Raw genomic sequence first — 123,326 nt, 5'->3', positions numbered from 1 at the left:
ACCTGGGTTCAATCCCTGGGTTGGGAAGACGCGCTGGAGAAGCGAACAGCTACCCACTCCAGTATTCTGGCCTGGAGAATTCCATGGACTGGGTAGTCCGTGGGGTTGCAAGTCAGACACGACTGAGCGCCTTTCACTTTGCTTGAGTTACCTTCAGTTACCCAAACCGTGGTCCTTAAACAACAGAAATCAGCACAGCGAAGGCCCAGCCCCAGCCCCTTCACCTCCCAGTCTGGCTCACCTGGCGGGGCCTGGTGGACAATCTGCTCACCTCCCAGTTCTGGCTCGCCTGGCGGGGCCTGGCGGACACTGCTCCTGACGCTGCCCTTGTGTGTGGAGCCATCCTCCTGCAAAGAAACGTCTGCGGCTGGGGGCGGTGCAGGGTATTTTTTGGCCGCACTTTTCACCTAGTGTTTTTCTCTGTTAAATGTTTTATAGTATTAAAAAAAAAATTCCAGTGTCCACTCAGCTGTATTTAAGAGTGATCATCAACAAGGACCTACCACCTACTGATGACACAGGGAGCCCTACTCAGTACTCTACAGTGAGAAAGGATCTGGAAAGGGAACAGGTACATGTGTGTGTGTAACTGAACCACACCGCTACCCCTGAAACTAACACCACAATGCAAACCACGCTTGTTTGTTCACCAAGTCGTGTCCAGCGCTTTGCGACCCCAGGAACTGCACCACACCAGGCTTCCCTGTCCTTCACTCTGAGTTTGCTCAAACTTATAACTTATGTCCGTCGATTCGGTGATGCCATCCATCTCATCCTGTCTTCTCCTCCTGCCTTCAGTCTTTCCCAGCATCAGGGTCTTTAATGAGTCAGTTCTTCACATTGGGTGGCCAAAGTATTGGAACTTCAGCTTCAACATTGGTCCTTCAAATGAATCTTCAGGATTAATTTCCTTTAGGATGGACTGGTTTGATCTTGCTATCCAAGGGACTCTCGAGAGTCTTCTCCAACACCACAGTTTGAACACATCAATTCTTCAGCGCTCTGCCTTCTTTATGGCCCAGCTCGCACATCCACACATGACTGCTGCAGAGACCTCAGCCTTGACGATACAGACCTTGGTTGGGAAAGTGATGTCTTTGCTATTTTTTATACTCCATCTAGGTTTGTCATTACTTTCCTGCCAAGAAACATCTTCCAGTTTCATGGATGCAATCACTACCTGCAGTGATTTGGGAGCTCAAGAAGAAATCTGTCACTGTTTCCATTGTTTCCCCATCTATTTGCCACTGGAGAAGGGAATGGCGAACCACTTCAGTATTCTTGCCTTGAGAATCCCATGAACAGTATGAAAAGGCAAAATGGTAGGATACTGAAAGAGGAACTCCCCAGGTCAGTAGGTGCCCAATATGCTACTGGAGATCAGTGGAGAAATAACTCCAGAAAGAATGAAGGGATGGAGCCAAAGCAAAAAGAATACCCAGCTGTGGATGTGACTGGTGATAGAAGCAAGGTCCGATGCTGTAAAGAGCAATATTGCATAGGAACCTGGAATGTCAGGTCCATGAATCAAGGCAAATTGGAAGTGGTCAAATAAGAGATGGCAAAAGTGAATGTCGACATTCTAGGAATCAGTGAACTAAAATGGACTGGAATGGGTGAATTTAACTCAGATGACCATTATATCTACTACTGCAGGCAGGAATCCCTTAGAAGAAATGGAGTAGCCATCATGGTCAACAAGTCAGAAATGCAGTACTTGGATGCAATCTCAAAAACAACAGAATGATCTCTGTTTGCTTCCAAGGGAAACCATTCAATATCACAGTAATCCAAGTCTATGCCCCAACCAGTAACGCTGAAGAAGCTGAAGTTGAATGATTCTATGAAGACCTACAAGACCTTTTAGAACTAGCATCCAAAAAAGATGTCCTTTTCATTATAGGGGACTGGAATGCAAAAGTACGAAGTCAAGAAACACCTGGAGTAACAGGCAAATTTGGCCTTAGAACACGGAATGAAGCAGGGCAAAGGCTAATAGAGTTTTGCCAAGAAAATGCACTGATCATAACAAACACCCTCTTCCAACAACACAAGAGAAGACTCTACACGTGGACATCACCAGATGGTCAACACCGAAATCAGATTGATTATATTCTTTGCAGCCAAAGATGGAGAAGCTCTATACAGTCAGCAAAAACAAGACCAGGAGCCGACTGTGGCTTAGACCATGAACTCCTTATTGCCAAATTCAGACTTAAATTGAAGAACGTAGGGAAAACCACTAGACCATTCAGGTATGACCTAAATCAAATCCCTTATGATTATACAGTGGAAGTGAGAAATAGATGTAAGGGCCTAGATCTGATAGATAGAGTGCCTGATGAACGATGGAATGAGGTTCGTGACATTGTACAGGAGACAGGGATCAAGACCATTCCCATAGAAAAGAAATGAAAAAAAGCAAAATGGCTGTCTGGGGAGGCCTTACAAATAGCTATGAAAAGAAGAGAAGTGAAAAGCTAAGGAGAAAAGGAAAGATATAAACATCTGAATGCAGAGTTCCAAAGAATAGCAAGAAGAGATAAGAAAGCCTTCTTCAGTGATCAATGCAAAGAAATAGAGGAAAACAACAGAATGGGAAAGACTAGGGATCTCTTCAAGAAAATCAGAGATACCAAAGGAACATTTCATGCAAAGATGAGCTCGATAAAGGACAGAAATCGTATGGACCTAACAGAAGCAGAAGATATTAAGAGATAGCAAGAATACACAGAAGAACTGTACAAAAAAGATCCTCAAGACCCAGATAATCACGATGGTGTGATCACTGACCTAGAGCCAGACATCCTGGAATGTGAAGTCAAGTGGGCCTTAGAAAGCATCATTACGAACAAAGCTAGTGGAGGTGATGGAATTCCAGCTGAGCTATTCCAAATCCTGAAAGATGATGCTGTGAAAGTGCTGCACTCAATATGCCAGCAAATTTGGAAAACTCAGCAGTGGCTACAGGACTGGAAAAGGTCAGTTTTCATTCCAATCCCAAAGAAAGGCAATGCCAAAGAACGCTCAAACTACCGCACAATTGCACTCATCTCACACACTAGTTGGAGAAGGCGATGGCACCCCACTCCAGTACTCTTGCCTGGGAAATCCCATGGACAGAGGAGCCTGCTAGGCTGTGGTCCATGGGGTGGCTGAGAGTCGGACACGACTGAGCGACTTCACTTTCACATTTCACTTTCATGCACTGGAGAAGGAAATGGCAACCCACTCCAGTGTTATTGCCTGGAGAATCCCAGGGACAGAGAGCCTGGTGGGCTTCCGTCTATGGGGTCGCACAGAGTCGGACATGACTGATGTGACTTAGCAGCAGCAGCAGCACATGCTAGTAAAGTAATGTTCAAAATTCTCCAAGCCAGGCTTCAGCAATACGTGAACCGTGAACTTCCTGATGTTCAAGCTGATTTTAGAAAAGGCAGAGGAACCAAATTGCCAACATCCGTTGGATCATGGAAAAAGCAAGAGGGTTCCAGAAAAACATCTATTTCTGCTTTATTGACTATGCCAAAGCCTTTGACTGTGTGGATCACAATAAACTGTGGAAAATTCTGAAAGAGATGGGAATACCAGAACACCTGATCTGCCTCTTGAGAAATTTGTATGCAGGTCAGGAAGCAACAGTTAGAACTGGACATGGAACAACAGACTGGTTCCAAATAGGAAAAGGAGTACGTCAAGGCTGTATATTGTCACCCTGTTTATTTAACTTCTATGCAGAGTACATAATGAGAAACGCTGGACTGGAAGAAACACAAGCTGGAATCAAGATTGCCGGGAGAAATATCAATAACCTCAGATATGCAGATAACACCACCCTTATGGCAGAAAGTGAAGAGGAACTCAAAAGCCTCTTGATGAAAGTGAAAGTGGAGGGTGAAAAAGTTGGCTTAAAGCTCAACATTCAGAAAACGAAGATCATGGCATCTGGTCCCATCACTTCATGGGAAATAGATGGGGAAACAGTGGAAACAGTGTCAGACTTTATTTTTCTGGGCTCCAAAATCACTACAGATGGTGACTGCAGCCATGAAATTAAAAGATGCTTACTCCTTGGAAGGAAAGTTATGACCAACCTAGATAGCATATTCAAAAGCAGAGACATTACTTTGCCAACAAAGGTTCGTCTAGTCAAGGCTATGGTTTTTCCTGTGGTCATGTATGGATGTGAGTTGGACTGTGAAGAAGGTTGAGCACTGAAGAAATGGTGTTGGAGAAGACTCTTGAGAGTCCCTTGGACTGCAAGGAGATCCAACCAGTCCATTCTGAAGGAGATCAGCCCTGGGATTTCTTTGGAGGGAACGATGCTAAAGCTGAAACTCCAGTACTTTGGCCACCTCATGCCAAGAGTTGACTCATTGGAAAAGACTGATGCTGGGAGGGATTGGGGGCAGGAGGAGAAGGGGAAAACAGAGGCTGAGATGGCTGGATGGCATCACTGACTTGATGGACGTTGAGTCTGAGTGAACTCCAGGAGTTGGTGATGGACAGGGAGGCCTGGTGTGCTGCGATTCATGGGGTCGCAGAGTCAGACACGACTGAGCAACTGAACTGATCTGATGAGACTGGATGCCATGATCTTAGTTTTTTTAATAGTAGTTTTAAGCTGAGTGTTTCACTCACCTCTTTCACCCTCATCAAGAGGCTCTTTTAGTTCCTCTTTGCTTTCTGCTATTACAGTGGTATCATCAACTATACTCCAACATAAAAAAAACTTTAAACTAATTAAAACATAAAATAAAAATCCAACACTGGAACCACTGTTACCATTTTAGATTTGGACCGTTTTTACCTGTATTCTCAGTAAAGAATAAGACAGCTCTTCAAGAGCAGGAAAACAGAGTCCTAACCTACTGGAGAGACTGCGGTCCCCACTTTCAGTCAGCGGCACCCCGCCCCCCAGACCTCGGCTGTGCCCCATCTCCACCACCAGCCCGCGGGCCAGCTGGTTGTTCATGCTGGAGACCTGGTGTGGGGAAACCCCAAGTATGCAGGCAAAGCCCTGGCAGACACTGACCCCCTCCCTTCTACCACGGGGGCCAGAGCCAGGGGAAGCTACGTTCGCCCTGAACCCCGAGCTCCCCACCGGGGTTGGGGGCGCCCTGACCCACTGCTCGGAGGGCAGCAGCCTTGCCTCTGTCCTCTGCCTGCTGAGGTCTTTTCTCCCAAAGGGAGGACGGTTTTCTTAAGTCTGCCATCTCCATGATTGTAGCGGGTCCTTGTGGTAAACCTGCCAAGTGCCCAGACATCCTCTTTACCCAGATCCAGTTACTGGGTTTATGTAATGAACAGCGCGTCTGTCTCCCACTCTGCTTTGGAGTATCTAGTGGCCAGGTCTCACAGAGTAGGCATTCATCAGGTGTATTTGTTGAAAAAACTGTGCAAGGAGTTGGCTTTTATATCCCAATTTCAAGTCAGATATGTTCCTGGGTAGCTCAGCTGGTAAAAGAATCCAACCGCAATGTAGAAGACCGTGGTTCAATTCCTGGGTCGGGAAGAACTCCTGGAAGAGGGTATGGCAACCCACTCCGGTGTTCCTGCCTAGAGAATCCCCGTGGACAGAGGAGCCTGGTGGGCTGCAGTCCATGGGGTTGCAGAGAGTTGGACGCGACTGAGCGACCGGGCACGTCTGTCTGTTGGGGTTGTGTGGGTTTAGATGAGCTGCACGGATGCAGGCATGGAAACTGCTCACTTTTTGTGCACAGTTCCCTCCCGCAAGTCATGCCACCTCAGCTTTGCTGGGGCAGAGTGTTTCCTTAGATGTGTAAATCCCCGAGACCAGCCTTCCATGCACAGAGCAGGGAGGAGCCCCCTTCCCCATGGCTGCCCCGGAAAGCTGCCCAGCGCAGACCCCACGGGCAGAGCCATTCCTGCCACAAGGGCAACAGAGCCGTGCAGCAGAGGATGAAACCAAAGCAATGCTAACACGGTCTCTAAGTCTGTCCTCCTTTCTGGGCGTTATAATACACCAAACACGAATGCTTGCACCTCCAGCGTGGTAACCCCTGGCTCTGCGTGATCTCCAGAGTTTCTACGACCTGAGACCCCCCATTCCTTCATCAAAGTCTTTCTTGAAATCTGACAGCCCCACTCAGAGGCCGTGAAGGTGAATGGCTGTGGGGGTACCCGCTCGCCAGCCCACCCCACCCCCAGCTGGACACACAGACACCCAAACACGTGTCCCCTCGGTGCAGGGACGGGGCTCCCTGCCCTCACGCACGTCACAAGGGCACCCTATTGACACAAGGGGTGATCAGAGGATAGCCTGACACCCAGCGGCTGAGCGTCCGAGCAGCAGCCAAAGGGACTTGAACCCTTCACTCGCGTGTCTGTGCGATCGGGAGAGGGGATGTCCCCAGGGTCTGGGGACACTGCCTGTCACAGCAGTGATGCCCGGTGGGCTGATGAGTGGATGGGAAGGGGAGGCGAGAAGGGGGGTTCTGTTGCCAATGAGTCTGTGAACACTGTTAATATGATAGCAAATACCCTTAAATACATACAAAGTTTATTAAAAATAGGCTGCAAATGAAATACAGTAGAAATGGAAAACTACAGCAGGTCTGATGTCGTCTCCATAGTAACGCACAGTCATGAAAAGCACTTTACACATATTCACATTTGACCTAATTGTCCAAGGACGGCCACATCCACGGGAACGGGCTTACAATCACACATAGAGATATCCCTGCGTGTAAATATTCACACGTATTTGCATGTACTCATGTGTGTCTGTTGTTTTCTATATATTAACAGGATAACAGTTCACCTGCATCTTTCTCTTTAAAGAAGCTGTGGATTCAGTCTCCGTAAGGCTGCCAGTGTTCTGAGACGTCGGGAGGCGCAAGCATGCAGATCCTTCATAAACACTTAGAACTGCTTACTCTCTTACTTGACGAGGGAAATGAGAGAAGCACACTTCCAGATACGAACGCTGACGGACACAGAAAATATGTACACGTGCGCTGTAATGACTTATCTCACAGCTCTGAGGAAAGTGACTTCTAGGGCAGACGCCCCCCCTTCTGGAAGTGTGCGTATCTTCCTAACACACCTATCGTTAAGAGAACAATACGGTGAAGTCGTCACCTAGAGCCGCAGCAGGGCTTGTCAGATAGAAAATCTGCTCATGATCACAAAATCACTGACTGTTTTAACATCACATAATATAAAACAAAGTGAGGTCCGTCTCCCCAACACCAGCCACATATTCACAGCTGAGGAAGTGACAGTGCTAACTAATAATTCAATACATGAAAATTAAATAACTCTATTCGAATGTAAAAAAATAGCCTGAACTGCCACGAGTCTCTCTTACAGTATTTCAGTTACAGATGCCATACGCAATGGACCCTTCCTTCCCTGACAGCAGATCGGTATAAATCCAGTTCTCTTCTGAGTTTAACTTTCTGAGCGACAGCCGTGCGCGAGCGTTGCCTACTGAGCTCTCATCCTTCTCAGGTACTTTGGTTCCCATTCACGCCAACATGTTAGCAGACATCCTCCTGTACAGATTCCCTTGGAAGAGTTGAAACATTTAGCTAACTTTCTAACTTACGCGCCATCTTCAAAATCACTAATGACTTATTGGCATAATAATCATCTGGTATTTATAAAAATAAAATTTTCTAAGCTTAAATCCTCAAAATTGTCTTCTTGGAGAAACTTGTTTTAATCGAACACTAGAGCTGATTTGGAGGGCTGCCCGTGGGGATGGCGCCGCAGCAGTCACGCTCAGGCCCGCCTGCCTCCCAGCTGCGGGCACGGCAGGCCAGCACTCCTTGGCAGGCGCACGTCCGCGCGTCTCCCTGAGGCCACGCTGACCCTCCTGCAGCTGCCGCTACATAGCGCGAACGACAGTCTGCGGAGTTCAAGCTACTCTGATTAGTGAACAGCAAGTTTTAGAAAAAGAACAGAAACAGGACTTCTCTGCGCTCCTTGGGGGGAGACGGGGGCGAAGACACATCTCAGGGTCGTCTTCTGCCCCTTTCCAAACCCAGACTCTAAAGAGACTGACCAGAAAGCTACTTTCCTGGGAGTCAGGTCATTAAGAAGACAGTGTCTAGAGACTGTAGAAATGACAACCTCTTGGGAAAGTAAAGCGCGATTTCTTAGTGATGGAACTCTTCCACATGCCAAGCCTTCCAGAAGCAGGCTCCCTGGGACCTGGGTCCTCAGGCGGCGCCGTCACCAGGACCCCGAGGGGCCGGGCTGGGCACAGGGCCACCTTACTTCGTGTTCAGCTCGTTCTCCAGCTCTGTTAACTTGCGAGAGGCCTTGACTTTATTGGAGACATCGTGGCCTTGGGAGAAAAGGCGCTGGCGCTCCCTGAACGTCAGGTTTTCAGGGGCTCCGGGACCCCCGGGGACATCTGCTTCGTGGCTGCAGGAGGGACAGGCACAGGGTTATTTTTCAGAGTGGAAACCACCCATCAGCAGGTAGCTTGGCTCACGTAAAGGCAATTAGGTAAAACTTTCTAAGGGAGAGGCTCATTCTTTGTTTCATTCCGTCATAACCCTGCCGGGGATGTATTCAAACCCATATGGGAAAGGGCACAGTGTTCTCCTTAATTAATGTTCACTTTCTCCAGTCACACCCAACTCTCAAAAAGCTAGTAACATCAGTGTTAGCAAGCAGACAATCCTTAGCAATTAAGTTTAACTGAAGAGGTACAGTTTTCAAATCCAGCACTTTAATGAGCCCTACCTGCATCTGACAGGCCTCTATCAACATACTAACGGACAGTGGTAACAAGTTACCCTGAGATATTAAAGATGTGTAAGAACGCTTTGGGCATCAGTAGTTCTGACTACACCTAGCTGAGGATGTCTGCTGAACTGCAGGGGGCGACCCTGCGTGGTCCGGCAGGACACCGGGGCTTTACCCGGGGCATCTTGCTCCTCTGGGTGGACGCAGACGGCAGTGCGTCCAGCTCCTTCCACAGTCCCCACCAGAAACCCTGGGGCCCGCGCACCACCCGAGGCAGAACGATACCAGCAACACCAAGTAAACAAAGCCTCTGTGCTCACACAACTCTGTACAGCGAGCAACGCCTGAGCTGACAACCAAGTCTCTGAAATTTGAGTCCAGCCTCACAAAAGGTAGTGCGAGAAAAGAAAAGCGCCCTCAGTGACCATGAGACAGCCGCACAGCACAGCTTCAGCGAGTACCTCTTAGGCGGTCTCTCTCTCGGGTCCCGATAAACATCATGGGCTCCAAAAACTGTCCCAGCAGGTCCCACGTAAGAGTTTGCTCCTTTTCCGTAAAAAGAAAAAGTCACAGTTAAAGTACCTGCGCTATTTCCAGAACCACACTCATGATGAAGATGCAGTGCTCAGGACCTCCTAAGTCCTGAAGAAGAAGCAGCGAAAGGCTCTTCGAGTCAGTGGCAGACACTCAATGGAAACCACATCCCTGGGTGGCCTGAGCAACCCCCTCACGGCCCTTGCAGGTGCTGAGAACCTGGCCCTCGGCCTTACTATTAGGGGAAACGTTAAGTCTAAGGGAGTAATAACTAGAAAGTTCAAATCAGGTAAAATGTGTAACTGACATGAATTCACAATAAAAATCCACAGATGGCAAAATTTTTCAGATACCCTGACACGAAGAACTTTCTCAGTGGATCACAGGGAGCAAATGTTCTTTTTCAGAGCAGTTACTGAATTCTCCCCACAAAATAAATGGCTATAATTCTTAAAACATTTGGGGGGGGTGGTGGGAAGAAGTCCTAAAACTCCCTAAGGTCTGATACTAATGCCGCAGACACAAAATCACTGACCAGAAACGAGGCCCGAGGCAGCACGGTGTGACTGTCAGACGCCTAGCCTGGGGCCCCGCGCTGCGGGTCAGTTGGCCAGTAACTGTGGGTGAGTGACGCCACCTGCCCATTTACTGAAGAGTGCTGCCCAAGATCAAAAAAGGTGACGCCCGTAAAAGCGTTAGACGCGTCCCAATACAAGTGCGCTAATGAAGACGGGCAAAATCGCAGTGCAGCCCATCAGTGCTAGTGTGCGTCTGTGAACCGCAGTGTCAGCAAGAAAATCGCACACTTCGGAGATCATAACCCAGGTCAGGGTGATACACGCTCCAAACACTCAGCAAACACGGACGGTGCTGCACACTGGGCTCAACAGGCCAGGAGGGACCACAGCACGTCAGGGCTAAAGTGACCCTTCTGCACAGGTGGCAGCGATGAGCCTATGCTTCTTTGCTCCCTTATAAAGAGGTGTCTTTTCCACGGCCGTGTGGGGTGCATCCCGGCACCCCTCCTGGCACTGCGTCTTGCTCGTGAGTCAGCTGGGGTACCCACAGCCAGGGCACAGGAGGGGTCCTCCGCCAAGACTCAAAGATGAAACAGAAAGACCTCTCTTGATAAATTATTGGCAGAGGGAAAAACTTTCCATTTTAATTCTATGTTTTTTCTTAAATTTGCCTTAAAAACGTTGTGTTTCATCTTTTGAGTTTTGATTGAGGAATGCTTGCTTGTTGCCACTAGTAAAAATCAATTGTTGAAAATTTTCAGAATTTTTGATCAGAGTATCAGACAGTCTGGGCTGAGTGCCGCCCACAGATTGGAGAAACGGGAGTTGGAGGAGCACAGACAGGAATCACCCCCCACGCCGTGATCGGATCCGGATTCCAAAGCCAGTGCTGATCAGAGGGGACACGCTAGTGAGGGCGCCCTGGTCGGGCAGGCGGTGGGGGGCTGGGCCGCCCCGGCTTTACCTCGACCTCTGGAGTGGTTGGGCCGGGCGGGGCCGGGTTTGGAGGGAGGGGGCGGGGGCGAGCCGGCCCTGGGCCCGGTCCTGCTGGCGCCGGGCGGGGGCGGCCGGAATGGGCCGGCGAGGAAGATGCCATCTGAGACCGGGCGCGCCCTCCGCCCGGAGGGCCTGTCCTGACCTGCCGGCTCTTCGTCCTCGTCCTCCTCCTCATTGTAGGCCACGAACTTGGCGGTGTAGAGGGCGTCCGGGGAGAAGGCCTGCGTCTGCAGGTAGGAGGCGGTGCGCTGGGGCGGTGGCGGCGGGCCGGCGGGCTCATAGCCGCGCGGGAGTGGCGGGCGGCCCAGGCCCGGCTCCTCGGGCTCCAGCAGCCGGCGCTCGGCCTCCTCATGCTGTCGGCGCCGCTCGGCCTCCAGGCGGCTGTAGTAGCCGTCCTCCTGCCGCCTCTGTGGCCGGGAGACAGAGGGCAGGTCAGCGGGCAGCGGGGGGGGGGGGGGGGGGTCTGCCCCAGGGTCCCCCCAAGTGCCAGCGACTGCCGTGGCAGCGGGCAGCTGGGCCTGGACAGGGAGCTGCTGACACAGAACCAGGCGGAAGCAGGAACGAACCCTGGGCGCCTCTCCTGCTTTCAGTGGGATTTCCACTTACCTGTCGCTCCTGAGTTTAAAGACAAAACCGAACCATAACTAGGCTCTGACTGGCACCTGCGGAGGGCCAGCCCCCGCCCCGCCCCGGGGTGCGTGGAAGAAGGGCAGGCCTAAGTCGCTCGTTTCCAGTGACCAAAGGGGAAAATAACAGGAAACCACACTGTCTCTTCCCAAGGTGACCACCAGTGAACACGCGCCCCCCCAGCCCTGAGTGTGTGTCTCCCTGCCAGACAGGAAATCGGAGAGCCAGGCACAAGAGCAACAGCGGCGGACAGTCCAGTGTATTTCGACACATACTGTACATTTCTTCTGACGTACATCTAGGTGCGCAAACTACAGTTGACAGCGTTAATTTAACATTGAAAAGGGTAACAGCACAGTTTTGTTAAAGATTGACAACGGTTCCAGAACCCAAGAATAAAAGCGAAGAAAGCAGTGGAAAGACCAAACAGGACCACCTGCCTTAAGCTGAGGTGGGCTCGGGGCTGCAGACTTTAAACCCACGCACCTGGGGCAGCCAGCGGCGCGCAGCTGCTGGCATCAGGGGCAGAGCTTCCAGTCCTCGCGTCACCGTGCACGCTTTGGCCGCCCCCCACTCCACACGCACGTGCGCGCATACACACACACAGACTGAGCACACACAGTCAGAGCTCTGCCTTCCAGGGGCGGGGGAACGCGCCAGCACACACGCCAGCCTCGTCGCGGCCCTGACCACTTTTCACGCTATGCTGAGCCATCCGGAAGGAAAAGCACTTTCATCTTATTTCCACACAGAATGAGCGTTCCCTTACAGAGGAGATCCAATCTGAACGAGCTCTGCGGACTCTGAGCAGAGCCGTCGGGAGGCCTAGCGCTCCACGAACACCACTCGCATGGTGACACTTCAGGGAGAGACCACGGCTCATCCTTCAGTTACGTTAAGAGCAGACACAGCCACATGACGTCGTTCTGCCGGACAGGTGCGTGGTCCTCCGGTGACAGAGCAAGCCCCCCCATTTTGGACATTCTATATAAAAACAGTTTATCTGGCTTCTTTTTGCATGGAGCAGTCATGGAAGCAGGTACCCAAACACAAGTGCATCTGACGTAACCACAAGCTGTGAGAATGCACGCTGCAAAAAAAAACCCAATGACGAGAGTTTCCCCACGTGGAGAACAGGCCCGGCCGTCTCCCCACGGCGCTGCTTCCAGGTGGCCGGAGGCACAGGGGAAGTGGACACCGCAGAACCGGGACTGGGGGCTCAGACTGTGAAGGTCCACCTCCTCCCAGGGCTCACTGAAGCACACGGGGTCTTCCCGAAGCCCAGACGCTCTGGGCACCTCGCAACTGCCCAGGCCCCACCAAACGCTCGGGGTCGGGGAGGTGGAGGGGCCGCACACGCACGCGCCACGGGCCTGCCCTGCTCGCCCTGCCACCCCCGGAGCCCACGTGGCTCCCTGCGGCCAGGCGCTCCCGCCTGCACGGAAGGGACCATGTGGACCGCGGCACCGCTAGTACCCTGTCCCTGGCTCCTGAGCTCCGGCAGCGAGCCCAGGGCTGGCAGTGCGCCCAGAGGTGGGCTCTGCACTCCCTGCTCAGATTACGTCACGTGTGGTCAGGTTAAGACCTGATTAAAAGGGTTCCCTGACCCCTGGAGACAAACAACAACGTGACTATCTACCCGTGAACACACTAAGTGGAACGGAAACCCCTTGTGCTGTGTTTTCTGTAGGCCACTGGCCAGAATCAGGTGACTTTCGTAAAGAATCGACTCGAGATCCTGTTTGTCCTCCTAGGCTCCTGTCCTTCCCTAGGCCCGACCCCAACGCGACCACTTCCCGGCGACCGGCCGGACACCACCCAGCGCGGCCGCACAGGCCCCACGGTCCGCAGGCCGGAGGGACGAGCCCCGAAGACGGCGGTGGGGGGCCGGTCTGCGGGCCGGGCGGGCGGCCGGCGCGGGGGCGGCCCTGCCCGCCGCCCTGCCCCGCCCGTGCGCGGGCCGCAGCCCTCAGAGGACCAGGACCTTGTCTTCGGCCTCGCGCCTGACCCGCTCGTCCTCCTGCCGGCGCCGCTGCTCCTCCTGCCGCGCGCGCTCCTCCGCCTCCCGTGTCCGCATCTCCTCCAGCTGCTGCTGCCGCCGCCGCTCCTCATCCTGCAACTGACGACAGGGGCCCGTCAGCCCGCGCCCCGACCAGGGAACGCCCACGGCCGACGGACATGCGCACGGCCGGCGGACACCCGCATGGCCTACGGACGTGCGCGCGCGCGCAGCCTAGACACACGTGCACGCGCACGGCCGGACAGACGCAACACACGCACACGGCACACATGCACGACTGATGAATATGCACATACGACACGCGCACGGCTGAGACACATGTGCACGGCCGACAGACGCGCACGGCCCTCAGACACGCGCACACGACAAACAGCACGGCCGACAGATGCACACGCAAATGACACTGGATACGAACACACACGCACATGACACAGCACACGTGCACACGACACTCAGCACAGCACGGCCCAGACACGGCACACACAGCGCGCACACGACACACGCTCGGCCAGACACACGCACGTGGCACTCGACACGTGCGCGCACACAACACACACGCAGGCAGCAGACACCGCGCACACACGACACACGCACAGCTGAGCACAGACAGCAGGCCAGGTCACGCAGTGCCACCTCACAGCTGTCCCCGCCCTCCAGAACCTCAGAGGTGTATCCTACACACTCACACAGCAGCAGGCGTGACGCTTATACTAGAACAAACGCGCACACCAGCGCGTGGCCGCCAGCAGTCGGACCCTGGCATGCGGAACCACGAAAGCCTGGGCCTCCTCCTGCCTGTGCCCCTCACCAAGTGCCACCATGAAGGTGAAGGAGCTCGCCTGCACTCCTGGCCCTGGTAGGTGGGCCCAGCCGCTTGGCGGGGTGGGCTGGGGGCTCGGGGGGGCGGGCCACCTGCCTAGTCTCTGGGACCAGGTTTCCAGCTCTCCTTGTGTCCTGGCCCTTTGCCATGCACTCCCTCTGGGTCCTATCCTGGACGGAAGAATCCCTCCCCAGCTCGGTTGTCCCCTAGATGCTGATTTACAGAATCTGAGCCTGAAATTTAAGACAAACCTTATTCTCACTCTCTCCTGCTCCACCTCTGCCAAGTAATGTGCACCGTGTCTGAACGCCTCCAGGGTCTGGGGGCCCCAAGTCCACCTCCCACCAGTGCATGCCGTTTTCAGGTAACTGCTCGTCAAAAAGCATGGCTGCTCTTCTCAAACTCACCACCTGACAGCTTCCAATTCTTTGTTTTTCAGGGTCTGTCTTTTTCAAACAATACAAATTTAATCTCTCTCCTTCATACCATTCAAATTCTTAAGGACATCTTCAAAGTCCTAAGATGTATTGTACCTGGCTTTCAGCTCCTTCAGTCTCCCAGTCACACCTCCTATACGCTACAGGAGGAAAATGCCTCAAGGGACCCGTCAAGGGACGCGGAAAAGCACGTGCGACTGGCAGAGAACAGACTCTTTCTGTCAGGTCGACTTCTGCTGTCACAGCCTAGGAGGATGCGGACTTCTTCTTTTGCACCACAGACCTGGGCTGGGCTAGCACGCATAGCCCCCTAGCTCCCTACCCCAACGAGAAGCTGGCAGAAGTGCCCGCTCCGTGGAGGTGCAGAGACAGCCCGTAGCCGGGACCAGCTCTCTGGAAGGTCTGCAGCACCAGAGGAGGAGGCGTCGCACAGATATGGGAAACAGCTCCCAAGTAAGAGGGACAAAATGAAACAGCAACTGATCCCTAAGTATCTCCAGAAAGACAGCGTATGGAAGAAGGTAAAACTGCAAGAATGCAACAGAGACCCTTCTGTTACCTGACAAAATACAAACCAACTCATTATGTCTTACCTTTCCTACATCTAATTAAAAACAAGTTCTGAGCAAGAATAACCATATACACTGAACCCGCGAATGAATCCTTTCACGTTAAAAAGAAGTATAATTTTAAGAAGTCAGAATAATTTCAATTCTCACAACTACTAAATCTAAAAAGCAAGCACTTTTCTCTTAAAAACCTTCCTCTTCTAAATCCTGATGGCATAAGCAAGGAGCCTTCTCCCTGTACCCAGTTCACTGGTTTCTATTTTTAAAGCAGCGAGTGAACCAGTGCTATTATAACTAAGGCAGTTTTCTTTCCACTATTTGCTAAGCTGTTTTGGTTATTTTCATTTTCAAAACAAACTTTTGTTTTTCACAAATATTCTGCTTTACTCAAAAAACAAGCAAACAACAAACTAAAAACCCAAAACACATAAATGAGAACACAATCTCCTCATCTGCCCCGAACAACAGACCCAGATGCTACACTGAACTGTATAGTTGACTCACGTTTCACAACAGTTAGAGGACACCTCAAATTAAGTCAGAAAGTTACTGACTCTGAGCATCAATGACAAACCGCATGCATAAACACTGCAGCTAAATGGAGAGAAGACGAGCTTGCTGTTTTACCCTGAAGGATGGAGAAGTCGCACGCCACCAAAACAGCCTGGCAGGAAGCTGTATTGGGGGAAACAACATCTCAACAGATCAAACAGTAATTCTTACAGAGAGTCAGCCCAGCCCAGACCACAGTCACTGAAACCAACCATCATGCTGGGATTTAAAAGCAGGATGCAAGCCTAAACCAACTTCTTACAACACTGGTGCAGCCCACATTTCCCAGAAAGGTATTTTCAGGGGTTAAAAAAAAAACAGTATGCTGAGATTTCTGTTTATATTTTTGTACCACAAAAATACACTAATTTATTACATCTTTAATTTACAACAGAAATCCCATTAAGGCAGACAATCACACTGAAATATCTGAGTATGAAACAGGGTCAAAATACGCCCTGCTTTTTGACATTTTCTCTGAAAAGCAACTACAAGCACACGACCTGTAAGAAACCTCTCTCTCCTCGGGCCTTGTCTGCTTATGCTCCTACCCATTAAAAATATTCACTCTAAAGAATTTCATAGGGCCCCAATAAAGATGAATCATCCTGATTAGCCAATTATTAGGCCGGGACTTTGGGTCCCATCCTGGCAAATGCAGCTCCTGCCTCCTTTCGCAGAGGAATCTGCTCCGGGTTGGGGGGCGGCTGCTGGGGAGGAGGGGCGGTCCCTCACTGGGTGACGCAGCGCTCGCCCTCAGCCTGCAGGGCTCCCTTCCCCTTCTCTTCAGCAGAAGGAAGATACTCGGACCCAGAGCTCCAAGGCAAGCCTCCAGCTGCCGAGACACTGGCTGCGGAGAGAGCCCGAGGTGGAGCTCCCCGCACACCATGCAGACTCCTGCAGCTGGAGGCAGCGCACCAGGGCAGAGTCGGGGAGGGGGAGTCAGCTCAGAACAGGTGCAAAGCGGTCAGGTAGGCGCGTGTGCAAAGGAGTCCAGGGTGGGAGACACAGGATGGAGTGCAGGCGGGGTGCGTGGGCCGTGGGCCTAGAGGCAGCAGGCGTGGATGGAGGGAGCAATGGACACGGAGAGCCTGCTTCTCTTGTCACCATAGCAACCAGCACAGGGAGGGTCCTACACCAGCAGCCACGCCATGTCCCCAGGGGCAGAGTCTGCCCTGGGGACACGGCAAGAACTCAGCGATAACATTAACACCTTCAGGGTAATCAGGCTAAGAAACCTGATGCCCACAGTCAATATTAACACTAGAAATAATTATCTTTAAAGAAACAAAGAAAAACCCTGAACTAGTCCTTTGAAACAAATATCTCAGTGCACCCCATCCTAACAAATTGTGACTCAGCTGTCACACACCCCACAGACATGGGACTCTCTTGGGGTCCCAGGCCAGCCCAGCCCTCACGCGTGTGATAAGGACATGGTAAGTGGAGAAACAACGGGAGGTGACTGGTGCTCCCCCCTTCCTCCATCCACGGACACCTTAACACACACAGAGGCAGAGAGAAGCACGCTTCCTATCTCTGTCTCACATGGAAGAAAAAGTCAAGCTTAGAAGACACGCCTTTCAGTCACCAAGGAGAGGAGGGGGTTCCCCTTTGCAGTGACACTGCCACCGGGATATTTAAATTCAAAAAGCAAAACAGAACGAAAAAAGGAGGGCTGCTGTTTGGGGAAAGGCCATTAAAGTCAAGCCTGGATTCAGAGTCTTCTCAAAGGATGGTTAGATCTGGCCTTGCATCATTTAAAAGTTGACCAGCAATAAAGGCTATTTAAGAGTCAGTATCGCCATCCTGGTAAGAACATAAGTGACGGAAATCCAGTCCTCAAGCACAGTGCACACTATTACAACCCACTCAGTCTCCCCAGCGTGGACGTGAGACACACCACGGTTACTGCACAATGTGACTGTGTTTTTTGTAAGGAGTGTTTTTCAGCAACGAACTGGCATGGCTGGTAAGTTAAACTCATGTGATATTAAAGAAAACAGAGTAATGTTTACTAGAAATTCCTCTTTCTCTACCAAGAGACAGTTACATCCTAATTGGCAAACAATGTCGGAACCAGTGGAACTAAGCGTCTGATGATAGTTAAAATGGACTTCTAATGTAGCAAGAGTGAGTCACTCCTCACTGCAGTTTGCTCTGTGTTTTTGAGTACACAGGAATATACAGTATGAACTTTAGGACTAAAGCTGAGTAAAGGTCAAAACCAAAAACAAACAGTAAGTAACACTTAAAATTAACAGAGAAGAGCAAAGGATAACTACATCTAAACACATTGAAAGGCATGCTTCCAGAGTCAGGGAGCTACATACAGGTCCTGATCTAGGACACCCCTAGGACCAGATCTACTGAAAACATAAAACCACCACCACTAAAGGAAAAGAGGAAATCAGACAGGAAAAAGGTACCCAAGGGAAAGAAACAGGAACATACCAAATCTAGAACAGAGATTGCTGGCATAGCAGTCTGCTGCAGGTAACAGAGAAGGAAAAAAAAAGAAAGATGAAGTGTGAAAAACAGGCTCCGTTAGGACCTGGATCCGCCATCAGCACGCCTGCGGTTCTCATGCTTCATCCGTGCTTGAGGACAGCCCAGGAGAGAAGTCAAGACTAGACTGACTTCTAGTGCCCAGAAACAGAAAAGTGCCCACATGGTGTTAAATACTTGAGCTTCATTAGCAAGACACACAGAAACTGAAAAAGTAAACTTTCCCTTAGCACTCTCACTTGGAGACTAAGATCTTAATCTCAACATAATTAATGATAAACAGATATTCTTAACTAAATTATCATAAAGAACTTTCTAAATAGCATGATTCATACTAAAAGGCTTTGAAATATTCAGCGTTTTAATCACTTGGAAAAACTGATAGACCCTCAATAAAAATTTAGTTTTCAGAGAAAAGAATGAGTGTAGAAATATTACAATGTGGTTTCTAACTTTTCACTAAGCAATAAATTTAATCATGCCCACTTGTTTACCATGAGCCTCAGCTTTAGGCTCAGAGTAAGCCTTCTTCCTCGTGTGGGGCAGAGCCCAGGGCCACGGCCACAGCAGCCATGCCGGGTCCGCCTGCAGTGCGTCCCCTAGGACTGGGTGCTGCAGGCGTGGCAGCTGTGACGGGCACACAGCTCACCACCCACAGACAGGGCCAGGGCGCTAGGCAGAAGGTGGGGACAGCTCAAAGGAGTCTTATGCTCCAAGCAATTACTCATCAAACAGCTGCTCTGTCAAAGGAAACAGTCTTTCTTGAGGAGGTGTACTCCTGATGACTTACCTAATAGTGTAATAGTTAACATTTAGATCTTTGTTTATGAAACAAGTTTCTCAAGAGAGATTCCAGCTGAGTTTTGGACTAAGTCATATGCATGTCCGTCTGCTAACATGTATCTAACTAGAAACGTACGCGGTGACGTCCCAGGCCTTAAGGGCCCACACTGCCCACTCAGGGCACTCTCTGCCAAGGGTCTAGGGCTGAATTTCATCCTAAGCTGGAAAGATTTGAGGGTCTGACAGCACAGCCACTGGTTCCGGTCTCCAGTACAGACGGCATCAGAGGGGGAATTAGAAACAAAATCCAAAGACAAAAAGGACATGCCCTTTGCTGTCTTTTCTCGCAATACTGCATTATACTAAAAAAAAAAAAATCGCTAAAATTCGTCAACATAAAAGGCTCACTAGCATGTGCTGCGAATCAGCGCCAGTAAGCGCTTCTCCGTCAGCAGCTCTCCTGAGAGGGCGACACAGGAGGTTAGACTTGGCATTTTAAGTCTACACTGCCCTAAACTAGTACGGATTTTACTTTCTTCTCTCATGTGATACCAAGGCAACAGAAGTCACTTTCATAAAATGGAAAACTCGGAGTCCTGCGTTCTCAGTCCCTTTACACTGCCACTGAAACAATGCTCGCTGGTTTAGTGACACCCCTCATCAGTGTGACAACCGCAGAGTCTGTTCCTGGGGGTGACAACACACTTGACTCTGCGGTTGTGCTCAGCCCCACCCCGGCCCTCCGGGACCCCAGGGAGCCCGCATGGTGGAGACCAGGGGCCGCCCGTTTGCACCGCGGGCACGCGGCCTGGTGCTGCTGTCAGAGGCTTTCCTGCTCCAGGAGTGCAGCCGGGCAGTTAAGAGTCTGGCCCACCCAGCCAGAGAGACCCTGACTCTCCGGCCATTTCAGCCACCACCCCCCATCACGGTGACCACTGGCTATTAAGTAACTGGTCTCCACCAACGCTGGCGAGAGAGCTGAAGCAATGGTTCAGTGCCCCGTGCACCGCAGGAACGGCTCGTCTTGGGAGCAGCTCGCCCTGGTCCCCGGGGACACAGCTCCAGCAAGGCGCCCGCCCACCCGCCCGCCCGGCCCGTTACCCGCGCTCTGCGCTCGGCCTCCAGGCGCTGCATGAGCAGCACGGTGTCCACGTCATCGTCCTCCTCCTCCTCGTCGTCCTCGTCCTTCTGCTTGGACTCCTGCAGCCGCTTCTGGAACTGCCACTCCAGCAGCAGCTTGCGCAGCCGGTCGCTCTCCTCGGCCGAGCGCTCGGCCTTGCCCTGCAGCTCCTGGATCTCGCGGCTCAGCAGGTCCACGATGTGCAGCTGCTGCTGCTTCTCCAACTTCTCGCGCGCATCGCGCTTCCAGGGGTCGGGGGACAGGCTGTCTCCGGAGGCCAGCTCCTCCCTGCTGACCGTGATGTACTGCAGGTCCCTGCGCTCGATGGTACGCGGCTGCTGCTGCGGCTGCAGCTCGCGGATCACCGTGTCGGGCGCGCGGGCGGGCGCGGGGGGCGGCGCGGGCGCGCGCAGCTGGCCCAGCCGGCGCTCCTGCTCCCGGCGCCGGCGCTCGCGCTCCTCGTCCAGGCGCGCTTTTTCCTTCTCGTACCAGCGCTGCTGCTCCTCTCGTTTCTTGCGCTCGGCGGCCGCCTGCGCCTGGCCGGCGGCGGTGGCGGCGGGAGGCGGGGGCGAGTCCGCGTCCGCGTCAGCCTCCCCGGCGTAGGACCCGGGGGGCGGCGGTGGCGGCAGGGCCGGGTCGGTCCGCATGGGCGGGGAGGCGGCCGGGGTCTTCCAGCGCCCGGGGCCGCTCTTGGTGAGCGTGGAGGCGGGGGTGCCCGCCTTGGAGGGGGGCCCCAGGTGCTCCTGGCTGGACGCGCCGGAACCCAGTGATGAGCCCTGGGTGGGCCAGGCGTCGCTGCCATCCGACCTGCGATCCGCGGCTGCCTCCGGCCGCTGCCGCTCGGGGTGGTAGGCGTCCTCGCGGAGCTCCTCCTGGGAGCGGGTCACACGCTGGAGTGAGACAGGGGCGCGCATGCCTCAGCCCCGGGCAGCCAGAGACTCCCCGAGGTTCCTCCCAGGAGAAGCGGGCGTCTGAGAAACCGCAGCGAGGCCCGCGCAGGGGCCATCCCGCCACTCCCATGCCAGCACAAGCGGCGGCTGCCTCCGCCCCACAACCCCCGGGGCAGACGGGGTGCAGCAGGAGCCCGCGCCTGAACTGAGCGACTGGACTGGCACCGTGAGTCCGAGGCGGCAGACACCCCTCCCTGCCTTCCAGGCCTGGCCGGACCCAGCTCAACTGGAGTCTCCCGACCGCTGTGATCCCAGGACAAGCGGGGCGACTGCCTCCGCCCCACACCCCCCAGCACCTGAAGTGAGAGAGTGGACTGCAGACACCCCTGCCCCTTCCAGGCCCAGCAGGACCGTCTCCCCACCGCTGAGATCCCAGGAGGACAGTCCCTCTGAATTAGTGGGGCACGTGATTGTCACCAAGCCTAGGCTGTGTCTACTTTTATGCGAACATTTAACTTCTTTCCCCAATCTCTCAGGGTGGACGGTCACCTTTCACACATGCAAACACCCCCGACAGCCCCACCCTGCTCAACTTCCACTTGACGGGGCCACAGCCACCTCCCTGCGGCAGAAACCGGGAGCGGGGGTGGGGGTGTGTGTGGGGGCAGGTGTGGTGGCAGGGCTGGGTGCATCCGCACAGGCGGGGAGGCGGCTGGGGCCCACTCCCAGTAAGCATGGATGGTTATCCAAGTTACCTGCTAACTTCATAAAATCCCAGGCCCTGGGGTTGGCCCCGAAAGCCCTTCTCTGTGGTAACCCTGCCTGTCCGCCAGAAGCTGCCACGTGCCCCGTACATAGCGCGAGGCCCGGCCCTGATCAGCGGCACCGGTGCCCAGCGCCCTGCCTGCTCCTCCGGCCGCCGGCTTCCTGCCCGCAGCTTCAGCCCCACCGGCAGGACCGGGATCTTCTCTGCTTCCCCAGGCGCGGAACAGCCATGTGCATGGACGCCGTCCCGGCTCTCAGGCTGCCTCCCACAGCCTAGGAACCTTGCCTCGCAGACCGCAGACGTTCATTAAGCGACAATGAGCGCATGTTAAAGCCGGTGCACATCAGGACAGGCCCCCTCCCTGGTGACCACAGAGCCCAGGACAGAGAGGCGGCAGCAGCCCTAGCGCTGCTCTACAGAGAACGCTGGTCGTGCCCGTCTGCCCGCGCGGGCCTCCTGGAGGCTGGGGATGCCCTGGGCCCACCTCTCACCTGGACGGCAGCGCTGGAGTGGTTTCCGTCTGCCAGCACGTGGGGCTTCTCCTCGAAACCCAGCCACTGGCTCTGCGGGGGCGCCACGCGGTCCTGGGACTTGGAGGCCGGGAAGGTGAAGTACTCCCTGGTGGACGTCTGCGTGGGGATGGGGTAGGCTTCGGGGCGGGGCGGAGGCGTCTGCTCCTGCGGACGGGCAGGGAGCAGCGTTTAGCAGTGCGTACCACTGACTGACTTAACTTCAGGGGATCTGTGTTAAAATATAATCTGTGTATTTTAAAAAATGTTAAAAATGTAAAGTGTTCGGTCCTATACCGAGAATAAAAAAAAAAACGTTTTCTTTGTGCTGAGTTACTAACTTAAAGCTAATTGACCCATTATATTAAAACCCTCACAACCACTGGGACGTTCTCCCAGAGGACGCAGGCACTAGGGGAAGCCCGTGTCTGCCTGCTCATCGCCCAGACCTCAGCGCAGAGGTTCCCCGTGGAGACAGATGTGATCTTGGCTGCTGTTCCGGAGGCATACGCACTCTTCCCGCCAGGACTGGGAGGCTGATCTGTTGGTGGGAGACAGGAAAGAAAGTTCAGTGTTAAATAAGTCACCCTGACGTCACGGCCGGGAGCCATTCACGGGCAGCGCCCGTGTCAGCAGTGTCACTGCAGTGAGAAGCGGAGCACAGACCTAAAGCCCGAGGCCCGCGGAGGTGGGGGCTCTTCAGTAACTGGACCGGAGCCCCGAGTTTCCTGTGTGGACCAGGGCCGGGCAGACACCTCTAACCGTCTGACAAAGGGCCAGACGGGACGTCACGTCAGGCTTTGTGAACCTGGTACCTAGACCACAGCCTCCTATGCCTGCCGCTTCCTGCCGACAGCCCTTCACAGCAGAGAGACTGTCCGTGTCCGCGGGGGGCCGGCCACCCTCTGCCGCATCAGTGCACCTGCCCAGGCACCCCCCCGAATCAAGGTCCCCAAAACCAGCTTTTAGCGCCTGTTAGAAGTTTAGTTGTAACGTCTCTCAGGAGAAACACACCCCAGTTGGCTAATCTACGCAGGCGAGAACATTCCTTATTGACCGAGCGGCCCCCACCCCGGTGGTGAGCAGCTGTGTGGGGCGGGCCTTGGGAAGGGCCACAGGCTCCCTCACTTGCGACGTTGGGGCTGGAGCGGTGGTCTGCCCTGTGCTTCGTCAGCCGGTCATCGCCCGGCAGCTTCTTGGGCTCGCTGTACTCGGCCCAGGGCGTCTGCGGGCTCTCCGGGGACCCGTTCTGAGCCGAGTTGTTGTACAGCTCAAAGCCTTCGCTTTTTGGTCGGGGTTTACCTGACCCACGGCGCTCTGAAACTGAAGTCAAAACACATTCAAGACGTGGTCATTTGTTATCGATTGTATCTTAGTTTAGTTTTAAAGGCAACATGATTTACCAACATCTAAAATTCCACAGTAAGTTGGTTTCTCATCAGCAGGAATGAGGTATTTTTACAGGAGAGCAGAGTCTATCTAACGACTCTCCAGAAGGGGCTTCAGAGAAAGCGACACGGGGGAGCAGAGCGCTCTCGGAGCTCGCCTGCTTCGGCGAGGAGACCGCCGTCACAGGGACATCCTCACTGAAGTGCGAACACCCCTCCCGCACTTGTAAAACCCGCATCAGTTCTTCGCTCACTCAGGGTGTCCTCCTCCTGAGCCGCTCTCATCTGCTGTGGTCACGCACTCCTTACACTTTACTCTGCCATCCTGCTACCTGACAGCCCTGACGTTTGGCTCCAACGCGTTCTCTCAGTGATTCCTAATTCATCATCAAGCTTGCTTCTTTTAAATGACTATAAACTTGGGAATCAAAACACCAATACGTTAAGTATTATGCTATGAAAAAAGCAAAAAAAAAAAAAAGGTGCCGTATATGAAGGCTGTGCCTCTTGCCCATCTCCACGCACAGCAGCCCAGGCTCTCGAGCAACCCGGATGAGGTCAGTGTGAGGCCAGGCCCCGGGCTTGCCCAGGGTACCAACCTGCTCACCTATGGTGAGCCAAGGAAATGCAAAATAGACAGCAATTTCTAAGATAATGGGAGTCAGAACGGTTTTCCCCTGGTTTCTGAACTAATTCTTTAAAAAGCCTGACATTTATATTGACTTTTTTCTGAGGTTTTTGATGTACCTACAAAACCATGATTCTTATCAGCAAATTATTATTCAAAAACTGACCTCTTACAGTGGCCTCTCCCTGTAACAATCATGTCCTGTCTCAGAGCATGTGAGCTGGACCTAACTGTTTATAAACAGTCCTTCAGGAGAGAACTCTGCTTGTTCTCTGGAGACTCACATCCTGTGTCTGCCTGTCAGAGCTGAAAAATCATTCCTCCACTCACTATAGACCGAGTTCCCTGAGTACTGGCATGGGGGACACTGGGGTCCCCCACAGTCACCAGGCCTGTGCAGGTGAGGTGAGGGGCTCTTGGGGAACCAAATAAATTCACACCGTGTCTGAAGGCCGGCTGGCCACACCTAGCCTGGGCCCTGGGAACCCATGAGCTTGCGATCCCGGGCTCTGTGCTCGAGGGCGCTCATCCTCACGCCCTTCTCTACAATCAGGACAATGAACACAACAGGGCCTGCTTCGAAGGGTCTGAGTATTGGAAGAAGTCACGCTGGCTGCCCCGCCCGTGGCAGGCAGGCGCGGCCCAGGAAGAGACGGCCCCTCCGCCCCCTTACTTCTCTGCATCATAGGGGAAGGCTGGTTGAGCAGGGTGGCGAGGCCGTGGTAAATGGCTCCTTGCTTTGCTACTTCAAGCGTCACGACGGAGCTTGTCCTTGTCATCAGTTCTGCTGCCCTGGGAAGAGAGGTCAAGGGTGAGAGTGTGGGCAGGTCCCCTGTCCCCAGGGCAGGCCAGGGTCAGAGCAGGCTGCACCCCGTGGCCCCCGGCTAGTCTGAGCTGGGGTCTCAGGCGTCCTGCCCCTGAGGACAACTCTGCACACAGCTCCTCTCGCTGTCTTGAGAACAGCGAGGCGACCTGCAAAGATGGCAGCACGCACTGGCGGCAAAGACGTCTTTCAGAATAAAGCAGATGCTCTGCTAAGTCCTTTCCTCTGAAGGAGGAGGGCACAGCTTTCAGCGTGGTTTTTTGTCTTCTAATTCCAAAATTTAATGCGAACTACCCCCAGAAGTGCACACTATCATCTTTAAATAAATAAACGGTACCTTTCTTGAGAGAGTCCCACCAGACTCCGTCCGTCCACGCTGAGCAGCTGGTCACCCGCGGCGAGCCGCCCGTCCTGAGCACCCCAAGGCGTGGGCAGGTGAGGAGGGGGCGACAGCGGGGGAGAAGGGAAGGAGGAGGCCAGCGGTGAGCACACTCAGACTTGGGCTTTGGACAAACACACAGCACACTGGGGGTTCCACCGTAACGAACGTATACCCACCACGTCCGCAGCGCCTCCTTTCACAACGGACTTGACGTAAATCCCAAGTTTGTCTTGACCAGCGCCCTAAACAAAGACAAGGAAAAACCCCATGCTGAAAACACAGTGAGAAACACAACACACAGGAGAAAGAATAAAGTGTGTGTATAGGTGACTGGAATAAGACTCTCAGCTCGTGTTTTCCATGGAAATTAGAAACACAGAAACTGTGTTAACAGAATGAACACCTAGGTAAACAAAAGGAGACTCACAGGAAATGTACCTGCTTTGTTTTCAGATAAGGAAAAATTACTCCTGAAATCTCATGGACAGAGGACCCTGGTAGGACAGTCCGTGGGGTCGCAGAGTCGGACACGACTGAGCTACTTCGCTTTCACTTCTCTTTCACTCCTGAAAACTCAGTCAGTTACCAGTCAGCCAACGGACCACAACAGACCCGCACCCTGAAGGCAGGGACGCGCTTTCTCCCAGTGGGTGAGCTGCGCCGAGACACGTGCAATCATCACTGCAGCACACAAGCAGCTCACCCAGGGGTCCGTGTCCAGTGCTCGCCCGCCTCCCTCACACCCTTACTCCTTCACTGCTGTTGTTGCTCAGTCACTCTGTCGTGTCCAGCTCTTTGTGACCCCATGGACGGTAGCCCGCCAGGCTCCTCTGTCCATGGGATTCCCCAGGCAAGAATACTGGAGTGGGCTGCCATGCCCTCCTCCAGGGGATCTTCCTGACCCAGGGATCGAACCCGGGTCTCCTGCACAGCAGGCGGATTCTTGACCACTGAGCCACTGGGAGGCCCTATTCTTTCTGAACACACAGTTTAAAATTTAAAACAAGAAAAATCTTTCTGTTGTAAACAATGAGAGGGACTTCAACAGAGACAACTATGGAGAAAATACTCCGTGTTGCCTCCATTTAAGGGTCGTGTGCAGTCATGCTAAGGAAGTCCTGAAGCTACAAGCCCCCGTCCAGAGGAAGCGTGCATAGGTATGAAATGTCATTGGATGTTTCTGTCGATATCCTACAGCTGAGTGTATTTCTTGGTTTGTGAACCTATGGTGTCACAAAAGCAACAATACAAGGTATCACAGCAAGTTATAAGACAGTTTGATAAACGACTTATTGGACACGTTTTCCTACAACGCCCTGGAACTCCATAGTCTCCACCTGAACACACTCCCTTTCCTCTCTGGTCAACAGAATGGGTCCAGGACCGACTGGCGGCTCCTGGTCAGGGAGGACTGAGCAGAGACCCTGCTGTGAGGCTGACAGCACCCCCCGCCCCCCGAGAGCCAGGTTCGCAACTCCATCCCAGACCCGCGTGCCTACATACCTGCGAACGGACTCCATGAACGCTCCACGCAGCCCCCGGGTCCCGCCTGGCTTTCCCGACTCCTCCCCTCAAGACCTGTCTCTGTCAGTCTGTACGTCTGCCCTGACCTCGTCACTCGTCTCCTAGACGTCTGGTCCAGACACACGAGTGCCCCTCGGAGGACGCAGCGGTCCTTCCACACGACACAGTGCCCCCACCTGTGCTCCGGGCTGGGCCCCTCTGCCACACGCGCAGTTACTGGGGTACCTGGGAAAACTTGCACTTTGGGGGTACAGTTGAGGTTTCACACACACACACACACACACACGTTTAGACACGTGTTTGTATAATCACTCAATGGGTTTCCCAGGTGGTGCAGTGGTAAAGAATCTATCTGCCGATGCAGAAGACCCGAGTGTGATCCCTGGGTCAGGAAGATCCCCTGGAGGAGGGACTGGCAACCCACTCCAGTGTTCCTGCCTGGAGAGTCCCATGGACAGAGGAGCCTGGAGGGGTTCTGCGCGGCCACAGTCTATGGGGCCAGGAAGAACTGGACACAACTGAGCGCACGATGAATCAATCACTCAATACAGGTAACTTTCTAAAGTTTAGCCCGTCTCTTAGCCCAAGAGTCAACAAACACAGCTTCCAACCACCTTCAATGACACCAGCATGGTCTTCCCTGAACCTGGGCTGGGCTCAGGGTCAGATGGCTGAGGAGAACCACCTCCAGGGCAGCCCCTCGGGCCCACCTCCCACACAACCTGATCATACAGCTTCTTCCACACTGTTCTGTGCTTCTGTGCAATCCATGATTCGTTACCTAATTCAGCTCATCCCACAACAGTCACAGAACTCCTGCATCGCCCCACCTCCTTAGACATGCAAACAGACAGCACCCCGCCTCCGACGCAGCTCACGCTCACGCGGTTTTCTCTGTGCCCGTCAGACACTGTTTCTGATGGGTCCCCGAAAATCCCTCTTTTCCTGCCACTATGCCCTTATAACTAAACCAGATTTTTTTTTAAGGCTTTTAATGCATAATTACTTTTTTCTTCTGTTCTCCATCTGACTCATAGAAAAGCAACATTTCTAAACTTCAGATTCCCAGTTTTCAGTGTGAATGAACAGACTACATTTCCACAAGCACTAGTCTTGGGGAGTGCAATACTGTCCTTGTAATTTAAGTAATAAAAATTGCACTTAAATGAGATAATCAATTACCACCATCTATGACTAAAGAAATCCCTAGCAGTAATACCAGCAACATAGTATTTTTAGTAAGGCTGCTGTAAAAGAAATACCAAATACACACTTTCAATATGTATGGATATTTTAATATGAATGAATATTTTAAAAGAATCACATCAAGACTTCCTCCCCCATTTCTGGTATACTTTATAAAAGTATTATTAACAAAGGAAATTTTTCATTTATTTAGGTCAGCTGTAATAAGAAAACTTTAAGATCACAAAATGGAATGACACAGCAGACAGCAGGAATCCAGTCCTGTCCACTAACAAACTGAGGCCTGGCGAGCGTACGTTTGCTAAACGTCCATCCGTGAGGCGTCTGCGCGTCGCAGCGCCCGGCTCCCAAGGCCGCGCTCCACGCCCATGTCCTGCTCCCGCTGCTCCACTCAGACCAGCCATCACACGCCACTCTAGAACAACACACACGCTTCCACTCTGCGGACTCGGCATGGACCGCGGCCAGCAGTGACACAGCCTGAACCCTATCGTGTCTTTAAGTAGATGATTTACCACACGTCACATGCAATATACAATTTAATAAATCTAAGTTTAAATATGCCAACAACAGATCCTGTAATATAGATATCTGACAGCCTTATGAAAAATCTGACTGAAGTCACATCTGTAAACAAGCATTAGTTTACATTGTAAATTTCAGAACAATCCTGGCGAGACCCAGACGCTCTCCTAAGACTGACCCGCTGGCTCCTCTATCCAAGCTGCCTTAAGAAATTCTTCCTGCAGGCAGCCCCCTACCCTGAGAGGTGGCCAGCTGCCTGTAAGCAAGCAGAAGCCTCCTGCATGGGGCACCCATGTGAAGTGCAGGCCCACCACACCACCACGTGCCCCCTTCCACCCCTCAGCCACGTTCCTGCCACACACAATGACCTTCTGATGCAACAGGTCAGCCCAAATCCTTTGATCATCTGCCTCCTGGGCTCACCTGCCCACCCACTCACTCCACCTGCCCAGGCACGCCGCCGCCCCGGCTCACTCGTGTTCCCACGGCACCTCCCTTGTTCCTGAAGTCGGTACAGAGGGCCCTACCCCGCTCCTTCCAGGGGAGCTCCCAAACCCCTGTCGTCAGGCCAGGACAACGTGGTCGATCTAGACGCTACCTGAATGAACACACCAGTTGATAATCCACTATCGGTGAGCTGACGACACAACACTGACGACACCGCAAGCTCCTGGTGCAGAAGTGAGAACCCTGAGCATTTCTGACCGTGACACCGTGTGCCGTCCTCGAGGGACAGCACCCAAGCGATGAGAAACACTGCTTTCTTACATGATGGGAATTTATCTAAACTCTAAGTGATGGTCATTCCTTTTAATTCCAAATAAGTTCAATTTATAAGTATATGTCATTGTGACAAAAGATTTACATCTGAGGAAAAAAAAGGACCTCAATTCAAAAGACCACCAGCATCTAAAAGGTCTATTTAAGGTTGGCCATAAAAATTGACTTTAATAAAAAGTCACTGAGAAAGCACCGTGAAATATGATTGCTTAAAAAGACTCCTGGGGGTAGGGTAATATTCTAAGAGGTGTCCAACCTCTGGTTGACATCTGAGCCTTCCACATGTGGGCTCAGCCTCACACTGTTTACCTGGTGCACACTCTCTGTGTGACTCACGTCTGCCAGCGTGTCACCAGGCCCGCACACCTGCTCGATTCTGCAGAGTGACTGTCCCTGGGGGGCACCCTCCTCTCTGGCCAGGCTCTGCCTGTCTCTGCCGGTTTGAGTCTTACACGTATTTCACGTGTAGCTCACAGTTATAAAGTGACCATAAAAATGTGTAAATGCAACTAGCGTACAGATAAGTCATGGGTTTTTCTGCAAGTTACTATGAACTTTTTAGCCAACCCAAATACATATATTAAATCGACAGTACACATATTAAACCCTTTCAACCCCAAAGGCCACAACCTTTGACCCAGTGCCTGGCTAAGGTGACCCAGCGCCTCAGTCTGGCCAGGGCAGGCTGGACTAGACCGACCCCGGGACTCAGGGGACAGAGTTGGTGAGCTCTGCCTGGCCCCTGCCCACTGCCGTCTGAACTGGGAGCAGGTCAGCTCTTGGAAGAAACCAAGACACAGGCGCTCCTCAACACTACGGAGCTCTCTTGCCACCAGCCCCATTTCATCTGAATAAAAACACTGCCGACTGCAATAAAAAAATTCAACAAAACAAAATTACTTTCAGAAATATTAAACCACTCATGTCCTATTTCTATATAATAATGTACACACTAGTCCAGTAAGACTGAACTTAAAAAGTATCGAACAAATTCCACTAAGTTCCTCTTCTATTTACACATACACATGATTAAAATTCATTTGCTGGTAACCCTACTTTTTAAATTAACACATAAAAATAGGGCCCAGAAATTACACCTTCTTGCTGCTAAATCAAGGCATCCCACCTGTCATTAAAAGAACATAAAGATGAACTACCTAAGCACCGACCGACAGCCAGCAGAGGACCATGAGATCCTGATGCTGGCGAAGCCGTGTCAGCGCTGGTGTTGGCAGCCAGGAAGGCCAGGGCGCGGGTGCTGGGGCGGGTGCGTCCCAACTGAAACTGGAGTCCAGAGCAAAGTCCTCCCAACTCCAAAGACTGAGTAGAAAGAGTCTACAGTGTCTCACCAGCAACATACAGTGACGACACGGAAATTACAACTGCATCGGAGACACACTGCTGATTTCAGTTTCCCTTATTTTTTTAATGCAGTTAATAGAAAATTTTGATTTACCTACATGGCCTGAGTTACAGGACGATGTTGCCCCCAAACTAAGCTTTTCATAGTAAACCTATGTCATCAGTAACCACAGATACTAACAATAAATCTGTAATTATGCAGATAATTGTGTAAAAACAAAATCTTCCCATAACACAACATATATGCTAACATTATACACCTTGATTTCCAACCAGGAAAAGAGTTAACTACAGTACAACAACTAAATGCATAGTGTAAAAAATTTCAGTAACTACTTGCCTAAAGATACCTAAGCTGGCATTTGAAAAAATATTACTGTATTTTTGGTCTATTTGTATTCTTATCTATGGGTCTATTTGTTATTTATGAAATCAAAATGAAAAGAAACATTGTTCACAATTACCCACTCTCCATGTGACAAATCAAATTCCTTTTTAAAACTACCTTCTGAAAAGCAGTGATATATTCCACATGTATCAGGAATGGCAAATTCCACTGGATACCATTTTGTAATTTAATTCCACTTAAATACTAAAAGTACATTTTTAAAAACCAAAATCAAGTCTTCCCTCCCAGAGGCGCTACTGAGGGTAACACGGCAGCGCAGCCCTGCAGCCGCTGTCCAGCCTCCAGGCCGTGGGACGTGGTTTCGGACAGAGCGCCCAGGAGCCACACGCACCAGCCAGGGCACAGGAGGAGGCCGGGGGCCAGACCTCGGACCCGAGCAGGCAGCCACGGTGAAGCACGAGGGGCACGCCTGTGTGAGCCCAGGATTTCATCCTAAAACGCATCTGGGAGCTGCTTTCCTTTCCCTTAGGAGGGAGAGGAGGAGGTCCGAGGAGGAGTCTGCGAGAAGGGGGAGGGGGAGGGCGGCACCTCACCTGAGTTTACCCGAGGCAGGTACGCAGGGACGGCGGGGCTGGCAGGGGTGCCCGGACACCGGCAGAGCCACACACGCCTCCCAGCACGGACGACACGCGCACCTCTCGGGCAGCTGCCCTGCGCTCCAAGGGAACAGCCGCGAGTCTGCAGGCGGCCGCCACTCTACCTTCTCAGGCACCTTGGGAAAGACTGAAGCGCAGGTGCGCTCACCTCCCGCTCAGAGGCTCCGTCAGAGGGGCCCACGCTCCCAACATTCCAGCTGCAATTTCCGACCGAGCGTGGGAGTGTGATGTGACTAACAGCATAAAAACATCATTACAACACAATCCAAAATGGAAAAAAAGGCAGCAGCAGAAGGAAGACAGAGCTGCCAGCCAAAGAGCATGAATCCAGCCTATTGTTCCCAGGCGTGGAAACAGGCAGGATGACCTAAGAGCCAGGCGTGTTTAAAACTCATCAGGCCAGGCCGTCAAGACAATGCTCCGCCGCCTCCTCCTCGGGGTCTGGAGCCGCTGCTTCTAGTCAGACAAGAGTTCTGATTCATGAACAACTGAGGTTCAGACTAGAGGTTCAACGACACCGCCGCGCTCGCGCTCTCTGCTAGGAGTGACCTTACTTCTGAGACAATTGGTGTCAAAACCCAGGCCCAGGACACTCCCCACCCTGGCCACCTGAACAGCCCCGAGAGGTGAGCGCCCCTTTGCCTGGAAGGTCAGGGCTGTGCAGTTTCCTGTTTATGTTCAGTACAGAGGACACAGCGTGTTATCTATCTTCCCATTCTCCATGAGATAAAGGAAGCAAACCACACAGCCTCTGATGCCGGGGCCCCAGATGGGCTGCAGGGGGCCGTGGGGTCCTGAAGGGTGCAGGCAGAAGAGGGTGCAAGAAGGGGTCTCCAGAGCGAAGGTGCAGCCTCCCGAGGGTCTCAGAGCGTCTGGGGCTCCGAGACAGAGGTGATGCCGGTGGCCCGCAGGCCTCTGCACACAGACACCCAGGCAGGTGTGCTGGTGTGGGGAGCCTTGACCCCAGGCAGGGCTGAGGGCGCCAGGTGGGGCTGGGCTTTCTGGACCGTCCCTAGGCGGCCCCCCACCACGGCCCTGCACCCGGACGCCCCACACCATCTTTTTCTACGGGAACCACCAAGGGAAAGGAGGTTCTGCTTCAGGAACTAGCATTCCTGTTCCAGTGACACTGTTTCAGTACTGCAACTGAGTCAGTGTGCCAGACAACCTGAGAAACGTGCACTGAAGCCACGACTGCAGAGAGCGAAGAACGTTGTCCTTCACACACTTCACTGTGAGGACAGAAACAAACTGTCCAGACCTGCAGCACAGCCGTGTGGGGACGCCACACGACCCCCTGCGCTTCCGGGGAAGGAGCCGAGCGCCTCCCGGGTCCTGACGTGGTCGCTCCCGCCGGCTCGCGGCGAGGACGCACGCGAAGGCCCGGGAGCTTCGCGCACTGAGCGTGGCTCACACGCGCCGGTCCAGCGGTGAGGCGGCGACACGCCCGTGACCACTGCTCTCACTGTCTCCTCTCTAAGGCACAGCACCTCTTTTAAGCTAACTAAAGACTTTAAAACTTAACACTGCATACAGTTAGACCACAGCCAAGACTCAGTCAGCCGTTCATTTCTACGTAAAACAGTAAAGCCTCCTAATAAGTGCCCTCCGAACTGTCATTTTCGTGCCTTCACAACAGACCCGCACAGTGAGCACCGCCGGACGGCCCACCTCCTGCCTTGTGGCCACTCTCGTGTCTGTGCTCAGCAGTCCTACAGTCGTGACCACTGTTTCCAACAGCGTCCACCACCACAGTCCATCCTTTTCTTGCATAGAGTATGGAGCAGCCTCTTATTTCCAGAGCCCTGAGAAGCCGCGGCATGGAGCTGCAGAGCAGCAGCACCCCAGGGTGTGAGCACGAGCTCCCCGAGCCGGGGCGTCACCGACAGGCTGCAGCAGCTCACGGGGAGGACAGCGGCCACCGGGGCCCCGAGGAGACTCACCACAGGCTCTGCTCTCCCGACAACGGAGAACCACATCTCTCTCGGGCACATGGACTCTCAGGCGGAATACCACTGCCCGGTCCCCGCAGTGGCGACGGCCAACACACAGCTGGTCTCTGAAGACTGGCCACCGAGGGCATTGAGCAACTCCAACCAGCGCCCAGGCAACCTCAGGCTCTTACGTAAACAGGCAGCTCAGATTCTCGCTTACTTTGTACTTTATTAAACTTTAAAAAGAGTTAGAAAAATAAAAAGGAGGAAACAGTTTCTATTTTAAAAATCCAAACTAAACAGGAAGCGCCATGCCGGCCCTCAGCTGAACGAGAGGCAGCACCCTGACCCCCCCAGCCCCCCGGCAGGCTTCCACCGTGGATGGCGCGGATGAGCCACGGCATCTGGATTCCATAAAGCGGCCGCAGCCGGGAGGGGCGCCGGCAGGCTGACATCAGAGCCCTCCAGGCGCATGGCCCCGAAGCCACAGGCTGACTGGGAAGGCAGAGGACAGAGCCAAATACTGACACAAAGGCCCAGACAGCTCACAGGGAAAAACAAGGCCCCCAGACTCCAGTCAGGGCTACGGGGTGAATCCAACACAGGCCGACGGGACCGTGTGACCTCGGGGACAAGCTCTAAGGCCCCCAGCCTTCTCCCGGGGCTTGAGCTGTGGCCACGCCCAGGGCTCCATGGCTGCCCAGCGGGGGGTGCAGGGTGGGCCTGAGCCCCCGTGGAGGATGTGGCCATCGGCACAGACCCACGCAGGGCACCAGTAGGGCGCCGCTTCGCAACATGTGTAAGCACACAACCTGTTTTCCCTGCAAGTCCCAGAGAAACCACAACTGAGCTGGAGAAAAGCAGATTCGGTCAAGCAGTCAAGCCCACAGATGAACAAACTCTAACGTATGCCTTCATGCCTGAGAACGGCATGCTACCCAGTTACCAGGGCACAGTCTTTGAGTTACTTCCTTTACAGCACCTGTAAGCCAACACAAGTCTGTATCTCTGCCTCCTGCCCTCTGGGTTCCACACGCTCATATCCAACACAAGCAAACAGGAAAACACCCCCAGGCCAGCTGCCTGCTCCCGCCCGCCCCACCCACTCCGGCATCCCGAGCACCGCGCTCAGGACCTGTATGGAAGGGGTCGGCTCGAGTCCCAGCTGGTGGACTGGGCCAGGTGGCCCTGGATGGGGCCCGGGACTGCCTGGGCGGGCCGCCGTGCCCTGGAGCACGCCTGCTGCCACGCTCTGGCCCCTGGCTCCAGGCCTGGCATGTTAGTCCTCCCACACGCCCTGCCCTGAGATCGCGGCTCCCACCCGTCCCCTTGCTGTTTCAAACCCTCGTCTCTCTGCGGGGCAAGCTCCTACCCTCGAACCGAGTGTCTTTAAAAGGGAAGAAGCCCCCTCTCCCCCTCTGCTCCCCCCGACACGACTGGGGCACTGCTCCCTCGCTGTAGCTCCCAGCACACCACTCGTCTGGACGGGTGCCCAGCGGCCCCCTGCAGCCCAAGCCTGCTGGGGGACAGGGGCCCAGCGGCCCCTCCACGCACGGGCTCTGGAGCCAGTACCCCGAGAACGCCATGCACACAGCACTTCATTCCCACGCCTGGCCCCTAGACATCAAACTGGACACGCCGCTGACTCAGGCTTAAAGGACAGAGGACGGCAGCCCACGCCCCAACCCCATCCTACCTTTGCAGCAACAATGCTAAGGCCCATTCCGTTCTGCTTTTTGAGGGTCACAGTGATGATTTCAGGTTCTTTACGCAGAGGCTGTGCCTAGGGATGAAGAGAGAAGTTTACGGAGGGCTGAAACCAAAGAGGAAACAGAAGTAGTAAAAGTCAAGCCTTGACGGGGTAACCTAGTAAAGTAAATACCATATTCTTTCTTGACTCCAGAGCCATCAAGAGAATCACCACAAACGCTAAATATTTACATGCTATTTAAACACCTTAATTTACAAAACAAAACAACCCTGGCATCACCACCATGTAAGAAAAACTTGGTCTTAAAGACAACATTACAATTTTACTTTATTATCTTTTAAAACAAAATTACTGGACATTTTTTAAGGAAACTTAAACTTACTCTATACTACACAGGGGAGGACAGTTATAACAAAGATGCTCTCGCATCTATCTTGTGAAAAGTGAAGTCGCTCTGCTGCTGCTGCTGCTAAGTCGCTTCAGTCGTGTCGGACTCTGTGTGACCCAATGGACGGCAGCCCACCAGGCTCCCCCCGTCCCTGGGATTCTCTAGGCAAGAACACTGGAGTGGGTTGCCATTTCCTTCTCCAATGCATTAAAGTGAAAAGTGAAAGTGAAGTTGCTCCGACTCTTCGTGACCCCATGGACTGCAGCCTACCAGGCTCTGCTGTCCATGGGATTTTCCAAGCAAGAGTACTGGAGTGGGGTGCTATTGCCTTCTCCGGTGAGGTCGCTCAGTCGTGTCTAATTCTTTGCAACCACATGGACTGTGTACCCTGCCAGGCTCCTCTGTCCATGGATTTTCCAGGCAAGAGTACTGGAGTGGGTTGCCATTTCCTTCTGTGGGGATCTTCCCAAACCTGGGATCGAACCCGGGTTTCCCACACTGCAGGCAGACTCTTTACCGTCTGAGCCACCACAAACCTATCTTGTGAAAATTCAACAGCAAAAATACACTGCCTCAGCCTTCAGGCAGCGGGCCCAAAGCTCAGCGTGCCTATGTGAGCCTGTGGTGGGGGGTCAACCGGAAGGGACGAAGTATGTGTCCAATAAGGCCAGTTCCCAACAGATCCACAATGAGAAAGGGAAGCCATCCACAGAAGTCACACGTTCTACATATGTCCTGCCTCACGTGAACAAGTTAACAAAAAAAGAATATCACCAGGCCCACACACTGGGAATTTAGTTAATCATATACGTAAGTATGAAGGCACACTGCCAAAAAGTAGTGATTATACACACAGCTTGTTTATTTGGAACCAAAGTCTGTATGAGAATATTTTAAGGGAAATAAATAAGATCAGGTGACAAAGCTTCTACAAAGCATGAGGACCTAAAATCGACTGAGGGATCCATAAATAAACTAGAAAGATAGAAAAAAAAAAAATCAGTGATTCCATCCAAGGTGCTTGCTTTTCTATAAAATCTGGAAACTAGAAATTGCTGCTATTAGCTCAACAACAGCTAATAAAGGGCATGCGTGGCACAGTCACTGTGCTGACAGTCAAGTGTGATCTACTTGGTGTAACAGCAATCACCAGCTAAGCCAAGTGTGGAGATGCTCGAGTGCAAAACAAAACTGCTCAGTTTTTCTACTGAGCAAAAACAACTACTTTGGATTTAATAACAAAACGCACGCCCACCGTTGCCTTACGTCTAAGTGTTGCCTCCTCACGTGACCTGTCTTCTTAGAAACTAGGTGAGAACCAGGTGTGGTTCTGAGTGATCGATGGATAATTCAGGAGGTCACCACAGGACGCTTCTAAAGCTCCAGAAGACTCGTGGTCGTTCTTCACAGCCGAGAGCCCCCAACCTTGGCCCGGGGGGCCAAACGGCCACCACGCCCCCCGCACGGAACACACTGGCCCCCTCCACCACTACCTGCCAGACAGGCAGCCACACCTGCCGGGCTCCTCCGAAGCCTCGCGTGGCTTAGGAGTCAGTTACACTTACAGTGAATGAAATGGAACAAGGACGTTCCCAAAGGAAAGACTTGACTCGTCTGTGTTCTCTGGACTGACGTGCAGTGTACATAGGAAAAGACAACTCTGGTCTGGCATCCCTTTCTAAGACACGGTGAAGCTCCTTTTCTAGGTTAAAACTCTCTGCAGGAAGCAAGGCAGGGTTTCCCCTAAAATCTATGAGCCAGTAAACACTAATGGGACTGGCCAGTCTTTCACTAAGATACAAAATATTAGTAAATGATTTGGTACATAGCTAAGATAGGGTAGGGGCATCTTTGGTGGCTCAGATGGTAAAGAATCAGCCTGCTGAGCAGGGGACGTGGGCTCAATCCATGGGCTAGGAAGACGTCCTGGAGAACAGAATGGCTATCCACTCCAGTATTCTTGCCGGGAAAGTTCTGTGGACAGGAGCCTGGCTGGCTGGAGTCCATGGGGTCACACAGAGTCAGACACGACTGAGCAACTAACATTTTCACTAAAACAAGTCAGAATTGACTAGAAAATAGGAAATACTTTTATCACAGAAAAATTTTTCTAATAAAACCCATTAAGATTACCATGCTAAGTCACTTCAGTCGTGTCCGACTCTGTGTGACCCCATAGACGGCAGCCCACCAAGCTCCCCCATCCCTGGGATTCCCAGGCAAGAACACTGGAGTGGGTTGCCACTTCCTTCTCCAATGCATGAGCGTGAAAAGTGAAAGTGAAGTCGCTCAGTCGTGTCCAACTCTTAGCGACCCCATGAACTGCAGCTTACCAGGCTCCTCCATCCATGGGATTTTCCAGGCCAAGAGTACTGGAGTGGGGTGCCATTGCCTTCTCCGTAAGATTACCATAGTAATGTATTTTAAAAATACGTGTGAGGTTTAACTGTGGGTATCAACAGGCATCATTGTTCCCATCTGGCCTCTCTGTGTGGGCTCTGGGATCTGAACTCCCTGACCAGGACTGAACCTGTGCCCCACTTTGGGAGCTCAGAGTCTCAGCTACTGGGTGACCAGGGAAGTCCCCAAACAAGCGTATTCTTAAAAGCAACATTTGTTTATAGATGACACTGCACAGACACAGCCAAGTATTTTCAAATCAAAAGGAATCAAGTTTCCTTTTCTGGTCCGCCTGCCACCTCACGATACTTGCCAGTTCTGTGTTCTCCCGCAAAAGGTGACTCTCGTAATCTGCACCTTCAAAATATATCGTCCAGGTGCCTGGAGAGCGTGGGTGAGGAATTAACCTGCAAAACCCTGGGGAGAAAAACAGGCAGGCTGTGAGCATGAAAAGCCGCCGCGTCTGAGCCCTGAGCTTCAACAAGGGGCAGCGTAAGGCGTCGGCCGCACGGCGCTTCCCTAGTGAGCTGCTGCGTGCTCTCAGTCTGTAACCTCACTCTGAGAAGTGAATTAGCAGACATCAAACATCACCTGTTCATGTGAACACAGAACCTGTACACAAATATTTGTATCAGCTTTATTCATGATTAAAATCTATTTGTTTCGGTCCAATGTAATTTCAACACCAAGCAGAAAAGCGAAACTGGTTTCCCTCTCTTCTTCACCCCAGCTTTCTCCCTCACGTCTATGAGAAATTACAGAATTGCACCGAGATGCTTCCTTGCAGATCTATCTCCTCTGCTTGACTAGGAGCTCCTCAGCCAGGCTGAGAACCCCTGACAGACAGAAGGGAAGGTCAGAGGGACCAGAAGGCAGTTTTGGTAGAAGCCTGCCGGCAGGCTCGCCCCCAAAATCAGTGATTTACTCCAGGGGAACAGTGATCCCGGGGAAGGGGGCCTCCTCATTCCTCTCTGTCCTCATTTCCTTAGAGGTCACATTTACATTTTTCCCAAAAATATGAGAACATTTTAAAGAACACCTTTAATGTTTTCAACAGGGACTACTGACATGTTTACAAGACTGAGCCTGCATCATCCCTTATTTGTCAGATCTTACAGGGTCTTTCAGAGATTTTGTGACAAAGTTGTATCACGCACAAACACAATTCTTTTCTCTCAAGCGGTCTTATTAGCACCAGCTGGCAATTAGGAAGAGCACACTGCATGCTGGGCACCCCAGGCGCCGGGGGTCCTGGCTGTCCCACGGGGGTCCTCGCTGCACTCCTGCCCCCAGCAAGGATCACCTGGCTAGCATCTCAGGACAGTTATGAGGCTGTCTATGGTAGATGAGAAAAAGATGTCACAAACACACTCCATTATAATAACGACATAAATGAATTTTATCTAGTTTTAGCCTTTCATTTTTTTAAGTCACTGTCTCAATCCAGTTTTGCTGAAATACCAGCTACACTTTGTTTCTCTTCCCGCTCTTTTAGGGAATCATAATCATCATGGTTCTGAAATGTCGATGACTTAAGACTTGCTGAACGCAGGGGTGGTGATTAACATTTTTTAGCAATAAAGTATTTTTAAAATACTTATTTTATTTTATTTTTGGCTGCACTGGGTCTTTGGTGCTGCACAGGCTTTCTCTACTTGCAACAAGCAGGGGCTACTCTCTGCTGCAGTGTGCAAGCTTCCCACTGCAGCACCTTCTCCTGCTGCAGAGCACAGATTCTAGACTTGAGGGCTTGAAGTGGTGGCAACCTGCTGGCTTGCTTGCCCCGTCGCACGTGGCGTATTCCCAGACCAGGGACCGAGCCAGGGACCGTCCCTTGCATTGCAAGCCATACTCTGAATCACTGGACCACCAGGGAAGCCCAGCAATAAAGTAATTTGTCTATTGTTTTTCAGACACACTGCTTTTGCACACTCAGCAGACTGCATCTTGGTGTAAACTTTAATTCCGCATGCACTGGGAAACCAAAAACTTGATGTGACTTGATTGTCTGCAACACTCACTGCCGTGGTCTGAACTAAAGCCGCAGTATCTCTGAAGTGTGTCCTCCTCCACACGCACGACATGAAGGCAGACAGAGCCAGGGAAACGAGCTGAGCTGTGTCAAGTGCGCCCACCATCACCACACGCACGTGCCCACCCTGCACTGCAGCACCACTGGGGCTCCACTCGGGCCTCAAGACAACCGTGGGGGGGCACGCGGCATGGCTGCGACCCGGGTGGAAGGTCAGAGTGACGGGGGGCTCAGGGCTCGTCTGGCCCTGCTGCTGAATGCTCTGCTCGGGTGGCACTGACACACAGGACGGATGGAGCCCCAGGCGCACACGGAACCAGAGAGAGGACAGCACCAGGGCCGGTGAGCAGAGGTGCCCCGGGGTGCCGTGCACACCTGCTCTGACCTGATCGTGACGCCGGGTGAGCAGAGGCGCCCCGGGCGGCCGCGCCACGCCTGGCTCTGACCCCACATCACCACTGACCGCATCCCTCCATTCCCCGGGCCCCGACCTTCCCAGAAGTGCACCGGGTGTGCGCACATGGGGTGGCCTGACACACATCAACACACAACGAGCACCAGGCCTGCCGGTATGTGGGGGGCGCGGACGCCCGGGCTGGGAAGGCGACCCACCTCTCTGGCAGAGAGGGTCCAGGAACTCCTGCAGGCCGCTGGGGACATTCCTGACGACGTCACAGGAGTAGCCGTCCTCAGGCAGGAGGAAAGGCAGCTGCAGGTCAGGGTCCTCCTCCAGCCGCACCTCCCGCCCGTCGCTGCGTGCCAGCTCGTCTGCTGTGTTCTCGGCCACGGCCACCACGTTCGCGATCAGGTCCTGCTCAGAAAACAGACGCGGGCTTGGGAGACGCTCGGCGCGGCTGACCAGTGATGACCAGACGTGCTTGGTCACGTGGGGTGTGGCCACACACACACACATGCAGGGTGCCTCGCAGAGGGAAAGCCAGTTCATCCACAGCTCAGACCGGCCTGGGGAGCAACCGAGCACTAGCACGGCACACACTCTGTTTGTGCTAAAGATACTATTACTTTGTGAATAAACATCTGTAGTTCTAAATAGAAACTGTTTGATCACAAGAAAATAAGTCTTTTTCCTTTTCAAAAATAATTTTTTCCTTGCACATTTTTAAACGTCAAGTTGCTAATAACCTTATTTTTTTACTTAATGACAGGAAAAAGTTTACACAATGTTAAATATTAAAAAAATACATATTCCCAAGTTATGTAGAGGTTGTTGCCTTATGATGGGTTTACAGGTGATTTCTGCTTAAGAACTTCCAGTTACTAGATAATGTACATACAGGACAGTTCACAGGGTGAACACCCCCTCTTCACCCCAGGTAGGTGACAGAACCACACCCCATAGAAGCTGCCGTCCCTGCCCTGTCCTCTGTCTCAAAGTCATGGCCCCCAGGCTTCTCCCTGGGTCCTCCCGTGTCCCTAAGCCCAGAGTGTGGACCGCGGCTCTACCCTTCCACAGGGCTGTGGTCACAGCCCCCTCCCAACATGCAGCCGCGTCAGGACCCCTTTCAGGATTGTAACCCAGTCTGTCTGGGGACAGTTAGTGGGTTCCAGGTTTTGGCCCCCGCCTTCTGTTGGCATACACTCAGCACTGGAGGTGAAGCCATCCGTGGGATTGGGTCCCCTGCACACTGGACTCTCAGGACACCTGTGCCCAGCTGCTGTTACCGCGGGGCTGTGCTCGGGCAGTGTTTCATGAAGAGCCGGCTGCATCACGCACTGTTCTCTGTGCTCTCTGTTCCTCTGGAGAGATCTCTGGGTAACAGACTCTGCTCTGCGTGAGGATCTGACTTCCCCAGGCAGGCGCCTCAGCACCTCTGGGAGGCAGCCCTCGAGGGGGGCCCTGCCCTGCTGCTGGCTGTCGACGTGAGGGGCCCTGGGGTCTCGGGTCACAGTGCTGAGCCCCGAACTCAGGGTGAGGGCAACTTCCTCACTCCCTGCCCTGGCTTTCCAAGAACCTCGTTCCCTGCATTAAATCCCCGTCTACTTAAAACGCTTACGTGGTCTCTATGTCTCGCATGGCGCCCTAACTCCTACAGACGTCAACAGCAAAAGTGACCTTGTAAGATGACTACGTAAACTTTCTCATTCTTTTCTCCTTTTCCCTGCACAGATGCGATGCGTGGTGACCGGCGCCCCACCTACCGCAGGGACAAAAGGCTCATCGGGTGCACAGTGGTAATTCTGCAGTAAGGCTTGGAGCTGCAGTGAATTTAACTTGAAGCAGGTGCTGTTTATATTTGGAATGTCATCAGGTGCGTACTTATCCATCGTAAGCAAAGTGGTTGCCTATGAACAAGCAACAGGAAAACCATGATTTAAAAGTATTTCATAAATATTCCCCTTTATATAATATTTGTGAAACTGAAGTAACTTGCTAATTTGACTTTCAAATGCAGGGTGTTTTTAAGAAAACACATTTCCATTCACATTACTTATATGCGTCAAGTTGGACTCAAAGCACCATCTAGTTAAAGGTGTTAGATAACCTCGTGTGTGCTCCACAGATTCAGTCGTATCTGACTGTGACTCAATGGACTGTAGCCCGCCAGGCTCCTCAGTCCATGGAATTCCCCAGGCAAGAATACTGGAGGGGGTTGCCATTTCCTTCTCCAGGGGATCTTCTTTTATTAAAATTGTATGTATAAGAAGAACCAATAATTTATGTGCAAAAACCACTTAAAAAGCCTTAGAAACTTTAAACACTTATATAACCAGATTACCATTACTAAGGTCTGAATAAAACAACATTGTAATGACCTTTCTAATAACTAGCTGATTCAATCAAAGTAAAAGGGCAGAAATCTCTATACTGTGTCTCTTTAAGAGACTGAGGAAAAAATACAAAATTACACACTAAAAATAACAAAGCAGGTTCCAGGTACTCCTTTCCGTAACTGCAGAGCACCAGGGTGTAGTCTCCAGGCCCCGGGAAAGCCCAGAGCGGGTGAAGCCGCGAGGACCAGGCTCTCGTGTCCCGCGTCCCTTCTGCTGCTCCTGCCCTCTTCCTGGCGATGTGATGGGTTTCTGAGGGGGTGTGCACAGTTCTCTCCGTCGCCTGTGTTTCTACGGGAGGGTTCTGCCTCGGGTCGCCCTGCGAGTAGCCCTGACTTTCTGCCTCGGGTCGCCCTGCGAGTAGCCCTGACTTTCTGCCTCAGGGTCGCCCTGCGAGTAGCCCTGACTTTCTGCCTCGGGTTGCCCTGCGAGTAGCCCTGACTTTCTGCCTCGGGTCGCCCTGTGAGTAGCCCTGACTTTCTGCCTCGGGTCGCCTGCCTTGGGTTGCCCTGCGAGTAGCCCTGACTTTCTGCCTCGGGTCGCCCTGCGAGTAGCCCTGACTTTCTGCCTCGGGTCGCCCTGTGAGTAGCCCTGACTTTCTGCCTCGGGGTCGCCTGCGAGTAGCCCTGGCTTTCTGCGTCACGTTTCTGTTTCGGGTCGCCCTGCGAGTAGCCCTGACTTTCTGCATCACGTTTCTGCCTCGGGTCGCCCTGCGTGTGGCCCTGACTTTCTGCGTCACGTTTCTGCTTCGGGTCGCCCTGCAAGTAGCCCTGACTTTCTGCATCACGTTTCTGCCTTGGGTCGCCCTGCGAGTAGCCCTGACTTTCTGCGTCACGTTTCTGCTTCGGGTCGCCCTGCGAGTAGCCCTGACTTTCTGCGTCACGTTTCTGCCTTGGGTCGCCCTGCGAGTAGCCCTGACTTTCTGCGTCACGTTTCTGCTTCGGGTCGCCCTGCGTGTGGCCCTGACTTTCTGCGTCACGTTTCTGCCTCGTGTCGCCCTGCGTGTGGCCCTGACTCTCCACGTCACGGCCGAGGGCAGCGACGGGCAGCCATGTGCTAGGCGGAGGTGCACGGCAGGGGCTCGGGCACACACACCAACCTGTCCTGTTTCACGTTCTTTCCTCATTTAGGCTATTACGGAATACTGAGCAGCGTTCCCAGTGCTACACAGGAGGTCCTTATTGGTTATCCATTTTATTCCTCGTATTTTTAAAGTGCCAGCTACCAACCATTTTAAAATTAGAGTTTCTCAGGGTATGCAGCTTCATGACACACGCCTCACTGTTCCAGATGTTTACTCTGCTGATCGCCACCTGTTACGGGCTGTACTGTGTCCTCTGAAATTCACACTGTGAAACCCCAACACTCAGGGGGTAAACCTGGGGTAAACTTCGGACTGTGACCTCATCTTGAGAAAGGATGTTGACAGAAGGAATCAGGTTAACCCAAGTTAGTAGATCTGGGGTCCCTATGAAAGGCAGACGCTGGGGCAGAGATGAGGCCTGAGAGAGGCCTCCTGAAGACCGAGGCGCAGGCAGGATGCTGGAGACCAGCAGCCACAGCGGAAGGCTGAGGAGCTACAGACAGGCTCTCCCTCTGGGAACCAGTGTGCCCCGACCTCAGTCTCAGACTTCCGGACAATGCGCTTCTTTTGTTTAAGCTACCAGATTGCTGTACCTTGTGAGAGCAGCCCAGGCAGACGAGTACACCACTGTCTCATCCGAAGCGCACGTGAAGACCCCGGGGAGGTGCCGAGACGCCCCGGGGGAGTCAGAGATGCTGGGGCCACGCGGCCGGCCCCACTCACCTGCACTATCCGGCTCAGGTGGCAGTCAGCCGCCAGCTCCAGGCCCTGCTTCTCGGCCCAGGCCTCCACGTGCCCGAGCTGCTGGCGGAGGATGGCACCCCAGTAGTGGGAGCAGAGCCCCGACTCGGGGTCGGTCACCAGCCGGTTGAACAGCCACATGTTGATGAAGTGGAAGAGTTGGGAGAAGAGCTGGATGGTCAGCGCGGCATTGACCCGGCAGCGACGCAGCAGGGACATGGCGCCCGTGAGCGTGTGCAGCACGTCGTCTGTGAGGGGAGAGGGCTTGTGGTCAGTGCCCGCCCTGCTCTGCTCGACACCTGCCCATCCAGCCACATGCCAGTGTCCACCGCACCAACCGAGAGCCCCAGTGGGCCCCCAAAATGAGAGCTGTTCCTGTATGGAACACAGGGGGGTTCGCCATACCAGCAGGACGTCCCGCGGACTCTGATCACATCCACCCCTCAGACCGCGGACGCTGAGGTGAGCGCCCCTAAGACAGCTCCTTAGACCACGGACACTGAAATGACCACCCCTCAGACCGCAGGACGCTGAAACAAAGGCACCTCAGGCTGCGGGTGCTGAATCAATGGCACCTCAGACCGCGGATGCTGAAAACGAGCGCCCCTCAGACCGCGGATATTAAAATGAAGGTAAACACAGAGGCTGGAAGGAGGGGCTGAAGCAGAAAGAGAAAGGCCTAACCTATTTTTGGTCTCTGCAGACTGTCCTCTTCGGGGTCGTCCAGAAAAGCGGGCATGTAATTATTCAGCTCTGACTGAAGACAGTGAACCAGGTACCTGAAAAACATTGACAGTTTTAATAACCTCAGCATGACGCCCTGCTACTATCACACAGGTAAAACAATCTGTACCGTTTAGAAATATCTTCCACGTACGACATCTATGTAATAGTTTTCCTCTCAGGATTCATACCTAATTAAACTCAATTCATTAAACCAACACATTCTACGTGTAGCTATTTATGCTTCAGTTGTGCTCACATACTAGTAAGGTAATGCTCAAAATCCTTCCAGCAGGGTTCAGTAGTATCTGAACTGAGAACTTCCAGATGTACAAGCTGAGTTTAGAAAAAGGCAGCGGAACCAAAGATCAAATTGCCAACATCCATTTAGTCATAAAAAAGGGAATCCCACAAAAACATCTACTTCTGCTTTATTGACTATGAGAGAATCTTTGACTGTGTAAAACACAGTGAACTGTGGGAAATTATTAAAGTGATGGGAACACCAGACTACCTCACTCGTATGTGGGTCAAGAAGCAACAGTTAGAACTGGACATGGAAAAACAGACTGGTTCCAAATTGGGAAAGGAGTACATCGAGGCTGTATACTGTCACCCTGCCTATTTAACTTCTACACAGAGTGTATCACGTGAAATGCTGGACTGGATGAAGCACAAGCTGGAATCAAGACTGCCAGGAGGAATATCAATAACCTCAGATACGCAGATGACACCACCCTTACGGCAGAAAGTGAAGAGGAACTAAAGAGCCTCTTGATAAGACTGAAAGAGGAAAGTGAAAAAGCTGGCTTGAAAATCAACATTCAAAACCTAAGATATCTCAAGAGGGAGGGGACATATGTACACCTATGGTTAATTCATGCTGATGTATGGCAGAAATCAAATCATTATTTATAAAGCAATTATCCTTCAATTAAAAATAAAAAAAAAAAAAAGGCAAAAAACAAGTAAGATCATGGTATCCAGTCTTGGGCTTCAAAGTCACTGTGAAAGGTTACTGTAGCCATGAAATTTTTAAAGACACTTCCCCTTGGAAGCAAACCTATGACAAACCTAGATAGCATATTAAAAAGCAGAGACATTACTTTGCTGACAAACGTCCGTACAGGCAAAGCTAAGGTTTACCAGTTGTCATGTACAGATGTGAGAACTGGACCATAAAGAAGGCTGAGCACTGAAAAATTGATGCTTTTGAACTGTGGTGTTGGACAAGACTCTTGTGCGTCCCTTGGACAGCAAGGAGATCCAACCAGTCAATCTTAAAGGAAATTAGTCCTGAATATTCAGTGGAAGCGGAGAAGGCAACGGCACCCCACTCTACTCTTGCCTGGAAAATGCCATGGACAGAGGAGCCTGGTGGGCTGCAGTCCATGGGGTCGAGAAGAGTAGGACACGACTGACAGACTTCACTTTCACTTTTCACTTTCATGCACTGGAGAAGGAAATGGCAACCCACTCCAGTGTTCTTTCCTGGAGAATCCCAGGGACAGGGGAGCCTCGTGAGCTGCCATCTATGGGGTCACACAGAGTGGGACACGACTGAAGCGACTTAGCAGCAGCAGCATTCAGTGGAAGGACTGATGCTGAAGCTGAAACTCAAATGGCCACCTGATGCGAAGAGCCAATTCACTGGAAAAGGCCCTGATGCTGGGAAAGACTGAGGGCAGGAGGAGAAGGGGCGGCAGAGGACCAGATGGTTGGATGGCATCACTGACTCAATGGACATGAGGCGTGTGAGCAAGCTCCAGCAGACAGTGAAGGGCAGGGAGTCCTGGCATGCTGCAGTCTATGGGGTGGCAAAGAGTCGGACATGCCTTAGCAACTGAACAACACCAACACTTCTTGATATCTATCTTCAGTTAGGGTGAATAAAAATCTTTCAAATGAGTTCTGAAGATTTAAAGAGAAAGCATGACTGAAGTCTTTACAGACATGGGTTCTTACTTAAAGGCCATCTGCACCAAGTGTGCCAGGACGTCCTGTGCATCCAGTGTGATCCGACTGAGGTCTCGGTCCTGCTTGATGAAGTTGAGCAGCTCGGACGCGTTGGCCATCCAGAAGGCAAGGGCCCCTGCAATGTTCTTCTGTTTCTGCAGACAGAAGGCAACTCCGTAAGCAGCCACAGGACAGACAAACACCACACACGAAAGGAATGCTCCTGAAAAGCTGCCGAAGATAGACCAGTACCTCCCCATTCTCGCCAGGGTACTGAGCACAGATACCAGATACTTGCAGAGGAATTTGGGTGCAGATGCAGCAATGGGCAGTGAGGCCCACTGCAACTTCTCAGGATTCAGGTACAGACACATGGCTCTAGTGAGCAACAATTTATGGCATTAGTGCGGAAAGGAGCCATCAGTCCTACAACACCGAATTGGAGACTGCACTTTATCTGGTAATCTGTGACGCACACACACATGTATCCATGGTTACCCACCGCCACCCTGATACTCGAAGTCACTGGCACGGACACCAAGCAACTTGGTATCAAGTACTGATCTATCGCGTCATCTCCCGACCACATGAGCAGGCCAGGCAACCTCAGATGAGATCCAAAGAATAGGAACCAAGGATAAACAACAAAGAGGAGAAACAGAACTTTTGTCATTTCATATCCACACTGAAGTGCATTAAGCAAAAGTTATGAAATGCTGATAAAGGTTGCACAGTCAAAAAAGGATTTTAGTACTGCATGTTCCAGCTGCTGAATGAGTGTTATGAGCCTCAGTCCAGTTGTTTTGTACTTTGACATGGAAGCAGCATGAGAAACTCAGCTAAGCCAACACAGCTAGGATCGGCTCCCAGCAGTATGTCCTACCTGATCAACCTGGTCTACTTCCTGGAGAAAAACAGACGAGGGGAAACCAAGCAGAACGAGAGAAAGAAACTCGTAAACAGTCATGATCGTTAAAAAAAATCAAAACACTAACATGAAGGCACGACACGAGGGCACGACATTCAGTTACGCTAGTCCACGTTACACACTCCTTGTGGCTGCGAGGAGCTCGGGAAATATAGGGCATAAAGGGGGGGCTTCCTCCTCTTAATGCTGGCACAAAAACGAAGGGAGTTCCTAGACTTCGTTTGTATAGAAGATGTTGCCGTGAACAAATGAATACACCGATTTCTTTGAAAGATGTACAAAGACTGGGCTTCCTAACATCTCTGAGCAACACTGTGTGTGTGAGGCGACCTAAAGGTACACGACTTCAGAGTCTATTCCCCTGGACCAGCGGATAAGGATGGAGACACAGGAAAGACCAACAAAATCAGTAAGAGTTGAAAACTCTAAAATGTATCAAAAACTTGTATTATTTCTATACTACAAAGGAGCAAATTGCTTTTTGCAAGTAGGTTTCTTATGAATTTAAGATTTTTAATTATTCTAAAATTCCTCCCTAAAAATTCAAGATTCTTTCAATCACACACTGAACCTAAATCTTAAGTATGAAAGCCTTAATAATGTGATTTCACTGCCAGTTCCAGTAAGAAAAGCCCATCAGAAGTGTCTGCTGATGGGAGTTTCATAATCTGAAATCCAAGCACGAGGGAGACAGAAGCCAGCTCTGAACAACAGCTGAAAAGGGAATCCACGTTTGTGTATAAAATAACAGGCGTGACTTGATAGTGCCCAAACAGAAGGAGCTTCCTTTTCATCTACTTCCTCCCTCGGGGGAAGACTCTTAAAACTCCTCAGAGTCACAGGCTAACCACTCACACAGGAGAAACCTTTTTTTGAAAATGTTAAAAAAGCCTTCTATGACAGTTCTGAGGGGATGAAAAGATTAGCTTGCCTCCAACTATCCTGACAGGAAAAAAGCAACCAAATCATCTAATGTGTTGCTTAAGATCACGTACCTCAAGTGTCACAGCTGAATAATGCTGATGAGTGGTTTAGGAAAACTTTTTTAGAAGTCTGTAAATTTACTTTTAAGGACTTTAAAGATTAAATCTTCAAGTTACCTCTAAGTGTGAAAAACTGTTATGCCAATTTTATCAACTACAGGCAAACAGTAATAAAGGAAACGAACCATTCTACCGAGAGAATATGCTAATTTCCTGAAATTTGAAAACTGGTTTACGAAAGAAGTTGAACCTGATTTTCATCGTGAGTGAGAAATGTCATCACATCCACGATACCTACGCCCATGATGGGAAACCCAGAGGCTGACTAGCAGCAGCCTGGTGGGGCCATCATCAAAGAGCGAGTCCTTTTTTACAGCAACTAAAAGATTCTGCAGGTGGTCGTCAGGGACCCATGGGGCAGGTGATGCAGAGAACTGCTTGGTGGGCGAGGGGTCCTGTCAGGAGGGACAGGGACCCCGTGTGGGCGAGGGGTCCATCGGGAGGGACGGGGACCCCGTGGAGCCAAGCACAGGCACCCACACAGCACTGAGGGCCCTGAATGCGACCCAGCTACTCACTTTATAACGGTTCATTTTACGATACGTGAATTATTTTTTAATTCTCAATGCCCTCTCACACCTAGTGTGATTTTAAGGGCCTTTTTCACGATCATTATGTGACCACACAGAAACCTTCCCTTCCCTTAAATTTTGTAGGAAAGAAAACAAAAGAAAGGTTTACATTTCAACTTTGAAAGCTGTACAATTTTGGATCCTGCTTATGTAACTTTTGCTTTAGAAAAAAAATTATTCAGATAAAGTCAAGCATGTAAGCAAATCTGAAACGTTAAAAAAAAAACAACTGACTTAGTTGATTTAAAAGTTATCACCACAGTCATGGGCTGGTGCGGCCCTGCAAGTCAGCGCTTACCTGGATCACCCCTTCCATCATGCTCACCATCTTGTTGACGATGGCCATGACTTTGTGCGTGCGTTCCGCGGGGCTGACGTCGGGTCTGTACTGGCTGGACAATACATACCGACAGGCCATGTATAACACGTAAGTGGGCGACAACTTAAAATGGACTGTAGAGCTATTAGTGTAATTTATAATGGCAGATAAAAAGGAATCTTCAGCTGTGAAAAGATTTCAAAAAAGAAAAAAAAAACCATGAAAACTCAGACGAAGAAAAATGGAATAAGAAATAATTCACTACCAGTAGAATCTGAAATTACTCACAACTTTCCCTGAATTCAATGCTTGCAGGCAGAATCAGGTCAGGCCCGGGAGCATCCTGAGTTCTGAAAAAGCAAAGTGGCCATCTCTTAAAACCAGGTCACATTAGCTAACAGCACCCCAACAAACAGTGCGGATTCTGCAACTATTTTTTAAAAGTCAATATTGCATACAAAGTCTCGGCTCATTTTCACGTGGAGACTCTTCCAATATGCGGGTGAGGGAACTGGGGGTCATCCCAGCCCAGCTGCTCACGGGTCAGATCCTGAGTATCTGCTTCTGTCAGGAGAACACACCCGACCACGAGTCAGTTCTTGATGAAGACGCCCTGCGCTGTAGAGACGGGGCTGCCGGGCGCCCACTACCACAACGGCTTGAGTAACAGTGAAAGACACCACTGGGAGAAAGAGAAAGTCTAAACCTCCCTGAGCTTGAAACTGAGCTCTCACACACGAGAGGGAAAAACGCTCTAACAGCCGGACACCACCTGCCATCTCCTGGTCAATCAGACGGGTGGTCCCTGCCAGCCCGGCCCGCGGCTGCGCTGTGTCAGCATCTGTCCAGGCGCACAGCGACGGCACCTCAGGGTGACCAAGACAGCTGACCACAGGGCTACGGGCCGGCTCGGAGAACCGCAGCAGCTCCAGCAACAGTCTCGTCCTGCCACGCTCGCCTTCTCCATGCACCAAAGGCGAGTAAGGGGAAGATACAACAGGAATCCATTCAAGCTGCTATAGATGTCAAAAGTAAAAACAAAAACCTTTTCACCAAATTATGTGCTTCCGAATTTATTACCCAGTCTCTAATTTATTAATTTGGATTTAACTCCATACTTTAGGTATAAAAATGCTCTTAGAATATAATTCAAAAGCTCAATTATTTTTACTATGTCTTTCTTACACTGCCATATTTGTAAACATCTAGAACTGCAGACAAAGCGCTTATTTTTCAATCTAATACCCACAACATGAACCTGGGTACAGTTTACCTATTTTTTTTAATGCTTTATCACTTCAGCAAATCTAATACAAATTAGGAACTTAATTCTCATTGAAAAATCTAAAAAATGTGTCAATGATACTTTAAAAGTTAATCCAATCATTCAAAAAGATTTCTTCCTTAACTAAAATTAGTATTTAATCATTCACTGCTTAAGCCTCTCAGATTTTATGACTAAACCAGTGAAGAAAACTGCAGATGTGAGAAACAAGAGACTGAAAATGGGAAGAACCATGTTTCCATCACTGTCTTCATAGCAACAAAGTAACATTTCAAATAAAAGTTTAATTAAAGTCTTGGCAAAACAAATGACCTTGCAAAAAATTTAATTAAGATATATGCTCATAGATAAAATAATTTCTGACATACAATTAATCATCACATGGTTATTTTGATGCATTATCGTACTACATTTACTTATTAACTGTGTATACTTATTAATTTTTCACATCCTGAAGACATTATGCCATCAATCTTCCCCTGCCCCATCTCAGTTATTTGCTTCTTCAAATATCTGTGGGCTAAGAACCACTATACATACATCTCGATCACCTTATAAGCAGACGGAGGTACGCCGCATAGTACTAACTCACCATCCTGAACATCTTCCTCTAGAACACACTACCAAAAACAAGCATGGACACAGAAAGCAGACTACTCATTATTACAGCTAAAAAAAAAATTACAATATAATTCATACTGTAATTATAAAAAATTCAAAAAAAAATACTGAATAACAACCAAAAGCAGACAATAAAAACGAGGTAAAAACATGAAGTTCCCATATGAGTCTACAGATTTAATTACTGGCTGCTGCTGCTGCTAAGTCACTTCAGTCGTGTCCAACTCTGTGCAACCCCATAGAAGGCAGCCCACCAGGCTCCCCGGTCCTGGGACTCTCCAGGCAAGAACACTGGAGTGGGTTGCCATTTCCTTCTCCAATGCATGAAAGTGAAAAGTGAAAGTGAAGTCACTCAGTCGTGTCCGACTCTTAGCAACTCCATGGACTGCAGCCTACCAGGCTCCTCCGTCCATGGGATTTTCCAGGCAAGAGTACTGGAGTGGGGTGCCATTGCCTTCTCCGTTACTTACTGGGATGAATGTCATTAAAATCTTAGGAGGCACAGTGCCCTCTGCTGCACGACGTCAGAACTGCACCTGCAACCTGTCGTTCAACTGGTCCCTGAGCAGCCCTGGCTAACGCCCTGGTTACTGGAGCTGCACTGCGATGGTCCAAAGGGCTCCGTTAACAATCTGAGGTCCATGCTTATGGTGATGGTGAGAGTCACACGGTGCCCCCTACTTCCACCTCAGCACAGAACTGAACCATCTGCCCTCCCACACCGAAGTATGCTACTAGCCACAGGGAAACAGAACCCCGACTTATTAAGGTCCTGCACACTGAAAAATCCTAAGAAAAGGAAGTAAGAAAAGCTCCAAGCTCTCTGTTCAAAGGATCCAAGCAAGAACAAAACCCGAAGAAGAAACAACATCCCGTTTGTCAGTCCGTGGAGCAGGGAAAGGGCAGGTGGGCACTCTGTGACTCCTGAACACGCAGCTTCAATGCCACTTCTTCTAGATATGGGTAAAATGACTAGGCTCATCTAAATATAAAAATTACCAAATGATTAAAATCCTCTAAAAATTCCCTTTCTCCTGTTTTTACAGAGTAGCTAGCCTATTTAACATAGCAACATTTTAATTCAGACTATTTCACCTAGACATGGTCGAGGTATAAAGTGAGAGATACAATTGTTAATTGAGCATTTTCTTTTTTAATTCGGTGACATGAAAAGCAAATACCCGTGAGGTTGTGCCCACATCCCGGAGGGCTCAGCTGGACCTCGAGAGCGGATCTCTGCCCCAGCCCCTCTGTGCCCCCCAGCCCCGGGCACGGGGCCCTGCCCCACCTGCTGTCCTGCCGGCGGTAGTCCAGCTGCTGCTCCACGCGGACCATCGGCTTCACCATCCCCCGCTCGGCGGTGCTGGAGGTGGACGGCGTCCTGTCGCTGTCCAGCCTGGCGGTGCTCTGAGCCGGGGAGACACAGGCGCTTAAACAGAGCACGCAGCCGTGTGTGTGACACCCGGTGTGGCAGGGGATGTGGGCGGCGGCCTGGGAGAGGGGCCACAGCCGCGCACCCGAGCACTCAGACCCACGTCCTGGGCAGAGAGCAAGAGCGCGGCTCTGAACCAGCTGCTCGGGCGTGGGCAGAGAGGGCCCCCGCGGCATCTGGACCCCATGCGCTTCTCAGGTCAGAAGGCAGCAGAGAGAGCACACGCGTGGTGTGAAGAGGCAGGTCTCTGTTTACTTGTGAGTTTTAAGAAAGGATGTGCAAGCTCACTATGACAGCGCAAAGCCCGATGAAGAACTAAGTGCAGAAACGGGCTCACTTCCTGCCCTTAAATGACACAAGGAACGGACGCCCACACAGCAACCCACGTGGGACACAGAAGCCCCTCCAAGCAGTGCCCACTGCCAGCAGCCTATGGCCGGTGGGGATGGCGACCGACGCTCAGAGAACCATCAGAACAGACCAATACAGTCAGGTGCAAAGTTCACGGCAGCAAAACTCTCTGCCAGACTTCTCAGTGCCCCTCCGTGTGGATACTGAGCGCAGGCGCGGAGCCCGCCAAGCAGGGAGTGACCTACACGGCGCGAAGCGCACCGCCCACTCCTCGTATCGCCCCAGACGAGGCTGCACAGCCTGCTCTGAAGACACTTTCCCGCATGTGGTGAACAGCATGTAGTACGATTTTTATGTTACAGAGCAGTGACAGGGAAGCGGAGAGACCGCATGTCCCAGCCACCAACCAACCCACCCCAGGAACCAGCGGCAAGACAGCAACTACAGAGAGAGAAACAGCTGCTGTCTCAGGCCCAGGTCGGGGGCGGGGGGCCTCTCCTTGGTGGCGGGCCGCTACCCAGAGCAAGCACAGTGCAGGAGAGGAGGGTCCCGGGCAAGTGCGGTACCCGCGGAGAGGAGGGGCGGCCAGGAGCTGGGACCAGGCTGAGGTCACAAGCGCAGCAGCCGTGACCTCTGGGGTGACCTGATCTGAGCGAGGAGTCTGGTCCTAGAGGACAAGCCTGGGACACACTGCTTGGAGAGAAAGCACGAGCTCCTGGCCTCTGCGGCTGCTCCCGCGGACCGCAAGAGACAGGGTGCCCGCACACAGGCCCCGCAAAGCCCGCACCACGCTTCCCTGCGCGTGTCAGCGGTTCTCCACTGCCGCCCTGCCACGTGGACACGGTCCTATCGGTGACGGACAAGCACCCACCTTGCTCGCTGGTAAGGCCATTCCACTGTGAACGTCTCCTCCTAAATCAAAAGTTGTCTCCTGAACAATTCTGTTGAGATAAAACAAAACAGCCACAGAATTAATAGCTCTCAAATGATCAGAGGCACTCTCTTAATAGTACAAATTGTTAAATAACCCAGTGTGCAAAGATCTTCAAGAAATCACTTTACTATCAGAATATGAATCTAACGAATAAAAAAAACTATACTGACTTTATGAGCTGTTTTTTCCAACATGTACTGAACGCTCTCAAGATCAGAGTTTTTAAAACTAGGAACACAAAATTGAAAAGAAGCATAAAGAAGAAAAGGAGCTCATCCATTGTGCGAGTTTCTTAATTTCCCAGTGTAGCATGGGCCCGTTTGCACTGCATGCTGGGCATGTGAACAATCACACAGTGACTCTGCCATGACTCTGACGGCAGAGCCCACAACGGCATGAAGCTCAGGGGTGCAGGTGACGAGCACGCGGCCATCGACACAGCGCCAGACCGATCACCCACACACATCATCAACACCAACTGTGGCATCCTGGGGTGCCCCACCACCAAGGCTCTGAAGACAGAGACCCCGAGTCTGCAGCTAAGAACACACACACATCATGCACCCTTTGAGGAACCAGAATAAGAACAGCAAATGAAGCCCAAGTGTAAATAAACGAAACAGGGACTAAAAAGACAACAGAAACGATCATAAGAGATGGTTCCTTTAAAAGATGAGCAAAACAAACCTCCAGCTAGACTGACCGAGAAAAAAAGAGAGAGGACTCAAGTCAACTGGAAATGAAAGAAAAGATACTACAGGCCACACACAGGGACACATCAGAACACACCACTACGAACAGCAACGCCCCAACTGGGCAACCCAGAAGAAAAGGGTAAATCTCCAGAAACAAAATCTTGCGAGACTAAAGCATGAAGAAACAGAAAATCTGAACAGATTAATCACTGGAAAGGAGAGTGAATCAGTAATCAAAGGCCTCCCAACAAACTAAAGTCCAGGACCAGATGGCTTCACTGATGAGTTCTACCAAACATTTAAAGAAGAGTTAACACAAATGCTCAAACGATTCCAAGACATAGAAGAGGGTGGGGGGACACTTTCAAACTCATTTTATGAGCCATCATCACCCTGATGCCAAAAACAAGACAGGGACACCACAAGAAAAGAGACTTTCAAGCCAACATTCCCACTGAGCACAGACGCAAACATTTCAACAAAACATCAGCAGGCCCAATTCAACAAAATAGTGAGATGCTCACTCACCAAGATAATGGTGACCGATCCCAGCAAAGCCAGGTGGTTCAACACTCACAAGTCGATCCACGTGGTACACCACGTTAACAAAAAGGAAGGGTAAAAACCACATGATCATCTCAACACACACACAAGGTTCGACAAAACTCAACAGCCATGTATGGGACCCCCCTGGTGGCCCGGTGGTGAAGAGGCTGCCTTCCAATGCATGTGGTGTGTGGGTTCAGTTCTTGGTTGGGCAATGCTGCGGGGCAACTAAGCCGTGTCCCACAACTACAGAAGCCCCTGTGTGCTGCAACTAAGGAAACCCGTGTGCTGCAAGGAAGACAACAGAGCCAAAAAAAACGTTGTTTCTACACACTAGTAACAGTATCAGAGGGATTAGAAAAACAATTCCAATTTATAATTGCATCAAAAAGAATAGAACACCTAAATTTAACTAAGAAAGTAAAAAACAAATACACTGAAAACTTTAAGACATTCGTCACAGAAATGGAAGAAGACACAGATAAATGGAAAATACTAGATATTTTGTGTTCAGGGACTGGAAAAATTAATACAGCTAAAATGTCCATTCTACTCAATGTAAGACCAGAAACTATAAAACTGAGAGGAAAACACAGGCAGGACACTCTTTGACATAAATCACAGCAAGATCCTCTGTGACCCATGTCCTAGAGGAATGGAAATAAAAACAAAAATAAACAAGTGGGACCTAATTAAACTTAAAAGCTTTTACACAGCAAAGGAATCTATAAACACAGTGAAAAGATAACCCTCAGAATGGGAGAAAATAATAGCAAATGAAACAGCTGACTAAGGATTAATCTCCAAAATATACAAGCAGCTCATGCAGCTCTACACCAGGACAAAAAAAAAAACCCAATGAAAAAGTGGATGGATACACATTTCTCCAATGAAGACATGCAGATGGCTATTAAACACGTGAAAAGATGCTCAACCTCACTCTTTATTAGAGAAATGCAAACCAAAACCACAAAGAGGCGTCACCTCACTGACTGGAATGGCCGTCTTCAAAAACTCTGCAAACAACAAACGCTGGGGGCGGGGGAGGAAAGAGAACCCTTCTGCACTGTTGGTGGGAATGTAAACTGATGGAGATTCCTTAAAAAAAAAAACTAGGAATAAAACTAGCCCATGGCCCAACAATCCCACTACTGAGCATATATCCTGAGGAGATAAAAACTGAAAAGACACAGGTACCTCGACGTTCATGGCTGAGACATGGAAACCACCTGGCTGACACGGACAGATGAACAGAGCGCTGTGGCGTACAGATGCAGTGGGGCGTCACTCAGCCACAAACGGGCTGCGTTCTGAGTCAGTGCTACTGCGGTAAATAAAGCTAGAGCCCACTGTACAGAGTGAAGTGGCAAGTCAAACAACAGTATATTAAAACACACACATAGAGAATCTAGAAAGATGGTGCTGATGAACCTATCTGCAGGGCAGCAACGGAGACGCAGACACAGCGAACAGACCTGTGGACACGGGAGGGGAAGGAGAGGGGGGACGAGTTGGCACAGAAACACGCGCATCAGCAAAGGGGAAGCGGGCAGCCGGTTCGAACCTGCTGTGTGAATCAGGGAGCGCAAGCCCGGCGCTCCATGACAAGGTAGAGGGGTGGGGGGAGGCTCCCGAGGGAGCGGACACGCACACCCACGGCTGATTCACACTGATGTGTGGCAGAAACCAATACAACATTGTAACACAATTATCCTTCAATTAAAAATAAATTTTAAAAAATCTTATTAAAAGTAGTAACAAAAACACCAAGGTCATAGATACAAACATACCGGTGGTGACCAGAGGCAGAGGTTTGTGGGTAGAGGGAGGGGGTAACGCACAGCGCAGGAACCAGAGTTCAGTGGTCATTAAGAGAGCAGTCCTGAGTGTTCTCATCCCAAGGAAAGAACTCCTGTACCTCTGATGGCGAGGACAGCACCTACACGCACTGTGACCACCTCACGTGTGTGCAAATGCTGAGTCCACGCCCCACACCTGCACTGGCATGGGGATTATGTCTCGTTTTAAAGGTATACAGAGATGTGTGTAAAGAAGAAAACACAAGTTACTTACCTAGAAGTTTATGTAAGAGTTTAATGTTAGAACAACACTCATCTCTATAAAAGTGAGAAGTCTGCCCTGGTTACGGATGTACACAGAGGTGCCGGTGTAACCAACTACCAAGCGGCTCCCACTAGTTTTGCAGGAGAAAGACACTAGAGACCGAGTCTCACAGTGGCACCACGCCGACACGATCTCGGCTCACCCAGAGATGTGACTGCACTGGACTAGACACTGCAGCCCCGCAAAGCAGGACCCTCTGTGCCGGAACAGCAGCAGGAGGCCGAGCTCTCAGACGCACGCACATCCTAGCAAGACTGAGACTGACTCTGACGGGGGCACAGACGGCTAACAGAACTGCTCGTGACAGTGATGCTACGACGAACACCATCAGAAGAGAGTCGGCACAAAGCCTAGAAGTAAGCCCAGCGGCAGACAAGAGGCGTGGCGAGGAGAGGGCAGGCAGAGGCTGGATCCCCCGCCGAGGAGCCGCCAGGAGACAACCCAGGCACGGCTGGAAGCACGCGGCCCGGGAGGCTCCAGGGCAGGCCTGCGACACCACGGGGCAGGCTGCGCACCTGCTGGCCCGAGACCCACGCCCACCAGCCTGAACACCGGCAGTAAAGCCCTGGGCCAGCACACTCGCTAACAACAGTCACCGTCAGAGAGGGCGTCTTCCTCCCAGCCTGCAGACAGTAAGCGTTTCCTTTCCTGCCACAGGCCCGTGTCGCAGGTCCTCAGAGAGGCACTAGGTGGAGCCACAACACTTTACGTTCCTTTAAAAAAAGACCGTGTTTTATCACTAGGAACAGAAATGGTACATACGTTGCAACAAAACCCAACAAAAACCTAGTTACCTAGATTCAGAACACTGTAACTCAAAGTATGGCTTTAAAGTATCAGCTAAAAGACAAAATTTAAAAAGAATTTAAAAAACCAGCCACAACTTCCAATTTCAAGACGAAGTCAAGACCTTCCTTCCTTCTTCTCTGAAACGAACCCAAACCCAACCTGAACCACAGATGGTGAATTCTGAATTTTTAGAAATTAGAAGACAATAAAACACAGTCCACGGCTAACTCACATCTGCTCTGGCGTGATCACACTCTCCAGAATTCTCAAAGGCACCAGTGCTCTTACCCAGACTTATGTCTGGGGCCCTTCACAGTCAGGCCCCCGTCCACGGATCTCTTGGGGAGCGTGTGGTCCTGGCTGGGGTCCACGAACTTGAACACGTGGGACGCCCCGAACTGCACCTTCATCCCGCTCTGCAGCATCGTGGTCTCCGAGATGCGCTGCCCATCCACGTAGGTCTCAGCGTCCATGCTTCTCGGCGTGACCGTGACCACCCCGTCCATATTCGTGAGGTCACAGTGATGGGGCTGAATGCCTGAACCAAACAACTGGGAAGGAAGGAAAATCCAAGGAACTTCCATCAAGCATAGAGCATTTAAAACTGAATTTTAAGATTCTGGAGTCCCCCTTTCATAATAAATACAACCTAATAAATTCTGGATCTTTGGTGGTTTCAGGGAACTTCCCTCAATAGCAAAAAAGTAATAAACACTGTCAAGGTAACTTTTATTTTTAGCTTCCAGGAGCTTGCATGCTTATGAGATGATAATGGATCTATCCGGACGGATCACTGGAGTGCTCTGCTGTGGGGAGGATGGAGAAGGAGACGGACACGGGTCCTCGGCCCCGTGGCTCCAAGCTGAGAAATGAGGGCAGAGAGAGCGCGGCCTGCCAAGCTCAGCCCCAAGAGGCGAGGGGCGAACGTCCTCACTCACAGACACCCAGGACCTGGCCCAGTCTAGCCCGAGCGCCGCGCCGAGCGGGAGTGATGCCTGCCTCCCGTTGCGTGTGGGCCCCGGTGATGCGCTTGCCTGTACTGTCTACTGAAGCACTCTATAAAAGCAGCCCCATGTCCCGGGGAAAAGCGAGCAGGCCAGGGCCCTGAGGGGCTGGAGGACCGACGCTCACGCCTCCCGCGCCGCCACCCGTCAATCTGCTCTCTACGGCCCCGCCCCGGCCCCGCCCACCGCCCGCGCACCTGGATGGAGCTGTCGTCGAACTTCTCGGTCCCCACCTCCGTGACGCTGAGCTGAAGGCGGTAGAGCTTTGGCTTGTCTCTGGAGTCAGAACCGTCTGCGGGAGGAGAACAGGCTTCACTGCGAGTCAAATCACAAGGCTCTCGCCACGTGATTTGAAACAAGCAAACGGGCAATCCTTGAAAAGACAACCACTCAGTTCTCAGGGTTTCTTTTCAAAGAACTCCCCAGGTTTACATCCTGCAGTTTAACTGGGTGCACAAAATGCAAATGAAGACACGAACGTATCAGTTTCTGCTTATTACACTACAAGGTACTAACACCAACCTTCCTACTAACCTTGCTTACCGCATAAAAAACGCCTCCTGACCACATGGTACTGGACCCATCTGGTCCTGAATGAAGACCAGGGAGGAGATCGGGCGCCTCCAGACTGGCCGTTGCCCCATGTGCCCTGCACACAGCCCGCGGGGAAACGCGAGCCCTCTCCCAGGTCCAGGGGCAGACCCGAGGAGGCGGCCCCACGCCACCCACCGGCCGCCACCGCGCCGAGTCCCAGTAGGAACTGCGGTGAGGCGCCCACCTCCATGGAGCGCAACTGGGGAGAAACACAAACAGAGACTGGAGCTTTCTGTGTCATTTTAAACTTCCTGGAGCCGCGAGACGTTCCCCCTGGCTGTGCATGAACTTCTCTGACCTGATGGGGTTGCCTGGGGGTAGAGCAGGAGGGGGAGGGGGACCACATGCGCTGAGACCCCTGCCCACTGAGGCCCGGACACTTACCCCCCACTACATCCCAGCTAGCGCAGGCCACTCTGACCCCAGCCCTGGTGCCCAGGCGGGGACGGGCCTCAGCCCCAACACGGCCGCATCAGGACGCGATCCCGGCCCGGACAGCAGCCTCGAGGGTCCCCGCCGCACCGGAGGCTCGATGACTTCAGACCCACTCACCAAGGGGTCAGGGACGCTCGCTCACTGAGGGGTTGGAGATGGGCCCGCCAGAGCACACAGAGGATGGTCCCAGCTCTCGCAGACCAACACCGGGAGCAGGGCACGCAAGCCGTCAGCACGGTCGCTAACTTGTGAGTACACAAAGCAGCAGGCTGATGGCAGGTTTCCTATCTGCGAGCTACTGCAGCAATTCTGAGATCGGGTGAAGAGACCGAGCCAGGCTCCATAGACTTCGCCTCGAACAGAGCCCACACGGGGCATCCCGGTGGGAGGCGGCCGCAGCGGAAGCCTCGTCTGAGCCTTTCTGTTTCACCTCCAAGTACTGACTCAGAACAGGGCATCCATCATGTGGGGCCTTCCGGGACGGGCCAGTTCCGTCAGACCTGCCGGGGGCGTGTTACTCTGCTGCCTTTCAACACCTCGGGCAGCCCTGGGGTCAGTCCGAGCTGAGAGGCATCGTCAGCCGTGCTGTGCCCCCGAAGCAGCCGCTTCCTCACACCCCCACCCCTGGGCTCCGGCGCAGAAGGGCGTCTAAAATGGTCTCTTTACACCTGGCCCTCAGCACGGACCGTGGTCCACAGTGTGCATCCCGTAAACTGGGACCGGTTAACAGGGAGTAGCTACTAACTAAAAATGGAGAGAACAGAATACTGCAGTGTGGCCACACAGAATTACACTAATGAATCATAAAGAAAGCAAAAGAAGCAAATTAGTGGTCCAGAATAATTGTCTCAATTACAATGTTTAAAAAAAAAACAATAGAAGAACATGAAAAATGTGTTTAGCGGTGACAGAAAAATGCACAGATGCTTTCTTCTGAAATTCTAAATGCTTCTGAAGGGCATCTTGTGAGCTAATAACCTGATAAAACAAACTTTTTTTTACATCAACATTTACAGCCATGAATTTAGAAACATAACAAGAAAGGAGAAGGCGATGGCACCCACTCCAGTGCTCTCGCCTGGAGAATCCCACGGGCGGAGGAGCCTGGTGGGCTGCAGTCCACGGGGTCACTATCAGTCGGACACGACTGAGCGACTTCACTTTCACTTTTCAGTTTCACGCATTGGAGAAGGAAATAGCAACCCACTCCAGTGCTCTCGCCTGGAGAATCCCACGGGCAGAGACTCCTGGGGGGCTGCAGTCCACGGGGTTGCACAGAGTCGAACACGACTGAAGTGACTTAGCAGCAGCAGCAAGAAAGGGAGCGCTACAGACTTCCCCATCCTCTCCTTTCTCACCACTTCCCTGTAGCAGAAACCTGCCGACAGGCGGACAGAAACCACCTTTCAAGCCCCTCCTTCCTCACTGCTCCCCAGGAGTAACACGAGAGAGAGACACCTTTACAGGTGTGTCCAGAGTACCCGGAGTGGGGGCCACAGATGCCGGAGACAGAAGGGAGCCGAGGGGCCATGGGGAGAAACGGAAATGGAGGCAAGGAATGTGCAAGGAGCCGACTTCTCCTCGTGGGTCCGCGCCCCTCTCCTCAGCAAAAGCAGTCATCTCAGGGGCCGGACACACACCACAACCGCTGCGTCACACAAGCCCCGCTGCGTCCCCTCCTGTAAACACTGCTTCTGCCCGGAGGGCGGGAGCACCCTTCTCCCTTCAAGCCACAGCAGCTCTGGCGTGGCCCAAAGGCGGAGTAAGTCCTCTTGAGGAGCCCGACCACACACACCAGAGCTTCTCCCAGAGGTTTTCAAAGTTTTTCTTTAATTTTGCACTTTTGCCTTAAAAATATGTGTTGTTGTCCAGTCGCGTCCGACTCTTCGCGACCCCATAGACTGCAGCACGCCAGGCATCCCTGTCCTTCACCATCTCCTGGAGTTTGCTCAAACTCACTTCCGTCGAGTCAAACAGGTATGCAACACAATCATATGGTTCAAAACTCAAAAGGCACAACAAGTCCAGGTGAAACATCCCCACCTCCGCCCAGAAGCAAACCTGCAGCGTCTGCCTTTAGTGGATGGGGCAACCTGACGCCCAGCGTCTCCGGCGCTCACATACCTGTCAGAGACCCACTCGGGGCTCCCGAACAAGCTGCACAAAACCCGGTCAGACGTCCAACACCTGACTAACCGGCGTTTCCTCTGAAACTCACCCTTAATTTCATCTGCCAACTCTGCCAGCACGCCCCCACGCCTAGCACTCTGCCCTGCACGCTGGTCTGCTGCGGCTTTCTCCAGCGCTCCCAGAGACGGCTCTGAGCACATCCTGAGAGCGGGCCCAAGGGCGCCTGCATTCTCAGTTGGCAGCACTTCCACACAGCCAGCTCCGCCTCTGCCCCAACCGCCGCCGGCGGCCGGCTGGACGAAGCGGCTGGGGTCCTGCCAGCCACCCTGCGTGGATGGAGGGAGGGGACTCGCGCACCTAAGGACAGCTGACCACAAGCACGGCCCCGGCGCCGTGCTGCACGCCGGAGATGCACAGTGAGGAAGTGGATGATGGTCACGTGCCCAGAGAGCTCACACTTCAACAAACCAAGAGAACAGTTAAGACATCAACAAAAAAGAAATGTGAATCTTACTGAAACATGACTATCGAGAGAATATTTTCACTAACTCTATTAGGAAAAAAAATCCAAAAAACTGTCTCCTCAAACAAAAACTAAGGACACTTCAGTGAAGTCGATGACTGTATCATGCGTATTTTTGGTACATGCCAGGTAAAAAAAGAAATGTATTCTCTACTGTTCCATTATTTTACAGTATGAAATTAAAAAACACAGGAAGACATTAGAGTCCTTTTCAGGAATAAAATAACAACTGAAACACGTCTAAGACTCTATTTATGTATTACATCAAAGTAGGTGATACATACTGGGTTTGATCTCTGGGTCAGGAAGATCCCCTGGAGGAGGGCACGGCAACCCACTCCAGTGTTCTTGCCTGGAGAATCCCACGGACAGGGGAGCCTGGAGGGCTACAGTCCGTGGGGTCCCACAGAGCTGGACACAACTGGGCAACTAAACGCAGCACACAGCACAGGTGGTAAATACCAATTGTTTCTATTTTTCTTTAAAAAATGAACAAAACCCCCCCAAACTCCAAGTCTGGCTAATATCTGATGAAAACCTGTATGATCAGTTTGGACAAAGTTCAACAAACCAATATAAGATGCTACAAGCTGAATAAGCTTTCTATACAAGAACGTATTTGACTATTACATTCGACATGCAAAAAATGACATTTAAAATGTAAAAACAGACCAAAGAAATAATTCCATGTACTATCTAAGATAGACTCTACTGCACAAAACTTGAGAAACAAACCCCAAGTAAGAAAGCACAGCTCTGCTGACAAGAGATGAGTTTCAACCGGGAGAACGAGGACAGCCCTAAGACACCCTGCATCCGGTCCGGACACCAGTGAGAGCCCCACCAGGGGCCAGGGGTGAGTGGCACCACTGGCCGGCCGGCTCCTCCTCTGCAGCCTCCTGGGGCATCACACACGTGGCCCTCCCCACGCACCATGCCCCACCTCTCAGCCCAGGCCCTCTCTCTCTGGGCCTGGGTCTCAGGCTGTCTGTTCCCCGTCCATCTCCTCCTCCCCTGCCTCGCCCCTCTTCTTGATTGTCTTGGGGGAGAGGGAGTTGAAGGTCAAGAAAACCAGTCTCTTCCTTCTTCACTCCAAATTCTCACTTAAGACTTATCCTGAACAAAGGAACTGGAAATGTCTGCAAAACAAGCTTCTCTTAAATGAATTCTGGATATGGAACAATTACTAGATAGGTATAAAATGAAAGGACATTAAACTCTTAGGAAGCGTTATATTAATTGAACAATGAACACATCACGCATGTGGTCAGTCCACATTGTTCTGCCCGCGAGGCGGTCAGTGCTCTGGTTAAGAAAGCAGTAGGAAGCACAGCGTTACCTTCGGAAGCGTGAGAGCTGTAGCAGGCCGAGTGGTTCCTTCTCCCTGGGGTCGGAGTCATGCACGGCCCCCAGGTGAAGGCCGCAGCAGGACAGAGGCCGTGCAGAAGGCGTGGGGGGAGACAGAGAGGGTAAGCTGCAGGGGCGACCGTGCGCGGGAAAAGCGCGCCACCCGAGCCCGGGGCGCGGACACGGCAGCATGCTCCACGCGGCGCGAGTGTGAGAGACCGAGGCCCACTGTTAGGGAGACACTGAGACAACAGGTGAGTGCCCGAGGCGGGCAGCAGTTAGTCCAGCGCAGGGAGACCCCCACCCTGCTGGGAGGAGGCGATCGCTTCCACCCAAAGAATAACATGACTCGCTACCCCTGTCCCTCCAAAAGACAGTGGAAGCGTGTACCCACGTCTCAGAAGCCTGGACAACACCTGCGGGCCTCAGTTCCCCCCGCCCCCGCCGAGGACACGTGCTGGCTGACGTGCAGCCACGCGGTCCTCACCCCCGACCTGCCACCCAGCGGCGGGTGGCAAACACCCTCTCACTCTGCCTGCAGACCGTGCTCGGAGCGCTGCAGCCACACCGGCAGGCCAGGGGGCTCTGGGGTGGACGGCTCTGGGGTGAGAAGCCCGTGGCAGGCACCGGGCCTGCCTCCGTGACCCCCGCGTGCGGCCTCCATGAGCAGAGAGGCTCCCCCGCGGCCCCGCACCTGGCAGGGCGGCAAAGCCCTGGGCGCACAATGCCCACCCACTCAGACTGAGACCGCAAATCGCAGGAGGACAGCGAGACCTCTGGCCCCTCTGCACCCGCTGCCCAGGCTTTGGCGGCAGCTCTGCGACCCTGACTGGAGGTAGCAGAGGCCGGGGCACTAACAAGTGTGTGATGCACGCCGCCAGCGTCTGGTGGCAAGCAGGACACAACTGGCATCTGCGCAGGACCCACCCTCTGTCCCTCTACGCCCGCGGAACAGCTCTACACAGTTTACAGCCTGGGAGACGCTAAGTGTGAGATCAGCAGTCAAAACAGCACTTCTCGCCGAAACATGAGTCCCAAGGTCGGGGGTTTAATCTGACTTTTTGCTGCTCCACCTCCAAGGCCCAGAGCAGCGCCGCCACCTAAGAAGCACTTGGGAAGCACTCGTCACCTGCCCTGCCACCACCCAAGTCAGCTTGCTGGTCTGCATTTCAAAACTACCCTATGTCAGCTGCTGTGTATGAAGTCTCTATGGGCTAATACTATTTTCAAACATTTTGGTTTGGGAGAAAGAAAATAATCATTAATTTCCAGCACGTAACGCAGAATTTTTAAGGACAGACCCAAGACCCAAAGACTAAGTTTCAAAACCAACTGCCGTCTCCCAGCCACCATGCACTGCTGCACACGTCTGAGCACCAACCCTCACACCCAGACGCCAGACACGCCAGGTTTCCAAACCAAAGTGTCCAGACGCCAGACACGCCAGGTTTCCAAACCAAAGCATCCATGAACTTTTCAGCCAGAGAACTCAGAGACAGAGCAATACTCACATTTCCCCACAAACAGCTAATCAATTTTAAAAAAAACTTCAGACATAGAAGTTACTGCCTGCAGCACAGGGCCACAGACTATAAACTACAGTCAGTCAAAACAGCAGCCATTTTACCTGTATCAACACCACACCACCCAGAGGACACCCTGCACCACAGGGACCACGCCCATCATTAGTGAGCCATAATTTTGTAAGCAAAAATGAATACTCAGGAATCAAAGAGCAAAACATACTTCCTGCCCAAGGATCCACAGGCTATCTCCCTAACAGTTTGCTTCTAGCTAACCTTTTGTAGGATTACTTACTAAGCTTCATTTAAAAGAAACTCTGGGTGGGAGGGTCGACTCTGGTCTTGATAGCATTTTACGGTACAGGTCACAGGGCACCATTTTAACCAAATAAACAGAAATGACGCAGTTCAGCTGAATGAGAACGATACACGTGTCACACACGTATCAAGTATGTAAGCAGATTAAGTACATTGTATAACAATGTGTGTGCATAAGACATTTTAGGAAAGTCAATATATTTCTCTGCCTGATGACTAACTTGTAACAACAGCTTTAGCTTAAGAGAGCACAACAAACACACAGTCTAGAAGGCTGACCCGAATGTACACTTAGTCTATTAGAAGGCTGACCTGAAGGTACACTTAGTCTATTAGAAGGCTGACCTGATATACACTGAGTCTATTGTCATTTAAAACTACGCACATACCCTTCCTCTTACGCATGGACTTCTTGGATATACAGCTGACTTTACAGATATCCTTTAGGAGATTCATACACTGAGCAACAGTGTAACACATACACACACATCTGCCTCTAGAAAATCTGTCCTGAGAAAAGTATGTCTCAGTTTCCTGATTTTTAGTAGCTAAAGTATTTTACAAGGTTATTTTTGGAAAAAAATTTTTTAAAGGGAGTAGATCATTTAAACATCTCAAAAACTCTCTGTATTCACTATTTAAGATTTTGTTTTTCAATATCCATTTTTGTGCATGTTAAGTTTATTCTTATGCATGAATATACATACCCTATGATCTTAAGGGTTTTTAATAAATACCGTCTTATGATGGCTACTTTAAAAAATAAATAAATGGTCTTTAAAAAAAAAAAAAAAAAAAAGGATGTCAACCAAAAGAAAGTCTATCCGAGTAAGGTTCACCACAAAGCGCAGCACGCCCAGTGTGGCCCTGCTCACCCGGGCTCAGCTCCACGAGGTAGGGCAGCTTCTCGGGGGGCAGGGCGGAGCCGTAGGCCGACCCATCGGCTCTCTCCTTCCCCTGCAGGGGCTTCCCGTCCGTGTGCTTCTTACTTTTCTTTGGGATGTGGTCTGGTGGCCTCCTCTTCAACTGAAAGACTAAAATCCCTAGAATAGAAACTGTAAATTATCAACCGACTCAAGTGAATGTCGATGGACAGCTGATCGACCATCAGCTGCCCAAGGTTCTTCAGGAAAATGCAATTTAACATCTCCCAGGGTGACTCCAGTGGTAAAGAATCCACCTGCCAATACGGGAGATGCAGGAGACCTGGTTTGATCCCTGGGCTGGGAAGATCCCCTGGAGGAGTAAACAGCAACCCACTCCAGTATTCTTCCTGGAGAATCCCAGGGACAGAGGAGCCTGGGGGACTACAGTCCACAGGGGCGCAAAGAGTTGGACACAACTGAAGCAACTTAGGATTGCACACCACTGCCCAAGGCATAATTAAGAAAAGCTCACGCAATTTAACTTTGTGTTCTTGAAAACTCTTGTAAGCAATTTCCCCAAAGCATTTTAAATTAACAATCATGCAAACATGTTATATGCTTGAAAACAACATATTTCAGAATAAATGCTTCTATTGGCAAACAACCCTATGATCAATATGTCCATACACACATGTAGTACCACAGACGCACATTAACACATACACACAAATATTCTTAATTCAATTGAATTAAGTCACAATTAAGATCAATTTGACTTTAATAAAGTTTAACTTCATATTGTCCAGAAAAAGTACGAAGCAAGTGTACATTTGAAAGTACCAATCTACATTCAAATATGCCAGGGTTAACTGGCAGTAAGTTTTCACGTCTTTGTCAACACCAAGGCCCTTCACTGAGCAACAGCGAGCTTCAGAAGTATTTCTGAAAGCAAGAAAACTGTTCTCTCGTCAAAAATGCACCTTTATGCCCTCACCGCTCTGAAATAATCAGGAGAAATTGTCTGAGTGGTGGAAAGTCCGGATTCCTTATACAAAATGACTAGAAGATTAGACAGTATTCAGGGTTGAAGGTTATCTTCCCTATTACCACAAGCCTGTCCAAACGTCACCAGTCTGTCTGGTCAGCAGGGAAGGAACCAGGTGCCAACAGGTGCCAACCCCTCATGAACTGACAAGGTGCTCTGGTCTGGCTTCTGCAGGACACAGTGGCCCTGCTGCTGCGTGACGGTCTGTGCCAGGCCTCCTGCCAGACCCACCTGGCACAGAGCAGCCTCAGGAAGAGGAGCCAGCAAGTCCAGTAAGGAGGCGGAAGACGGCCCAGCACACAGTCCTCAAGAGACACTGCCACGCACACCTGCCTCTTCCGGCAGGTTAGACCCTAACGTATCAGGTATCCCAGAGCTAATTCCTTAACAAATACAATCTCTCTTTACCTCTGTCACTCGGCCATTCCCTGAAGATCTGTAAAGGACATTCGTCATCATCAAGAATAACTTCTTTAGCACCTTTTTCATCCGAATGCTGGGCTCCAGGAGGAAGCATGACCTAAGAGGGAATAACAATTAACTGTGACTACACCCAAAAAGTGAATCAGCGGGTATTTAAAAGAATTTTTTGTTTTTGAGGAAATAAAAAAAAAGTCACTGTAGAACTGAATTGTTCAAACACTATAAACAATCCTGAAAAACATGGACAAAAGTGAGGGAAAAGTTTCCAATAAAAACCTCAGCCAGCTGACCAGAATGCTGTTACTGGCCTGCCCTCTGTCCCGCCCCAAACGCTAGTCGGGTCTGCTCCCTGACACGCTCTGTTGGCAGGCTGCCTGGGATGCTCGACCTGTGAGGAGGCTCTTAAAGAAAGATGACTGCATCACCGCAGACCCGCCGGCCCACAGCCTGCCTTCCACTGTCACACTGGTGTTAAGAAGGCAGTTTCATCTAACACATCCTCTGCAGGAAAACCATCACAGAGCAGCAGCAGAAGAGACCAGCTTCCCTTTTTGTGTACAAAGTTCATTTTTAGGATTAAATTTAGATGCGGTACACGGCGTTCACTGAACAAGGGCTTTACGGCACTGCACGCACGACACTCACACATCTGCAGCGCTGTATAACTTTTTATTCTATTCTAACGGCAAGCAATGTCCTAATCATTGGAAAAACCCTGTGACAGAGAGAAAAAGAGCCAGTGACCAGGGCCCAGTCTCCAATGCCCTGCTGAGTTCCAGTCCATCTCTCAACACCAACCAACACACAACTACAGAAACCAAAGCCAGTCACTGGCACCTGGAGATGACTTTCAAACTCGAGTTAATTCAATAACGTTATAACAGACATTATGCCCAATTACATCATATGTGCATATACCAAGTGGCTTGGACGTCTACAGAACCGTGTAACTTCTCTCTACACTGCTACAAATCACCCTAAAAAGACGTTTATTATTAATACGACACACCCTTACGCTTAAGTAACTGATATTTCCTCATAGTGTCTTGTACTAAACGTAGCATCCTGGGCTTGGAACGCATGCTGCTCCAGGGTCTGACTTGCACTTGTCTCTTCGGTCTCACACTCTGCCACGCAGCCTCAGAGAGCAAGTTCCTCAGAACTTCTCTGGATTCTCCACCAGGCCACAAGACCCCACGCTGCACTGCACCTGTAACGCGCCTCCCAACTTCAGGGTCCAGCAAGCACCCCCTCTCACCCCTCGGCTCGGGGACAACTCCCCCAGAGAGGCTTCCCCAACCTCCGTGCTCGGCGCAGACTGCGTGCCTGTATTTCTCATTCTTGGCTTGTCTCCCTTTACTGTGAACTCTTTTGAAGGCAGGTCTCAGCTTTGACCTAACACAGTATCTAACACAGTTAGCACAGTACCTAACAAAGAAGCAGAACCTACCTATGCCCTGAATAACTCACTGAAGAGAGAACAGATGAGTGGATGAAGATGAAAGAGCTTCGTATCACATGATCAGTAAGAGGGCAAGAAAGCAAAGGACTTCTATCTCAAGGATAAAAACAATTATCAACCCCTAACTCATTTTGCCTAAACTAACAGGGAAAAAAAAAGAAAAAAATGCTCAAGAACACAGTATTTAGAACAAAAGCCCCAAACTATGCGACCCTCAAAAGAATCATCAAACGATTTCAAAGAGACTGTCAGAAAAAGCCCAAAGAAAGTATTTTACAACTTCATGCCTCTGACTAAGGTGCTCTTTCATTTTCTCATTTTCATCAATAAAATTAGGCGGAAATTAAGGAAAGGAAAACCCACATTATGAAGTCTACTACCACACAGTCTCTCAAATGCAGCTTCATGGAACGGAGAATCACTGAACAGACTTAGACACAGTACCGCTCCCCTGGCAGACACCTGGGCCTCCACGCCAAGAGTCAGGCGGCGGTGGCAGCCTCGGGGCCACAGCCTAAGAGGCCCAGGTGGAAAAGGGCCAGGCCTCTGTTCGGCAATGCAGACTCCATTCACACCACTGCTTTGCTGTTTTCATCCTCAGACACTTTCCATAGTGGTTATTAACTGGAAGTATGAGGAAAATGGACCCAGAAAACCCAAATCCTTCAGGTCTGGGAGACACACTAGTGTTATTTCTTTGACGTTCTCTTTCTCTCCACTTCCTATTGCTTTTTCTACCTGATCCTCCGTCAGACCCTAAATCTCCCCGTCTCCTGTCTTTCTGTCCTCTGCCGATGTCCTTCACGTCCCCTTTCACCCCTCCTGCTAACACTTCGCGCCCTGGCCCTTCTCTGCAGGCTCCTGCCACAGCACTCTGGTCCATTCCCCCAAGCACCAGCCCAGCCCTTCTGTCTCAAGTCTCAGCTTTTGAACACTTCCATCTGCTTTGTCTCGTTTATCTCAAGTTCTCTCATCTGCTTGGGCTGGTCTATCTTCACTTTCAAGGCATTTTCCAGCATCTGTTGAGTCCGGGTCATCCTCTCACACTGACGGCGAGCCCAGGGAGAGCAGGTGGTTCTGGTGAGGGTGCCCACTAGTGAGCCAGGATGTCCGCAGGTCAGAGTTCATACAGGCTGCTCCTCCCTGAGAGATGGTGCCGTCTGGAAGGAATCACTCATCTTCTGGCTGTCGGGACTCGGGGCACAGCCTCCCTCCATCCTCCTGCTTGTGGTGAAGACCTTGCTATGCCAGGACCCCCAACCCTGCAGTGTGACCATGGCCTTCAGAAGGGGAGGTGACAGGACAGCCACAACGGGGGAGGTAGGCTGGTGGACGATACTCCCTGAAACAACTCTCGGGACAGCTTGTCCTGAGATGGTTTTCAATGCTGCCCGGGGAGTGCTAGAGCCCCGTACTCCTGGGTCCTCGGGACTGGGACGCAGGCCCCTCTGCAGGCGGCTTCCCGCCAGCAAGTTACACACGCCTCTTTCAGGTCTTGCGTTCGTGTCTGCGGCCACACCACCCTGAAAGCGCCTGGTCCTGGAAGCTAAGCAGGGTTGGACCTGGTTAGTACTTGGATGGGAGGACTGCGTTCACAGCTCTTGCCATCTCTTCTCTCGTGCCCTTTGTTCTTGTCATTTACACAGAGTTCTTCATTCCTTTATTGTCATCTCAATGGGATAAAAACATCTGTCTTCTCATCTATTTCCAGCTGAAAATTGGGCTTTACTCATAAAATTATAGATCTAGCAAATGGTTTTTCCAGCAGAATATAAATTCTCAGCTTTATAACGAGAAGAAAAAGCCATAAAACTCAAGCAAGGCCTCTTATTTAACCCCTTCTGTAGCAACACTACCAGCACCGCTGAGAGCTCAGAGCAGACAGCACTCAGCTCACAGCTTGAAAGACTGAACACTGCTAGGGTTCTGAGTCGTCTACAAAGTCAGTGCAAACCCAGCCACAATTCCAGCAGGTTTTATGTAGAAACTGATAAGCTGATTCTAAAACTTATGTGTAAATGCAAATAAGCTGGAATGACCAAAGCAATTTATTAAAGCAAAAGGAAAAAGTGCAATGGGGACTTTATATGATTTTAAAAGACTTACCATAATCTATAGTAATCAATATAGCTTGATGTTGGCAAAAAGATATAAGATATGTAAATGAAACACCAGATTCCAGAATTAAAACCAAAAATATATATGGCCAACTGATTTTCCACAAAGGTGCCAAAGCAGAGAGGGAAAAAAGAAAGCCTTTGTAACAAATGGCCCTGGGTAACCTGGGTGTCTGAACAGAAGTGACTCTAACCTCATACCATACACAGACATTATCTTGAAACGGAACATACAGCCCCAATCTAAGACCTAAAGCTATGACACTCCTAAAAGAAAATACCGGTAAAAGTGTTCACAACTTTGGAGGAAGCAAATTCTCATATAGAATAAAATAAGTATAGAATGCTAAAACAGAATTACCAAGTTAGATTTTAACAATTTTAATCATTGAAAGATACCACTTTAAAAATGAAAAGGCAAGCCAAGCCACAGACTGGGAAAAAACATTCACAGCTTATGTATCACACATAGGACTTAATATACATATAGATCATCAGGGAAATGTAAGATTTTTCAACAATGAGATACAACAACACACATCAGAATGACAGGTAAGATGACCGACCAAACAAAAGATGAGTGCAGAGAGAGCAACGGGATCTCTCATCTACGTGTGGGGGGCTGTAAGCGGCACAGCCACGCTGGGCACGCACACAAGTGCCTCCTGTGGGACTGAGCCCTCTCCTGAGTCTTTACTCAAGAAGAGAAGTGCTTCTACGAGAAGACTTGCAACGTATGTTCACAGCAGTTTTACTGTAGGAGTCAAAAATGAAAACTGGAAACAACGCAAATTCCATCAACAGGTGATGGATGAAAAACCATGACACACCCACATAACGAAATACACAGTAGAAAGAGGCACAAGGAATCGTCGGAGGGGTCACTGTGCTGACTCGCCAAAACGGACAGTGCTGTGAGCTTTAATGCATGTGAGGTATCATGTGACGTATTGCACCTTAATTATTCCTGAATAATCTTGTGGGAGGAGGAACTAAGACTACCGCACTTTGATTATTTAACAATCAATTGCTAGGATGAAAGAAAGGAGGACACCTTTTAAAATCTACTTTCAATGAGATTCTGACAGAAATAACGGTTACAACGAGCTAATACCTACTTGGGACTGACTTAAAGGTGAGGGATTTACCAGAAAGTTTGTCTTACAAGAGAAAAACCTGCTTGATTTTACTCAGTGTGACCAAATCAATTCTGAGGTATAAAATTTCACTGTTATTTCTTGAGAACTCGGGTCAAAGATACAACCTTCATTTCCAAGAAATTATGGATGGCAACTAAGTCTATCAACCAAATGTTGGTTAGTGACAAACAGCAAACCAAGATTTATTTAAATGTTGAGTTGTTATGTTAAGAAAACAATCACTAAAGCAGATTTTACTAAAATAAAACTGTTACCTATATATTAGTATATACGCTAAATAAAAATTGGAAGGGTACGCATGAAAATGTAAACAGCGCTTATCCTTTGGTATCAGAACTACAGAGAATTTTTATCTTTTTCGATTTATCTTTTTATACTTAGTTTATAACAAACAGAAACACAAACTACTTTTGTAATGGAGGGAGAATGTTGTCTTTTATACATATGCCCACGGTCTCGGTTTACCAGATTCTAGCAATACAGCAGAGAGAAAGTCAGCCCATGTTCAACTCCCATGTAAAGCACATCTGTCCATGTGAGCACCACATCCGGGCCCGCGTGACCTGCGAGCACTCACACGGGCGATGCAGTAGTCCCTGGGGTTCTCCTTCTCCAGGCCGTACTTCTCCAAGGCTTCGGCCACAGCAAAGTCCGCAGGGTCTGTAGTGGACAGCAGGATCGTCTTGTAGGGAATATTTGGTTTTAAACTATCTGCGTAAATTCTCAATGTTCCACCTGAAAAAAAAAGTTTGACATCTTTAAACACAACTTTTATTTTACTCCAAAAACAGAGAGCAGTACACAAATTCCAGCCCCACTTCCTGTTAAACAACACACACGGCAGGGCCCTGCTGGCCCAGTGACCCTTAGCCACAGAGAACGAGAAACAGTTCTGCGTGGTAAGGCTGCGTGTGTCCTCTCCTCGAGCCCACGCTGCTTCCATATCTGCTCTCGGTAAAGGACGGAAAGGAGCGTCCTGAGCGCTGCCCCTTCTCCACCTGCTTTCCTACATCGTCACCTGCACCAAGCTAGACACCGACCTTCCCCAGTTCCTCGACTTCCTGACCAACAATCTGAAACTTATCCCTTCTACCTGCGAACTCATTTGGGAGGAAAAACTGTGAACTAGAGCAGAGCAATTTGGATACCCGGAGGTTTTCTTCTTTGTATGTTTCTCTTTAATGGACTCTTTTACATGTTGTATTATTGCTTTTTTGGTGTCATAATTTGCTTTCTACTTACAAGATTTTTAAGCCCTACAATTTTAAGTCTAGATAAAAGACTCCCACCTTTAAGTTAAAGACTGAGAATAAAGATCTGTGCACCTCAACTCAAACTCTAAACTTCTGTGACTCCCGCATCTGCTAAATTCTAATGCAGTTATTCTGGCTACTGAATGCTTCTTACACTCTTTGCACACAAGTCTGGCACACACTGCATCATGACAACCTGACAACAATAAAATAATTCTGGTCTCCTAAGATAATCAGCAAGTCCAAGCTAGCATTAGAATGCAGACTTGCTGACATAGGCCAGGAGGCAAGCTATCTACAGACTCACAGGGACGAAGCCCCCCCTGGCTCAACAATAAGGACAGAGCCCGGACCGGTCACTGTCACAGGCTCTCAACAGCTTGTAAAGGGTAGAAATTAAGGGGAGAAAACTAACAAGAAGGAGAAGTAAAAACTGTAGATCCTTTAGAATGAGTCTGAACTTCAACGGCTGCTAGTTTAACACAAGTAGATACAGACCAACGTACGTAGACCCACAGTATCCACAAAACCTACAAGAAACACAAAAACTCCAAAGAAGGAAACACAAGAATACCACTAAAGAAAATCAACAAAATACAAGGGAAGGAACAAAGAAACGAGCGGAGGAAAACTACGTACACTAGCAGAAAACAAGTAATAACGTGGCAGTAAGTACACAGCTATCAGTAATTCCTTCAAATGTCAACAGACTGAACGTTACAAGAAAAAACACAGGGCGGCTGACTAGATAAAAAAAAGAACCATCTACGTGCTGCTTATAAGAAACTTCCTTCAGAGCTAAAGACACAAACCGACTGAAAGTGAGGGTTAGGGTTAGGGTTAGAAAAAGACAATCCATGCAAACAAACGACAAGAAAGTAGGGGCAGCAATAATGATAAAGGGATACAAATACAAGATGCTGGTACACTCATTCACACGCATGTGCCTGTACGTGAACCCCTGACTGTATGAAGCTGATCTCAACAGGCATGGGGAGAGGGCCTGACGGTGAACCCCTGACTGTATGAAGCTGATCTGAACAGGCATGGGGAGAGGGCCTGACGGTGAACCCCTGACTGTATGAAGCTGATCTGAACAGGCATGGGGAGAGGGCCTGACGGTGAACCCCTGACTGTATGAAGCTGATCTGAACAGGCATGGGGAGAGGGCCTGACGGTAACACAACAGCACCAGGAGGCCTAACACCCAACTCATCCAGGGACAGGTCAACAGACAGACAAATGGATTCAGTCTGATCTAAGAGGTTTTCACTGTAAAAGCAGAATACCACAGAATCAGCACAACAGAAACAGACGTCTCCTTAATCTCTGAGGAGGGAGAGACAGGCGAGAAGCTAACATTTTAAAACTCCTGCTGGCAACTATAACCCGTCTATATAAATACACGTTTAAAGCTAAGGGAGGATTGCTCCCCTTTTGGGGAGATGTACAAAGCATGGCCCACAGAGCAGAAGGATCCAGGGCAGCACACACGGCTCCCAAGGCTGTTCACAGGAAGCTGAAGTGGAAGGGCTGACCCCACGGGCATTCTGAAGTCACTCACACTTGGGAGGCATCTGAGTGCTAAAAATACTCTCCAAGGTGCAGAGACAGAGGCTGCTGCAAGTGACGACTTCTGACCCGCTGTGAAGGGAGCGGGACAGTGTGTGTGAGCTCCTCCTGAGAACCCGGGGGACCCCCTGAGGCTAAGAAAACGGCAGAACGACAGACTCTGCTTTACTCTCTTCCCACCCTGACATCACACCAACCCAGCAGACAGGAGATTAAAGGGATACATTTCTCTAGGTTACTTATTAGACACAAACCGACAGAACACTTCAACTTACTCTATTTAACTGTCTCAGTATTAACACAAACGGCTGTTGTACCAACACACTGGTTTCTCAGGGCTTCCTGGAAGGTTGCACAGGTTCCCTGGACCGCAACCATCCCTTGAGGAGACAAGCCCTCCTCTCCTGGATGTTTGCCGTTTCTCCTCACCCTCCAGAGGTTTGTCCTGTTTCCTCTGTCTGCTCAACAACGGCCTTCATTCCAGGTCTGTATTACCTGCAGCAAGTGTCTTCCATGCCCAGTGACACCGCTGACTGGTTCTCAGTCACCAGGCTGGCACCCAAGTGAATGCGGGCTTCCCCTCCAGACGGCCCTGGACCCCGCAGACCCACAGCCATCCAGCTGAAAGGCGCCGGCTGCCTTCCTTCCTCTGCGGGCGCTTGCCCCTGCTTCCTCTCCTACGGCCCGGCCATGAGCGCCGAGTCCGCCTTCGGGCTGCTCTCGCGGCGGACGCCGGCGCCTGCTTCCAACCGCAGCCCCTCACGTGGACCCTCTGCTCCGCTCTCAGAGCAACCGCCCGGATTTGAGGCGTGGGTACACTGGACGCTTTCTACTGATAAGCCCCCAGCTTCCACTTTTTCGACATTTTTCCTAAAACGTTTACATTTTTCCTTCCTCATCTTTGTAGTTCCTCGCTTCTTCCTCCTCCTTTTTCAATGCGTGTATTTTTAAGTCATTTCAAATCCCTGCTGGAACAAGACAGGATAGGTCTCAAAAGCCATCTATTAAATTATTTATAGAATAAGAGTCTCTCAGCGCCCTAGTTTTTTGTCACCGACACTACAATTCCCATGAAACACATAATGAAGACTCAGCTCCTAAAGGCCCTAATCGCCACAGGAAAGGCCGACAGCGCCGCCTCCGAAGCACCGCAACGTGCCCCTGTGGGAGAGCCAGGGCCGACGACCCACCAGGACGGGCGCTTTCAGGAAAGGCCGCGTCAGCGACACAGCCTTCCAATACAGAGCCTTTCTCAAACAAACGAGTATCTATTATTTCCTAACAAGCGAAACTACTGAGGAACTAACTTGTGACTTTACCACACTTATTCACACACATCAGGCGCGTCACTGGACGGCAGCACTCCCGTCAAGCGCAGCAGCGGGCGCGGCGCCCGTCAGGCGTGTCACTGGACGGCAGCACTCCCGTCAAGCGCAGCAGCGGCTGCGGCGCGCGTCAGGCGCGTCCTTAGACGACGGCGCACGTCAGAGGCACCACTCGACGGCAGCGTACGTGTCAGGGATAAGCGAGCGCGGCGCGCGTCAGGCGCGTCACTAGACGCCAGCACTCGCGTCAAGCACAGCAGCGGGCGTGGCGAGCACCACTAGACGCCGCCGCACGTCAGGGGCGTCACTAGACCCCAGCACTCGCGTCAAGCGCAGCAGCAGGCGCGCGCGTCACTAGACGACGGCGCGCGCGCGTCACTAGATGACGGCGCACGTCAGGGGCGTCACTAGATGACGGCGCACGTCAGGCGCGTCCCTAGACGGCAGCACGCGCGTCAGGGAGAAGCGGGTGCGGCGCGGGGCCCGTACCCGAGTCTGGCCGCCCGTCCGAGCTCCGGAACTCCTGCATCCTCCTCTCCAGCTTCTGCTGCCGCCGCCGCTTCATGACCACCTCAGGGTTGGAGATGGTTCGCGTAAAGCTGGTCTCAGGCATGTCTTTGTAGACCTCAGCGGCCAGGCGAGAATTCTCACTGTGGGGAGAGAGGGAGTAGCCAGACACACCAGGTTTCCATTAGAGACCGGCTCACCGGACTCACATGGCGCGCGTCCTCCAGCCGCTCCCGAACCCTGAGCAGTTCTGCCCTGCCCTGGTCTAATCACGACAGATGAAGTTTCTCTCGGTACAAACTAAACCGCTGAACTAGGCAGAAACTCCTAATTAAAATTTTATAGTTGAGTTTACAGAACTTGAGATTCATTAATAAAACTAAAAGAAAATACGTTTCAGTTATTTCTACAAGGTTTCTCTATCTCAAAGAGATTAAGTGATACAGCATTGCAACCACAAGAAATAAAGAAATGAATATACTTTAGCAAAAATCTGTCTTCAAATTATGTATGCATGCTCAGTCGCTCACTCATGTCCAACTCTGCGACCCAGTAAGTCTTGAAGAACTCACACGGCGTGATTCTTTAACAACTGAAAGACTGAAAAAGGAAATAGCTCCTGAAGTCCCTACAGTGAGTCAAGTGTATAGAATGATGAGTTGAAAACTAAATATTTAGGTAAGACCAATATACTTGACTAAATTTTGATAAATATACTTTAAAGATTTCATAAAAATCATAAAATAATTTCATTAAATCAGTTAAGCTCTGAATCTATCAAGTTGAACTTAACTCATTTTAAGTAGCTTACTTTCTTAACACAAGTAATTGATCATCCTGTACACTAAATTAACAGAATGGCTATAGCCTAAGTTTTAAACTCTGCTCTTCCTTGACATTTTTCATGTGAGCAACCTTTGTGTACAAGTTCTTCCTCTTGCATAAATACACTGAGTAGAGCCTTACTATGTAATATACTATACTCAAGAGTTCACGCTCATCACACAGGCATCTCTGCCTAACAGATTAAGACCTAAACCCACTCTGATGCAACCCACAGCGGGCTCCAACCCCACTCTAAAATAAACATCCTTCACTGACAAATGGGCAACATCCTCAAGACACATGGAACACTTAGAATCAATCAAAATATGGGGAAAGACTTGAAGAGGTTGCTGCAGCAGAAGTGCATAAACAGTTCACAAGTGTGCAGAGAAATGGCCGTGTTAATGGTAAAGCAAGCTGTGCTGACTGGCGCTCACACACACTGCAGGGACCAGACACTGCTCTGATACACTCGGCAGTCCTAAGGGAGGCAGGGGCCTGCGGGCTGGAGACCCTTGTCTGGCAACACAAGCCTGCCACAGTGTATCTGAGCCATTCTTCTGGAATATTTCCTAAGGAAATATTCAAACAAGTCCTCAAAACTAGAAACAAGGACATTCGCTGGAGTGGATGCGGTCAACACCAAGACGAGGCGGTGGCCCTGGAAAAAGCACTTGATGATGGAATGAACTGACTGAGCTGAACACCAATGAGGCTACACGGAGGCCAGGAGATGCCGTGAAGAGCAGAGGCCAGGTTCTCCTCACGCCTCCCTTCTGTCACCCCCTCGGCTCCGAGATCAGAGGCGCAAGTCCCTTCAGACAAGTGAGCACACCTGTGCGGGGGCCGGTACACAGGAAGGAGAGGGGCTGGGTGGGCCCGATGGCGCCTCTGAGCTGAGACGGGGACACCAGCTTTTCTCACCGGTCTTGCCAACCTCCCATCAGGTGTTAAGCGTATCTGAGGTATCTGAGAAACCACTGCTGCCTTAAGGACTGGAACAGCAGCAAGGGAAGGGAAGGCAGGCAGGGATGATGAGAATCTGACCCCATGGTTCACCGGGAAAGGCAGCCCCGTTCGCGGGTTCCCCACGCTAGGATTAGCAAGCACCGCAGACTGGCAGCGTCAGCAACACACGCTGCTTGGCAGACGCCTGGATCCCCTCGGCACGCGGAGCCAGGGCACGCTGGCCACTGAGATGAAGTCACCCCTCCCCCGTTTATCTGGGAGTTTAAGGAGGCCTGCTGCGTTAAAAACATTTGGCTTAGAACACAAAGAAACAGGAATATCTCCACAATTAACTTACGTGTCATCCCCAGAGAAAGGTCTGTCATCTTTCTCAGACGCCTGTCTCACTGCCTCTTTTTCTCTCTTCTTTTTTTCCTTCTTCTCCTTCTTTGAGAGAGTTCTCTTAAAGTTCTGGATGACGCCTTCTTTTTCCTGCTTTTCAGGTCCGTTACTTTGAGCCTTCTGATAAAAGCGACATTATCACTCCACCACTACGACACAGAATCACACAGAGCCGTCTATGGGGCTCTAACCACACCTTACACACTCACAGAGCCACCTGTGGGGGTCTAACCGCGCCTTACACGCTCACAGAGCCACCTATGGGGGTCTAACCGCACCTTACACGCTCACAGAGCCACCTATGGGGATCTAACCGCACCTTACACGCTACAGCCGAAAACAGCCACCGGGGCAGGGAAGGCCTGGGATGAGAGATGGGCTTTGTCTCGACTGTGCCAACAGGTACATGAGTGTGCTGATCCACACTCACACACTCAAGATCTCATTTCACCGAGTGAAAATTTCACCTAAATTCAAACTGATAACCAAGGAAGCAAGCACACAAGAAAACCCAAACCCAGTAAGAAAACTGGGGTGGGAATCACACCAGCTTACTTATCATTTTTAATAAATAAAAATCCAAATAATTAGTAACTTAAATGAATGGAACCTAATGGATATACAGAAATAACCATTTGAAACATTATCTACTTTATAGATTTCCTTTAACGTCGAAGAAATGTCAAGAATAGCCCTAAAAAATTGGCTTTTATGAAGCAAAGTTTTAAGTATTGTGTTCATGCAAAAACTTCTAATTTCTTTTCCAGATCTTTTTTTTTTTTTTGCTTATTCTTAATTTATACCATGATCTGCCTGAAGAAGACACAGAAACAAATTATTTTTTATATGACTTAATAGGCTGGCTGGTAAAGAATCAAAAAAAATAAGTGATTATTTCATGGGGAAAGAAAACTGCCTTCAGCTGTACCAGCGAGCACCTCTGTCTCCGTGCAAGCTGCCTGGGCCCCGTCCAGTCGCCACAACCCCAGGAAGGGCTCCACTACACACTGAGCGGGACCCGGGCCACCAAAAGGCACACCAGCTGAAATCGTGTGCTTAGTCTCTCAGTCGTGTCTGACTCTTTTCGACTCCATGGACTGTAGCCAACCAGGCTCCTCTGGCAGAAAAAAGTTATCCATTCTTATTTCGTATATGTTTACCACAAAGGCGACAGGTCCCGGGAGCACAGCTGTGTGTCTGGATTTTCCACATGGGACGCTGACGTCAAAGACACTGAAAATGGCTGCCAGAAGCAAGCAGCGGCCCTCTCCCCAGATCCACTGGGAAAATGAAATGCAGGACTTTTCTCAAAATACCCTTAACCTCTGCCTTTGCTATCACTTGTCAACACTGAATTCTAGCCTGTAAGAGGCCACCCGACTCGAAACAGAATTATAATCATTTTAAAGCTATACCTGTATTTCATAAAGCTCTATCTGTATTTCTTTGCCACATGAAAAGAAGCGGCACAGGAATTCCAGGTGTCCTACGAGCTGAGAAAGTTTTAGACTCACTCTATTACAGCACCCAAAGAAACTCAAGGAAGTTTACAAAGTATTAACCTTCCATGTGATAATACAAAAAAGGTCTTAAACGTGCCTTACTATTAAGCTGTATCTCCAAGTTCACAGATAAATAGGTTATTCAAATTTTATTTTCCCTTTTGATTCTTATTAAAACATATTTCAACTTTGTAATTTGGGGGAAAAAAACCTGAAGCTAATTCCTTGATCATGAAGTCTCTGACAACAGTTTACATAATTCTTCGAAAAGGAGAGAATAATATTTGGGATTATTTCGTGAAATAGAGGATGAAGCAGGGATAAGCTGGGCTACTCTTACAGTACTTTCCAGGAGGAAGGTAAAAGGGCAGTTTAGGGAGAGAAGCGAAGAGCAGAATGAGCCCCGGGACCCTCGATCAGAGGTGGCCCTGGAGCAGCATCAGCGAGACCCCCAGCTCTCACCTTTGCAGGAACAGCATCGTTCTCGTTCTTAAGGACAAACCTGCCCTCTCGGTCATCTTTATTCCAGTTCAGCTGCACCACCAGGGGTTTCTCATCTATATCCAATCTTCTTTCTTCTTCACAACATGAAAAGAAAAAAAACAAACAAAAAGCCATGGTTATTTAATGGCACTAGTCAATACAACATTACTACATTCTGATACACAGTAAATTTTATAGACGAAAAATGTCTTGTAACCTTCATCACTTGCTGATAGACTGAATGTAATTTAATTCCTCTCATGTGGAAGTGAGCGTTTCAATGACTAATTCAGGATTTTGGTGCTACTATATGTATACCTATCACGTGTCCAGTGCCAGAGATGGCCAGGCACAACTTCCTGACAACATTTAGAATCTAACCAGGAAAATACGAGAAATACACATGGACTAGGAAAAAAACACATGTAGGGCCTTGCTATATGTTTATTTCTGTAAATCAAGTTCTCTCAGATACAACTGGAAAACGAGACGTTCCACTGATGGATGAGGCTCTTCTCACCTCAGCGTTACGTGCCGACGAGACGTGGCCCTGCCCGGCCAGCATCCGTCCTGGCGTGACCCCTACCCTCCTCCTCCCACCTGTGTCCTGACTCTGGCTCCAAAACGCTCAGTGCTCTACCCTCACACCCCTCCCGCCAGCAAGCTCCACCCCACCGTTCTCTAGATAAAGGGCTAAGTTAAGAGTCTACTTCCTTCCTTATTTGAAATCTAAAAAGCTCCTGGCAGCCCCCCAAGGGCCCCCACACCTGACCGCATACTAGGAAATGAGAGCTGGCAAAGATTATCCAGGCAAGAGGGCAGCAAAGACGGGCAATCACTGTGGTAAAGGAGGCGGGATCAACCGGACGAATCCAGAAGATTTACAGAGGCCTCAGCAAGCGTCACAGATCAGCAGCAATGTTAACTATCAGAATACAGGACAAACCAACTCTGAAGTATTATTGTATCAACAATACAATAAATCGGAGTCATATATCGGAGATTGGGCCAAGAAGTTTGAAATTCCTGCTTCAAACCAAAATTACCAAGTTGCTCAAGTGGCAAAATTTGCACTGGGTTGAAATCCCTCATAGCACATTTTTAGAGAACGAATATTCAGGACAATTAAGCCTAAACTGTAAAACAGCAAAGAGGGAGCTGCCCTGAAACACATGTGCCAGACAACTGCATGAACATAAATAAGTCAGGGCCCTGCTACAGTCTACATCACGTGTGCCTGACAACTTCATGCAGAAAGAGTCAGGGCCCTGCTACAGTCTACAATCTACATCACGTGTGCCTGACTCCATGCAGAAACAGCCAGGGCCCTGCTACAGTCTACAGTCTACATCACGTGTGCCTGACAACTTCATGCAGAAACAGTCAGGGCCCTGCTACAGTCTACAATCTACATCACGTGTGCCTGACAACTTCATGCAGAAACAGCCAGGGCCCTGCTACAATCTGCAGTATCCTCTGCTCAAGTTAGAACAGCAAAAGCCTTTAGTTTTACAACTGACTTCACACAAGAAATTCTAATGTGGAAAAGGGCTGCGAGTGGCATTTCCACAGTACTGGGCCAGCGCTCTGTCCCACACGGGCTGAGGTGCCAGGGGCTCACTAGGCACATGTCACCCGTCCAGGGAACACGAGCTGAACCGGCCAGACACGGCAGGAACCACTGGTCCCTGCGAGGCTGAGCACCGTCCCTCCTGTGGGCATCCCATCCATGTCAGGCGGGTTTGCTATGACTGGGAACGGCATGAAATCACCGGTTTTCCTTTTATGTGTACTATTTTCCCAAATAACCAGCAAGCTGTTAAGAACATAAATCCTTATGAACTTGTCTGGATCTACGCAGTAAAATAAAGTGTTAAGTATTTCCTTTGGCCTGGGGATGCCACAAAAAATTCCTGACACACTATGGGCTCTGTGACCCGAAAAAGACTGAGGCCCTGCGCCGAGCCCGCTCCTCTAGGACTCACACCCGCGGCCTCCTCCTCTCTGAGGCCCCGCGCCGGGCCCACTCCTCTAGGACTCACACCCGCGGCCTCCTCCTCTCTGAGGCCCCGCGCTGAGCCCGCTCCTCTAGGACTCACACCCGCGGCCTCCTCCTCTCTGAGGCCCCGCGCCCGGCCACACGAGGTACAGGACATAGGCAGGCCAGCCTGGCTGAGCGTCACCTAGGGGACAGGGCTGGGGCTGGGGAACAGACACCTGCTTGTTTACACACCTTCCTGGTCACTTCATCCCATACAAGTAACTTATCTTACTTTTTAATTAAAAACAAATCTAGCAACGGAAGTTTAAGGAAAAAATATTCTTAGAAAAAAAAATCAAGCCCATTCCATTTTTAGATCTCAAATCCCAACCGTAGATGTCATTCCAAAGACCTCACGTGGTGCTGTTCAAATGACCAACGGTGCAGAAAGAAGAGTGAAAGGATGAGAAATACTATCCTCCTCTCTGTAAGCTTCGTACGAAGATTCTGAGGTAAAAGGAGAACTCAGCCTCAGAGAAAACATCCAAAATCGGGACTATCCTCTCCTGTCAAATCTAGTCGAGGTACAATGTATGCAGGTGGTGCCCCAGTGAGCTTGAAAGAATGATCCGTTTCAAACAAAGAAAGCTATACTTCGGGAAGAAAACTAAATAAATAATGTTCAAACAGGTTTTGTGGCTAGAACTTAAATAGGTATTAAAATAAGGTTTGTGCTATCTGTAATTCTTTATTTACAACATTAACTGGATTTTGCTATCTTCTTTTTTCTGCAGGTGACTCAGTATTTCCAAAGCACTCATAAACATTTAAACATTTCTACATTCCTAAACAGTTCAGCCTAAACTGCCACATGATATAGGATATTTTCAGAAACTTCAAACCTTAAAACAAGGAGAAGAGCTTCCTCACGACCCCTGTTCTTCCCAAGAACACGGTTCCTGTTCCACAGGACAAAGACGCTACAGCAAGACTGACGGTCCACACTCACAGCAGTGGGCTACTTCCGGCTGTAGCGCTACAATCTACAGACAGAGTTACACGAAGTGTTTCTGCAAAATCAGGCAGCCCCGTGTATCATCAAGGTATGTTCCAGACCTGGAGAATTCAATGAAGCACTGCACTCCTCATCTCTGGAGGAGAAGGCAACTCCCCAAACTGCACCCGCGAGGAACCTGCTGGAACACCTCACAGACACTCGAGGGCTGCTCCGTTTCACTGCTCCCTCGGAACAGGACGGGGCAGCGGTGCAGCTGGGCCCCAGGAAAGTGCGCGCCTCGCGCCACGGCCCGCGGCCGCCTGCACACTGACCTCCGCTGACGTGCACCTCGTAGAGCGAGTACTTGGGGGACGACAGCATGCGCATGTCGGGGCGGAACTTCTCGGCCAGCGTCTCCAGCACGTCCTGGGTGGTGGCGGTGCTGGACACCCGGATGCATTTCGTGGCGAAGTTCCCGGCGGCTTTATCTTGAAAATAAAACCTCATCACTCCGTGGAACTCCAAATCCTGAAAGGAGAATGAAATGATACATCTTTGAAAAAACCATAGCCTATAAAAAAAAGGTGTCTTCAAATTTAGTCAAGTGACTTGGGACGAGCTATTTACAGTCTGCCTCCCCCTGCGTGGCTCAAGCGTCAGGTCCGGCTGCAGAGCACCTGTGTCAGCAGCAGCTGCCACTCGGACCGGGGCCCTCAGCTAGGGCCGGGCACCACTTGGTCAAGTCTTTATAACCACCCAGTGAAGCAGATGCTACGATCAAGCCCCAGCCTCAAGATCTGGCCACTAAAACGCACAAAGCCTGAGTATCCCGTTCAAGCAGGATCAAAGCAAGTCTAGAATTAAGCCTGGATGCACAGAACTCCGAGGTGCACACCCATCTGACCCTGAGGGCCCATCTGTCCCGAGATTTCAAAGGGGCAACGCTAACCCCAACCCCAGCATGAATGTGAATGAATGGAAACTCCCTTTGGCTGAATGTAATTGTAAGTATTTTCAGTATGAACTACTCGCCCCAGATCAACAGGCACAATGTGGATTTTTCTTAAAATTCTTTGTTTTTTAATAATCTTACTTCCAGAGAAAAGTACAATGGATGCCAACCAAGACTACTTCTCGGGAGGCTGAAGCCCACACACAGGACCTTGGGAGGCTCCCTCCCGGCCTCCTTTGCTTGTCCAATCAATTACAGGTTTTATTTAGGCAACACTCTTGCTGTCACCATAATATCAGGACTCAGGAGTTCACACCCGGGCAGGGGCCTGCTGCAACACAGAGCACCTGTGTTTGTCTGGTGGGTCACACCTTACCAGATGATGCTGTGTACCTCGGGACCCCCTGGACACAGCGCAGCTCCCTGCAGACCTCTGCAGACACTTCCAATCCCGAGGCTCCCTGCACGTCCCAGGCACCAAGAGCGCCTCGGCGGGAGTCCTCAAAGCGCCCGTCACGACACGTGACATCTTCCCACATCCGCGAGCATCCAGAGCCACCCCCGCCCTAAGGGCAGGCAGGGGAGCCCCCCTCACCCTCCTCCTCGCAGAGGTCCCTGCGGCCTCAGAGACCGTCACAGCCACTTCTATCTGCATCCCAACCCGCCAGCCTGCCCTTCCCGGAAAGGCACCCTCCAACGAGTCTTCACCTGAAGGAGAGTAAGGGACAGGGAGTATCAGCACGGGCTTAATGGTCTATTTGAAAATTAAACTGGACAAAGACACCTTTGGGCACATTTCCAGACCCTGGGTTCCTACTGTGTCTGCCCGACTCTGCTGCAGGCCGCCCGCCCCCTGTGTTCCCCCACCCTGGGCTAGGAACGCAAGGATCAGGGCTATGTGGGAAGGACAACCCAAACCACAGATGCCGGGGTGAAGCCAGGCATGGGCGCAGGGTGGCAGCAGAGAAAGCAAGTGAGGAGTTGTCTGTGTCTGGCCCAGACCAAGCAGCCAAAAATCAGGCTGACAATCATTTTGAAAGAAACCTCTATATTGATGCTTTTAAAGAAACAATTCTCCAGGCTCGATCAAGCCTAAATAAAGTAGACTATTAAAAACTACCTTTGATTTGATTTGCACTAAATAAGCATTAATAAATAGCAGTTCAACTTGCCGGGTCTCCTTAACATCACACTGGAACATATAAGCAGAGTCACTACTGGGCGAGTCCCTTAGTAAAGGAACACATTAGCTTTCTGCTCAATTATTCAGCCAGTTTCAGCAGGTGTGCATAAGTCTACAGAATTTTATCAAAACTGAGAAGACATAAAAACAAGTTCCTGAACGTTAAATTGGGCAGGCAGTGACCAAGCTAACACCCAATAATAACCGTAACTAACGTATGTCACAGGCCATCATGTGCCAGATACGGACGGTCTTCAGCATTTAATTCCCCAAACTAAGAGGCAGGTGCCACCATCACGCCCACTGTGCAGGGGCACAAAGAAGGTCCGGGGAGGCCAAGCGCGAGCCGCCAGCACACAGCCGCCCGGCGGCCAGCACCCTCCTGGCCACCAGTCCCTCCGGGCCAGCGGCGTGACCCCATCGCCTGTGCTCCGCGGCCGGCGCTGCAGCTCGATGCACAGAAAGGCAGGGCGACCTAACAGACTGGTCACTTGGTTCCTTTCCTCAGGGGTCGCTTTTCCTGACAGGAAAACTGCCTTCTTTTTACCTAAAGGTATATCCTCACCTTCAGATACATTCTTCCCTGAGAAACACGATCGCCCACGGTCACCACAACAGTAATGAACACTGCTCGGAGTTGGGTTACCACTCTTGAAACAGAAGTGTTCTTGTGTTTATCAGAAGGAATACGAGAAGACCAGAAGAGCGAGCGAGAAGGCTCGTTAAGAAATTGCACGCACAGGGTCAAAACAAGGAGCAGAGACGCACAGGTGGAGGTTTGCTTTTCAGCATTTTGCCAACACCTCATTGGTTAATGAGACTGATGACCAACTGGCCTTCTTACCTGAACCAGGAGAAACTCACCCAGACAACCCCAGATCTCCTTCTGTTCAAGCTACGGAGAGCCACCTGCTCTAGAGCTTAAACAGGCTAATAACCAGGCTGTGTTCACATTCTTCTCACTGCTTCCAGCATTCCTAGGAAAACCAGGTCCCGGCCTGTAGCCCAACAACGCTACCTGCAACAGGTAATCACCTTTCCAGTTCCCTGGTTTACAGGACCACGACTTTATCTCATACACACACCTATTCCCAAGGCTGCTGCCTCCAAGACAGCTGTGTGCCTTCAAAACACAAACATTACTGTGCACAAAGCTGATGGCCGTTTACTCACACTGTCAAAAACAGCAGTAACATTTGATGCCAACAGTTTAGGTAGAGAATGGACACAACACCTGATCACAGGTTTTTAGAGCCGTATAAATGCTATTTTTTAAGCTTGTATAAACCACTTCTTAAACTGTTTTAAACCAGCACTGAAGGACACTTTTTAAGACTATTTGCATTTCATTACCTGTAACTTCCACATGACAGATACTCCCGAAGGCTCAGCACCGTCTGGGGCGGACCTCAGCCCACCCCTCCCGGGGAACGCGCCCCGCTGCACACAACCTGCCCCCGGGGGCCTCACGGCACTGCGCCGCGCGGGCGCTGGGTTTCTACAAGCGGAGGGGTGAGGCCCCCCGGGAGGGTCACGTGACAGACGGCCAGCATTTCTCAGCACTGAAGTGTTTTGCAGTGGAGGCAGGTATACACACTTGCAGCCTGCAGGACTATGCGAACGTGACCGTTACTTGCAACCAGAAACCAAGCACAGTGGTGAGCCTGCTGCACGCTCTGGACCGAATCCGCTCATCCGGGGCGAGCCGGGGCCGTCCGCACCCAGGAGCACGATCCACGGCACACGCCTCACGGGTCTGCGTGATCCAGTGGTTCTGGTACGGCTCCTTGTCTGAAAACAAAGGCACGCTCTCTCACACATCCCAGTGCACGCCTTCTAGAGGTGAGCCAACCACTGTTCTCCTAACATCGCCAGAGCCGAGGTGGAGTAAGCTCACTGAACGCGGGAAAAGTCACCTTTCCGGGGAAGATTTCAGAGTTTATACAAGTTCTCTGGTCTAAAAAACCAACCGCAATGCACACACCCCACAGAGAACGCACACAGATCACCGCTTTATGAACTCGAACAAACCACCCTGTATCCAGCCACGTGAGCGTTGTAAGTAAGACAACTCTCTGCCAGGAAACAGCCTGCTGTGAAAACCGATCAGCAAACACGGTCTTCAAAGGCCTCAGTTATGGCCTCAGCACCGTATACTTACAACTGTCAGCTTCCGAGGCAGGTTCCCCGTGCGCTTCGCTGGGAGACGCCAGCGAAAGTGGAAACCTACCCAACCCCTTAGTCAGCGTCACAAGGGGATGAACAGTGACGTTCTCCCCACAGTCCTCTGAAAATCTTTAATCTCTGTTTGAGAAGCTACCACACCATGTGCACTGGAGATGTGAAAGACGGTAACGAAGGATACACTAATTAAACCCAAGTAACAAAAGACAAAAACCACACTTGTGATTAAAGATGATGTCTTGATTTCTGCTGTGACTCTTAAGTACTGCACTTGTACAAACGTGAAGTGCAAATGTACAGAAGGCAAGAAGTGAAGTGAAGGTGAAAGTCACTCACTCGTGTCTGACTCTCTGCGACCCCATGGAATGTACAGTCCATGGACTTCTCCAGGCCAGAACACTGGAGTGGGTAGCCTTTCTCTTCTCCAGGGGATGTTCCCAACCCAGGGATCGAACCCAGGTCTCCCACATTGCGGGTGGATTCTTTTCCAGCTGAGCCACAAGGCAAGTAAAGAAAACACCCTTCAAAAAGCCACCTCTCTAGTCCAGGGGTTCTATCCAACTTTGTCCGGGATCCTGCAGCAGACTGGTGAGGCCTATGCCACTGCTCTCAGAATAAAAATGTGAAATGCATAAAGCACAGAGGATTGCAAAGTGAACAATCACAGTGAAATTCAATCATTAGGGCTTCCCTGGTGGTGCGGTGGTGAGGGACACTGGACAGATCACTGGTCCAGGAAGAGCCTGCAGAGCAACTACGGAGCCCCGGAGCTGCACTCCTGAGCCCTCGCCCCCGGAGCCTGGGAACAGCACTCCTGAGCCCTCACTCTGGAGCTCAGGAGCTGCAACTCCTGAGCCCCCATCCCCGGAGCCTGGGAACAGCACTTCGGAGCCCACACTCTGGAGCCCAGAAGCCACACTCCTGAGCCCACACTCTAGAGCCCGGGAGCCACACTCCTGAGCCCACACTCTGGAGCCCGGGAGCCACACTCCTGAGCCCACACTCTGGAGCCCGGGAGCCACGCTCCTGAGCCCACACTCTGAAGCCCGGGAGCCACGCTCCTGAGCCCACACTCTGGAGCCCGGGAGCCACGCTCCTGAGCCCTCACCCCCGGAGCCCGGGAGCCACGCTCCTGAGCCCACACTCTGGAGCCCGGGAGCCACACTCCTGAGCCCTCACCCCCGGAGCCCGCCATTAAGAGAAGCCTCTACGATGAGAGGCCTGCAAACCACAGCCAGAGCAGCCCTCACTCATTGCAACCAGAGAAAAGCCCGGGCAGCAATGCAGACCCAGCGCAGCCGATAAAGAATCTTTTAAAAAGTACAACGATTGAAATATTTTTAAAACCTGTGATAGAATATGAGTGGTCTTTATTAACATATTAAGTAAGGTCTAGACCTTATTTTTGTGCATTAAAAATTTTACAACTTCAATTTTGAAGGAAATAGGAGTATAAACTTGTATGGGAAGAAAATGCTAAATTTCAGTTACAGGCTAATAAAAATGTATTTACTGAAATTAAGATGTCATTATTTTCTCATCCATGGAATGTATCTATAGCCCTCAAGTAAGAAGGCGTCCCTGGAGCAGCTCCAGAGATGACAAACACGCTTGACAGCTACAAGATACTGCCGTTTACAAAAGCAAAACTCATGTTACTTTGCCAACTGGCCTGAACTTTACCCACGGGCACCCCTGGGCCCGATGCTCAATCAGTTTGGGCATGACATTCTGCACAGGGGCAGTGCAGACATCCTAGGCCCCGTGCACTCCAGGGTGTAGGTGGGCACAGCGGGCAGGACGGGCCCAGGACTGCAGCTGTGGGCACCCCTGGGCTCCTCAGGAACGGCCGTGCGGTGCCTGGACCACCCCTGGCCTCCACCTACAGGATGCCAGCAGCACCCGCCAGCTGGGAGACCAGGTTGCCTCCAGACTCCGGCCTGGGCCCCCGGTGACAAGCCGGGCCCCCGGCAGCATGGCGTTCCAGTTCCCATCCCTCCAAGCACCCGCCTTCCTGCGGCATGATCCCACTTCTCTCCTGAACAGATTTCTGCTCCAGCGTCCGAGCCGCAGTGTCCAGACGTGGTCAGTGAACTCCAGGTGCAAACGGACTGCTAAATCTAACATCACACCTGTGATTAACGCGATTTAACGTGACCCAGCTTGACGGTGACCACCTAAGACTGCTGACTCACAGGAGGCGTCAGTAAAATGACAGTTCTTGAGTCGCTGCCACCTTTGTCCACCTGCAGCCTCGCTCCAGCTCAGCACTAGCCTGTTAAACCATAGACTTTGAGTACAACTAATCACCTGTTCCCGGGCTTTCCCCACCAATCAGAGGTAATGAATCTGTCTGTAAAGCAGGAAACACAGGTTCGATCCCTGGGTCGGGAAGATGCCCTGGAGGAGGGCATGGCTACCCACTCAGTATTCTTGCCTGGGAAATCCCGTGGACAGAGGAGCCTGGAGGGCTGTGGTCCTTGGGGTCACAAAGATGTGACTTGGCACAGCACATCAGCTGTTCCTAATTCATCTCACTGTGCTCAGACCCAGCCCTTCAACTCAACAGCCGGATGAAAGCCGTGATAACGTCCAGACACATCGTGACTAATCCACTTCCCTCATCTACAAAGCTGGCAGCCCACTCTCTCAGGCACACACACAGTGACGTCACTGCGTCCGCTGAGCCGGGCCGATTCCTGCGAGTGGAACCGCACAGCCTTCCCAGCCCCCACTTCCTTTCAGGCTCACCATAACCAGAGGGCACTTCTAAGAACAGTTTGGGTTCATCTTCACAGCGTTAGTACGCACACTCAGTTCACACACTGCTTTCGAAACCTGTATTATGTAATAAACGTCTTCATGGAAACCCACACTTTAAAAATTATAGATGTCATCATAAGGCGATTTAAGAAATTAAATAAAGTTGACTACATAAAAATAAACTTTCATTTGGGGGAAAAAAAGGCACGAATAAGTAAGGTCCAAAGACAAGGGGCACACTGGGGGGAAAAATATTTCCAACTTACATGAAAGAACGAAATATAAGATATATAGAGTCTCTAAAATATGAGAAGAAAAAAAACCCACTTTAACATGGATTAAAAAAACCTCATGTTCACCAAGTGAACATGAGTCAAATAGGAAAAAGGATGAACCACCTCCTTAAAGACAAAATAACTGTAAAACTTGAAAATAAGATCACATTTCTCAATCAAAGTGGTATAAGTCTAAGAACCCCTCTACTTGTGGGGCGGATACAAGACGCATGTCGACGGTGCAGACCTGGGGCAGCGCTCGGCAAAACGAGCCGCACAGGGCACAGAGCGTCCCCTTCGGTGGGTGTGTCCCGGAGACACGCCGGCAAAGGCGTGCACTGCAGCGCCGGTGATAACAGCAAAGTTCTGGAAAAGACGCGGCGAGGGACGCCGGTTCAGAAAGCTCTGGTCTCTTCACGTAACGGAATGAAACGCTGCCACTACGCCGTGACGCAGCACGGAACACAAGTACACGTTTCTGTGGACGCAGGACACAACTGTGTGTGCGCCAGTCAGCTCCTTTCACGTGACGCCTGACCACACCTGCAGAAGGAAACCCTCCCTAAAATGGACAAACCAAAACGCTTCCTTGACAGGGAAGATCCCCTGCAGAAGGGAATGGCAACCCACCCAATTCTTGCCTGGGAAATCCCACGGACAGAGGCGCCTGGCGGGCTACAGTCTAGAGGGTCGCAGAGAGTCACAACTTAGCAACTCAGTAACCACAGCTCTTGTCACTCAAGAAGTCTCAAAGCAAAAGACAAGATGTAAAATTAAGCATCTCTAGCACCCAGACTGCTATCTCTCAATCCTTTTCTCCACTAGAAAGAACCAAGGATCCCTGGAGAAATGGTCTAATCCAGGTATGGTCAGAAAATGGACAAGATGAGTTTGGGACACCTTATTACACCAGAAAACAAAGAAGTTTAAAAAAAAAAAAGAAAAAGAAAAACCGTCTAGCCACCAAAAGGTGCACCTGGCCAAATCTGGACAATTTGATTACCAGCAGCAATAATGACTGCAAGTGACGAGACAGAGAAGCCATGAAAACTCCCAACTGCGCAGCGAAGTAAAGAGCAGGGAGAACGCCAAAGCCAAGGTCACTGTCACCGCTGCAGGCTACTACACCAACCTAGTCGGAAAACAAGCAGCTCAACTCAGAGAGCGCGGGATTCACTGTCCTCCTGCAGCTCAGACAAGGAAGACAGGCTTTTAAACCTCCAGCCAGTAACCGTGAAACAAACGACAGAACTGGGAAATCAGGATTTTTTCAACCCTTACTTGTCGGGCGAGGACTGGCAGGGCCCCAGCCAGGAGGCAGAGGCCGCCACCCGGCCCCGAGGGTGCGGCGGGCGGGCTGTCGGGGCCGCGCCTCCGCCCCCAGCTCAGGGCCAGCCCCCGAGGCCCTCCTGGACCTGCGTGTGGACCTCAGCTCCATCACGGCTCCAAAGCTACAGAAACAGTCACTCCCCACCGCCGCTGGAAGTGATTGGAAGTTTTGGACAGTGAACTTCAGAAACGGGATTATGAATGTACGGTGTTCTACTCTGTGAATCTTGGTATTTTGCTCCTTTCGTATGATGCATATACAGTACTAATATGCTCAGTTGTTTTTTGCCTTTTTTTTTGTCTGGAGATACTTTTCAAACTATCTTCTCGTGTTTAAGTATACGAGCACTTGAGAATTTTTAGATGGGAAGTGATGAAATGTCTTCTCTCAGATAACCATGTCCCTAAACTCAGCTTCAATAATAAAATAAGGAAATTTTCTTTTAAAACCTGTTTCTTATATCTGCGCTGAGTCTGAAGTATGTGAAATATTGAGAAGTTTCTAAGTCTGAACAAGGGTAATGCACCATACAACTACATGCAGAAATTGGTAGACTATCATTTACTGTATTTACATAACTTCCAAGTAAATACTCAGCTGCAACAACTGATTCAAAGAAGCTTTGTACAATTGAAATGCTACCATCTGAATCTCTATAGTATACTAAAAATTGAATTCACAGTACTCAACCTGTTCTATTAAAAAAAAAAAAACTCAAGAAACTTATCTAAATGAAAAAATTATCTTCAAATCTTCACTGTTGTACACTGCATTAGTAACCAAATACACTTTGAAACGGTTTTTGAGTCCTTTCCATATTTTGAGGCCTTTCATATCCTTTATGAGACTCTTGAAAGGGGGTTGGGTGGGGGGAGAGAAGTTAGAAACAAAATAATCTGGGGGCAGAGGGTGCAAGAGCAGTGACGTGAACACGATCGCCTTCCAGCTGGGGTTTCACAGAGAAGTCGGCACCGAGCTTGACTTCTCTGCCTGGTTTGATGGGGGCTCCCGAGCCGCATTCTTGGTGCCAAGCGGGACGTGCGGACCACACTTCCTGCCTCACTCTGCCTTATCAGGTGAGCACAGCAGATCGGAATGCCGCCTGGTAGCAGGCGAGAGCGAGCCAAGGTGAGCTGCTCAGAGCAGCACGCAGACTTCAGAAAGGGCCGCACGGTTCGGGAGGATGTTTGGCAGCACTGACGCAGAAAGGCACCCAGGAGGGCAGAGCGACACAGGCAAGACCAACTCCCTGTTCCGCTGGGTTTCCTCGCGAAACCGCACAAGAGAACGTTCGCGAAAAGCAGCAACCGCCAGAGTGGACTGTCCTTCTGCTCACCAAAATAACACTTCTATTCCAGAATTTTCCATACTGAAGTAAGTATTACAAATATGTGGGGTATTTAACTATAATGTATTCGTGTATGGGCTAAAAAAAAAGTATATTCTGTAATAAATTCTTTAGATAACTAATGGAATATGTCATAGGCATGAACTCAAAGACAAAGAAACAGAAATACGATGATGAAAGAAAAAAGTGTTAGGTTCCATAAAATGAAAACCTCAAAAACCACTGATTTGTTTTTATATATAAAGTTACACTATATCTTTTAAAGAAGATATTACCATTTCTAGACAAAATCAGAAACAGTAACAAGATTTTTTTTTTCAGCTTAAAGAGATATGCAAAGCAGAATCAACCTAAAACGAGCAATACTAATCCAGAACGTGGTGCTGGGGACCTCCCCTCCCCTACAAAGCACCTCAACTGACACAGGGCTGAGCCAACAGATCTGAGCTTGTCCTGCGATGAACAAGGACGACCTTCTGCTGGAGCAGACAAAGCGAAACACGGGAGAGGAGGAAAGGCACAGCTAATAACGACAACAGGAACAGCAACAGGTATCCATCCTCAAGAAGCATCACCAGAGCAGAAGGAAGCACCACCGGAGCCAAGCGCTTTCTACACACGTCTGCTGCACTTCTAGACACGGCCCTGTCTACAGACCCTCAGCTGAGCCCAGGACACAGCACGTCCAGCCACAGCCCTACAGGGTGGGCACCTCTGTCTACAGACCCTCAGCTGAGCCCAGAACCACAGCACATCCAGCCACAGCCCTACAGGGCGGGCATCTCTGTCTACAGACCCTCAGCTGAGCCCAGAACCACAGCACTTCCACACACGACCCTACAGGGTGGGCACCTCTGTCTACAGACCCTCAGCTGAGCCCAGAACCACAGCACTTCCACACACGACCCTACAGGGTGGGCACCTCTGTCTACAGACCCTCAGCTGAGCCCAGAACCACAGCATGTCCAACCACAGCCCTACAGGGCAGGCACCTCTGTCTACAGACCCTCAGCTGAGCCCAGAACCGGTAAGCTGCCTGACCCCGACCACACAGCAGCACCCTAGGTCAGAAGGCGGATGAGACAAGAAGCTGCACTTCTTTCTCCCCACAAAGCGAAGTTGCCTCTCACCTGTTACCCTGTTGTGAAGAAAGGCTGTAGCCTTCCCACGCCCAGTCACACACAGACTGCACAGCCAGTCAACATCCCACTAGTGGACAGGTAACACAGCCAGCACTCTGACACACACCGAGCATACAGAAGGGAAAGCCCGGAAAACCCACACTGAGGCTGTAAAAGGGGGTGGGGAGTCCCACGGGCAAAGGCACTCCAGGTACAGTGAGCACCTACGGGCAAAAAGTTAACTGTAAACCCTTCAGAATGGAGCGCTGAGCACATCCCTGAAACAAGAGAGAAAAGGTATAAAAACGAAAGTCGAAGGAGAAGACCGAGAAACCCAACTACATTTTAAGGCTTTAAATCTGTGACAAAACACTGTAAGAGACAAAAAAAAGATGAACTGAAACATACTTGCAACATACACATAAAAGATGAGTATTCAGAGTTTACAAAGATTTCCTACAAATCAAGTAGAAAAGGACAAACAGCTCATGGAAAAAAACACGGACAAAATGTGTAAGGAGGCGATTCAAAGAGAAAACCAGAAGGACCACACACAAGAAAACACGCTCACTCACTGAAACCAGGTTAATAATATTAGTCATGATTGTTACTTCATATATTCTAGCTTATCAAAAGAAATCTGAATATCCCGAGGATGCGGGGACGTCTGAGGTCTGGACCGTAAACTGGCAAACCCATCTCAAGATCAATGTGGCAGAATGTGCGTCTGGCCTCTGACGGAGAAATCACACGTCTAGGTGTCCTCCTGAACACCGCCCCGGCCCAGAAGACAGGGACGAGGGCGCCCTGGAAAGCCTGCTCTGTAACAGGGACGACGCTGCACAGCTTGGCCGTCCCAAGGCAGGAGCGGAGATGCGGGGCAGGGCGGCCATGCAACCGCTGCAACACTTGAAGCTCTGCCCTGGCAGCCTCAGGCGGCCGTGCTCTCTGGAGGCCGAAAGGGGGCAAGACGGGCAGGAGGGGTGGCTGTACTATAACTCGACATCCTGAGGCTGCCCGGCCGCCTTCAGCTGAAAGACACCTCAATGATAACAACTACACCTCCCTTGTTGATTTGGGAATTAAACAGAGCAACGGGCCAGCTGTGTGTCTAAACCTCTGCTCGGCAGGCGTTGCGTCAGAGGTGTGAGCTCGGCAGTGACTCGCGGAGGAGGTGGCCAGGAGGGCCTGGCCCCCCAAGCAGAGCCCCCCACAGCAGAGGCCCCAGGACGCAGACGGTGCTGGGGCCACGAGTCTGCTGGGGGCCGGCCGGGGTGCCGCAAGACAAAGGCTCCCTGCGTCGTGCAGTGATAATTCCCACGGGGTGGAGAGGAAGAAGTGGGAAGGAGGGGAAGGATTGTCTGGAAGGAAGGAAACAATAAAAACCAACACCCAAGGTCAGACTTCCAAAGCTGGGGCACAAATCAGCTCAAAGGCAAAGCCCACTTCATAGTAACATTTTTAAACCACATTAAATGCAAACGTTCAGTAAAAACAGAATAGCAATCTATAATAAATGTTTTAAAACGACATGAAAACTGTAATTTAGAAACAAAAAAATAGACTCAGAACAGACACTAAGCCCAGGGGATAAGATGCTTCTCTCTTCAGCTAAATCATCTTCACCCCCTCCAACTCCAGGCGATGGGGAAGAATAGCAAACAGACTCTCTTCTCAGGGACTTGTGATCCAACAGGAGAACCTCGCGACAGGCAGACACCGACAAGCGAGGCAGAGGGACCAGTCCGCGGAGCCGGAGGGACCCAGTCCCGGGATGCAGAGGGACCAGTCCCGGGAGCCGGAGGGACCCAGTCCCGGGATGCGGAGGGACCAGTCCCGGGATCTGGAGGGAGGGGCGGCCAGCAGCGCGTCTGGAAGCAGCAGGACCGCGACGGTCCGGGCAGAAGGAGACGGGGCGGGCGGCACCGGGGCTTCTCAGGACGGAGCGCCACACCGGGCTCCGGCGGCCACGGTGCTCTCCGGGTGACAGCTCAGCCGCCTGAGGGTCTGAACGGGAAACTGCACCACTGAACTGAAGGTTGAGAAGCGCACAGCCCAGACTGCGCCAGCAGCAAGACGTGCTGAGACGCGAAAGATGCCAACGATGCTTTGGAGGCAGAGCCGCCAGACTGGGGAGGGCTGAGGCCTGGGAGAACGGTGGAGACAAGAATGGGGCAAAGGGGCACCAGCAACCGAGACAAGGGGCAGCCGGGTGGTCCTCTGGCCAGGAGGCTGCAGGAGTCGCTGAGCGGAGAGAGCATGAGGCTGTGGGCACGGTCTGCTCAGGGCGGTGCGGGCGCTGGGTGCGGGCGCGGCCGCTCAGGGCGGTGCGGGCGCTGGGTGCGGGCGCAGCAGCTCAGGGCGGTGCGGGCGCTGGGTGCGGGCGTGGCCGCTCAGGGCGGTGAGGGCGCTGGGTGCGGGCACAGTCTGCTCAGGGTGGTGCGGGCGCTGGGTGTGGGCGCGGCCGCTCAGGGCGGTGCGGGCGCTGGGTGCGGGCGCGGCCGCTCAGGGCAGTGTGCGCACTGGATGCCCCGAGGAGGAAGGCTCTCGGGGAGCAGAGAGGAGGCGGCAAACCGGGGCTCCTCCACTCGGCACAGGAGAACGGACCGGACCCCGGGGCCAAGTGGAGACAAAGCCAGGGGATCGCATCAGAGGGCCTGGAGGTGATGACCGGGTCCTGGCAGCCCGAAGGACATTAGTGACCCAGACAAAAGCCGTCTGGGTGAACTCGAGGGTTGGGCCCTTAGGGTAACAAGCAAAAAAAAAGTTCTAAAATTTCATTTACATCTTTAAAATTAGACAAATGACATTGATAGTTGCACTCCACTGGTCACATCCACAAACACCCAAACTGGCAAAACAATCACAGAGTCACTGGTTGTCTTCACAGCGCAGAATGGTTAGCAGAGGTAAGCAACTCTAATATATACACAGGCAACCTTGGAGCTCTAATGAAGACTTTTACAATGAGGACTCCCCTGAAGATGCCACTTACTCCGTGACCAATATACCACTCTCCCACACACCACAGAGAAGACTAAAAGATAACTCCAGGAAACAAAACCACCTTTTTTTAAAAAAATGTTAATCTCATTAGAAAAGACCTTGATGACAAGAAAGATTGAAGGCGAGAGAAAAAGGGGATGAAAGAGGATGAGATGGTTGGATGGCATCACCGATTCAATGGACATGAGTTTGAGTAAGCTCCGGGAGTTGGTGATGGACAGGGAGGCCTGGCATGCTGCTGTCCGCGGGGTTGCAAAGAGTTGGACATGACTGAGCGACTGAACTGAACTGAATCATTTTTTAACCTATTATTTTCTCTACTGGGATGTTTGCAGACATAAGTTGAAAAAAACATTGTATCACTAAAAAAAATCAAACAAATTAAAAGGAAGTTTTAAATAGTCAGATAACCTTAACTATTTGCAACTACCAATAAGGCTGATTTGTCCAAGGCTCGTGGCTTAATTCCAAACTTCTAAAGCTCATTCTCTGGTTTTTGGAAAGGTTTTGTTTAAGTTCATTTATGTGCTGTATGTGCTTAAGTCACTCAGTCATGTCCGACTCTTTGTGACCCCATGAACTGTAGGCCAACAGGCTCCTCTGTCCATCAGATTCTCCAGGCAAGAATACTGGAGTGGGTAGCCTTTCCCTTCTCCCAGGGGATCTTCACAACCCAGGGCGTGAACCCAGGTCTCCCACATTGCAGGCAGATTCTTTACTGTCTGAGCCACCAGGGAAGCTCATTCAGTTCAGTTCAGTTCAGTCGCTCAGTTGTGTCTGACTCTTTGCAACCCCATGAATTGCAGCACACCAGTCCTCCCTGTCCGTCATCAACTCTCAGAGTTCACCCAAACTCATGTGCATTGAGTCGGTCATGCCATCCAACCATCTCATCCTCTGTCGTCCCCTTCTCCTCCAGCGTCCAATCCCTCCCAGCATCAGGGTTTTTTCCCAATGAGTCAGCTCTTCACATGAGGTGGCCAAAGTACTGGAGTTTCAGCCTCAGCATCAGTCCTTCCAATGAACACCCAGGACTGGTCTCCTTTAGGATGAGCTGGTTGGATCTCCTTGCAGTCCAAGGAACTCTTAAGAGTCTTCTCCAACACCACAGTTCAAAAGCATCAATTCTTTGGCACTCAGCTTTCTTCACAGTCCAACTCTCACATCCATACAGGACCACTGGAAAAACCATAGCCTTGACTAGATGGACCTTTGCTGGCAAAGTAATGTCTCTGCTTTTGAATATGCTATCTAGGTTGGTCATAACTTTCCTTCCAAGGAGTAAGTGTCTTTTAATTTCATGGCTGCAATCACCATTTGCAATGATTTTGGAGCCCAACAAAATAAAGTCTGACACTGTTTCCACTGTTTCCCCATCTATTTCCCATGAAGTGATGGGACCGGATGCCATGATCTTCGTTTTCTGAATGCTGAATTACTGCTAAAAAAGAAAAATATACCCCTCATATCCAAAGTAGTTCCATAATGAAAATCCTTAAGACACAAACCTATCTGTGTGAGTCTCCTCCTGATACTATAAATTCTGGTGGTAGAGAGTCTAATAGAATGGAGCCTGATTTAAGAAAAAAAGACAGCCCACACTCTTAAAAAACAAGGCCATCACTAAACTCAAGAGAATACAGGCCGCAACTCAAGCTAAGACAATCACGAGTTTAAAATAGGTGCTCCCTTGATTTTTTAGTGACTTTTCAAGACATAACAACGAAGAAACAAATGACTAGTAAAATACATCCACTGATGGATAGAAAATTAAAAGACCAAAATGATTAAATAGAAAAAAAATTTTAATACAGGATAAAACATCAACATGTTCTATAAACAGCATTTGTGCAAATGGAAGAGATTAAAACAAACATCCCAAAAGAAAAAAAGACATGTCACATAGAAAGTATAACGAAAAAAAAAAAAAATTAAAAAAAAAAAAGAAAGTATAACGGTCGATGAATTTGTGAAAGACGCTCCTCCTCGACGGTGACCTGGGAAATGTGAAGTTTGAAACCAAGGACTTTCTGTCAGGCTGAGAAAAGATGAATTCCCAGCAACAGGGTCGGGTGAAGGGTCACACCCAGTGCAGCAGCGTGCGAACTGGAAGAGCCTGCTAAGGTAAGAACGGCAAAGGCTATCAAAACGCTCCCTGTGTCCACCCCTCCAATGCAAACTGCTTTTGGAAATCCATTTCTATCTTATAGATATGCAACTACACAGAGATAATTAGGCAAAATACTCACAGGAACAGTACTAAAACAGTGTATCGTAGAGAAAAGTGTGAATAATGTGACTCCTACAAGGAATATTACATCGCCATTAAAAAACAAGAGCATTTTATGTAAGTGTTATAAAAGTGTCCATAGCTTCCTTCTAAGTAAAAATAACCCAGATACCACTCACCTAAAAAAGCTTACTGTTAATTCTGCAAGAGCCACTGCCCCCAGGGGGTTCTGCTCCTAAACTCAGACACAGACATTAACACCGACGCAGCCACCGAGCTTCCAACTAGAGACGGAGCTCCAACCAAGAGGGGCGCACGCAGACCTTACAGTCACTGAGTTCTGAGTGTGCACACACCATCAGGCACAGCCCTTACCCGTGGCCTCCTTGATCTCAGGATAATGGTGCCAGGCTTTAACACAGGCCTTTCTTTATTGAAAAAATAAACAGAGGACAGAGTCCAATGTGAAAATACAGCGCCAAGAAAGAGGAGCCAGATGAAGTCACCCGTGACACCAGGGAAGGGCAGGAACACAGAGACACCGTTACAGGAGGTGGGAGGCCAGCGAGGTCGCCCAGCGTGGCGATGAGCACATCAGGGCTTCCCTGGGGTCTCAGATGGTAAAGAGTCAGCCTGCAACGCAGGAGATGTGGGCTCAATCCCTGGGTCGGGAAGATCCTCTGAAGGAGGGAATGGTTACCCACTGCAATACTCATGCCTGGAAGAGTCCATGGACAGAGGAGCCTGGTGGGCTACGGTCCACGGGGTCACAAAGAGCCGGACACCACTGACCAACTAATACTTTCACATCAAGGCCATTGGAGAAGAGCAGATCAGCAGGGGAGGACCGGACAAAGAAAGCAGGGGTCAGGATTTTTTTTTTTTTTTTCAACTCTGGCTAAAGGATAACTGAAAAATTCTTTACGAGATGGGAATACCAGACCCCCTGACCTACCTCCTGAGAAATCTGTATGCAGTTCAAGAAGCAACAGTTAGAACTGGACATGGAACAACGGACTGGTTCCAAATTGGGAAAGGAGTATATCAAGGCTGTATATTGTCACCCTGCTTATTTAATGTCTATGCAGAGTACATCATGAGAAACACCAGGTTGGATGAAGCACAAGCTGCAATCAAGATTGCCAGGAGAAATATCAATAACCTCAGATATGCAGATAACACCACCCTTATGGTATAAAGCGAAGAAGAACTAAAGAGCCTCTTGAAGAAACTGAAAGAGGAGAGTGAAACACCTGGCTTAAAACTCAACATTCAGAAAACTAAGATCATGACATCCGGTCCCATCACTTCATGGCAAATAGATGGGGAAACAATGGAAACAGTGACAGACTTTAGTTTCTTGGGTTCCAAAAATCACTGCAGATGGTGTCTGCAGCCATGAAATCAAAAGAAGCTTGCTCCTTGGAAAAAAGCTATGACAAACCTAGACAGCATATTAAAAAGCAGAGACATTACTTTTCTGACAAAGTTCTGTCTAGTCAAAGCTATGGTTTTTCCAGTAGTCATGTATGGATGTGAGAGATGGACCATAAAGAAAGCTGAGCGATGAAGAATTGCTGCTTTCGAACTGTGGTGTTGGAGAAGACTCTTGAGAGTCCCTTGGACTGCAAGGAGATCCAGTCCACCCCAAAGGAAAAATCAGTCCTGAATATTTATTGGAAGGACTGATGCTAAAGTTGAAGCTCCAATACTTTAGCCACCTGATGCAAAGAGCTGACTCATTTGAAAAGACCCTGATGCTGGGAATGATTGAAGGCAAGAAGAGAAGGGGACTACAAAGGATGAGATGCGTGGATGGCATCATCGACTCAATGGCTGTGAGTTGGAGCAAGCTCCGGGAGCTGGTGATGGACACGGAGGCCCAGCGTGCTGCGGTCCATGAGGTCACAGAGTCGGGTGCGACTGAGGAACTGAGCTGAGCTGAAGGGCCCCACCGGGATTCCCAGGTTGTGCTCGTCGTGAAGAACCCTCCTACCCGTGTAAGGAGACAAAAGAGACACAGGTTTGATCGCTGGGTGGGGAAGATCCCTTGGATCTTGGCAACCCACTCCAGTATTCTGCCTGGAGAATCCCACAGACCTGGCGGGCTACAGTCCATGGGGCTGCAAAGAGTCTGACATGACAGAAGTGACTTAGCATGCACGCATGTACTCAAGGGGACCCCCACCTAACTAGTAGCCAAGTGCAAACCTGGGATGACCCTGAACAGCTCTCTTTCGTCCTCTGCTTGCATGTGAGCTGCGGCCTTCGTTCCACAAGACGAAGGCCCTACACCTGATCAGTCTCCTGCCGCCAGGCCATTCCCCCTTCGCCCTGTGGCCTCTGCTGCCTGGGAGGGCCGGAGAGCTCAACTGCAAACGTCATCACCTTCTTTCACCTACAATGTTCTTACCTTGGCTTACAAGGCCCATAAGAAACCCACCTGTTAACACGTGCAGCTCCTCAGTCAGCGGCCAGCACCTTGTTCAGTTCAGTTTAGTGGCTCAGTCATGTCTGACTCTTTGCGACTCCATGGACTGCAGCACGCCAGGCCTCCCTGTCCATCACCAACTCCCGCAGTTCACCCAAACTCATGCCCACTGAGTCAGTGACGCCATCCAGCCATCTCATCCTCTGTCATCCCCTTCTCCTCCCGCCCTCAATCTTTCCCAGCATCAGGGTCTTTTCCAATGAGTCAGCTGCACGCTTGTACGTCCAGACAAACACAGACACACACGATTTTCAGCCACTAGGCCATGCCGCAAAGACAAACAAACCCAAGAGCCCAGGTGCCCCGCTCCCAAGTCTCACTGCTCTCACCACGACACACCTCTCTATTCCAGGCTTCCGCACCCGCCCCGCCTGGGGAGAGGGATGAGCAGAAACAGAAGGTGGGCTTGGGGCTTAGAGCTGTTGCTCAGGGGGGCCGCTCACGGGCCAGAGCAAGGCACACACAGTCAGGCCTGGTGCGAGAAGGCGAGCTCCCGGGACCCGGGTTCAGGGAGGCGCAGAGAGCCCCAAGGAATGGCGTGCCTGTGTGCGCACGGGCCCACAGACAGACTCAGCGGGTTCTTTCTAAGTCAGCTTTCCACGTTTTCTACAAATTCCTCAGGATTCAGAGCGAACATTTCCTGAAACGCACTGTGGGAAGCTGTGCCTACGCCCCAGGAAAGGCTCGGCCCAGGCGCTTCCCAGCCCCGCACGGCACAGGGCGCGGCCTGCAGACCTGGGCGCACCCCCCACAGGCTGCGCCCCTGGAGGCGTCTCCCAGCTCACCCCAGCCCCACGGGCATCAGCTGAGCACGTACTTGCTCAGTGAGTCAGGCTCTTGGCCAGGAACGCCCTCCGCGGAACCACCGAGAAGGTTCCCTGTCATCCGAAGATCCACGTCAACGGCTGCGCAGGGCGCCTGCCCCTCAGGATCCAGACGGGGCGCGCACCGCGCTCCAGACACACCTCCCGGTGCTCTTGCACTCAGACGGGAGCCGCTGCGGAAAGCACAGGCGTGCACGGGGCTCGCAGGGGCCGGCCCGTGGAGGGGAGCGCCAAGGGAGCTGCAGCTGGAGGCCGAGGGCCTGCTGCCCCTCAGGGCGCCCCGGGCCCCTGACGCCGGGCAGCCCCTCACCCCCACCCCAGACGGCAGAGCAGGCCGCCTGCACACAGCGCCTACAGCACGGCGGGCACTTGGAAAACCACCCTGAATGAACGACCGCTGCACCGGCCCAATGACAGACCCGAGAGAAGGCTTAAATGTCATCCTTTTAAAAGCACTGAGCCACTAAAAAAGAAATAAACAGAGATATGCCACAGGAGCAATTTCTCACAACACTCAGGCCCTGAGGTAAGTGCATAACCGTTGCTGAATTTTTTGCTCAGACGTTCATAGAAGCAAACGGCAACTACCACTCTATTTAATGTAAAATCTGCCCGGTTTCTCAAGATTCGAGCTGCTGGTACCAATCACGCGCTTTTGTAACCACACACACTAATATAAAATGTCTAAAAATGTCATTAGACTAATACATGGAACATTTCTGAGCGTTGGAAACTTGCTTAGAAGCTGTGCAAACCACAAACATGTAGTATTTGGTAGTTTAGGACACTTGGTGAAAAACACTAATAACCTTAACACTAAATTACATTTTGCACTGCAATATGAGCCACAAGACTCTAGAAGCAAACGCAACCTCAAAGTGGTGCAGACACAGACAGCGGGGCGGGTGCCAACCTGAACTTCCCTGCGTCCAGCCATCCCGGGAGACCAGCTTAGGGAGCACGCCGAGGCCGCTGGCCTCGCAAACCCGGGCAGCAGACGTGCAGCTCCCCAAGTCAAGTATTCAGTCCCTGACTCGTAAAAGAAAAGCACACTCAGCTCCCACCGAGGAAGCTCCTCCACGCTTTACTGTCTCCTTCAAGAGGAGGAAACAGGCTCCTGAGTAGAGAAGGAAGAGCGTGATCTGGGAGGCCCCCTGAAACGGCCGTTTGGTCTGAAATCCTCCCTTCTATGTTGGGAAGGGCAACTATTTACTCGGGAGATGTTAGTTAGAATCGTCAGCAACAAGCAGGGAACAGCTCCAGAGAACTCTGCTGAAACCGCAGTGTCACCTGGGGGAAACTGCTAGTTAATATGTAAACAGCACCCTGGGAAGGCAGAGAGTCAGCGGGGCAAACAGGTTTCGCCTGTCACTCCATTTCAGGCTCAGACCAGGGAAGGGCCAGGGCCACACCCGGACCCAGGGGCGGGAGGCCCTTCAGGAAGCAAGGGGCCAGGTGAGGAGACACCGGACCCAGGCCGAACCCTGCGGCCGGAGCAGGGTCTCCACGCGGCAGGACCCCAGTCTCGGGGAGCGAGGGCCACCTGTGCCTCCCTGGGGACAGGAGACTGCTCCATCTCGCACACGTTTCACACTCCAGCTGCTGGTGACCGTGCAAGACACAAGCTGTCCAGGTCTGCAGACAGCGAGAAAAGACGGGCGGCCACTCCACGCTGACCACACAGCACCCTCACCCATCTAAAGACAAGGCACAGCAAGGCCTTCCAACCGATACACTCACGTTTATCTCCAGGTTGGTGCAAAAGCTAGCTGCGGAGTGGCACTGGCCACCTTCCTGACGCTGGACACATTGTCAGATACGGCTGCCACACGTCTCAGCGCACATCTCTTGCTTTACGTTCTTTTTGCCAACGACTTATTACCTGCTGTTTATTTTATATTTATTTTAGACTACAGAAATGATGTTAGATAAAAATCAAATTCAAGCGATTTTTTTATTCGCGTTCAGAATGGGTTGTAAAGCAATGGAGACGACTCGCAGCATCAACACTTTTGGGCAGGAACTGCCAACGAACATGCAGCGCAGTGGGGGGTCCAAGAAGGTCTGCAAAGGCGACAAGGGCCTTGAAGACAGGGGCAGAGTGGCCGGCCATCGGAAGCCGACAACGGCTAACTGACAATGACCATCAAAGCTGATCCTCTTACAACTACATGGGAGGTTGCTGAAGAGCTCAGTGTCGACCACTCTACAGCCGTTCAGCATTTGAGGCAAACTGGAGAAGTGAAAAAGCTTGATGAGTGGATGCCTCGGGAGCTGACCAAAAAAACCTGTTATTTATTTATTTTTATTTATTTTAATTGGAGATGAATTCCTTTACAATACTGTGATGGTTTTTGCCATACATTCACATGAATCAGCCATGGGTGAACATGTGTTCCCATCCTGACCCCCTCCCAGCTCCCTCCCCATCCCATCCCTCAGGGTGATCCCAGTGCACCAGCCCCGAGCACCCTGCATCGAACTGGACTGGCGATCTGTTTCACATATGGTAATATACACATTTCAATGCTATTCTCTCAAATCATCCCACCCTCGCCCTCACCTACAGAGTCCAAAAGACTGTTCTATACATCTGTGTCTCTTTTGGCTGTCTCACATGTAGGGTTATCATTACCATCTTTCTAAATTCCATACATATGCATTAGTATACTGTATTGCTGTTTTTCTTTCTGGCTTACTTCGCTCTGTGTAAGAGGCTCCAGTTTCATCCACCTCATTAGAACTGATTCAAATGCATTCTTTTTAATGGCTGAGTAATACTCCATTGTGTATATGTGCCACAGCTTTCTTATCCATTTGTCTGCCGATGGACATCTAGGTTGCTTCCATGTCCTGGCTGTTGTAAACAGTGCTGCGATGAACACTGGGGTACACATATCTCTTTCAATTCTGAAAACCTGTCATTTTAAAGTGCTGTCTTCTTTTATTCTGCAACAACAATGAACCGGTTCTTGACTGCATTGTGACATGTGACAAAAAGTGGATTTTATAAAACTGGCGATCACCAGCTCAGTGGCTAGACTGAGAAGAAGCTCCAAAGCACTTCCCAAAGCCAAACTTGTACCAAAAAATTCATGGTCACTGTTGGGGGTCTGCTGCCGGTCTGATCCACTACAGCTTTCTAAACGCTGGCAAAACCACTACATCTGAGAAGTATGCTCAGCAAATCGATGAGACGCAGCGAAAACTGCCAACGCCTGCAGGCAGCACCGGTCAACAGAAAGGGCCCAGTCCTCCTCCACATGTGGCCACGCTCAACCACAGGTTGCACAATCAGCACCTCAAAAGCTGAACAAATTGGGCTACCAAGTTTTGCCCCATCTGCCATATTCATCTGACCTCCGCCATTTCTTTAAGCATCTCAACAACGTTCTGCAGGGAAAACGCTTCCACCACCAGCAGGAGGCAGGAGATGCTTTCCGAGAGCTCCTCAAACCCCAAAGCATGGATTTTTATGCTGCAGGAACAAACAAGCCGGCAAAAATGTGTTGACTGTAACGGTTCCTATTTTGGTTAATAACGATGCATTTGAGGCTAGTTATAATCATTTAAAATTCAGTCCAAAATCGCAATTACTTTTGTACCTACCTAATAGAAGATATATATACATATACATGTAACGTTTCATTGTATCATACCTCTGGTTATTCCTTAAAATTATGCCCTAAGTTGTTCTACTTATAAATTATTTTTCTAAAAAACCTGCAGGCACTGTTTTTGTTGCAGTGATCCTACACCTTCAGAGTCCACAGTGCTGAGTTACAGGAACACTCTGTTCCAGAACCATGCAACCTGGGCAGATCACTGCCCCCAGCTTACCAGCTGTCCCCCACCTACAGGACTGTTCTGAAAACTAAGGGAGGTGATACAGGCAATGCACTCACACGAATGTCAAGCGCACAGACACTACACACCCACAGAACGCTACCTCTCACACCTGTCATCACAGCAACCTACAAGGCTTTTAAAAGCTGGATTCCCGACAAAAACTGTAAACTTAATAACATGATCAATAACAAATGATCCAGCACTGGGTTAAAAATGTAAGTAATTAATAACTAAGTATGTATACTTCAAGCATTTCCCAAATGTTCAAAAGAAACACACAATTTTCATAATACAAAGAAAGCAAATGCCTTAACTCCTTCATGTCTAATAACATTTTCAAGAATATACTTCAAAAATAAACCATAAAACAACATCATAAAATTTTTTAGTGGTTTTCCAGATTTACTGGCCTTAATTTTACTGTTCTTGACATTTCCAAATAACAATTTAATGAAGGTTATCAGATCAGATCAGATCAGATCAGGTCGCTCAGTCATGTCTGACTCTTTGCAACCCCATGAATCGCAGCACGCCAGGCCTCCCTGTCCAACACCAACTCCCGGAGTTCACTGAGACTCACGTCCATCGAGTCAGTGATGCCATCCAGCCATGTCATCCTCTGTCGTCCCCTTCTCCTCCTTCCCCCAATCCCCCCAGCATCAGAGTCTTTTCCAATGAATCAACTCTTCGCATGAGGTGGCCAAAGTACTGGAGTTTCAGCTTTAGCATCATTCCTTCCAAAGAAATCCCAGGGCTAAAAAAAAAAGAAAAAGAAATCCCAGGGCTGATCTCCTTCAGAATGGACTGGTTGGATCTCCTTGCAGTCCAAGGGACTCTCAAGAGTCTTCTCCAACACCACAGTTCAAAAGCAGCAATTCTTCGGCGCTCAGCCTTCTTCACAGTCCAACTCTCACATCCATACATGACCACTGGAAAAACCATAGCCTTGACTAGACGGACCTTTGCTGGCAAAGTAATGTCTCTGCTTTTGAATATGCTATCTAGGTTAGTCATAACTTTCCTTCCAAGGAGTAAGCATCTTTTAATTTCATGGCTGCAGTTAGCATCTGCAGTGATTTTGGAGCCTAGAAAAAGTCTGATACTGTTTCCCCATCTATTTCCCATGAAGTGATGGGACCGGATGCCATGATCTTCGTTTTCTGAATGTTGAGCTTTAAGCCAACTTTTTCACTCTCCACTTTCACTTTCATCAAGAGGCTTTTTAGTTCCTCTTCACTTTCTGCCATAAGGGTAGTTATAAAAAATGATTTTTAAAAACTGAAATCAACAAGTTTGGCATAAAAACACACGAATTATTCTATGAAGTCTACAAGGCCACCTTTGCCAAAACAGAATTAAAAACATATTTCAAAATACTTGAGGTCCTCAACATGAACCATGGTGAAGACACTGTCCACAGTGCTCTGGGCAGGACCCTCCTGAGTAAGATAAGCCCAGCTCATCTACAAAGGAGCCGTTCACAGATTCACTAATTCAGCAACTCAGGTTTCAGATCTGTATTGTATTACTCTGGCAAATTAAAACAACATGTCTATTAATAAATATGTCTCATTCTGTGGTTAAAAACAGTGCTCCATCAAAACGATTTAGTAATACTACCTATAAAAAGAAAATGGTCACCAAAGCTTCAAATGAACTCACACCTCGCCATGAAAGAACAGCACAACATATCTGCGGCAGAAAGTTGCCACCAAGTAGATAAATTAATCTTAAGTGTTGGTAATCTTTAACATAAATTCAATATTCTCATATTTTGTTTTCGCCATATGCATTTTTAAAAGTAGTATGCTCACATACTATTTATAAGTATTAAAATCCCATGTCGTGCACAGTGGATCTTAGAATATAAACACTAATCTGTGCAGTCTGTCTCTCTCCGGAGAGACAGTAACGCTATGGGGGAGCACAGCCAAACCCAGCAGGAGAAAGCCTTCTCAGGGTCGGTCGCTGCCATCGTGCAGAGCGCAAGCTTGGAAGGGGAGGCCTGGAAGCACAGACAAGTGCCAGAAGACAGAGCCCACATCAGCAACACAGCTACCAACCAGGTTACCTGGAATATCAGACTCCAACGCTCAGAACTAGACACTGACCAGGAGGAAGTGGGCCACACCACAGCCCGAGTGAATCAGAGCAATGAAACTTCAGTCACCCTTCAGCTAGGTTGTAGCCAGTATCTCTCAACAGCAAAAATGTACATGCTTGCATCTCACAAATTCAAATTTTTCTATTTTTCCAGTAGTCATGTATGGATGTGAGAGTTGGACCATAAAGAAGGCTGACCGTGAAGAACTGATGCTTTTGAACTGTGTGGTGTTGGAGAAGACTCTCGAGAGTCCCTTGGACTGCAAGGAGATCCAACCAGTCCATCCTAAAAGAAATCAGTCCTGAATATTCATTGGAAGGACTGATGCTGAAGCTGAAACTCTAATAATTTGGCCACCTGATGCAAGGAATTATCTCACTGGAAAAGACCCTGATGCTGGGAAAGATTGAAGGTGGGAGAAGGGGATGACAGAGGATGAGATGTTTGGATGGCATCACTGACTCGATGGACATGAGTTTGAGTAGGCTTTGGGAGATGGTGAAGGACAGGGAAGCCTGGTGTGCTGCAGTCCATGGGGTCGCACAGAGTCGGACACAACTGAACAACAACAAATGAAAATAGGTATTATTTATAAATAAAAATAAGTAAATACATGCAAAATAAATGAATGTATGTTAAAACCTATCTTTCTATCATAAGGAGAATTACGTTCGACTTTAAATGATATGTATCTGTTAACTGTATAGCCCTAGTCCGAAAATACCAAGAACATAGACTTTAATATCTGCCTTAGAATGTTTCAAAAATGAGCTGAAACCAAAGCTCTTAAAAGCAATCACCAAGTGTTCCAGGCAGAGCTCACACCAAGGCAGGAGGCCCTGGCCCCTCTCAGGTCCGCGGTGAGGTCAGACGCGCTCCTGGGCCCGCAGGCGCTGGAGCCTCGCAGGCGCGGCCGGCAGGCGGGCGGCTGGGGCAACCCGCGGGCTCAGCGCGCCGACCACAGTGGGGCGCCCGTCCCTGCGGCAGTCACGCCTAAAGAGGGCCCATCTCGCTCAGGCCTGCCTCTGGGGGAGCTGGAGGGACGATCAGTCTTACCGGACGTGGACTCAAGCACCTCGGTCCGGCACCCTACTTGCTGAAGTGCAAACCGCGCATGAAGGACTAGGGCTGCTCGTCAGAGCCCAGCGAACGTCCCGGAAAGCCCGTGGGCAGCGACCAAACGAGGCGCGTTTCTCACGGAAACCCACGTCCACCTCGGAGAGCTGAGGGCGCACCGCGGCTTCGCGGGCTCGGCCTCTCCTCAGAGACCAGGGAAGTGAGCCCCTTCCTGCAAGGCCGCCAGCGACCAGCACACCCGAGCTTGGACAGGGACTCCGATGTCCGAAAACGGGTCTCCACCACTGTGCTTGGTGGTGCGGGTTTAGCCACCAAGTCGTGTCCGACTCTTGCGACCCTATTGACTGTAGCCCACAGGCTCCTCTGTCCATGAGATTCTCCAGGCAAGAACACTGGAGTGGGGTGCCGTTTCCTTCTCCAGGGGATCTTCCCGACCCAGGGCTCGAACCCGGGTTTCCTGCATTGCAGGCAGATTCTTTACCAACTGAGCTAGGAGGGAGGCTTCCCAACACTTAAGATTTTTCTAGTCAATGCTGACATTAACAAATGGGCTATTTTTATATGGTTTAAAGAAATGTATCAACATGTGGGGAAAATCCACATAACTCAGAGAACCTGTATTTTCCAAGCGGTCAGTGCTCCGTGGCCCAAAACCACACGTGGGTACAAGACCCATTCAAAGTGCAAAACAGACAAATGGGTGTTAACTGAACAATAGGAAAAAGATTTAAAACAATCTTCCAACGGAGAATTAGTACCAGAAACAGAAACACTTAGGCTCAAAGCAGAAATCTTCATAAAACTGACTCTTAACTTTTATTATCCATGTCTTTTAGAAATAATCACGCCAATAATGCCCCCAAGTATTTGCCAACACAAAAATACATTACAGTGAAAAATGTAAGATAACCTAGGAACTCATTAAGAAGCTCATGTATAATAATGATACACTATAAACTTATATAAAACCAGGGTAGATTTTACAAGCTTTTTTCTGTAAATCTGGAGCACTCAGAAATTTATTCAGAAAATAATATCAACACCTACCTAAAAATAATGTCTCTGCAAGACATCTTCCCAAGGTCCAGAACTAAGTATGTATATGGAGAGAGGCACGTGCTTTTAAGAACACAGTGGTTTTTAAATATTTGATTGTGCTGTTGCTCCCAAACCATTTTCTCTACCAACCATGTAGAACTAGTCCAGACTCAGAGCAAAAGGGCGAAACTGGCAACGTCCAGCCTCCACACCAAAAGCCGATAATAGCAGCACAAAAAGAAATTACAAGTTAGAAATTGTGCTGGCTCTCCTGCAAGACTCAGGAAATAAAAAGAATAGTAAGTCGCCATGGGAAGTACCACTATTAGCCGACAAGGATACAGAGAAAGTATGTTCTTTAAAGGAACAAATGGTTTAAACTAGTGGAGAGTGGGAGCCTGACTTTCCTTTAACAGAACATGTGTGAAATGGAGCAACAGAGAACTATTAAGCCGTGACTCAGAATACGGCAAACCCACCAGACAACAGTGAGCATGAGCAGAGCGTCGCGGGCCAGGCCCTCCACGCAGCTCTCGGGCTGGGCTGGGGGGCTGCAGGGAGCTAGGGCAGACCCGAACCCCTGTGGAAGCCCGGGCCCCGCTGTTTGCACCGCGGTCGGGGGCTCAGACAGACTCAAGGGTGACGCGTCCTCCCCCAGCGTGGGGGGCTGCGGGCACGCTGCTTAGTCTCTAACCTACGACCGCAGGTCACGCACCTTCCCGCCACTGTCCTGGGCGTCAGCACGGTAACTGAGTGCACCGGAAGCAAGACCAGCCAGGGAACCAAAAGCAACAGAAAAACCGGGAGCGAAGACCGGCAGACTCCACCTGAACAGGTCTTCACTGAAGAGGTCAGTTCAGTTTATGTTACATGAGTACTGTTCGCGTCTATTTTATGTATAATAGAGGAAAGCAAGCCTCTACCAAAATAACTGCTATATTATCTACTAGTGTTTTCCGATATTACATCAAGTTCAAGTCTGGCAAAACTGTTTATAAGCAGATTAATCTATGCCACCAGAATAATAACCAACCACTAATAATAATGCTTTATGTACCACAATTACTCAATTAAATCCCTATTGACATAACCCTAAGCCTTCTTCTCTTAAACATCCCACCAACTTGGTATCATATCCTGGTTTTCTGTGAATCAAATTTTTTCGCGAATATGAAAGTTCTGCTATTCAACTATTGCTGCTGTTTGGTTGTTAAATGGTGTCTCTTTGCAACTCCAAGGACTGCAGCATGCCAGGCTTCCCTGTGCTTCACCGTCTCCCAGAATTTGCTTAAACTCATGGCCACTGAGCTGGTGATGCCATCCAACCATCTCATCCTCTGTCACCCCCTCCTTCTCCTGCCCTCAATGTTTCCTAGCATCAGGGTCTTTTCCAGTGAATCAGCTCTTCACACAAGGTAGCCAAAGTATTGGAGCTCTGTATTCTACTATTAACCACAATCAAAATCTGGCAATTCTAGAAATGCCTGTATTTACAACATTTACATTCCATTAAGTCCATAAACCACATAAAGGAAAAATTACTGCTTCGTTGGCAGGAACACAGCAAAGTGAAGCTGGTCGAGATGCAGCTTCAAGTCAAGGTAAGGAGACAGCGGTGCCCTGACCTCACACCCACAAACACAAACCACAACCAATTACTACAGAAGAAAAAAAAATGTTTTTAAAGGAATAGAGATGCCTATAAATACTAAAAACACATCAGTGGCAGCTGCCTATCTCATCACACACTAGTCACCAGATCTTCCCAAGTACCAAGGTTTAATAACACAACTGCTGTTTCCAAAATAGTCTCAAATATAGTTAAGTTGTATGATAAAGCATAGTTACAACCTAAGCATTAGTCCAAAGTATAGATTAAACTCTGTGCTTATTTGCTCAGTCATGTCCGACTCTTAGCGACCCCATGGACTGTGGCCCGCCAGGTTCCTCTGTCCATGGGATTCTCCAGGAAAGAATACTGAAGTGGGTTGCCATGCCCTCCTCCAGAGGATGTTCCGGACCCAGGGATCAAACCCAGGTCTCCCACATTGCAGGTGGATTCTTTACCATCTGAGCCACCAGGGAAGCCCAGTTCAAGCTCCAAATTACGCAATTACTACGACCTCATCTGAAGACTTCCTCCTCCACCTCTGCTGACAAACTACGAGCTGTTTTTCACACGCACCCCTGGGTGGTCTGGGTCGTATGAAGCACCACGTTACTTCTCCAGACTAATCAGAGTACCAAAGTATAACATATCCACCTTCAGTAAAGAACAGAGGGGTGTCCACAAAAATTCTAGGTTAACCTTTTTCCCATCGATGCCAAAAAAAGGCAATGAATTCACTAAGTAATACGTATCTCCCAAAAGTGGTCAGCCAACTACGCAGCACAGGCTTTGCACTCAGGTGTACAGTTTATGCAGAAGAATAAGACACGAAACGACAAATATTTAACAGTCTAACAGACAATTTCACTAAGCTTTTAAAAAGCTCACTTCCCTGTGTAGTCAAGAATAAAGGTACACAAAAAGGAAACCACATTCAGCATTCTTTTCACAAAGTATTCACTGAGCACGCACCACGTGACAGACGTGCAATTGACATTTCAAACAATAAAATGCGAAGCTCTCGCCTTCATGCAATCAGAGAATGACTCAGACAAAACCAGTGGCTACAATGACAAAATGAGCTAAACAACGGAACACCCAACAGCATGCAGACTTTTGGGTAACCAGAGAAGCAGTCTTCTGAGGAAGTACAGAGATTAGCAACAAGAACTCTGCTATGATAAATTATCAGAAACCCCTAAAAGAAGTGAAGGCTTAACATTAAAAGTAAGACAAGGACAGGCGGGACTAAGAAGCTCTTATAAGCATTATCAAGCACTATAGCTCTCCATGGTAATCAAGAGATTAATTCAGCTTAATATCAATTTCTTGGTGATAAAGCACTGACTCTAAGTTTAGATCACCAACTTTCATTTTAAATATAATCAGGGACGAAAAACACACAATGATAAAATATAGTCTGTTTCTTCTTTGGAAGCCCTTCTGCATACAAAGGTGAATACGAAGCAAACTTAACGAAGCTGAAGTTAGAACATATTCTAATTTTCTTTAAAGAGAGAGTAATCCAAAGAGCCAAGCTTATCATCTCCTTAAACATAAACACCTCAGATCAGAAGTTAGCAATGCTGCCTGAAACCACCAACCACAGACGGTCAATAGTTCTGTAATTTGGTAAGAGGCTTCTCTGGTGGCTCAGACCAGAAAGAGTCTGCCTACAATGCGGGAGACCGGGGTTTGATCCCTGGGTCGGGAACATCCTCTGAAGAAGGAAATGGCAGCCCACTCCAGTACTTTTGCCTGGAAAATCCCATGGACAGAGGAGCCTGGTAGGCTACAGTCCATGGGGTCGAAAAGAGCGACTTCACTTCACTCACTGTGATCACTGTAACCCCTCCAAAAAAGCCGCCAAAAGAAAACAAACCAACAACTACACTCTCGTATATGTACATAAAAAAGATTCTCCAAATATATAAATACGTGCCTTACAACTTATCTTTACAAATCAAATTCTGAAGTAAAGTTGCTCGACATTTACTGACCATAATAAAGGCCAGTATGATGTTACATTCTTATAAGGAAAATTATTTGTGATGGAGAAATAGAGTGAAAAATTCATCGTTTCCCAGATATTAAAAAAAGTTCAGACAAAAAAGTTTAGATAAAGCAACTCAAATCCACTGGCTTTAAAATATTGATTTAGGGAATTATTAACTTTAGTTTACCTTCATGATAATGAAAAACACATGCTAAATGTGAAGCTTAAACTTCCAAAGGCCAGAATAAACAGACACACAGCAGGCAAAGGCTCTCCAGAAAACAAAGAATACAAGTGTAAACCAAGTACCAGACATAATGCAAGAGCGGAGAAGACAACACGGATATTGTAAAAAGCCAACTTATTTCATCAAGAAACACTTTCTAATATAATCTTGGAGGACCATTTCTAGACGTGTTCAGGTGTAAGCGGGGCGGCTGTTGTGTCTTGTTGCTAAGTCATGCCTGACACTTCTGCAACCCCGTGGACTGTAGCCCACCAGGCTCCTCTTTACATGGGACTCTCCAGGCAAGAACATTGGAGTGGGCTGCCATTTCTAAATGAAATATATAATCATTTGCCTGAAATGTCCTTCAACTTTTGCTTTGCTTCAACATCTGCATAGCAACTTTTCACCCGCAGAATAACCAGAAAAAACATAGTTCTCTGAATGACAGGCCAGTTTTACTTTAAAAACTACTCAGACGGTGTATCTCAGAAAGGACAGAAGTCTCAACCGAGTGCTTAAAAACAGAATTTAATAAAATCAACTGTGTTTCTGATTCAGGATTTTTTAAAATGCCAGTGCATTCAGAATCCCAAAGAGTAAACTGAATTATCTATCACTAAAGTGAAAAAAGATTCCTTTTCTCAACCAGAGTTGGGAAATTTCTGAAAAAAAAAAAAAAAATTATAAATAGGTCCATTCAAACAGAAAAACAAAACAACTATGTACCAAAATATTTTACATCTGAATTTTTTAAACCAGAAAAAAGAAAAATGAACTCATTATTCTGAAAGACAACATAATCCTGAAGGCTAAATGACTGCACGTCTCTTTTCAAAGACCTGCTAATAAACCTATGAATGAACACAACTACGCATTATTCATTTGTTTACTAGCACCTAACTCATAAAATCATTAGAGAAGGTGAGTTGTGAACCAGGAGTAACTTATCAATTGGCAACCTGAACCTAATAATTCATATTGGCATTCAACTACGTATTAAAACGAATGGCTCTGCCAGTGCAGACGGAAGAAATGGATTTCCCCCCCTCCCCCATCATGGGCAAAATTAAGACGCTGAGACGCTAAAAGTCAAGTTTGCTCAAAACTATGAACTGGGGTTTAATGATAAGGCATTCAATTTCATGAGAATGCTCAAATTCGTCCAACAGGATTGGGGCCCCAAAGACGGTATTTCAGTAAACAGTATTAACTTGTAATTACCTACTGGGACAAATCAGAAATAGATGCTAGTAAAACCATTCCCTAGGAGGACACGAGTCCCGGGTAAGGTGTCTCTCCCGCGGCTGGAGGATGGGCTCTCAGGGTCCCTCCCTGAGCCCTCCCCTCCACGGCCCTCCCCCACACCTCTCCCAGACCAACGCACTGGGAGGAGACCTATTTAAAAAACAGAAAACTGCTGGGAATTCTTTCAGCCTCTCTGCCACAAACAACTACCATTGTCCCAGGCCGAAGGCAAGCGAGATTTCCTCCTTTTCCAGGAGCACACCCAGGGCGGGCTACCCCCAGCCAGGCCCGGAGCCACCGTGCGCGCCCCGCCCTGCGCCCCCCGCCCCTCCCCAAAGCCCCCCCACCCACCCGATCGCCCCGACCCCCTCCCCTCCCCCTCTCGACACCCTCCCCCTCCCGACCCTCGCCCTCCCCCTCCCCCCGCCCCTCCCCCGCCCACTCCCCTCCCCCCCCCGGGCCCGCGGCCGCGCGCACGGCCGGCGCGGGGAGGGGCGCCCGCCCGTCCACCTGAGCGCCGGCAGCGAATGGGAGGGACCGCCTCTCCGCGGAGTTCAATTCCGGGCCGCGTTATCAGCGGGGCCGCACGGTCGGAACAACTTCCCCGACATTCGCTGTGCGCGCCGGGCCTCCGAGCCCGGCGCCGAGCCCCGCGGCCGGCCACACGCCCGCGCGCCCCGGGGACAAAGGTCCTCCGGGCGGGGGCCCCGCCAACCGCGTCCCCGCCGCGCCCCCCGCCCCCGCCCCCGCCCCGCGCCCCCCGGTCCGGGCGCCCCCCGCCCCGCGCAGGTGAGCGCGCCCCGCCCGCGCCCGCGGCCCGCACCTCGGTGGGCTGGCTGATCTCGAACAGGTCCAGTCGGTTGGCGTTCCAGTGCTGGATGATGTCGGCCAGCTTCCGCCGCTCCTCGTCGCGGCCGCCCGCCGACATCCTCCGGCCGAGGGGTCGGCTCGGCCGAGGGGCCGCGCGCCGGGGTCGGCGGGCCCGGCTCGCCGCCTGTCCGCCTCGGTCCCACCGGCCGGCGCCCCGCGCTCCCGGCTCCGCGCGCCCTGCGCCCCCCGCGCGCCCCGGCCCGGCCGCCTCGGCTCTCGGCTCCGCGGGCTGCTCGGCCGCGTCCGCCGGCCCCGCGTCCGCCGCCGGCCGGTGTGAGTGCGCCCCGAGCGCCCGCCCCGCGCCGCCCCGCCCGCCGTGCGCGCCCCCGCCCGCGCCGCCCCGCCCGCCCGCGCCGCCGGCCTCCGCGAGGTGCTGCTGCTGCGCGCGCGCCGGGCGGGGCTGGTCCCGGCGGGCGGTAGGGTCCGACCGCCGCGCCGGGCGCGGACCGTGCCGGATGCAGAGGCGGGTACCGGGTTCAGACGGGCGGGCCGGGTTTAGGTGGTACCGGCTTCGGACCGACGGTCCCGCGTCAGATGGGCGGGCCGGGTTCGGACGGTACCGGGTTTGGACCGGCGGTAGCAGGTCCGACCGGGGTATTGGGTGGGCGGGGTTCGGAGGGACAGTACCAGGTCCGATCGGGGGGCCGGGTTTGGTCCAATCGGGGGGCCGGGTTCGGACGGTACTGGGTTCAGACGGGCTGGCTGGGTCCATATGCTGATGTGTTGGGTCGGCCGGCCTCGGGTCGGGCTCGTGGGTGGAGTTCGGATGGACGGTACCGGGTCCTCCGGGCGGGCCGGGTTCGGCCAGGCGCGCTGGGCTGTCGAGGCCTCCGGGCCAGGACGCGCGGAGCCCCTGTGCGCGCTGACCACACGGGGCCCGCAGCGCCCGACCAGGCCAGCACCGGGGTGACCCTGTCCACCCGCCCGGGCCTGGGCCCCCTCGCCCGTGTTTGTCCCGCGGTGTCCGGGTCACGTGTGGACCGGAAAACCTGTCCTCTCCCAGCACAGGCTTCCAGCCACGGGGGAGGGGGTCCCCCGAGGTGCCCCCGCGGGGAGATGCTGCCTGTCTACTGCGCGGGCGCCTCTCAGGCTCCCGGTGTCCGCGCAGACCCCACATTCATTTCAGGAGCCAGTTTTGTCCATTTTAGGAATGCTTATGTCATTAGGGGTTTTTCAATTGCCTCTCCCCCGTGCCCGCCCCCTTAAAAAAAATAATAAACTGGCCGCAGAACACCTGTCAGCAGACAGATCTCCGTGCTGCGCGGGGCCAGGTGAAACCAGCCTCCTGCCTTATCTGTGATGTGTGGGAACAAAAAGCCCTCATCTCTGAAATACCACGCCAAGTGATGAAAACAGCGAGCTGCGTTTGACAGAGCCTCTTTATTTGTGTCATTACTTTGTCCTTTGCAGCGTGGAGACGATTTTCCTCTCCACCAATTGGATTTCTTCTTTTCTGGGAAAGATGAGAATTCTATCATCCCTGCTGGGTTTTGTCTTCAGCTCTCTTTTCTGCAGCACTGGTACAGTTCAGCTTCATAAGGAGGCTTTTCAGCAGAGAAGCCTGCGGTGTTGAACCAGTGCCACGGGGGGATGAATTCTTCAATAGATCTCTGGCCTCCTTTCTCAAAATTAAAATGTGGTGACTTGCAGAAAAGCATATGTGTATAAACAGCACATCCCTGTTCCGACATTCTGTTCCTTTATGCCTTTTAGTTCCTGTGCTTCTTTATAGACTCAAGTCGTTTTCTGTTTTGAGATTTTGGTTTTTTGTTTGTTTGTTGTGGTGAACATCACAGTGTCCATACAGCTCAGAACTGTCCAGCTAGGTTGCACGCATGCCATGTGGGTCATCAGCTATACTGTCAGCTGAATTCTAACAGTAAGAGCTTTATTCCTGACGATGCTGTTAGCAAGGATCACTTGGCTGTTAGAGAAAAAAAATGAGTTTGCAAAGCTGGCAGTTAGGTTGCTGGTGTCTGAAATAAGTACACGTGGAAAATTTAGTATTGCTGGAAAATAAAAATGGGCTTCCTGTAGTGGTGTTTTTGTAATAAAAATATAAAGCACACACGAAATGCCTACAGTTTGATGCAGAGAAGGCTCTAAATCAAAGCTCATTTTTATCATTTTTTCGACTCATTAAAAATCCCCATTGGTGTTATGAGTGTATGAGCATATAGCTCCTCTGTCCATGGGAGTCGCCAGGCAAGAATACTGGAGTGGGTTGCCATTTCCTTCTCCAGGGGATCTTCCTGACCCAGGGATCAAACCTGCGTTTTCTGCTTTGGCAGGGGAATTCTTTACTGTCTGAGCCACCACATAAGCCCATACAGTTCATAGGAGGTCCCAACCAATGTGAGTTTCTTGACAAAGGTTTAAAAGCAAGGTGAAACCCATAGAATACCTATGATTCTTAAATTGTGTGTGTGTGTGTGTGTCGCTCAGTCGTGTCTGACTCTTGCAACCCCATGGACTATAACCTGTCAGTCTCCTCCGTCCATGGGCTTTTCCAGGCAAGAATACTGGAGTGGGTTGTCATTTCCTTCTCCAGAGGATCTTCCAGAACCAGGGATTGAACCCTGGTCTCCTGCACTGCAGGCAGATTCTTTACCGTTTGAGCTACAGGGAAGTTCTTAAATCATGAAGACCCCTATCTATTTAGGCCATGAAAATTTAAGGGTAACAAATTCCTCTGCTAGTTGTTATTGTTCAAGGCCCAAGAAAATGTGCTGAGCCATATGTTAATTTTGATGCCACATTATAAGAAGAATAAGTGGGCATGCCCTCCATCTTCTGTTCTCATTGCACTGCTGAGTTCTGATACATTTCGGAAATCACATGTAAGTGCTATTCAAGAGATGCTATATGAAAATTGAGTTGTGTGGGGTTTATGATTAATCCTGCCGTGTAGATAAGAACTGAGGTGTGGAATGAGAGGCCAGACTGAAGCTAAACAACTCTGCACTGGATGAGGGTGAAAAGATTTTTTAATCTGAGTCTATTTTTTAAAATTAATTTTCCAATTTATATATTTACCTTTTGTTTTCCTTTTTAAGTATTATTTTTAGCTACATTTTAAGAAAATTAAGAGGTCCTGTTTAAGTCAACACTGACCTACCAATAATTCTAAATATCTGTAAAACAAATCTACATAAAACCTTGCAATGTCATATCTTATATAAGGACAAATAAATAATGATAATTTTAAAATTCTGGTTAAGCTTTGAACATTTAGAAATATTTTTTGAAGCATTATGAAAACCATGTTCTGAGAGCAACCAAAATGAACTTATTCCTGCCCCAGTTGTCACAGGCTCTGGAACATAGAAAATGCCAGGGAGAAGATCAGGAGCTTAAACCACCTCAGAAGAAAAAAATGATAGAAATATATTAACTATGTTTAACTATATCAACTATATTTAATGACCTATGGGTCATTTTCTAGCCACCAATAGATTTCGTATTT

At 50.3% G+C, this 123,326-nt stretch overlaps 1 protein-coding gene across 15 annotated transcripts; it reads right to left on the bottom strand.

The window, feature by feature from the left end:
• Positions 1 to 6,501: 6,501 nt before the first annotated feature.
• On the bottom strand, positions 6,502 to 120,139 carry AFDN (afadin, adherens junction formation factor). 15 transcript variants are annotated; one of them, XM_059889991.1, is made up of 35 exons: positions 119,814 to 120,139; positions 86,469 to 86,664; positions 83,138 to 83,253; positions 81,130 to 81,293; positions 78,981 to 79,141; positions 74,919 to 75,076; positions 69,588 to 69,699; positions 68,144 to 68,311; positions 60,596 to 60,690; positions 59,683 to 59,945; positions 55,178 to 55,247; positions 53,812 to 53,930; positions 50,906 to 50,967; positions 50,597 to 50,802; positions 48,639 to 48,659; positions 47,765 to 47,910; positions 45,761 to 45,855; positions 45,059 to 45,324; positions 42,622 to 42,765; positions 41,074 to 41,272; positions 38,743 to 38,846; positions 35,627 to 35,713; positions 25,771 to 25,836; positions 25,550 to 25,623; positions 25,063 to 25,181; positions 23,502 to 23,696; positions 22,823 to 22,914; positions 22,356 to 22,541; positions 20,190 to 21,098; positions 18,252 to 18,287; positions 15,873 to 15,920; positions 13,384 to 13,518; positions 10,915 to 11,179; positions 9,186 to 9,270; positions 6,502 to 8,397 (listed from the first exon to the last, which is right to left on the bottom strand). In XM_059889991.1, the coding sequence occupies exons 1-35, from the start codon at positions 119,916 to 119,918 to the stop codon at positions 8,244 to 8,246; spliced, it is 5,421 nt and encodes a 1,806-aa protein (XP_059745974.1). In that variant the 5' UTR covers positions 119,919 to 120,139; the 3' UTR covers positions 6,502 to 8,243. The 15 variants fall into 15 exon arrangements, with proteins under 15 accessions (XP_059745974.1, XP_059745976.1, XP_059745975.1 ...); XM_059889993.1 differs by having other exon boundaries at positions 81,130 to 81,290; XM_059889992.1 differs by having other exon boundaries at positions 83,138 to 83,250.
• Between the last annotated feature and the right edge of the window lie 3,187 nt (positions 120,140 to 123,326).

Source organism: Bos taurus, chromosome 9, assembly GCF_002263795.3.
Source record: "Bos taurus isolate L1 Dominette 01449 registration number 42190680 breed Hereford chromosome 9, ARS-UCD2.0, whole genome shotgun sequence".
NCBI lineage: Eukaryota > Metazoa > Chordata > Mammalia > Artiodactyla > Bovidae > Bos > Bos taurus.
Note: the sequence above shows the minus strand (reverse complement) of the source record. Positions and strands in the feature narration are given on the sequence as shown.

Excerpts from the sequence above, each read along its gene's own strand:
- AFDN (XM_059889991.1), bottom strand. The coding sequence starts at position 119,918 with ATGTCGGCGGGCGGCCGCGACGAGGAGCGGCGGAAGCTGGCCGACATC. Across the intron at positions 81,294-83,137 it reads ACGATGCTGTTCCTGCAAAG|AAGGCTCAAAGTAACGGACC; the intron begins GTGAGAGCTGGG and ends CGCTTTTATCAG. Across the intron at positions 13,519-15,872 it reads CGACTTCTCCATCCTTCAGG|TTGCAGGATGAGGAGCGGCG; the intron begins GTAAAACAGCAA and ends CCCTGTCGTCAG.